This window comes from Leptidea sinapis, chromosome Z (assembly GCF_905404315.1).
Source record: "Leptidea sinapis chromosome Z, ilLepSina1.1, whole genome shotgun sequence".
Classification (NCBI taxonomy): Eukaryota; Metazoa; Arthropoda; class Insecta; order Lepidoptera; family Pieridae; genus Leptidea; species Leptidea sinapis.
In genome coordinates this window covers 20,722,262-20,837,085 of record NC_066312.1, presented here as the reverse complement: position 1 = coordinate 20,837,085, position 114,824 = coordinate 20,722,262, and the positions used below count along the sequence as shown (strand labels likewise).

Sequence of the window (114,824 nt, the reverse complement as noted above, 5' to 3'; positions counted from 1 at the left end):
AGCCCTACTCACTCTATAAATGACATCATGACTTACCATATGTATGGAATACACAAATATTTATTAAACTTTAAACACGAATTCCTTAAAATGTGATGTTTGTGGCTTGGAAGATTTTTCAGGAACTATGTCCAAATGTACAGTAGTCTTTTAAAAAAAGGAAATACTAAAGCCCATTTTATCAGCTAGCCACTTTACCGTCAGTACTACTCATTAGTATGTTTTAAATCATGCAAAACTCTTTCATCTTTAATTAATTTAGACGACAAGCAATCTCACAAAGTTCAAAGTAAATTCAATTTATTATTAAGTGTTCTGAGCAGCAAATGTGCGGACTCCTGTTTATATAATAAACATATAATGATGTAGTAAACAATGCCTTCATCCAAATATGTGATAATATCAGGGTAAATGTTTGATTCTGGTCACGTAAAAGTTATCTGTACTTCGCTCGGGGTGAACATCTGTTTGAAACGTGCAATCATTAAACTATGCGGTCATCGGATGTGTCCCGTGTAAAAAACAATTTTTTCTGTAGCCGTATTAACACTGGTTAAAAACTTCTAGAAACTTTGCGATCTTACATGCCAGTTTAATTTCATACCGAGTTTTGTGGTTAGAGATAAGCGACGGCTTTTTTTGTAACAGACAAACGTGTAGTATAAATAGGTATAATTATAAGTTAACTCTATTGGTTATACCAATATTAATGAAACGAGCAAAGCAGACGTCGCACAAATATGAACAACAAGACTATCCCTAACGGAAATATAGCAACATAGGTTAGGTAATCGAGTCTATTGTTACTGTTACTGTATTTTGATTGATAAGTCGTAAACAGTCAGCCACTCATGGAATAAGCTATTGAGTATTTTGTATATTAAAGAAGCAAACTACTAAGCTAACGCACGCATTGTCATAGTTGATCACGTATTATTGGGCTGTCAAGTCGAGTATACGCAGCTATATTCTAAGTCTACGCTCGAATCTACCATGGAGTTCCCATACCATGTAAATTCATTAGATTAATTGCCTTGCTATTACCACTAGGCTCACCTCTGAGTCATTCAATTCACTGATTCAGTGTCGTTAACACTTGGTTAAAATATACAAATCTGTCTTAATTCGGGGAATATTAATCCCAACATTATTTATTCCTGTCGCCGTCTTCCAAAATCGCGACTCCACGCCTTCATTAGCATCCTCACTTTGGCGTTAATCCACAGCGCAATCACAGTAAGGAGTGAATTTCCAACCGCCGTGTCTCCAGAAGGATATAAAATTACATAAAATAAGGAATAATTTATACCAATAACTGGATTATGTGGGCCTGCAGATTTCACTTGAATCTGTTGCATAATTTAAATATCCTATTTAAATATAAATATCTAATTGATAAAGACGACAGGAAGCAGTGTATGTGCATGCATACATGTAACCCGTATACTACCAATACTCTAATTATGAGCAGCCATATATATTTTACTCTTTTTAACCGATTTCAAAAAAGGAGGAGGTTCTCAATTCGTCGGTTTGTTTTTTTTCTAAATAGAATTTGAAGATAGCTATACCTAACCGTCGCAAAAGAGCATTGAATTCGTATAAAAAAACGTGCGCGCCTTTGAACGAAGTTAAATTGTAAAAAATATGGTACTCATATATTTTTTTGCATGTGTTTTTTAACGCACCCATCATCTGGTATGGTCATCCTTCAAATTATTCTTATAGTGTCAGTAGATAATAAAAATATTTTTTTTCTGTTGTTTTATTTACGTTTGACGTAAAATAATCAGAAAATTAGAAGTAAAGTAATAAGGTTATGTATCAGTGAAAATTTGTCTGTATTTAATCATTTACGTATAACATGATCGTGTCAGGCAAGTATATTTGGATTTATCTATAGACCTTTGTATGCCTTATTGTTTCTTACAGACTTGCCCATACCGACCAATCTACATTGACCTCCCTTATATCTACCGATATAGATTATCAAACTTTGCCTTTATCGGGATTCAAACCGTATTCCTTAGCTCAGAGATCAAGATTATAAACCAATAGGCTAAGAGTTAGTGAAAAGTCTACGATTCTACTTTAAAAATAGAAACACAACGAAATCACAAACTATCGTTGATCTAAAGCAAAATTTTAGTGAATGGTCTAAAAGGCAGGTTGCACACGATCAATTACTTTTATTGTGTCTTATACAAAATCGTTACTATGTAATAATTTTGATACCTTCCGTTACTAACTAGCAAATAATCACATATTCCTTAAGAAAATATTATATCTATCTATATTTCATATACATAATGAAATAAACACTAATATACCTTCACTAGTATTTAGATAATTATCTGGTGATATACATTCCTACCTAGATATTTTACCTGTAAATTATGTTTTACCTACATAAATGGAATACTATATTATATTATATTACTTAGTTGTTTTTCCTCTCAAAATTATTAAACTACTACTCATATTGTGCATTATTATAGTCAAACATAAACATTCTTGAATTATGGAATAACCATCCGATACACGGGGAGTACTTATATGCTAAACACAGGGAAACTTAGTTTGGAGTTAGAGCTCAGGCATGTCTAGTACATGTTGACTAGTAGATTGTTGTCCTAATGTAGACTACATACCTACACTCTAGCAAAATATCAATTTTCTGGAAAGGCACCAGCTTTTATGTCTGTTTCACATTAACCTACTGCCTGTATGTGCCTAGTTTTTTTTAAAGACCTTGCAATAAAAATATCGTACCTACTTGTCTAGATGCACTTACCAAACCAAAGTATGTAGGCTTCTTCTTAATGTTTGTATATAAAGGTTGTGATGCATAATTTTGTGCAGGAGGTATTATGAGTATGTAGTAAGTTGTACATGGTTTTTTGTATGATACGTTTTCTTTTGAGACAAAATAAAATATTTGTATTTGTAAAATCAAATCCACAAAGTAAATTGGAGTTTATTAACCTTACCATACGTTTTGAAATTTCTTAAGCCTCTAACAGTACAGACCAGTATATAAAGAACAAGTACAAACCAGATTGACCCAAATAAATAAACAACCTAAATAAATATACTTAAGGATTTAATTATCATTTAATTTTATAAATAATTCAGAATTTAATTTCTATGCTACTACTATCATTATCAAATAAATAAATAAATAAATTAACCAGAGGACTTTTATCGATTTTAAACAAACTTTATAATATTTACATAGAGTTTCTTGCGCCGCTTCTTATGCCTTAGAGCGCCATTTGTTTCCGAAGTGGTACTAGTATTAGAAGTGACATCAAAATGAATTCTATAGAAATAAATTTTGAGAAAATGAAATAACGTAAAAATAAATTTATTACTTGTGGAAATTTCGAAATAAGTCAAACGTCTAAAATGGGTGAAAATCACTTTCAAAGATTCCATTGACAGTTATAATGAAGCTAATTAAAGCATAAAAAAATTCAATAAATTTAAAAATTTAATAATAATTCATAAGCTTTCAATCGTCGCGAGCTTGATATTTATTTTGTGATCAGCCTAAAAGGGAAAAAATTCTGCTCACGATAGCATAGCGCGTTTTCAATTCTTCTCCCTTGGGAAATAAGTTTCTTCTGTAAGAATATTATCGTACAGATGTTGGAAGTGTTAGGATTATGCCCAAAGGATTTCGTCCATATTATGGAACCTATCGGTGTGTCAACTATTATTACATTGGCTACAGCTCCTGTTCTTATTGTATTTGATACGGTTGATGATGTGAGAAAGTTTTTGATTGATTGACAAAAATAACCATAATAATTGTAACTAGAATAAGGTTAATTAATAAGATTGTATTAAAATACGCAATAATTTTTTTACTTTTTAGTGCATATTGTAACTATTTTTTTGGAAAAGTTCTTGAAATCGGTTGTTTTTTGTAAATTTTTTTAAAGAAATGTATGTTTGTGTGATTTTTTTATTTAAAACCTAGTAAATGAGTAAGCAGTGTGTGTGTATAATTGTCTGATTGTGTGTGTGTATGTCTGTCTCATAATATTTTTGTTTCTGTGTAGGATTTCTCAGTTGAAGTTAAGTAGAGATAATGAAACAGTAGATTTACTTTGTGCTGTTTATTTTTTGCTGTCTGTGGTTTAACTCATTTCGACTTTACAGTACAACCCCATAAGTTAGAGTAAGTTAATGTCTAGATATCATCGTTTTTTATATTATTATACATAGGATATTTATGTACATCGTTATGTATAAAATAGGGGCTACTTTGTGTAATGCAATCACAGCGCTTTGGTTCTCTTTATCACCCCACTCCAATTTAATATCGAAAAATATAGTACAATGTATTGGTGCCAAAATGAGAAAACAGATTAAAAATTCAAATGTAACATTTAGTTTATTTTTAATTGTAACCGTATTTATGGTTAGACTAAGCATACTGCGAAAAGCAAATCACTTATACAAAATTCCCACTTAACGGCAATGCCAAAAAGAATGTATCGGTTTAGTACAGTGTAGCCGAGCACATTAGCGAGGACTACATATAGAATGATTGCGTCTTACGGCAATTATGAAACAATAACCAGGGCTAATGTTCTTGGCCTTAATAATTCTTAGCAGCACAGAGTAACGGAGCACAATGTAGCAGAGTACAGCATAGCCAAGCACTGCGTAGCCAAGCACTGTGTAGCCAAGCATGGCGTAGCCTGCTCTGCGTAGCGTAGCACTGCGTAGCTATAGGCACTGCGTAGCGTAGCACAGCGTAACCGAACACTGAATAGCCGAGCACAGCGTAGCCAAGCACTGCAGTATCGATATCTGATAAATATGCTTACGCTCATCAGATTTCCTTGCCGACAGCTATGGTCTCAAGGCATCTGAGGTAAAGTTCTTCCCATTAAACTGAAAAACCAATCAGGCAAGTACCCAAACTACATCTCAGAGTTACACTTTCTGCTGATTTCTGGTATACATCGTATGATTCTAAAGTTTCAGAAAACATGTTTCTTAACGCTTTTTCATAACCATTCAAAAGTTGTCAGGCTTTACCAATGAAAACTGTTTCATATCGACAACCTGTATAGCCGAGTGGTTAGCGATCCTACCTACTAAGCTAGAGGTCCCGGGTTCGAATCCCGATAGGTGCAAGCATTTATATGATGAATATAGATGTTTGTTTCCGAGTCATGCATGTTTAAATGTATTTATGTATGTTTATATGAATATATTATGTATGTTAATGTATGGTAAGTATATTGTATTAAATATATCATTGTCTTGTAACACAGGCTATATATGCTTAACTTGGGGCAAGATAATTTGTGTAAAAAGTGTGTCAATATTATTATTATTATTATTATTATCTAATCCAAAATAAATAAAAAACACAAACAAGGTTCTCGATTCGTAGACTAGATTATACAGAAATTGGAGGTGAGACACTTAAGATAACTCAAGAATATATTTTTATTTAATTCCCGTTCTAGTTATGGAATAAAATAAGGTACTTACTCGATATGTGAAGTATGGATACATCACCGCATTATTAGACTATTTAGTTAGTTAAGCGCAAGCGCCGACACACTTGTTCGCCTACCCTTTTCCTTCTCGCGCACCCAGAGATAGCCTGTACTCTGTGACCAGTTAAACTAGATGTCAACTAGTACTGATCTTCGTCCAGATATTACAGTGATCTAAGATTAATGCCAGTTTCCAACATCACTCATATCCTTTATCGGCCGTTTTCACTAACGTACTTCTAGTATAGTAGTTCTCGGTAGTAGTATCTAGTATTTATTAGAAATGACATCAAAAATAATTCTAAAGGAATCAATTTTGAGAAAATAAATGCCTTTTATGCCTTTATGCCTTTTAGTTACGGATACATTGCTGTCACTGTTTAATGACAAACCTATCCATAGTTATGTCCAATAAAGTTATAGTCTACTGCTTAATGTTAATAGGCTATTGAAATGTAAGTAAGCGTAAAAGGATAGATTTATCTACCTCTAGTAAGTTAAACTAAGATAGATAGGTTATTGAAAACAGCCGATAGTCCAATGCTTTATGTCGATAGGCTATTGAAATGTAAGTAAGCGTAAAACGATAGATTTGTCTACCTCTAGTAGTTAAACTATGGATAGATAGGTTATTGAAAACGGCCGTAAATCATTGTTATAACTCCTGTGTTCTTCGTATTGTTTTTGATTATTTCATTAATCCGCATTTCTCACTTTTCGGTGTGTCTCTATATGCTATTAACTGTCATAAAGCTTGGACCAGTATAACATAACTGTTGTCTAAGATTTATGTCAATGTATAGCAAACAGATATTCTTCGCCAGTTGGCAGTAGAAGCGGCATGATATAGACCGAGGCTTATGAGGACTAATTTTGCCTGATAACGCCTTCATGGTACATAAAAATTCTAAGAACGTCAAACAGACAGATTCTTGTGTGTAAATTCAAATTCAAATATTTTTATATAAAATAGGATTCAAAATCACTTATATAGATACGTCATAAACTATCACCCATTTAAAATAGACTGCCTCAGACTTGAGAAGAACGGGCGCGAGAAACTCAGTGGGCTTTCTTTTTATATAAAAATATAGATTACAATGTGATATCGTACAATAAACATTTATAATTAAAGAGCCTGACGGTGTTCACTTCGTTTCCAGTCGGTGGTGTCATTGAGGCGCGGACTAACTTGGATTGTAAACGCTACAACCAATAGTACAATATTTGAGTGGATCATGAGGCTAAGCTGCAAATGGGCATTTATTTTACTGGTTTTCTTTTGTTTACTCAAAATATACATATTAAATTGAATAATTGTTCGGTTTAAGTTTTAGAAAAATACTAATTCTATTAAATTGTTTAAAAAAAATAGTGTTGTTATCGCTGAAAATTCAGAGATTTTAAACTCCAAAGTTTATTTTTGGAAAGCAACTTCCAAATTTTTTATTGGACATTTCAAATTATTTATAAACATTCTATTCGGTTCAAATTTTTCTTTAAGTACTTCTTTTTGTAATGTATTTTTTCGTCGGAATATTTTCATTGCGTTACGTTGTAATCGACTCTCTAAGAAACCAATTTTTGTGGATATTGAGGTATGACCGCGCCTTAAGAAAATCGTTTATGCTTTACTAACCTTTCCCACACAAACGTTTTTTAACAATTATTTTTTTTTTTCGCAACACATTTTTTCTATATATTTTTTGGATCGTACTGTAGAAATGTATACATCGCCCAATAAAAGACTTACTAACTCGACTTAACCGAGTAGTAGGCATATCAAGTTTATGTTTGTTCTTCGTGCTAACATTATGAATGTCACAGTTTCTATCAAATTCCTCAATGGGCTTATGCACAAATAGAACATTATCAAGAATTTATTGAGAAGCAATAGTCAAAATGGTTCTTTCTTAAATGATTATTTAGGACCTAGGTTATAAATAGTGTGAATCTTCTGCAGCACAAAGATCGTATTAATATCGGCTGCACTGCCCCATAACAATATACCATATTACGTAATTAATACTAAGAATAACTAAAGTATACTAATCGCACCGTATCTATGTCAGTTAATTGTCTAATTTTTTTAACTGCATATGCTGCAGAACTCAGGCTATTCGCCAATCCTTCGATATGGGGGCCCCATTGCAACTTAGAATCAAGAGTAATACCAAGAAATATAGCAGATTCCACAGAGATGATGATGACATTAGATGGTTTTACCGTTTACTAACTTAAGTTACTTATAAATGTTAAGGTGAGTAATCATTTGGCTTAAAATAATTAAAAAAAATTACTAAGGGTCGGCAACACCGAAACAGGACAATAGTTATTCGGGTCAGAAGTGAGTCCTGATTTAAATATTGGTGTAATTTGACTATATTTCTGAAGCTCAGGAAAGACGCCATATTCAATACAGCTATTAAAAACTAGTGCTACATATGCTTTAGTTATTAGTTTTTTAGTTGTGAGCGAAATTAACCAAATCGCAGTTGTTAGGATCGCGTAGTGGACTAGAAACACCTAGGTAGCTCAAAATGACTTGAACTTGAAGAGTCAGATAGAAAAAAGAGCGCAAGTACCTACAGAAACCCGCTTATTTAAATTACTGCGAAATATTATAAATTTAAAATAAATATACAAGTACAAGAGCACCACGTTTCTATATTTATGTACAAATTACCATTTCATGCGTTAGTCCTGATAATTTGCAATTAAAAATACATTCATGCCATCTGTTAGTACTGAATGTCAGCATCACACATATCCTTTATATCATTTTTATAACTCCTGTGTTCTTCGCATTGTTATTGATTATTTCATTAATCCGTATTTCTCACTTTTCGGTGTGTCTCTGTATGCTATAAACTGAGATAAACCTTAGACCAGTATAATATAACTGATGTCTAAGATTTATACCAGTGCACAGCAAACAGTTCTTCGCCAGTTGGCAGTAGAAGCGTCATGACATAGGCCAAGGCTTATGAGGAATAATTTTGCCTGAAAACGCCTTAATGCTACAATTAAATTCTAAGTAAGTCAAACAGACAGATTCTTGTGTATAAAAAGTATATATGTCTGTGCTATTCGCTAGAGACCTACTTCCAAACAACCTATGTCTCTTGTACGCAACCATTTCATAACATCTTAGTTGCGTATTTATATATCGATATTCCCTGTTTAAGCAAAGATTATTCGTCTCAAACCAACACAGTATCTTTGAGAGTGCATTGTTACCCTTTTTATAAATATCTACACATCGTTTCGCTTTAAAAATAACTGAAGTATCTCTAGCAAATAATTCACTATCATAACAGCTATCATCTACCACAAAAGGTAAGTCTTTAATATATAACAGAGACAAGAAAGGACCGAGAATAGAAACCTGTGGAGCACCAATACCTACAGGTATTATACCCGAAATTTATTATTACTTCATCAATCCGTATTTCCCACTTCTCGGTGTATCTCTATAGGTTGTCAGCTCCCATAAAACTGAAGACAGATAGATATAACTGTGGCCTCAGATTTAGGGGAATTTCCAACAAACAGATATTCTTCGCCAGTCGGCAGTTGAAGCAATTTGTCATAGGTAGAGGCTCATTGTGAATAATCCTGCATCAAAATATTCATAAAAAAATTAAATTATTTTGTTTGAATAATAAATATGATAAAATTCTTTTAAATATGTAGACATAATGTTAAGTAATATATGAAAATAAATATGAGTGTGTTACTAGCTTGAAATTAAATTTCAAACAAATAATGGCTCCTGTAAACATCTTAAGCTTATTGTTATAACAACAAAATAATAATACACATAACTTTAAAATACCTTGGTGTTTATATATCGTTATATTATTTGGTCATTGGAAATGGTGGGCTTTGTAAATATTAGTATAATTATTCAAAAAAATGAAAAAACATATTTACTACCTTTAAATCATTATTTATTTAGTAGTCCAGTTAGTGCATTAGTTACTCGATTACAGACACATTCCTAGACAATCATCATTTTTTAAAACAGATCTATTTGTGAAGATTGTCCAAACAATAAGCTTGGCCAACCAAAATTCTGTAATTATACTTTGACGAACCGATACAAGGCTTCCGAGATCAATGTCTTCCCATAACACTTAAAATCCAATCAGACAGTTACCCAAACTACATCTCAAAGTAACACCTTCTGCTCATTTCTTGCATGCATCTTGTGATTCTAAAGTTTCGGAAAACATGTTTTTTTTAATCTTTTTAACTCTTTCAAATACACTAAAAGAATTATTACTATGACTTAACCCAATAAATGTTTTATAAAAAAATACATAAACAAATTCTCGATTAATTAATTTAACATTATCATTGGCGAGAAACTAACATTACAAGCTATGAAGAGTACGTCTTGATAGTTCATTCTCGTTGCAATGATGCATGTCATTGCAATGAGAACTAAATAGGACAGAAACATTTCGTGAACTAAGCTTATTGTTACTTCATAAATCCTTATTTCTTACTTCTCGATGTATTTCTATAAGTTGTCAACTGGGATGGATCTCAACCAGATATAACTGTGGCTTTAGATTCATACCAATTTCCAACAAATAGATATTCTTCGCCAGTCGACAGTTGAAGCATCTTGACATAGAGATTTATGATGAATAAATCTGCTTGAAAGATTATTTGTGAAACAAGTAAATTATTATTAAATATGTAGACATAATCTTACATTATATAAGAAATTGTGGATTACGCAAATATAAAATATTTATGTGGAATGGTCATTTTTAGTTTAAAGTTTTTTTTTTATTCTATTGTTTTATTACATCTTTGTATCTAGCAGTAAGTCGGTGCCAAGCCAAAGGTAGTACGAAGCATCTTGACATAATTCGAGGCTTATGATGAATAAGTTTGACTGAAAAAGCCTTCATCATAATACTAAATATTAATTGAGTCATGTAGACAGAATCTTGAGATCAAATTTCAAACTACCAACTGCTTTTGTAAACTTACTGCATCTATATCTATGAAATTATGTATTGTCAGCATCATGATCATCAGCCGGAAGAGGTCCACTGCTGGACAAAGGCCTCCCACAAAGATTTTCATGACGATCGTTCCTGCGTCATATTATTTCATACACCTCGATTATATTTCTGTTTTCTTTAATTATTAAGTTTACCATAATATATTCGTAAGAAGTTGAGCTCGTGAGGAGAACATATAAAAAACTCAACGGACACTCTTTTCAATCAAATAGAGTAATTTACAATGGCTGTACGTAACAAATTAGTTTGTAAGGTGCTGTATCCAATATATGAGTCCTCTTTAAATGATATAAACTATTTCATAAAAAGTTATAAAGAATTGACTGTATAAATATAAATTATCGTATATTGGATGCATCAACCTTTAGAGCTTGAATTCATTGTTTGTATAAGGATGCTTCGTGAACATGATAGTCGTGATTACTGTCACAATTCTTAATTGCATACAACAAATACAGTGATTTATTAAGTATAACAGGTCAACCTGGCACCCCAAGCAAGATCCGTTCACGAGTTGACACATGGACCAGCCATCGCTCCCCTCGCACATATTTGAGGGAAGGAGACAGCCCGGCACTCGACGCCACCGCAAGCAATGCCATTCAGTAAGCATGACGAACCATGTTATAGCATACTATTCGTTAGTTAAGCTTATTATTACTTCATCAATTTGTATTTCTTACTTCTCGGTGCATCTCTATAAGTTGTCAACTAGCGTAGATCTAAACCAGATATAACTGTGGCTTTAGATTCAGGCCAGTTTCCAACAAACAGATATTCGCCAGTCGGCAGTTGAAGTGTCTTGACATAGAGGCTTATGATGAATAATTCTGCTTGAAAGATTATTCATGAAATAAATAAATTCTTATTTAATATGTAGATATAATCTTTTAAAATATAATAAAATAATAATGACTGTGTTACAAGCTGGAAACCAAATTTCAAACAAATAATGGCTCTAGTAAACATCTTCAGATTACTGATTCTTAACAATATTATACTAACATCAAAATACCTTCACATATTACATATACAACATATTTATATATCGTCATATTATATAGTCATAAGTAGTCAATGGTGGATTATGTAAATATTTCATATTCAACTCAAAAAGAATAAAAAAATACATTTACTATAAAAAAAAATGAAAATTATTTATAGTCATTCAAAATTTCATATTCCTCGATTGTTTTTACGTAAATTGTAAACTTAGATCTAAATCCAGTATCACAGTTGTCATAGATAAACGCATTTTTTTTAAAACAGATGTACTTGTGAAGATTGGTTGAAAGATAACATTAGCCATTGTACCCTACTCCTGCATCCCTACATAATCTATAATCTGTGACCATGTAAATATTGATGACTTGTCGTGTGACGAAAATAGCCCGTTATAACCTATAGTTATCATCCAATTATATAACTGCAAAATGTTATAAATTTAAACTATATATTCAAGCCCAATCAGCAATTTTCTAAATTTATCTGCAAATATCAAAATATCATATAAGTGTACTAATCACAAGAATTAAAAAAACAATTAAATTCATATCATCCATTAGTTTTGAATAGCAATATTCATCATATCGCTTAAATTATAATTCTGGTGTTAAAGCTATGACCTAGCCCAGATCTTATTCCAGATATAGCTGTGGAATTAGATCTATGCCTGTTATATATCCAGCCTATACAAATTGACATTTTATTTCTCCCCAAAGATTTTCACGACGATATACCCCATTTCATACACCTCTAATATTTTTCTGTATGATATCAAGTGACTTAGAACTATGGCCAGTATCACAGTGGTACTAGATAAAAAAACTAGACCCTTGATGCATAGACAAAATTATACAAACTATTGGGTGAGACTAAGCATACTTGAGGAGAGTATTCGCTATTTAGTTCCTGTTATAATTATGTAATACAATTAGGATTTTAATTTGTGAATAAATTTCTCTATAGATAAGTGAAGTGATGGTGCATCTGAGCTCTTTTGAATCGTCACTACAAAAATATCTTTTAAATTTTTAAGTTTACCATAATATGTTCCTAATTAAGTTGAGCTCGTGAGAGGAACATATAAGATACTCAACGGCCACTCTTTTCAATCAAATAGAGTAATATACATAACAAATTAGTTTGTAAGGTGCTGCATCCAATATATGAGTCCTCTTTAACTTATATAAAGTATTTCATAAAAAGTTATAGAGAATTACCTGTATGAATATACGATAATATATAATGCGATTTTTCGGACTTCATTCTCAGTTGTGGAGATTTCTTTTACGATGGGATTAGGCACAGAGCTATTTTTAATTCGGTTTTTATAATCTGCAAGCCAACTGCCAATATATAATAATAATATTAACCCACAAAGAAAAATTTCACTCACAAAATCCTATTAACTTTATAGTTTCTTCACGAGACCATTCACAACTTTGCCGATGACTTTATTATTAATTATGACTTTATTTTCAATTTAAACAACGCCCTACACAACAGTTAGTTAAGCTTATTATTACTTCATCAATCCGTATTTCTTACTTCTCGGTGTATCTCTATAAGTTGTCCATTGTCATAAATGTAATACCAGATATAACTATGGCATTAGATTCATGCCAATGTTCAACAAACAGATATTCTTCGTCAGTCGACCCTTGAGCATCTTGACATAGAGGTTCATGATAATGATTCTTGGAACTGCTTGGAAGATTATTCATGAAACAAGTAAATTCTTACTAAATATGTAGGCATAATCTTATATAATATTACAAAATAATAATGACTGACAGCTGGAAACTAAATTTCAAACAAATAATGGCTCCTGTAAACATCTTCAGATTACTGATTCTTAACAACATTACACAAACATCAAAATACCTTGACACATTACATATAAAACATATTTATGTATCGTTAGAAGTAGTCAATGGTAGGTTATGCAAATATAACATATTTAACTCAAAAAAAATAAAACTATGAGCTATTATACAAAAAAAAATATTGTCGGCGTATGAGAGAAATTTTATAGCATATCGCCATGATTTTCGGTTACGTCCCATTTTGTTTTTTTAAATCCAACATGGCCGCCGCGCAGAATTATGATTTCAACAATATGGATATCGTATCCGAGATTCTCGAGGGTGCAGAGAACGAATTTGGCATCATTTTTGATATCCATGATGGCCGCCGCGCAAATTTATGATTTCAAAAATATGATTATGATTTCAATAGTAAGGAATTAAAATATAATGGAGGAATTTTAGTGTCGGGATTATGGCGAAAATACGATTTGCTTACATAAATTAGGTATGTATCCTTTTGCACAATTTTCGTTCGAAGATAAAATAAAAATTATTTCTCTTTATAGACCAATGCAAAATTATTTGTAACCCATATTATATAAACTCAACAAAAAGGTAAAATTATGAGATATTTCAATACCAAGTATTACGAAAAATACACTTGGCTAGCTGAATGCCGCCATTCCAATTTATTGTTCTGCTTCCCCTACTATTTATTTTCTACAACGAAAACTGTGTGGAATGATACTGGTTACGGTGACTTGAATAATTTGACAAATCTTTCTTAAAACACGATCAATCTGATAGAACGGCAGAAAAATGTTGGTAAGTGAACTTATATTTATTCTTATAACAAATACTAAATTTTTAAAAATTAATCGCAAATACAGCTAGTTAGACTTCGAATGCCTACCGCGCTGGAAAACCAATGCACGCCCCTGATTAAGGTAATCTCGCGCCATACTTAAGACAATCTCTTCTTTAACTATGATCGCCTGGTACCAAAACATTGTATTATGCTTCCCATCTCATTATCTCCCATGTTAAATATTATGAATTGATGTGACTGCTCTTTTTACTGTCGCTTTTTCGTTTCATCGACTTTGAAATCAAACGATGATAAAGAAGTTTTCACTTCAATAGTATGCATATTTCTGTCTCATTCTTTGCGGGCTTCATCCTACACATTTTTATATTTGTGTCTCTTACCTGTCGTTTTTTCCGTTGCATCTCGTTTGAAATCACAACGATTCTCAAGAAGTTTCACTTCAAAAAATATATTTAAATCAAATAGAATAATTTTAAAATGGCTGTGATATACACATAAAAATAGTTTGTAAGGGGCTGCATCCAATATATTAGTCCTCTTTAAATTATATAAACTATTTCATAAAAAGTTATAAATAATTAACTGTATAAATATAAATAATCGTATATTGGATGCATCAACCTTTAGAGCTTGAATTCATTGTGTGTGTAAGGATGCTTCGTGAACATAATGGTGGTGCCACACATAGTAATTGTATCCAACAAATACAATGATTTATTAACTAGAGAAACAACCTGGCACACGACGGCGACGCAAGCAATGCCGTTCAGTGAACGAGACAAACCATGTTATTGCATACCTACACAACTGTTCGTTAGTTATGCTTATTATTACGTCATCAATCCGTATTGTCACTTCTCGGTGTATCTCTATAAGTTGTCAACTGACATAGACCTAAGGCCAGATATAACTGTGGCTTTAGATTCAGGTCAATTTCCAACAAACAGATATTCTTCTTGACATAGAGGCTCCTGATGAATAATTGTACTTGAAAGATAATTCATGAAACAAGTAAATTATTATTAAATATGTATCATAATATTGTATAATATAAGAAAAAAAAGTGTGTGTATACTTATGTATGCACGCAAGAAGTTATATTTCTTTAGCGTTACAAAACAAATCTTTAAAATTATTTATTTGTAAGTATCGTGAAATAAATTATAGAATATTAACGAATACGGCTGTATGAGCTTGAACCCTTTGCCTGTCCTAATAATGGAAACTAGAAAAATTAAATAATGTCGCAAACGTCAGAAAATTTCTGAAAACTTTTATTTTTAGATGTCGTTGTGCGCGCGCAAGTAATACTTAGTCAATGAAATTTATCTTCAGTAACATCAAAAAGGTACAAACGTCATTATGTTTTGTCATATGTCATATTAATGTAATTTTGCAGTTATAAACTTATTTAAATATCATTTAGATATTCTTTTATTGTATTTTGGTTTGGTTTGGTCTTGTTACCAATGCTCTAAATAAATATAACAACAATGAATGTAATTTGTCAGAAATGTGTCAAATGTCAATAATTGTTAATTGTCAATGTTTAAAAGACATATTTTAATAACCAACTTCATCCTGTTACTTTTGTGTTACAGTGATGTGCGCAAATCTTAAAATTACACACTCATAATTTTTTCATAACGTGCCATAAGAAGTATAACTTCAAAAGTTAAAATGACTGTGTTACAAGCTGGAAACCAAATTTCAAACAAATAATGGCTTCGTAAACATCTTGAGATTACTGATTCTTAACAATATTACACTAACATTAAAATACCTTGACATATTACAAATAAAACATATTTATATATCGTCATAAGTAGTCATATTACATATCTGTCTAAAAAAAATTTAAAATAACATTTATTATAAAAAAAAATCTTTTAAATTATTTATCGTCATTCCATATTTCATATTCCTCGATTATTTTTACGTAAATTGTAAACGTACTAAGATTTAAATCCAGTATCACAGTTGTCCTAGATAAATACATTTTTTTTAAAACCAATGAACATGAGAAGATTGGCCTACAATAATTTTTGGCCAACCAAGGTGCTGTAGTCATTTGAAGAACCGAACTAAGTCAGATGGTCTCAAGGCTGCTGAGGTAAAATTCTTCTCATTAAACGTTCGGCATGTTGCAAGGCAACGCATGGCATGCAAGTCATAAAGTCAAATACTGAAAAAAAATGTATAGTTGTAGAAAATAGTAATCTAGTTTTTGAGTAAATCGCAATAAATTTCGGATTCTATAGCAATCACTTTCGACGCCGGATTTTTCGAGCTACTTAATATCTTAGCGTTTTTTACACAAAGAAAAGAATGGTCCCGTTCATTTATGTCATTGGCCTTTTTTAATAGTATCTTGTTAGCAACTGTCAGGTGATCGTATATAAATATGTTATGGGATCCAGTTAAGTCAATATCAACTGGTCGAAGTTTTCTGAACGCTCGAGCTGCAATAAAATCATCTTTCATATAGCGATTTACAAACCACACAATAATTGGTTTAGGTGCGTCACTATTCTTTGAAGGTACCCTGGCAAGAAAATTAAAGTTTTTTTTGGTGGTGCAATGCTAAACCTTCCATTTTCGTGAACACTTCAAAAAAAATCACATGGAGGCATGGGCACCCCTTTCATATCAGCATTATTAAGTCGCATCCATTGATCTCCTTTCATCAGCTCATGCTCCAAATGCGAAACCTTGTCTTTCAGCTGTTTAACATCATCTTGCGTCGACTGGTGAATCACTTGAACCTTTTTTCCAAAATTTTAGTCTCTCGTAGTAAAGTCCAACAAAGTCTTTTAAATCACTGATTTCTGCCTTGACAGTACTTAGTTGTGCAACTGTTTCAGATATCGTGCTTATTTTTAGGTTCATAACATTTAACTTTTCTATAACCTGCTCAAGAGTAACCAGTTTGGGAGATCCTCTTCTAAATCTAAATTTTGCATGACCTGCATTCGGGAATATTCCAGGTGGCTTGCCGATCTGCCCCTGGTTTCCAGTATCCCACGTGTTTTCGCCACAGCGCGCGCACATAACCATGATAGTAATAAATTTAATTTATGTACGTACTAAGCTTCAAAAGTTTGAGAAACACTGATCACAAATCAGATACGCACTTGGATAGTGTACGTCACCTTAGCTTTAGTAAGCGCACAAAATAAAAATAGCACGACGATCACTCGAACATCTATTATAACTCATCTATTAGTTTTGAATGTCCGTACTTATCAATAAAATCGTTTTGACCATTCTTAGAACTTAGTATTATTAATTCATTATGTGTATTTCTCACTTTTTAGCGTTTCTCTATAAGTTGTCAACTAGCACAGATCTTATACCAGATATTACTACGGTCAAAGATTTATGCAAGTTTCCAATAAACAGACATACTTCACCAGTCAGCAGTTGAAGTATCTTGACATAGGCAGTGGCTTATGAGTAATAATTCTGCGTGAAAATCTATTCAGGAAACAACTAAATTAACAAAGTATGGTAACAAAATCTTATATAATATAAGAAAGTAATTATGACTGTGTTACTAACTAGAATATCTCAGAGTTACACTGTCGGCTGATTTCTTAGTTTACTAATTACTCAACTTATGTTTATTTTTTAAATTTATTTTTCTTCACACCTGAGTACAAAAAACTTTATCCTCGAATATCGTTAGTGTATCATCATTCTTACTGTTTTTTGTTGAGAAATTTACTCACTAAGTAACTAATAAGCATTTGCCAAATGCAACCACTGTAACAATTAATATCCACGTGTATTCGACGCTAACATGATTACGACACTGAAGGTTAACACCGTCAGAAAACCTACACACTCATGGTAATAAATTCTGTGCTTATTTCACCAAGTCGCATTATGACAGTGAAGTCGAACAAGCTCAAAAGGGCTTGAACTAGAAGGGTCAGCCAGAAAGTAGCCCGTGAATACATATAGTAACCTACTAAATTACTAAATTAAAAATTCAAGCATAAGAGCACCACGCTTCTAAATTTATCTGCTAATAAAAAAACATGTACGAGGCCTGATTATTAACGATTACAATTATTGCAATGTCATTAGTTCTGATTTTCAGCAACAATTATATCGTTTACATCACTCTTAGAACTCTAGTGTTCTTCGTGTTAAGGACTTGTTATTATTTCTACGATACGTATTTCACGATGTGTAACAGAAACTGTAAGACTGTCAACTAGTAGGAACCTGAATCCAGTATTATACGAATGCAGTCTAATATTTATGCCAGTTTCCAACAAACAGATATTCTTCGGCAGTTGGCAGTAGAGCATCTTGACATTGGCCGAGATCTATGAGTAATTATTCTGTATGAAAAAGCCTTTTAATAAAATAATAGGTACTTATAATACAGTCATTTAGACAGAACGAAAGAAAAAGTAACAATAGCAGTGCTACTAGCTAGAGACCAACTTTCAAATAGCCAATATCTCTTGTAAACATTAAAAAATGTCAAAATTGCATATATTGAGAAATCATGCTTGAAGAGGTTGTAGATTGCAAGATACATGCAATTTGCTCTAGATTCCTAACACATCTAAAACGGTTGTTTAGATATTAACGCCCAAAAATTATTGTTTTTATCACTGACTGACCTAAAGATCCAAACACTAACCTTCAAATTTGGCATCCAATGGGTAATTTTTATCATTTTACTATATTCATTTTATTAGGTAAATTTACTTATAGTGCCTATTATGTAAGAATCAGCAATCAAAATTTATGACTATGAGTATAGACGACTTTCGTATTTATTACATTATTAACTAGGATTAAGATTTTCACAATTATTTCAATATTTAGCTCACATCAATAGTGTAAGATAACTGATAATTCATAATATAAATAATTAAAAGTAGGTACAACGGTCCACGAAATTTTCATTAAAACTCGTTGCGGAATAATTGCTTAAATTTCGGTTAGTATCATTCAGTAGTCAATTTTAATTTATTTTTTATAATTAAACATAATATTTCTTCACACATGATCGTAAATGCTGTATACAACATCCTATCAGGTGACGAATCCTAGATATACGCGTACGAACCCGAAACAAAAAACCAGTCACGAGTTTGGGTGTTCGAAAATGAGTTAAAGCCAACAAAAATTGTTCGTTCACGGAGTGTTGCAAAAAAAAAGTGGCCACGTTTGTCTCCAAAACCGGCCATGTTGCGACTATTCCTCTTGAGGGACAAAGAACGGTTAATGCAGAATGGAATGCTAGCATTTGTTTGCCACAGGTCGTTTCTGAACTGGTCGGTCGTGTCTGACTGAAGAGAACTGCAACCGCCGCATCATCCTCCATCACGACAATACGAGTTCTCACACCGCGCACAGAACAAAAGAGTTTTTTAAGCAAGAAAACATAGAATTATTAGACCATCCGCCGTACAGCCACGACCTAAGCCCTAATGATTTCTATACTTTCCCTAAAATAAATAATAAATTGCTTGGTCAGAGATTTTCATCACCTGAAGAAGCTGTGGACGCCTACAAAACGGCCATTTTGGAGACCCCAACTTCCGAATGGAATGGTTGCTTCAATGATTGGTTCCATCGTTTGGAAAAATGGGTCAAATTTCGCGGAGAATACTTCGAAAAGCAATAAATACATTTTTAAATAGTAATGTTTTGTCACTTCCTTGATTCCCGATACTTTTTGTGCAGCCCTCGTAGTACGTGCCATATCCAATAAGCAAAAAAAAATATTTGTCCGTTTATTCGACACTACGATGGAATATAACAAGAATATATATAATAATTGAATTAATTATACAATTTCCCAAATGCCCATGAACGCGCTATAGGTGCTATGGCTCAGGCAACGGTGCGATGAGGGGGGACCACGAAATGGTTATTTTTTTGTGAACGAAGACTATTGAATTTAGGTACACGTATACGACGATCTGGGGCATCAACGTCTGCCCGTATCATTCGATACATATTTTTTACATTGAATTCCATTTTGTTCGTTTCACTCCAGTTACATACAGCTGTTAGATTGTGTTGCAACTTGAGGCAATCTTAAACAGAAGTGAATTAGAAGACAAGCTTTAGGTCATCGGCATACAATAGACATTTTGCATATTTAATACATTCCATAAAATCGTTTACCATGATAAGGAAGAACAGGGGTCCTAAGATAGAGCCTTGACGTACACCGAATCGCGTATGATAAGGTTTAGACTCGTATATACTGTATTGAACGAATTTCTGACGTTCACGGAGATAGTCAGCGATTACGTGAAGAAGTTGAGGAGATAGACCAGAAGCACCGAGTTTTAATTCTTTTCTTTTACTAAGAAAGATATCGTTATTTACCCTATCAAAAGCTTTGCGATAATCAAAATAAAGGCCATCAAGGCCTATATCTAGACATGTCGATATGTAATCAGCAGCTTTTAATAAATTTTTATTGCCAGTCTTATTCGTCACGTAATAAATTACAGATTTGTCGGCTTATTGCTCTATGCACAATTCTTTCAAATACCTTGGCCGGCGTTGAGAGAATAGCTATGGGCCGAAAATCCTGAACTATCATCGCACTGTTCTTTTTAGGTATTGGCGTAACTCGGGTCAGCTTCCATTGCGTATGTGTACAACCATTAAATGTAACGTTAGGCTGAAATCCCCTTTAAGATAGCAGGCTTACATGCTGCTTAATATAATCATCATATTATGGTTTTGGGATACGAGCCTTTAAATTAGACCTAATTTCTTAGTACCTAGTGTAAGTCTCAAAACATTTAGATATAATCCATATAGTATGCAATTTTAATTTCAATTCTGTATCGCGTACATATCGCTTGTAAACCAAACCGGATAACGAGTCAAAAACATCATGTATGATATTATAGATATAAGTTATCGCTGAATGTACATTAGTTGTAGCCAAAAGATCATCCCAAGACACCGATGACATTAGAGTCACGAGTTGCTCTTGGTTACATTTTCGAAAATTCTAGTCACTGGAGGAGCATGTGTTACTAGGGTCCAATCGTTCAGAGTGTTTGGCTGTGCGAATATCTATTCTGACGTTAAGAGGAGGATGATATAGATCAGGTGGGAACATGCCCTCCGTGTCAGATACTATCGCTTCTACTCGCTCTTGGACAAGTACTACTTTTAGAATACTCCCTAGAGAGTTTACAATATTATTTACCTCGTATAGGCCGCAAAGTGATAAGCAATGAGTGATAACGAATTACGTTAGAGGACGCACATCAAGTTTAAATCTCCTAAAATTAATACTAGTCCCTTTAATTCAAGAATAAAACTTTCTATTTTACAAAATATAATAATAAAATAAATAATATTCATATAGTCTTTATTGCAGGCACTGGGTTTTATATAAGCGACACATATAAGCATAGACCATAGAGGGTGGCTGTATGGTACATGAGACCCATCAATCTTCTCCCGTGCTCGTTTCTAGCTCACGTCGTCGCTGCATGAGTATACCTGAAGCTTGTACCTGAGCTAGAATCATGACGCCACCACAAGGCGACCCTCTGTCACGGTGCAATACGCACCAGTTGACACTAGCTACTTCTGCGTTTTCAACGGTATTGTTGAGAAATGACTCCGTAACAGTTACTATGTCACAGGTTTGTAACATTATATTCATAGTCCAAATTTTTGTTTCTGTTTTAAGGCTGCGAACGTTTTGGTATATTGAGGACTGCATGGACTTTTGAACTATTAATGCAGCCGTTAGTTCGGGTTCCGAAAGATGTGACGTATTTATATGCAACCCACCACTAATACATTGCATACTCCCTCAACGTTCATTCAAAATTTTGATTTAATTTAAAAAGATACATGCAGGATTGAGAAGTGGGATCTTGTGCTATTTCCCCTTTTTGTCCCACCTACTTTACAAATCCGCGAAATTTCAGCGTTACTTATGGAACCTAACAAGTTGCGTAACGTTGAAGGTTCCCGGTGAGTCAAGGCCGAAGGGGTATTAATATCTCAATAGTATCTCAGAGAAAAACAAATGAGGGTATATAGAAGCAGCCATTTAGATTGGAATTATATGAGGTACTCCGATTGACTCATAAGTCAGCCAGTATGCAAAACAATTATGGTAATTATGGGCTATACCGCAACTCAATGTCAAAAGTGCATCTATTTTGTGTGGAACATGCAACATTCCTTTGTTATGAACTGTCATTGCAATCCGGATTCTAAAGGTAGAATACTTTATCCTACGGTTCATTATGAATATGGTAAACAATGACTTGAGCGATATGAAATAAAATAAAGTAATGGTTCTGGGCGCAGGATGTATGATTTTTCTAGTACATAGTGCAAAGTAGTTACGCACGGCGATAGCATATCGGCGTGTTATTATGCGTGACTGAGGGACGCGGTGGAGGCGGCAATATTACCATCACACATTACACACGTGAAATATTATGTGATAATTATAATTAAAAACGTGACAGGATATACGAGAAGATCTATTATTAATAATGCGGTGACTAAGACTTGATATATGCCCTGTTTTCATTTATAAATTTAAATCGCCTCGAGGAGAGATTTAATTGAAGTCTGGACATTTGAATAAACTTTGATGAATAAATTTTTATACAAATATTGTTGCAGTTGGCAGTGTTGAGAAACGTTTGATAATTCTGGGCGGTGTTATTGCTACGTCGGCTATTATAATTACTTCGCGAAATAATTGTACTCGACATAGTGCCTTGCGAATGTCCCAACAATTTTACTCGGGATTGTATAAATTCGACCAACCTATCAAAGCTAGGCCTCTTTTATTCACACTAGATGTCACACAGTGTGCATTCTATATATTAAATACATAAAGCTAAAGCTATAATATAAACTAGCGGACCCGACAGACGTTGTTCTGTTAAAAAAAACTCTCGCTGATGGAATTTCGTAAAATCCGTTCTTAGCTGACCTCTACTTGACGAAAGGAATATTCCTACCAAATTTCAAGTCTCGACTCCTTATGGTTCCAGAGATATCGTGATGAGTGACTATATACGTCGAAATCTCTTATATATATAGATTGACCATGGAAAATGGATTTTCTAGATTCAGACCACAAACTTTCAAGAATTGGCCTTGAGATTTGTTAATGGTCATGGGGAATGCAAGACGGATCGGAAATTAAAGATTTGTGAGCTAACTCGACATGCAAAATGTTCATGAAGTACTTGCTGCAGATCATGAAGAATTGCTATTATTATTGCTGCATTGATCTCTTCATGTCGTTGTTCCTTCATGGTGCCCATGAAATATAATTGTTAAAATTTATAGTGTGCATCTTCGGGAGATTGCAATGATCCAATTCGATGGTGAATCTGGCCTTGTATCTACAAAATCAAAAGCAAAGTCCGTGTTACTGATTTGTAAACACTCATTTTTAGAACTAGCATACATAATACATTGGAATAAGTATAGTAGGTATGTTATTCTTCTACTGTATTGTGTGGTAGAATATAAATAAATTAATACGCCGAATGTCGGATTAAATTGTCGTTCTTAGATAATGTCTGCCCCAAATGAGGACATTTAGAAATGTCGTGATTTGGTATTTTCCCACTGCACAACTGTTTAGCAGCACAATCCTGGCGTTTCTCCGGAAAATACTTGCAAACAAATGGTAATCAGTACTGCAATCGTATCGAAACGCTGCTCGATTCAAATCAGTACTTCAAAAATTTCTCTTTGTGCGTCGAAAATTATCTAGTTGTTGATCTCTAAGGTTTACTGGCTGCTTCGCTTTGCTCTTGTGATTCAGAAACACAACGTCAAGCCCATACTAACGCGGTGCTTTTTACCTGCAATTTCTTGTTCTTCGTCAGTCCAATTCGCAATGTTTCGAGTCCTAGCTGCATTACGTCTATGTCGGGAAAGATGGCACATTAAGCTAATAGAAACTCGAAACAAACACACCCACCTAATGACATTCCATACATCTTACGTATAGAATATTATATTACGTCATTGCACCCACCAGTCAACTTGAATAACATGACGTGCACTGTCAGTTGTATTTTATTACTCATGTAGCGTGAAACTAACAAAAAACTTCATTGAATTCTTTTTACTCTCGATATGTCATGAAAATGTCAATCCATACAAAATGTATGAGAAAGTAAATGTTTTTTTTATCATAATATTTTTTGTGATTTTTTTGATATTTTATTACTTATTATCCTATTGCAGACTAAGAGAAACCCAAAAAATCAAACAACAAAAAGAATGGTCTAGCCGTTCTTGAGTTATAAATGGTGTAACTAACACGACTATTAACAAACATTTATATATATATATATATATATATATATAGATTTGTTTTATATATATAGATAATTAAAAATTGGCGTACAGATGAACGTGAACACATTTAAAGTTTATATGGGTACGGAGGGCATAAAGCAATCTTTGTCACATTGATTTGTCAAGATACTTTATGCATACATTACGTTAATTAAAATACTACACACATTACTGCTTGAATGAAACATATACACACACACCAAGGGCGTATTTACGGGGGGGTAATAGGGGTAACTACCCTCCCCCCCCCCCCCCCCCCAGTAATCAGGAAACAAAAACGAAAATCGGGTCTCAAATAAAATTTTTAAGTTTGACAAAAACAATGGAATAGATGAATCTTAAAGAGAAAACAAAATCAAATCTTCGGTAGTAGTTAGTTCCCAGAGTCATAATTCAATTATTGTATCGAAAATCAGATTTAAATATCCTTCCAAGTCTGTTACGAGAATTCCGATTTCCCATTCCGCGCATTTAATTTTCCAAAATTCAGAGAACTTGGTATACCGGAAGCAAGTTTTTGCCTGTAAGTGTTGCGTCTTCAGAACGTAGCTTCTCAACACTTAAAATAATAAAAAATTGGCTGAGAGCAACAACGGGCCAAGAAAGAATTTCAAGTTTAGCTCTTTTATACATACACCGAAATGTTGAAATTAATATTGATTCGGTAATTAATAAGTTTGCTACTGATAAAAAAAGAAAATTAGCTTTTATCTGTTGAAATAATTATTTTATATTTGTGATATTATGTATCATTCTTACGTATTATGTAGTATTTTATTAAATTACAAAAAAAATTACGTTTATGTTACTTTATTATTAATAATTTTTAATAACCATTATGTTCCTTAAAACCCTAAAGTTTATTTTTGTAAAGTGTTTTTATTTTACATAGAGATTTAAAATTACAAATAATAAAGTGCTATTAAAAAAGTGTATGTTTTAATTTTTTTTCCTTTAACCCTCTCTTACAGTTACAAGGCGACTTCTTGAAGTTATTACCCCCCCTAAGAAAATGTCGTAAAGACGCCACTGACACACACATTATAGAGGTATATATTTGACAAATACACCCTAATTAAGTCCAAACTTAAAAATTAAATGTTTTTTTATAGAGATAGAACGTTTTCATAAATGTTTATTATTTCATTGTTGTACGAGATTATAAATATTTTTTACATAGTCATACATAAACAAAAAAAGGTACCCGAGTACCTTGTCTCTCTATTGTGAGTGATATGTAGTTGACTCAAGACATTAAAACATATATAATTTTTAAATAGTTAAGAGTTCTTAGGAAATCCCAGCTACCTATGGGATGTAAAACAAATTTTTTTTAAATTTGGAAATGCGAAAGGTACCCGGGTACGTCGTCACACACATATGGGTTTAAAACTAAGACAGCTCCATTTGTAGAAAACGAGATTTTAATTAATTAAAAGAAAAAATTAACACCTACAAAGTATGATACCCAAAATCGTTGAAACTGGCTAAGACTATACTAAAAGGAATTTACAAAAGAAAACTAATAAACTAGGTATTAATAAAACAGTTTTACCAATTTGATTTTCATTACTTTAACTAACCCACCCTGCCTGGATTTAATTTTTATTATTGAGTTTTATATATTCTTGCTTCTTAAAACGATGATAATGTCGTTGTAACGAATAATCGATTTATTATAGCATTCGTTATTCGACTGAGTTATATTTAAAAATAAAATCTCAAACTATATTAAAATATTACCGATAGTAAAAAATTAATTACCATCTAAGGCCTCTTATAATTTCAAAGATTATTTGAATGAAAAAGATTGACGCCAAGACTGAATCTTTGCACAAAGACACTACCGCGTATCGAATATAAAAATGTTTTGATTATCCTGAAGATCTTGGTAAGAAAATAGGAAAGACTATACATATTATAAATTATTAAATTGACATCAGTCCTCGACCAGTGTTTATGTGTATTTCAAATTAAACCGATGTTTGGATGGGTTATAAAATCAAGCTACTCTATTAAACAAACATAAATACCAAGCACATTAAAGTGGGACAGACTGTTTGAATTATTGTATTGTCATCAGCCCTTGATAAGTGTGCAGTTAAATTCAATCTGACATTTTAAATTGATTGAAAATCGTGTCCATAATTTCTGTTACACCTTACAAAGATCCTGTATCTAACCTGATAAAAAGCGTGTTAAATTGGGAAAGCCAGTACTCACCTTTTCTCCAAGATTCTGACAAACCACATTATATATTTACCGAACCATTTACGATGAAATCACTACAGTTGCAAATCAACAGGAATAAGAGGATTCCGGGATTTTTGCATGTCATTTGTAGTGGTCAACCTTCGCGGGCGGTTACTTGACAGTATCTGATCAATTCGCCATCCGACCATAAATGTTGCAGCTCGCAAGTTATTTTAAGCTGAGGGAATATTCCTCCAGTGTTTATTATACTAGCAGATGCCTGCGCCTTCATACGCGCATAATTTCTGATTTCCTATGAGATTACTTTCCTGCTGGAAGGGCAATCAAACTTATCGACAAAAGTCCTACCGCTACTAAAAACCGCACCTCATATTTCATACCTAAAGAGGTCGCAATTTACTTTTTTTATTGGAATAAAGACAGTTCTATTTTTTCCAAACTTCCCCGTAAACAATATTTCAATTGACATATTATTATTAGCCTCCACGTAGGTATAACTGGTCGTAAAAGAAACAATTTGTGGGATGTACACCGGCAGTTTTCGAAGTTTGTTTCTGGCTTTATTATTACAATAAAATTATCGAGTAGCATAATTTCTGAACCAGAAATTGTTGCTATGTTTAAATTGCAATTGGTAATGAATAAAATAATAATTGACAGCTCTATTTTTTTAATACTTCGCTGTAAACAACATTTTTTGTTCTTCTTTCGGGAGAATAATCTAGTGAACTGGCTCTGGAGCACGCCACATACAAACTGGCCATGCAGGAAAAAAATATTTCTCAAATCTAAACTAGCTAGTTTCAAATTTGGCCGTCGCTTTATTAAATGTCATCGCGTAGCATCGTTTAACTGGAAATTGCTGACAAATTTGTAATCTGAGGGAATCCTAGGGATAAATACTGTTTCCAATTTGTTGACGCCAGTAACAATAGTGGCTTCGATCACATATTTATGCAAGGTCACCTGAAGTCTGGTTCCACTGCAAAGTTTTGGAGGGTTTGGACTGCGCATTTAAATAATTGGAGCGCCAACTTTAGGGTATAGGATGTGAGGTGGTATTGCTGGTGGCCCAAGAGTGTGACGAAACAAGATAATGCACAGCATCACCGACCTCCAATACAGTGTATATAAGATTCATATTTTATTAGAAATAAAAAAATTATTGATACAGTCGTTCAGTGTGTTGGCTGAGTCGTTTCTTGGAGAAATAATAGCTCTTTTTTCAGCTACGCAGCGCAATTTACTCCAGATCTATCAATATCATTTATTATTATTTTTTTACATCCCTTCTCCAAAATGTTTCCATCCTCAATGTCTATCAACAAACTAGGAACTCCTCCACCTTTGAATCATGTTGAAGATAGACATGCATATTTACTTTTAAGGACAAACTAATATTAACTTTAGGCCATACAACTGATGACTTAAGGCAAGCCTTCACTTCATCTGAACGTGTCCCTCGTGAGACAATATTCAACGTCTTTCTGAAGTCACCAGCCAATTGAAAGCAGAATGAGCCGTCTTGACTCCATCAAGTAATTCCTCTTCTAACTAAGACTAAGCATAACTCTTACCTCTTCGACTAAATATAACAATTTTTTTATTTAATAATTTTATCTTAGAAAGGCGTAGGCCAAAGGAATTTAATTATATAGGTACCTATACAAAAAATACCAATACGGCCAAACTTCATAAGATTCCCATAATAATCCAACATTTCAAACCCAATTTAAGCTCCTTAGGAGGGTTTTCGTTAAATCTTTTCTTAGGTGACACCTACTCCCTAAAAAGACGTACCAAACTTCAATTTAACAATAATTAAAACTTCCCCATGCAAAATTTCATCCCCTATTCACCCCACCCTTAAAGATTACCTATTCAACAATCACTCCTCCCTTCCTTCTCTGAAACGATCGCTTGTTCCAAACGTAATACGCAGGGACTTACACAGATAGAAAAAGGAGAGGAGTCTAGTTGTAGGAGCACTACTCAATTTGTCGTACAAGTTCTGCTCATTAAAATAAATTCTCTGTCCATTTTCTAAATGGACAGCAAGGTGCACAGGAAAACGCTCATGTATTGGGAATTCAAGGATTCGCCTAAATGCTTCAGCTGAACTTATATATCGACCACTTGCGTAGGTTGTAACTTCATGCTTCCCATTCTCTAAAGTAAACGTACTACGTTACTTTACGTGAGCTACGTTCACGTGATCGTTACATGTTCTTAATAGCATTCTTAAGGTCGGAACGACCGTGATGTCTAACATAGGTCATGGCGTCTTGCGTTTTTTCATGCATGTATCTTGGTCCACCAGTAAAAGATGATGGAAGTACTGCCATTTGTCTCAGCTGATTTGCTTCAGTATCTTGCCGTCCAATTGCATCTTTTAAATGAATATAATTATCTGCGGGCAGTTTGGCTTGATTGTTTTTTGTAGTTTAGTCTTTTAGTTTCTATTTTTCCGTATTTTCCGTTTCCAAATATTGACTAAAAAGAGCGCGATATTTAACCAAAAAGTTATCTTCTCCTTCTCTGATGAATTCTGTATGAATAAAAACTTACAGCAGAGACTATTTTTTTCAAGGGCAACTTAGTTGTGGGATCACATTGTGGTATGTTGATTGAATAGCCATCATCCCCCCAGCAAAACATCAGCGGGTACTGCAGCGTGTCATAAGCTCGATGTATCTCACTGATACGCTGCAGTGCGTTACTTTGGCTTTCGAGGATAATGTCACTTCGGTCAAAATGCTGATCTAAAAATACAACAGCCACTTCATTTGCCGTTGGTGCATTAAATCTACCTCTATGTTCTCTTTGTGGTTTTTCATCTGCATGTATGCCAGGTGCCTCATCTTTCCACTTCAAGGCATTACACCACTGACACTTGTACGTCATAGAACCTAAGACTACACTGCTGTCAGTTCAATAAGCAATATCTAGGTCATACGCCAAACCCGAAAGCAACTTGTTTCTCCATACACGCTGAATTGTATTTTTTCTATACCGTAACTGAATCAATGCATGCACATCGGTATTCCTGGCCTGATATAGTACAGCAGATTGCCTATTTTTCCAGGGTTTGCAGCCTGGTAGGTGGCGACAGATTGCCTGTGTTTTTCAGGGTGTGCAGTCTGGTAGGTGGCAACAGCTTGCCTCTGTACATCAGGTTTTTGTTCTTATAATCAGACACAGCTTTACGGTGGGATTCAGGTAGAGTCGGTCCATATTTTTTGTGCCTTTTTTATTTGATTTTTTCGTGTGTCTGCTCAAACTGCCTCGCGCTCTCCTACAGCTACTCTACATGGTTGTCTGGCAAGGGGTTGGAACTATCAAAAGTGTCTGGCTAGTGACGGAACATCATCTACTTATTACCCAAGTATTATATATAAAAATCAGCTTTTAAACTATAACGTAAGTAAAATTATAATTAGATGAACATTAAGGGTCTGGCAAGGGGCTGCCACGATATTAAGTGTCTGGCAAAGAATAACGTGGTTTTTATAATATACTAGCTGACCCAGCAAACGTTGTATTGCCATATAAAGTAATAAAAAAAAATCAATAATAAAAATTTTAGCGTACTAAAAACAGATGATGACCGATTCTGAGACCTACTCAATACTCGTATATCGTAAATCAAATTTATCGTACTACAATAATCATTATATTCGACTGCCATCTTGCAAGTCTAATGCGTATCTGTGGATGGAAGAGAACAATATTAAAGTCGCGAAACAAAAATAGGTGTTGATCGTAGACCGGTGAAAATTTTAAGTTGTTTGTATTTTTTAATATTGATTCATAACAAAATAAAATTTGTCCAAAAATTTAAAAATTAAATGTTAATGGTAAAATACCCCTATCACTTAGGGGTATGAAAAATACATAGTGGCCGATTCTCAGACCTACTGAATATGCATATAAAATTTGGTAAAAATGAGTAAAGCCGTTTCGGAGGAGTAAGGAAACTATCATTGTGACACGAGAATTTTATACATATGATAATGTGTGTAATACAGAAAAATTGCACTTTATTATTTGATGTATTTAGGTCGGTATTTTACACATCTTTAGTACTGTTTACCTGCCAAAGTCACTGTAACCTCCATAATGGTCCATCTTTCTTACCTGTGCTGGGAGTATGCACTGAAAAACTTTCAGCTTTTATAAAATAACATCCATCTGGGGTCCACGGGCTTGTAGACCATCACGCGCTTCCTCTACTTTTATTACTCGTTTCAGACATGATTGCTGGTTCCGGGTGCTTCGGACCTTCCTTTTTTTCAATACGTCCCCAATAATATTTGAAAATTTTTGAAAATCAAAAATAACAATATTTTTGTTCGAATAATCGTTAATTTGCCTTGTGTAGAGGGTTCATAGGTTTGCTGCTATATATAAAAAAGGCTAATAGGAAATACGTTTTGTTTACTAACGAAGCCACGAGTCACGAGTTTGTAAATACAATTTTCAACACGTGTTTCATCCAACGTTTATCGTAATTGAGAGAAGCACAAGTGACGAAATAAAAATTAAATTAAAAATTTAGAAGTTCCTTCCTAGATTAACGTTTCCTTCAAAAGTTGAAACATTCTACCTACGGAACGAACAAATAACAACAACAGCTACAAATTGATTTTGAACACTGTTCAAAAAATTGAATTTAAAACAGAGAAAAGAGATAATGAAAGTAAAAAGAAGATACTATTGAATAAGCTATGCGTTTAAAATAAATTATTACAACATAAAATCCAGTAGGTAATGGGCTAACCGGTACCCGACTTTTGCCTGTCCCGGAAGGGACGAATCGTAGATAGAGTATAAAGGTATCCATGGTCGAAGGGACGAATTGAGTAAAAACAATATCTAATATCAATGATTAAATTGTTATTGTTTTTTAATTTTAAAGTACTCTGTGGGTTATTGGTTCCGGCGTATTACTAGTATTTATATCGTCTTTGGCCTAGGGGTAAACAAGGAGCAAAGAGTATAATAAATAGGGAAAAGAGAGCCCTCTTTTTTTTGTTTTTTTTCTTCTTTTGGCAATAGCGTTTACTTTTTGTCAATAACGTAAATTAAAAGATTGGGAAACTAAGTTAAAAAATGATACGGAACACGGGAAAGGATCAGATAAGTAGAAAGAGGATTGAAACGGATATTAAAAATTTCATCAATATACATATATACTTGCTACTTACACAACATTACAAATATTTAAACTTTGATATGATTCTGAAGAATGAAAGATGACAATATTTTATAAAATTTACATGGATACATAATTAGACAGGATATACAGGTAGGAAAAGGAACATTAAGAGATATTAGATCATTCAGGAATGAGGAGCGGTCGTATAGAGAACATGAAAAGAAAATGTGATCTAGATCACATTTATTGGATTCACATTCACACATGTCAGTAGATACAATGCCTAATCTGTTAAGATGAACAGGAGTGCAAACATGACCCAAACGCATTCTTATGATAGAAGAACATACTAACTTATTGCATTTGGCACGGAAAAACCATGGTTTAAATGAAATAAGTGGCTGAAGGTTAAAATATTTCCTGCCTTTTGATTGACCAGTTTCAGTCCAAAGTCTATTCCAACAATCCTGAAGGTGAACTATAGGAACAGCACCTAGATCCTGGCAAAAAACTTTATAACGGAAAATGTCGCCATCGACCACGGCTTCATTAGCTAGTTGGTCTGCTTTTATATTACCAGGAATGTCGCTATGGCTGGGGATCCATACAAACAACACAGAAAGACCAAAGTGATTGCATTTATTTAATAGATTTCTTAATTCTATGACAACAGAAGAAATGTTTTTTGATTTAAATGGGAACCTATTGAGAGACTGTAAGGCACTTTTTGAATCAGAGAAAATTATTGTTTTTGGAAGTTTAAATAGAATAATATATTCAATAGCCTTAAAAATACCATAACATTCCCCAGTAAACACCGATGTTTCCGGAGGTAGTTTAATTTTCTGTGATATTTTAAATTGAGCGTGATAGACACCTACACCAACGGGATCCGAGGAGGAATGTTTAGACGCGTCTGTGTAAATATGATGGTAATCAACCCAAACAGTATTTTTAAGAAGATTAAACGAAAAATTTGTACTAATATCGTGCTTATTTAAATCTGAGTTAAAATTAATTTCTGGAAGCAACATTAATGCTTCAAAGCTAGTACTGAAAAGAGGATAATTAATGGATCGATGAATAGGAGCTTTTATGTTGATAAATTTCTTAAAACTATTGATTAGACAAGGTGGTTTTTATTTGACCAATATGCAGATGAATCTATATGATGAGAAAGTTTCTGAAGTTTGTTATAAAGAGAGTGATTAAGAAAATGAAAAGATCGAAATATAAATTTGTCTGCTAAATATTGACGACGTAGATGTAGTGGAGGATCACCACATTCTACTTGAAGAGCATTGATAGGACTTGACCGCATAGCACCAGAAACTACTCGTAAAGCTTTGGCCTGTATGAGATCTAGTTTTTTAAATGTCTTAACACTACCAGGCTCCAGCAAGAATGTACCATAATCTAATATACTTCTTATAAGAGCATTATATAACAATTTCATGCAAAAAGGGTGCGCACCCCACCAAACACCTGACAGACATCTTAAAATATTAAGAGTACGCTCACATTTAGCATTTAGGTAATCACAATGTGGGATACCAGTTAGTTTCGAATCTAAGACAATTCCCAAAAACTTAACATTATCTTTAACTGGAATCTGATAACCCTCATAAAATATAGAAATAGGAGGAGGAGTTCTTGATCTCGTGAATAAAACTATTGTACTTTTTTCAGGTGATAGATCAAGGCCATTAAAGTCCAACCAAGTTTTTAAATTTATCAGTGGTTGTGTTATAGAAGAACTAGCTTTTTCAATAGAAATATCACAACAGTAAATTAATAGATCATCAGCATACTGAAGAACATTTACACTATTAAGTGATGATTTTAAATCGTGTGTATAAATATTATACAATATTGGGCTAAGTACTGATCCCTGGGGGAGGCCCTTTGAAACAAGTCGAGTAATTGACTTCCTGTCATCTAGTTTCAGGATTATGTATCTTTCGGAAAGCATGTTTATGATAAAATTTGTTAATAGCAGAGGTATATTAAGTTGTAAAAGCTTACTCTTTAAAATACTTTTTACGACATTATCATAGGCACAATTTACATCTAAGAACGCAGCTATTACTGATTTATTATTTGAAAATGATAATTGAATATCAGAAATGAATATACTTAAGCTATCAATAGTACTTTTCCCACGTCTGAAACCGAATTGGGATTCACATAATAGACCGTTATGCTCAACAAATGAATTTTTTGCTCTAAACGATTTTTTATAAGATGTTCTGTAATTTTCATCAAAACAGAAGAAAGTGCGATTGGGCGATAGGCAGAATGGTCTGAAGAACACCTATTAGGTTTCAGTACGGGAATTATTTCTTGACGTTTCCACGTGGAGGGGATGTTACCAGATGTCACTATGGAATTTATAAGAGATAAATAATAAAATAAAGCATCATCATCTAAATGAGAGATAAAGGAATACGGAATACCGTCCAGTCCAGGAGCAGAATCCTTAACATGAGACAATACACCTTTTAGTTCAGTGAGAGAAAATATACTGTTTAAACCAAAACAGTTGTCATTATTTATATTTATTACAGGGTAACCAATTATTAAGTCTTCAGGAACGAAAGGTGGAGCCAATTTATCTAAAAAGCTATTAACTACTTACTTACTGAAAAGGGATTGATTTTGGGGATGAATCTTTGTATGCAGATCTAAACCTTCTTATATTTTGCCATACAAGAGATGGTTTGACATCAGGTGATATTGAATAGCAGAAATTTTTCCAGCCATCAAATTTCTTTTTCTTTAGAAATTTTGAAGTTTCTGACATACTCTTTGTAAGAATTTCAAAATTCTCATCAGTGGAACATTGACAGTATGTAATTTCAGCATATTTTCTTCTCTTTACTGCCACAGTACATTCGTTATCCCACCAAGGAGGAGAAGGAATAAAACCCAAAGAGCTATTTTTACTTGGAAATATCTCATTGGTAACCTCAATAAAGATTCTTGCTAAAGAATCTGCACACTGAGATTCTGTACCTGGATTAATTTTTGGAAGTGTAATAATTTTGTTTTTTATTAGATCTTTATATAAATCCCAATCAACATCATTAAGCTTATATTTTAAACGAGGAGAATAAGTTTTATGTAATACTTTATTGTTATTATTGCAGGTTGGAAATGATAATAATAGTGGGAAGTGATCACTACCAAAAGTAGATCGTAATGGATCCCAGGACAAAGAAGAAGCAAGATTAGGTGTAGTGACTGTTAAATCTGGAGCACTTGGGCCCTCGTCAGGATGAGAACGTCGTGTAGGACGACCATCATTTAATATACACAAATTCACTGAATCAAATATATCTATTAATGTGTTACCATAACTATTAGAAGATAAGTAACCCCAGGATTCATGGCGACAATTAAAATCACCAAGGATCATAAAAGGCTTCGGAAGAATGGAAATAATATCTTTAATTTCATTTAAGATTGAAGAAGAAGGATGAGGTATATAAATAGATACATAACAGATATTTTCAACTAAAGCAGCAATAATAGAAAAATCATTACTGTGAGAAGGAATAGAGAAGAGAGAAAAGGAAAGAGGGTGTTTCACAAGCATGGCTACTCCGCCATGCCCATCCACACGATCTTCTCTGAGACATGAATAACCACGAATCTTAAATAAAGATCCTGGTTTCAACCATGTCTCTTGAAGAGCACAGATATAAGGTTTATATTTATTTAATAAATAAATAAGATCACTTTTTTTAGGAGTGATGCTTTGACAATTCCATTGAAGAACTTTGTCCATTATTTGGTTTATAAATTTGAGTAATTGCAGAAACTAATAAGGCAGCGTTGGACGGTGAAAATTCATTCGATTGACTAAGAGATTTTATAAGAGAAATAATTAAATCAATTACTGAGGATTCCAAAGGATTTTCATTTTCTTTGTTAATTAATGCACATCCATTAGAGGGTTGGGGAATATTAAAATCCCTTAAAATTTCTTGGTGAGCAGATTTGTCATATCCTTTGCTAAGTGTAGGTGGAGGCTTTGGTTTAACAAAAACAGTTTTTTTTATATGAAGTATTGTTTATAGCTTTAGGTGTTGAATGTTGATGCTGGGTTGGAAAAGTAGTAGGAGTGATGTTAGGTGATGAGAGTAATGTATCTGCATATGAAATTCGAGAGACAGATGGATGTATCTTTGAAGCTTCTGAATAGGAAATACAGTTTTTAGCCATTGATTCCTTTATAGCTCTTTGTCTTTCATATTCTAAACATTTTTTATCAGTTGCAATATGGGAACCTTTACATAAACAACAAGATATAAAATCATCTTGAACAGAGCAGTTATCACCACTATGTCCTTGACCACATCTAAAACATCTTGGTTTAGATCTGCATTGAGATTTCACATGACCAAACCGACAACAATTGTAGCATTGAATAGTAGGATATATATACAAGTCTACAGTAAGAGAAGTGTAGCACATATATACTCGTTTAGGTAAAAACTGTCCATCAAAAGTAAATACCACAGACTCAGTACATTTAAGATGGTTTTGTCCATCAATCATCATCTTTCGTTTTATTCTCCTAATTTTTATGATTGGACCACAGCCAATAGGAACAGAAACATTATCTTTTTATTTCCTCTTCAGACCACTCAGCTGGTACTCCTCTGACTATTCCTACTCTACTCACAGAAAATGATGGAATAAAAGCCTTATATTTTTCATTTTCAAAATTTTTGTTTTCAACAAAGTCATTTGCATCTTGGTACTTAGAAAAAGAAATAGATAACCTATTCCGGCCTATCCTTTTTAAACTTCCATTCACAATATTTTTAATAGAATTTCTTTTGAGAAAACGACCAAATGTAACTGGATGTAAAGTAACATTATCATCGGGAGATGAATACTGTTTCTGAATGTGTACAACAAAAGGAGCAGCATCTAATGAGTTATATAACAGCCTTGCAACAGGGGGCTGTGGCTGTTGTGGAGTGTCTGTGTTATTTTTTTGTATTGTCTCTACTACTATAGAAGAATTATTGCAGGAATCGACTTTGGAAAGAATTTGTTTGTCACTAATGTCTACACATTTGCAATCACTTTCCTTAATATCTTTCTTATCACCACGGTGTTTTCGTCGTCTTTTATTACAGTGTCTGCATATTCTGGGTCGAGCTGACACTCTTTTACGGCCACTAGATGTCTGAGACACAGAACCATCTGTATCCATAGTGCTACCTTCGTCATTATTAGAAATTGTCACTACATGACCTATATCAGGGGCTGTCCCCCCAGGATCATCCGGGGGGTCCATCATCTCATAGAAAAGTGAAGAAAAGAAGACTTACCAATAGGATGAAATTTACACAAATTAACACTTTAATAAAAACTAACTACTAAAATATATACAAACTACAACTTATCTGATCAAAATATCAAAATATTTACATGAAATTTAAAAATAAAATGGAAAAAATTATTAAAATTACGTGCGACCGATCTTAAGTTTCCCGCCCTTTTCCAAAGAATCTAGAGAGCCCTCTACGCATTATGATCTGTCTATTTGAAAACTAGCGCCATCTGGAGATTGGCCCCGAAAATAACTATATATAAACTTCAATTAAATAACTACCTAACTCTACTTTTTAATGTATGTATTGCAATTTTTTACTTATTTAGTTAATTATTTAATTTTGTCAAAACATAGAACATAAATGATGGATTTAGTAGTGTATATATGCAAAATGGAACACGGGAAATAAATGCATGCGCAAACGCTAGAAGTAGCCGCCATATAATGACCAGTGGGCAGTGACACAAATAAAGAAAAGTTGAAAGGTTTCAAAGCGAGTGACAGCTGACAAGGCTTTCATTTTCGGGCCAAATAAGAGATGGCACTACAGTCTTCTGAAAACGTCACTTTAAGGCATCTGTCCCACCCCTGAAAAGGGGTAAACACTAAAGCTAAACATCGGTATTCGGTTCGTTTTTTATGTTCTAATGTATATATTAGTGTCTAATGTCTAATAGGACGTATATTATCCATTACTTTTGCGTAGTTAGAAAACTTCTTGAAACCTCCTGAACATTTGTCCACAACTGCTGAGCAATTATACGGACCTTTTAACTGTTGTTAAAGAAGATATTTCCTAGTAAATGCTAGTAAAATTACTCGTCCGTGAGTAAGTGACTAGATTTTATATATTATTTTTATTCTGGGGAACAGGCTCAATAAATTTTTTGACCATCTCCTTTCTCATGAGTACTATTAATGAGCATTGAACAACTCCGGAATACCTAAACCTCTTTTGCACAGGATGCCGTCTAGATGATAGATCTAATGAGTCCATAGGGGCACATCCTCACAGAACACTATTACTTCTAGTGCCAAATAATAGTGTGCAAGCAACAACAAAATTTCAAAATGGAGACTGACCTTGCCATGTTCAATTCATATGGATTACCCAAGGCGACAAGCGTTACACAGCGCCACTCAGAATTTTAGAAAATAGCTCTGTATTGTACATTGTAAGTAGGGCATTTTTCATCTTGTCAATTCTCATCATTTACATGCAGTGAAAGACAATACAATCATAGTTTAATAGAAATATTTTTTCTTGGTTAAGGCTTTTCTCCAAATCATATTGAAAACAAACATCAACAATAAGTTTGCTAACATTATATTAAGTACTAGTTTTCTTCTTGGAGCATGATACTAAAATAAATACTTAGCACCATACTCGACTTTAGATTGCTATCCTTACTAAAATAGACTAAACAGGTAATATTCATATATTTGTTCAGCTTTTATAGATGTGCAGATGTTGGCAGCCTATGAAGAATAAGGTATGTGAATGAAAAGTAAAAAGACAAGATAATATTCATAACTCTTTATTTCAAAATAAACATTTTTCAATATCTCATTATAGAATATTACATTTTCTCTTACATCAACATTGGTTAAGGGTATAAAATAAAATAATATGTGCTGAATATAATGCACTCATGAACTCAATATACTCAAAAAATAATTCATTAATCATAATATTGAAGCAACAAATCAAAACTACATTTCTAAGAAATTATAATGTCTTGATTATTATTATTCTTATAGTTATTTTTAAAAACATGATGGAAGAAATGCCATCGGGCTAGTTTGATGTTTAACATCCTTTAGAACTGATTTCCTTGGCAAATACTTATCTATCTAACATGTTTTATGACTGCATAGCAATATATTGTTTCAACAGACAGTACAGACGGGCACCAAAATATGGCAATTTAAAAAATATTTTGACTTTGTCACACAACATTTCCATGTCATTCATATTAAAATTCAATATTCTCTCAAACTATTGAGATGTTTCCTCCCAACATTATTTGTGTGGTTATTTATTATGTTTATAATATGTAAGGATGTCCTATAACATAAGATGTATTAGGACAATTAAAAATGATTCTCCATGTCTATTTTATGGAAGTTGGATCCCAGGCTATCTTCGGTTGCAGTCCCAAATCAAACAACAACTCTATTTCGTTGCTTGACAACCTGTCTTGTAACTGTATATTCTGATGAATGTGTTCAGACTTTGTCGATTTGGGTATCACCATTATACCTTGTTGTAATGCCCACAAAAGTAACACCTGGGCAGCAGATATAGAATGGTTGTTAGCAATGCAATTGACCAGAGGATGTTCCAAGAGAGAGGAGTCCCCGTTTGAAGTTCCGCCAAAAGAACAATATGCTTGCATCACAATTGAATTTTTCCTGCAGAAGTCTAACAAATCCATTTGATAATAAAATGGATGCCATTCCACCTGAAAAAAAATTGTTTATAAAAAAGTTCAAAATAATACTTAAGAAATACTAGTTAAATATATGTTATTGTTTAATAAATATTATATGAATATGAAACTTTGATGCCTAAAATCTTCATGTAAAATTTTATTAACATATTAAAAAGGTTTATTATTTTATATGAGTATTAAATCTTTTAGGAATAGTTTATCATAATTATAATATGTACAGTATTGCTATTATTACTACATTCAATATTAATAAACAACCATATTTTTTATATATCAGATAATTAGAACAGGCACTGGTGGTATGTCTTAGGGGTGCAAAATGTTGGTGATCAACCAATAGTGTTTGATATGTAAGTTTGTGTGCTGTGAAAAAACACCAAGCAATTTCCTTTATCACATTTGATAACAAATAAAGGAAAAACCAAATTCGTCACTTCTATTTCATTTCAATTGTACATCATTTATTAGTTGGTGTTATTTCTAGACCAGGATATTTGTATTAGTATTTGTATACAGGATAGTTTCTTTTAAAGTTGAAAAAACAAATGCAAGTGTGTTGAGTACTTGTGTAAGATTAATAGCAGCAGTACCTGATTTACAACAGGAACATTTGAGTGGTTACTGATAATTTCCTCCAGATGTTTGACTGTGTAGTTGCTAACACCAATAGCATTCAATTTGCCTTCACTGTACAACTCTTCCAATGCTTTCCATGACTCGGCTCTAAGTTCGGCATTCTTTGGACTTTTACTGTCAACTTTAGAAGCTCCAGGAAAATGTATTAAATACATATCAATGTAACCCAAGTTAAGATTGTTCAATGATTTTGTAAATGCTTTTAGAGCTGCATCTTTGCCGTGATCAGAAGGGCCTGTAAATTTTAAATATTAAACACTAACAACAGGAAACAATCAGTGTGAGTCAAGACTACAATAATCTTTTAAGCTGTGTTAAAGTTGAGCTGGCATAATCTAATATTAAAATATCTGATAAAATGTTTTGCCTTATTTTATATTTTACTTTAAACAAATGTTTACTGATCATTGATGAGTTACAGAAGATGTATTGACAATTATTGAGACCAAATAATGAGGCTTTATTATGATAAGATGTGATGACGGAAACAAAACATTCACCGTAAGTGATACAACCTGCCCATAAAATTGCAGTGGCCACTGAGGATTCTAGGAAGACCAAAGTACTGAGTGGTACAGTGAATGTGCTTGTCACCTATGAGAAATTGATATTCAAAACTCAAATTCTGTTGGCACTCTACTCCTTGGTGGCATAAAAAGGTGCTGCTGTGGTACCCATCTAGCCGGCACCTTGGGCTAAGAAACCTGCCAATGGTCAAAGTAAGATTTAGTCATGTAAAGATGATGATCTATGGAAAATGTTGGAACCATTTTCATTCCACTTATCACACATTCCACAGACATAATATATGCTTTGAAAAGGCCAAGTCTCTCTATATTAATTAAACATACCTAGTTTGGTTGTTATGAAAATATCTCGACGGTCGAGTTCATATTTAGGCAGTAACGTTCGAAGGGCTGCACCTAACCAATGTTCATTGTTGTAAACACTTGCTGTATCTAAAATATAAAAAATAAATGAATACATAACTTGATCTAAACACCTGTAATAGTCATAAATAATCACTATTATAATAAAATACCTTACCAAACAGCCTGTATCCAGCAGCCAAGGCACCATCCACCAACATATACATATCTTCATAATTTCTTACTCTATATGTACCAACTGAAAAAATTACCCAGTAATTACAATTAATACAGCAAATAGATTGATGTAACACCCAAATCAGAATACTTTGGAAGGAACCACATCCAATATAATATGAATCAAGTTCATGTTAAAAAGAGTTTTAAATATAAACCCCATTATTCATAATAATCTGGTAACTTAAAGCATTGCTAATTCTCACTCTATCATCTGCTATTGACATAAGTCAGAATGAGAAAAAACACTCCTAAGTGGCCGTTTAAAGTTAGCGGACCATTATGAATAAGGGGGAAACTATATACCAAAATATAAATTTATCATGTGTTGGATGGATCAATCTTTAGAGTGTGAATTCATTTTTTGTGTAAGGATGGTTTCTGAAGATGGTGGTTGTGATTATCAAAGTAATTAGGAATAATATGCCGTAAAACAATGATTTATTAAATATGATGGTGGACTTAGTACCGCAAGCTGGACTTGTTCATAATTTGATCCATGGACAATCCAGTATTCCCATTACACATTTGAGGGAAGGAGGTCCACTCCTTCACACTACTCCATTCACAAGCAAAAACATTTTAGTGAGCATTACAAATATGATAAGCGTATGCAACTAAAAAATTATTAAAAAGTAATGTTCACAAACAACCCCACAAAATGTTTCTATATAATGCAATTACAGTGGATTTTATATAAACCAAAAGAATATATTTACGTAATATTCATAAGATTATGCAATCCCAATATAGAAGGTTATTAGGTGAGCCAGGAGCATCTATTTCCCATGCTTCTTTATATTCTTTACCTATATATATTGTAGGCTTTTTGAATGAGGTGTTTATTTATAATTTTTAAAATTTATTATAAAGAAATAGGTTAGAAATATTATTTTAACTTAAAACTTTTAAGTTAGTTAACTTTACTGCAAATGACTCCTGAAAATAGCACAGGGTATGGCATAAATGAATGACCTGTTATAAAAATGGGACCTAAACAGGTTCTGGTGTACAGTGTGGTTTGATGTGCACACTGAAATAAACGGACACAAGACATGTAGATATCAAAAACATTCAGAGTTCAGACAATACATAACAAAGGGAAAGAATAAAGAAAGGGGGCAAGCAATGATTTCATAAGGGATTTTGAAGTTTTTTTGTGGTGGTTAAAAGAAACAAAAGATTTAAGATCTATATATAGGTTTGGACACAGGGAGGTAGAATGTTACACAGAAAAACTGTTTTGTTTAGGCAGCTAAAAAGAATTTGGTCTGCAGTGCATTCTCAATGCCACAAACACAGAATGGGCATTGGATAATATACCAACTGTGCAGGTGTGAAGGAGTACTAGTGTGACCAATTTGAAGTCTGGAGGTGACCGATGTTGTCTGCTTGTCCACTGGATGATACTGATATAACCATGGTTTAGTTGGGATTTTTGGGTTGTATGTAACTGTAATACAAACCTTTAACACATTTTGAATGACTGTAATAGAGTTGCCAGTGCATGTCAAGTTCGGATTTGGCCAAGAAAGAAATTGTGAAAGAAGCAACGGAAGTGTTCCAGACAGCCTATTACTATGGCTATATATTATGCTATTTTACCAAATCTTGTTTATGGAATAGTGATTTTATATCTTATATTGAAAATATTCATATCATTATTATGAACATATTCATTATTATAAGCTATAGGTATATACTATTATATTAAATTATTTGGGCTGCTATTAATAACTCAGTTAGTTTCACTGGGTTGTTTATGCACTTAAGACTCTTGATTAGGCCATTGTGTGCATTAGTTAATCTCCTCTACTCCAACCAGCCCACTTCATCTCAGACAAATAGCATCCTTTTCATACTGCTACAGGCATCAGGTAGTGATTGGAGCATGAATTTGTGCCAGGTGTTCATCCACATTCCTGCACTTTGTGAGCACATGCTGTGGTATTTCTTCTGCCTACATGTATCCTCTGCATAATGCACTGTATGTCACAGCAATGGTAAATAGACACTTATTTATGGTACAGTGTTTATAATTCTCTCTAAGTTCTAAAGGATTCTCTAGAATTCCGATTATAGATGGCCCTAAGTTAGAAACTATTTAACCCTAAATCATTTATATATGTTTCTATGCATAGGTTAATCTTCATCTAAGTTCTGTGACTGTTTGCCAATATTATGTAGTAACAGGTGTTATCAGTCAAAATCTCACTACACATCTCAAACACAAACAATCTCACATTCTTTCAAGGCTACAAATGGCAAATTGTTAATGTAGGATAACAGACAATATTTATTTGTAATCAGAGGAAAAAATGTATTAACTGAAATAAATGACTAAGATAAGAAGAGTAAGGAAAACAGACAATATTTACTAAAATAAGTAGACAATTAATGTACTGCATGTCTGTATTACGGTTTAAATATCAAATAGCATAGAAATTAAGAAATTTTATGAATATTTAATATCTTTTTACAAGAACTGCTTAATTTTTTTTACAGTTATTACAGTTATACTATTGTATAATTACCACGAAATTGTTATAATATATATATATTTTAGTTAGACGTTTTTTAATAATATCACAAAAACCCCAGCTTGTATTTACCATTTGAAAACTAGATCTTAAATATTTTTAAATTAGTTACTCACTTCCTACAGCTGGAATTTTATATCCATTTTTCAAGATTATGTTGGTTTTCCCAAAATCCGGAGGACCGCTAGTAGCCATTGATCTGAAAGATAACTTTACTTTGTTTATTGTTATATTGCGCAGTATATTATTTCACAACACTGTATCATAACAAATATCTCTATTATTTTCACAACAGCTATATAATTTCAAGTGACATATTAGGTACTTTTAATTTCACTATCTAGGCTCTGAAAATGGTTTTTAAAACGTTAAGAATTTCAATAAATATATTTTTATATTAGTAGGTAGTTAACTACGCAGTTGCGCACTGAACTGTACCACATAAACTCGTTTGTAAACTGGTGTAAACTGACCAAAGAGTATTATAATATATAGGGAAACTCATGTTGTAACGAAGAGTAAATTCAATACGGAACACTGTAGACTCCACAGAACATTTTACTCTAACGAGAAGAACGCCAACTTTAAACTAAATAAATGTAAACACGATACTAGCACCCGTTTGTGCCACCGGAACTAATCAGTAAAAAAAGGCGGGAGATTTTCAATATTGCTAGGGCAGTTTTGTATACATATAGACAATGCACCTCATATAAAATCAAAGTCGAGATATGGCACATGCCACAAATGACACCATAATAACCTTCGACTACTATGTCTATACATTTCTGCATTTACTCCAGTTTTTTAAAATATGGTCAATAAGCAGAAATGTAATCACTGGCAATAAAATTGGTAAATTAACTACACACCCATATGAATTAAGGATGATAAGAGCTTATGGCTCATTTATGGGATATGTAATGAATGCCTTAAGATGTGCTCAGCAATTTTGTCGCAAGGAAAATGCTATTTTGTACAATTTAATGGATTGGTATTAATAATGATTAAGATAAATAGAACTAATTTCTGATGAGCATGGTAAAGATAGAATGTTTATTTAGATTCCAAATTCCAAGTATCTTCAGATGGACAAATTAATATTTTTTTTATTTCTCATCTCTCGGAGAAAAGAGTCTATAATGTTAACGTATCTGGATCATGTATTTAAACGTTTATTCCGTAGTCAGCGACGGTTTGGTACTAATAGCACAAAAAAAGCAATGTAAGCACATCGCGTCAACTTATTATAGCTTATACGAAATTTACTGACACAGCCATCTTTATTTTTCCTGTTTCCATAAATCTGACAGCTTTCCGAATATCAGTTGCATCGCCAACTCTCAAAGGAACACAAAAACCCTATGGCTCAAAAACAACAACACAATAATTATCAAACTATTATACAAAAATGTCGTTTCATAGTTTTATTAAATTAGGTTTTTACGTGATTTTGAAGGTAAGGAAGGTATGAAGTCCTTCATCCTGAGAAGGCCGTGTAAGGAAATTCATTCCAAAGATTGCTAGTATGTGCGGCAATAACTACACTGTTACTTTTGCAATATTCAGATGGCTAAGAAGGTAAAAAGTTGTAGGGTCAAATATCCTCTGAAATCACTCATAAATGCAATAAATGAGACACATCGATGTGACATTAGTAAGAAAGCTTTTGGTTTCAACTTTCCGTCTGTTGTTCATACGAGTCACTAATTTTATTGGAATTTGTTGGAACACCATACTGACTTAGTGTTGCTTAAATATTATATGTAAAAGTCTTTGACAGGTTGCAAAAGATATGCGGTATTGCATTTCATAGCTTTTCCCAAGCATGAAATATTTCTTGAACAAGAAAAGCATATTCTATGGTCACTGAAGTTAGCCCCACTTGTTTTTTTAAATTTTTTAACTTTTATTTTTTATTTTTAACTATTATCTATCTTTAATGTTCGAACATTTTAATTGTTTGTTCGTCTTTTATTTATTTTTTTTTTCTTTATGGAATAGAAGGACAAACGAGCGTACGGGTCACCTGGTGTTAAGTGGTCATCGCCGCCCACATTCTCTCACTCATTCACAGAGGAATCACAAGAGCGTTGCCGGCCTTTATATAATAAAATAAACAAATATAATTAATTAAACAAATTTTGATCCTTTAGTTGGCAACCTTCACCATATATATTTTCTACTTTAAAACTTACAATAATATTATCTTCAATTCAATTTTATAATTTTTCCATTATAAATTAGCAACAATTATTCAATATATTATATTAGAATTTCGTTACCTGTTTGAGGCGCATGCGGGCATATTATATAAGTATGCGGGTAGGTACGTAACAAAATTTTATTTAATAGTTTCGAGACGTATTTTGTTTGTTTCACAAGTAATAAAAATATTTTTTATTGTAAATGTAAAAATATAATTTCTTTAATAATTTATCGAGTAGTTAGCTTAAATGTATTCATCTTCTCTTTTTATATTGGATTGCCTTTTAAATGTTTTTTTCAGCTGCTCTATGTGGCACACGTCATGTACCTACATTACATTACACTGAACAACGCCTTTAGTACCGTTGCTGTAAGCTGTTGAGGGTGCCGTGGCGCGCCTGTTTTTTAATATTTTGCACTTTTGCTGCTAAGCTTTTAATTTTTGAAACGTTGTGAAGAGGTTTATGATTGTTTCAAAATAATCGATTGCTTCTTAAGTATCTTTTTCGAGGAGAGTTATCCATACGCGGCTCAGTAAATGATTCAAGAGACACAGGCGAAGCACATGAATCTCTTGACATTGCTAGTTAATTTACAGCATATTGAAGGTTTCTAGGGATAGCTCGAAGCTTTCTTTGCGAGTCTATTATTTTATTTCTGGCTAACTTTGAAGATTCCTGCAATGCAAAATAGATAATATTACCTACAAATAGGTACACAAAAATAATAAATATAATAACGTGTGTAAATATTTATCTACTACTAAAGATAAGTTTAAATTAAGATAAGAACCTACACAAGCAGATGTAATAATATAATCGATATAAAAATATTTATTTTCCCTGCATAATCTTCCATAAGAAGAGCATGACAATTTTTCATTAGCTTTCAGAATCTTATGAACATAAAAATTGGTAGTTATATTGGGTAATAATATAATCTTTTTGACAAAATGAAATGTAATGGCTTCAAGTTATTGTTTTGCATTACAAGACTAGACAAGAATACTTGAGATATATCTCTTTCTTTTAGTGCATTGCCTTTGACGTAGGTTAAAAAAGTGAAGTGTGCTGTACAGCTCAGCTTATTATAACTTCTCTAGGCTTGATTGATCTTAGATTTACTCTAACAAGTTTCTACTTTCTGTTAACAGGCACAGGTGTAATGACAGTAGAATTGTTATATTCCAACCTAGTCGTTATGGTAGCTATTAGTTGGTATCCGCAGGCCTGTCTCACTCCCCTTGTAGGTATCCAAATCGTAAGTAGACGCGGCGGCCCCCACGCATCCAGTAAAGACTCACGCGCGAATAGTGTGGCACGCACGAGCTTTTGTCACCTTCTTCACTGGTCAGACCAATCTTTTAAAATGGAGAAATATAAAAAAAGAAAAGCATAGAATTAGAGGTCATTGCGGTTGTAATTTAAATATTTTAAGCTTCCCCTTGAAATATTTATTAGTGATATTAGTAATTATTACTACCAAGAAATTACCATAATTACTAGCATGAATGCTAGCTACCTATTTATTTCCGATACTAAGAAGGATTGAATAAGTCGTGGTCTTCCAATTCATACATAACTATCTGCAACTAATGTAGGTTTGACAGGGAAAGAAAAAAATTGATTAACAATAACGATTACATAAAAGTAAGATGACCAAAAACTAGGTAGGTACAATTTTAGAAAAAGAAGACAAGCGATAGAAAGAGAGGCAACTTCTAGGGAATAAAAATGTAGGTAAATACTTAATAACGCTGTGCGATGTGAATTACAATCTACACCTTATTGTATGGTTGCAAGAGTCCCTCCCTATTGCTTTAATTAATTTTGCGGAGTGAGACTTCTGTACTATTACAATATTAATATATTCTTTCGTATTTAAGCAGTCTCCTGTCGCGTCCCTCAGTCCACACTTCGCACTAGCGACTTACCCCCTTATTCATAATAGTCTGCTAACTTAAAGCATTGCTAATTCTCACTCTGTCTTCTTCTATTGACCTAAGTCAGAATGTGAAAAAACACTCCTTAGCGTCTGTTTTAAGTTAGCGGATCATTATGAATAAGGAAGTTTGTAAATAAGCGCCAGGCACTAATAGTTTGCCCTGTACTTTCCCCGGGGCATAAAAAGAATAGGGGAGTCCCAGGCTTATTGGTATCGTAAGACTCGTGTGGTCTTTTGAAGTCAGCACAATCGGCCAGACTCGTCCAGGTTAATTACCACACTCGCACAGAATACCGGAGTGAAGTAGCGGCCTAGTGCAGCTATGTCTCGCATGGGTTAGTGTCGAGGACCGGTGGCCGTCCCCCCCCCCTTCTCCAACAAAGATTATGAAAGCTGTCCTTAAAGAGATAGTACGCCAGGAGGGTACCGGCTCTACCAGAGTCGGAGAATCCCTCCCCGAGCACTCCATCCCGAGCTGCCCTTCGTATTCCGGGGAAAGCTCAGAATCGCGCATGACCAACGACAAACGAGGCCGTAACACCACGGTCCACGGCACCCCGCTCCACACTCAACGTGGACTTATGCAATATCAGGGGAATTCACTCCAATTTAAACGCCGTCCACTACCACCTTGAGACGGCGAAGCCGGCCTTGTGTTTCCTTACGGAGACGCAGATATCTCGACCTAGCGATACGTCATATTTAACGTACCCCGGGTACAAAATTGAGCACCATTTTTTGCCTCATGCCGGGGTATGTGTGTACGTTTGGGAGGATATCTGCTGTCGCCGTCTCGGCAATTTTGAGGGTAGGGACCTGTACACTCTCTGGCTCCGCGTAGATTTAGAGGACCGCGTTCGCATCTATGCGTGTGTCTACAGGTCCCATTGTGGTAACGCAGAAACCGATCATCTCATGGGCTGCGTTCAAGTGGCAATTGACGACGTGCTTGCCCAGATCCCCTCCGCTGAAATCGTAGTCTTGGGTGATTTCAACGGGCACAATGCCAAATGGCTTGTATCACGAACCACAGACAACGCAGGGCGATCTGTGCAAGATTTTGCATTGGCGTATGGTCTGTCCCAATTGGTTGAGTTGCCAACGCGGCTCCCGAATGTGGATAGCCACATGCCGTCCTTATTAGATCTTCTGCTGACTACACATCCCGATGGTTACCAGGTCTTTGTCGACGCCCCTCTCGGAACGTCCAACGATTGCCTGGTCAGGAGTGTAGTGCCTATCCGACGCCAACGTCGTAGACCACCAGCGACCCGCCGCGTTTGGCACTACAAGTGAAAAGCAGATTGCATTCCTTTTTTGCATCCTACTCTTGCAGCAAGGTTTGTTTCCCTTCGGACGATCCTAGTGCCTGCGCAGTTGCAGTAGCCGATGTAATGCTGCAGGGTATTGATATTTTTATACCAAGCTATGTAGTACCGATCGGTGGCAGATCACAACCCTGGTTCGATGCGTCAGTTAAAGCAGCATATGACTACAAAAAACAGGCGTATCGAACTTGGGTTGCGGCGCTGGGCACAATGGATCCGAACTGCATAGTTCTTAAGAGGAAATATAACCGTGCATCCAGATTTTTTAAGCGGCAAATCGCCCGTTCAAAGGCAAAACACGTCGTCAAAATCGGCGAGCAGCTTTCCAGTTACCCGACCGGGACACGCAAGTTCTGGTCGTTGTCGAAAGCTGCTCTTCAGCTTCCTCACTGGGCGCAGCATACAGGTCGTTGTCGAAGGTTATTGCTCGATTCCAAAGCCCGTGAACGCTGGAGTGCCCCAAAGCTGTCTGCTATCTCCTACGCTGTTTCTTCTGCATATCAATGATATGTTGGACTCTCAGGGGAAATCGTCGACCAGTGCCGGGAGAAACTTGTGTCTTCTATCGAGTCCTCTCTTGAGAAAGTCGCAGAATGGGGTAAATTGAATCTTGTCCAATTTAACCCCCAGAAGACTCAAGTTTGCGCGTTTACCACTAAACCATTTGTCGTATCACCGCTCTTCGACAACACTTCCCTTAAAGCCTCGCCAAGTATCAGAACACTGGGTCTTGAAATCTCGAGCGATTGCCAATTTCGTGGCCATCTGGAGGGCAAAGCCAAATAGGCTTCAAAGAAACTGGGCGTCATAAATAGAGCACGGCAATACTTCAAGCCGGCCCACATTCTAGCGCTGTACAAAGCGCAGGTCCGGCCACACATGGAGTATTGCCGTCATCTCTAGTCTGGCGCACCCCAGTATCAGCTCGATCCATTTTAGCGCGTGCAACGCAGAACAGCTCGAATTGTCGGCGACCCAGTGCTCTGTGAACGGCTGTATCACTTGGCGTTGCGTAGAGACGTCGCTTCATTGTGTGTCTTCTACCGCATTTATCGCGGGGAGTGTATCGAAGAGCTGTTTAACCTGATTCCTACCGCCGAATTCCACCTTCGCATGACACGCCACAAGTAAGGATATCATCCCCACCATCTGGATGTGTGGCGGTCCTCCACAGTGCGGTTTTCAAGGAGCTTTCTTCCACGTACTACAAAGCTGTGGAATGCACTTCCTTGTGCGGTGTTTCCGGGACGATACGACATGGGTACCTTCAAAAAAAGCGCGTACACGTTCCTTAAAGGCCGACAACGCTGCTGTGATTCCTCTGGTGTTGCAAGAGATTGTGGGCGGTGGTGATGACTCAACAACAGGTGACCCATACGCTCGTTTGTCCTCCTATTCCATAAAAAAATAGCACAGTACACATAATATGTATCAGTACGGAAAGTAAGCCTTGTTGATAAAATACTTACCTACATGTGCGTACACTTCATTGAAGCAATATGGTTGTGAGGTTATTTTTCTAAGCTACTTTAAAAGAGGAAGAGGTTCTCTGGATTGTATTTTTAGAACTAAGTTCCATAATTGGGGCGTTGCGGAACGTTAAAGAGTAAAAAGCGTAAGATTTTTATGTATAGTGTATGTATGATGGCTATACAGTGTGTAATACATAATTTACATAATTTAATTACATAATTTATATAATTAACTGTTAGTCATCATGTAGACTATGTAATATCTATATATATGACTATGTATTTTATTTAATGTTGTTTTGGATTTTGTTTTTAATTTTCGTTGAAATATTGTATTTGAAATATTGACTAGAAACTTTGAAATATGTTTTTTTATATTTGTCCGTTGAAGTTTCACTTCTACCACGAACACATTGTCTAGACGGGGCAGTTATCGTTTTCGTGAGTGTCAATTATTAAGAACAATTAACTTCTGTTTCAAGATACAAGATGATGGATATGACTTTTTAATAGAATCAATATCAGTTTTGGGGCGTGTCAATAACGAATATGACATGTATTTTGAGATCCAAGATTGCGGATGTGTCTTTTACAATAAAATCAAAATGGGTATCGTTTTCGAGATTTTCGGAAGTGTCGCTGAACACACAATTTTATTTCAAAATTCCAGCATATGTCAAAGTCCGGCTTCAACACCCTCGAGAATCATGAAATCAACACCCATGATAAAAAATTTACATTTTCTTGCAGCCGCCACCTTGGATTTACATTTTGACAGCACTATCTATTGCAGGCTGCAGCACCCTCGAAAACGATACCGGTGACGAAAAAGTTGATAATTTTTGCAGCCGCCAGCTTAAATTTTCATTTTGACAGTACTAGCTGCCGTTGGTATTGGTTTCAACACCCACGAAAACCATGACAAAACATATGTAGGTATCTAGTCCGTAATAAATAAATATTTGAAAAGATCGCGTAAACAAATAACAACGTGAGTGTGACACTCGTCTCGTACTGACCGCGAAAACTGCTTAGAGGTCTCGTGACTCGTCGATGTGCATGTTTATGTGAGTATGTCATTTCGAACGTTTGTGGGTAGTTTCCGTACTGGCACATGTGTCTACTGTGCTAACTGCTAATAATTTGCACTTGGCAGGCGTTAGGCACTAGGCATTTAGGCAAGTATTTCCAAAGCAAGAGTATTTCGGTATTCAATAAAATTAAATTTGTTAAAGTACTCAAAAAATATTGTAATATGACTTGAGCAAGTGAGTAATAAGAACTTTTGACTTAAAATATATTATCGTAAGCTTAGTGCTTATATTTCGAGCTCAAACTCTCTTGTTTTATAAGCTTTTGTTTGTTGTTAAAAACTAGTACACAATGGATTTTCCAAGATCATGCGATACATTCGTGGTTTTACCGCCTCTGACAAAAGGCAATCTCGTGATATTTGGTAAGAATTCGGATCGCCCCCAAAATGAAGTACAAGAAGTTATATTGGTAAAAGATCGGATTCTTGGAACTAAATTAAAGGTATATAAACATTTTTTTTTTAAGTTTGTTCACAATACTTATTCAAACAAACATAGGAAAAACATAATATTGATTTACAAAGGTATTTTTTTTTTTGATAAATTAATTATTCGTGTATTACATATCTAGTTAAAGTTACTTAATTTAAATATGAGACACTGGTTCAATGACATTAATATCAATAAAAAATTTATGCCTACAGTGTAAGCTGTATATAGAGAAAAGCAGGTCAAATAGGTAATTCTAAATCACTGTTGTTAGTATTTATTTGAAAAAAATACAATAGCTTAAAACATTCATAATAAATCAAAATATTGTTATATTTTTGAAGTACAACTTTTGAAGTACTACTATAAATTATTGAATAATTGCAAGAAATATACTCATGTATTATTTTCAGTGTACATATATTACTATAGATGAAAGTGTTGATCCGATTAACAGTGTGATGTTAAGCAAGCCAGCTTGGATGTGGGGTGCCGAAATGGGAGCTAACAACAAGAATGTTGTTATTGGTAATGAAGCAGTCTGGACTAACAACAATGATGGTGAAGGAGATGCTAGAGTAAAACGCTTGCTGGGAATGGATTTAGTTAGGTTAGTTAGAGTATATATTATATAAATAATATTTTTGAACTATGTTTGAAGTATTTTGTGTGTAACTCACATAAGAGTTAAAGTTTGAGATAAATTTATTGTCTGCCTTATGGTAAAGTCCTCAGTAGTACTTACTTACATTATAAAATGGAGGACCAAAAATATTACATAAAATGTTGAAATCAATTTAATTAAATATATAAATTTTTGAAAATAAGGAAAATGCATTTATTTTGATTTGGTTGTTTAAATAATAATCAATTGATAACTGACACAAGACAATTAGAATTGACATTTTTAACCAACTTGAAAAAGGAGGATGTTATCAATTTGATCAGTATTTTTTCTTATGTATGTACATCAATTACTCTACGATTATTGATCCGATTTACGTAATTTCGATGAAGAATAGATGCCATTTGGTCCCATTAAATTTTTACATAGTTTGGCCCAGTAGTTTTATTTCGATGATATAATTGTGTTTTGTGTACGGCTGTTTTAGTAGTTTTCATTCAGGTTGATTATACACTATAATTATTAACTGACACTAAAAAGTAAAAAATAAAATAAAACCTTGTTTAAATGTGTGGCCAGTCAACCGTAATAATAACAGTAAGTTAGCTGTTTATAATAATATTAAGTTTTATTTTGTATAGGGCTTGGCACCGACTTCAAAGCTCAATATGTAGCACATACAAATACTAGTATTTTATTAATATTAAAGTTAAAGGTGTATCAAATTAATTTTTTAGTTATTTGATACTTTTCAGGTTTTGAAGTTGGTTTTTTTTTAAAGTTTTTTTTATGGTGGACTGGTTCTCATGGACTTTGATATTATAATTCATAATAGCATAATAAAGTAAAGAAGAATAATAATTTACTACAATGCTGTGGAATGAGCTTCCTTGTGCGGTGTTTCCGGGACGATACAACATGGGTACCTTCAAAAAAAGCGCGTACACCTTCCTTAAAGGCTGGCAACGCTCCTGTGATTCCTCTGGTGTTGCAAGAGATTGTGGGCGGCGGTGATCACTTAACAACAGGTGAACCGTACGCTTGTTTATCCTCCGATTCCATAAAAAAAAGAGAGGATAGATTTAAAATTTAAACCACCCAGATTTTTATATCTAGTCTATTTAAATATTAATTTCTTTCACAAAATAAAATTATCACAATTAATATTTATGTAGATGTTATTCTAAAGTTAAAAATACTGTTTAAATCATAGTGCACATTATACCATATTGTTTCAAATCATAAATGTGTCATTATAATTATTTTCTCATACAGACTAGGTTTAGAGAGAGGTAATAGTGCAGAGGAGGCATTGAATGTCATAACAGATTTGCTAGGGAAGTACGGACAAGGTGGACCATGTTCAGAATGTGATGACAGTCATTTCTATCACAACACATTCCTTATTGCTGATACTAAGGAAGCCTGGGTGCTAGAGACTAGTGGAAAGATCTGGGCTGCTGAGAAGATAGAAAATAGTTACCGAAACATATCTAATGGACTGACAATAACTACAAAGATTGATAAGCATTCAACTGATCTGTATAATGATGCCAAACAAATGGGAGTGTGGGATGGAAAGGTAGGTAACAGTGTATTAACAAAAATGTCGACCAGCCAACATCAATGTGTCGGTGTGTCATGCATGCATCATAACAATTAACTCTGATAATATTTCCGTAACGCGCCAAAAGAAGTACAAATAAATAAATAAATCCTTTATTTTACTAGAAAACATGTAACAATGGGTGTAAATAGTTTTAAGGTATCAATGTTATCTGCCATTTCTGGCATGCAAAATTAATCATTTTTGTTTCATGACAAAATTCTAGTTATTATTATAATTGATTTAACATTAATAAACTCTTAGGTCTTTGCACTTATGGTTTAAGAACTTAGCTCAATTTAAATTTAAATTATTATTATTTTTTTCGTCATTATTTAAAGACTACAATTAATATATTGTTTAAAGTCAATTTAATTTAATCTAATGTGTCAACATTTCATTTATAGAATAAAAACATTTACTATAAGCCATGTAAAAAGATCCTTCATAAATCGTTGGACGGGTAATACGCGTAAGCTTCAAGGGAGTTTACTCAATATTTAACAATTTGCGAGTCCGGACAAATAAATTCACTATTCAGTAACCGATTCAACATCTCCATATGTCGGCATCTCTATAACTCCGAATTTTTTGGCGTCTCCCTTCAAGATTGACTTAGGAGGATTTTACTATATATAATTTGACATCCATATTGTTGATCAGATAATTTAGCATTGTGGTGCTTGGATTACTAAAATGCTCTCAAATTCGATCTCAGCCACCTTGAGAACTTTCGAAACAATATTCGTATTATTTTATATTGAAAATTGCGCGGCTAACATCTTGGATTTAAAATATTATCCCAATTTAAAGATTAATATTTACAAGAACGAGAATTCCAAGGTTCTCGACCTTGGAAACAATATCTACATTGTTGCAATGACAATTACACACGGCCAATTAAGATCTAAAAATGATCCCAAGTTCGTTCTCTGCAACCCTGAAAAGCATATCTATATATTGTTCTTCCTATTACCGTTTTAGTGTGGTACTTTAATAAACTATTTGATTTTTGCAATTTGAATTATTGGTATTCGTAAACTAAATAGATTCTGCTGATACATTGATAACCCCGAATGCTTGAATTAATAAGAGAACGTCATTTTGTTGTGATCGACGGCAAACATAGACAAAATGATTATTCACATCAACATTGCAATGCTTCAAAAAAGTGGAAAATTTTGCGCTGTATGAATTTCAAGTTCAACCTCTTTGCTATTTATATCCACCCATACCTGTTTTCATAAAGTAGGTACCTAGGTAGTTTAAACTACAGACGTTTTGTTTTATTTTGTCATATTGCGTCTTGGTATTTCAAGATATTCGTAATCGTTTATAAATTGCATTATAGAGTCCCTTGTTAATTTTTTGTACTCATTTGATTCTGAGCTTTATGAGGAATGAATACAAATTCGAGTGAAACTTGTGCCGCAATCATCCAATTTTTCTATACATTCGACTACACTTACACTAATAATATATTTAATCTTGTTTAAGCATGACAAATAATATATCAGTACTAATTAAGCTTACAGAACTCTCTAGAATAATAAACACTAGAGTGACGTCACCATCTTCTTCGTAAACAAAAATTTTGCAGAATGGAAAGAAACAATATATCACGATTGCACGAATTTCTCGTAAATACTCGTTTGCTTACTGGAACTTATCCAATTTTAATTGATGATAATATAATGATTGTGCACATGAAATGATTGATTATATTTTTACTTTAAATCAAATATGTCTATCGTTATGTGTGATTTACGGGATGACGATCGATTCGACCTTCATTATAAAGCGCAGAGGACTACTGCGCTAAATAATTAGGTTTGTGTAATAATATTAAAGTACTCGAATGGCGGCCACGTACCGGAAGACGCAGTGTTGGTAGGCCCCTCCCACAAGATGATCGCCGTAATACGTTGGATGAGGGCAGCGCAGGAGCGATCGTCGTGGAAATCTTTGGGGGAGGCCTTTGTACAGCAGTGGACGTCTTCCGGCTGATGATGATGAATAATAATAATTGCAAACGTCCAAATTTTATACTTCCGCAACTGAATCGACGTAGGTAGGTTACTTAAGTAACGACGTCAAGTAACTACGAGGTACGTACAAATACCTAAGTCCCAAATTAGTTTTATAACGTAAAATTTTTTCAGAGCGAATTCAACTTTAGTGCGGCATTTTCTTCTGGCGGTGATGAAATGCGATGGGCACATGGGAAGCGATTGCTTGGAGAGCTTAGTAAGGATAAATCCTTTGACGTAAAACGGATGTTTCGTGTGCTGCGAGATAAGGCCAGTTGTATTTGCCGGGGCGTTGACGACATGTTCCCGACTCAAGGAAGCCAGGTAAAACACACACAAATTTTTATTTATCATTAAATACCTCTCGACAAACTAAAATATTGGACTTAAAAAAAAATTAAGTAAATGATACCTATATATGACGTTTATAGATATATATATAGATTCACAATTTCACAATACTATTTGTTTTATTTCATTAAAATACCCTGTAGATTCTCTGCACTATAATCATTATTCCGATCGCTCCAGTAATCCGAACGGGGGGAAAATTAAAAATGCAAATAAAATATTCTTTTCATTCTAATATAAATAATTTATAGATAATTAAATTAATTATGCGGTATTTAATACCTTAATTCCCTATTGTTCTATCTATAAACGTAGAATAGCATGAGGAATAGTTTTTTTAAGAATTTTTATTTTTACGCCAAAGAAGCATATAGCTTCTTACGATCGTACAAATATGTACTTAATAAAGTACACAAACACACACTTTTATTCATATAATTTACACTTTGTGATATATATTCAGGTATCATCGTTATCGCCACATGGAGTTACAGTACATTGGTTTACCGCCACTCCGGACCCCAGCGTCTCATATTTCAAACCATTTGTCTTTACTGCCGACGCTGTGGCCTCTCCCTTCACAGCTAGTCCGAATGAGGTGGGTATAATTTTTAACTGTTGTAGAAATGACAAGAGTTAATTTTCGATGACACTGAAGTTGATGAACAATAGTAGAAAATAAAGCATATATTAGACTGTGTATATAAAACCAATTTCTGTTGGTTATGAATATTTATATTATGATAATTATTTCAGGCAAAAAGAGAACATTATCTGTACAGATTGCATTCAGCGAACATGACGAGATCTAATGACATGAAAATACCAAAACTGCTTCGAGAATTGGAAGAGGCGTGTCTGTCAGAGATCGACGACTTAGTGGAACTTGATAGTCTGTTTAAAAACTGCGTGGAAACTGAGGTGAACTTATACGGTTATAAATACAACGAAGACGAAAAAGCCATGATGTTAATTTCTAAATCCATATAGTAGTACCTACTACAGAACAATTATCACTACAAATCAACACAAAAGTGATTCAATCATATAGGTCAAAAAAGTTACACTTAACAATGGTCTCAGTTCTATATTATTAGCTCGGAAAAATTGAGCTTTAATGAGAAGAAGTGGCAAGAAAGCATAACCTATTCTCTATTTTTCTAGAACATTCTCTAGTGAAATAATTATAAACATATAATTTTGTTGCCCTGAGCAATTGTTTTCTCTCATTTTAAAAAATATCTATAGATCTGTTTTATACTTAGGTAAAGAACCAACAATAGAAATTACTTAAAAAATGTTGTACATAATAAAGAATTAAGTATACCACGGTATATATAACATGTCTGCAAGAAAAATGTAACATTTGCGATGAATATCGTATTTCTGTGTTGACGTCACAATTCTTTTCAGCCGTGCACTCGGATGATCCAGAGATGACTCTTTGTCTATTCATGATATTTATGACAGCTTCCGTTGTCACGTACACCAAAATTTAAATCACATTATATTTATGTACATTCGTTATTTCTGCACTAGTAGAATTTATAGCGTGCCATTATTTATGATAATATCTCCCGATATTTGTTATTCAAAGTATTGAATACTTGTCTCAAGGATTCTGCTTCGAGAAATTTATCATTATTTTGAAATATTGTTGCTGCATACAAATGTAATTGTATTATTATTTAAATATTAATATTGTTATTCTTTATACCTACCCCGTCAAATACCTTACTTTAACTGACTTTGCTATAAGATGACATTAGATGCTTCATATGTTTGGTGAAATTGAATATTTTACATCATAAATAATTTATACTTACTTTCTAGTTTAGTATACCGTGTATAACATATTTTGTAATATTGAAGTTTCTTTTATATAAGATTTGATACCTGGAGCTCTATTACCAAAATCGAAATACGAAGTAACTGTTGACGCATCGTATATTTTCCTATTACGAAAGTGATTCGAATCCGAAGATCGATACGAAGTTCGCGATTAGACATTTTGTCTTTCTTATTTACCTTATTTCCAAACTCACTTGACATTTACTTTTTCGTTGTTATTATGATGATAATTATATTATATTCATTATTATGATCACATGAACTTCACTTTTTATGGTTATGTCTATGGTTCCGAAACGAAACCCATCCACAGTATTCGGAACCGAAGTACTTCGGTAATTGGATTTAATTCGAAGTTCGTCGTTCTTTAGTTTCAGGCCGAAACTTCGGCTTTCGTTTTTGGTAATAGACCTTCTGAATGTCCTATTACCATAATCGAAAGCCGAAGTTTCGGTCCGAAACGAAAGAACGACGAAAATCGAATTAAATCCTATTACCTTCGGAAAGTACTTCGGATCCGAATAGTGCTGACGGATTTCGTATCGGAACCAAAGACACAACCATATAAAGCGAAGATGTAGTTACGATCATAATAATGTCAAGCGAATTTGGGAATACGGTAAACGAAAGACAAAATGTCTAGTCGCGAACTTCGTATCGATATTCGGATCCGAAATCCGTTCGTAATAGGAAAATGTACGACCCGCCAACAGAAACTTCGTATTTCGATTTTGGTAATAAGGTACGTACAGACGTGCTCATTACTAGCACGAAAGCATGCTTTTTTTGAGCATGTGCTTACTAGTAGCACGTGTGTACTGTAATGAGCATACTTATTTAGAGCGTGCTTAAAAATCAATCGACGTTTGATTTTCGAGCATGCTACCTTAGGCGCGGGTAGAAAGGTACGGACAGACGTGCTCAAAAAAAGCGTGTTTTTAAGTATGCTTAAAGTTAGCGTGCTCATGCAACTGTTCACACTACACATCACGCGCCTCAGTTAGCATGCTCGAAAATCAAACGTCGGTTGATTTTTGAGCACGCTCTAAATAATGCTATAATATGCTCATTACAGTACACACGTGCTACTAATGAGCACATGCTCAATAAAAGCATGCTTTCGTGCTAGTAATGAGCACGTCTGTCCGTACCTATAGGGCTCCTGTGCTTTTTGAAGTTTTTTTTATGTGATTTGTTACATGCCCTTAATTAAGTATACGATGAATAACATATTTTGTAATATTGATTGGCTGTGGATAAAAAGGTTTTGTAATATTAAAGCTTTTTGGATGGAATTTGATACATTTGTTTTCTAGTTTGTTACACGGTGGATAACATATTTTGTAATGTCGAAGGTTTTTTTAAATGAGTTTTGTAAAGGTTTTGAGCGATAAAATTCCATTCGACCAGTTGGCCGACAATATTTTTGTTGTATTTTGTATCAGAAATGATAGTATATTTAAGTGATTATTTACTTGTTATACCAACATATAGCAGCTAGTTTTTTTTAAAGTTTTATAGATGTGTTGTTGTGGGGCAGTGTGATATAGAAAGGCAATAAATTCAATAATAAAATATTTTTATTGGTAGATATTTTAGATCTGAAGTCTGCTTTCGCAATACATAATGTTTGTTATCTAGTAAGAATTATTATGGATATGTTTTAACGACGGGGCGCAGATTTTTAGGAAAAAGGATATCATAAGACGTTCGTCAGCAATATTATTATTTTTTAATATATTGTTTAATTGAATTAGTCGTTATTGAGCCTTCTTTAGTTTTAATTCTGCTAAGATTCGTCTTCAATCAATTCGAAACGTGTTTCGCCTCTACACGAGGCGTTCTCAGGAGATGTTGACTCGCCAAATTCTGGTTTGTCAACATGCAACAAGGCTCAAAAGTTAGTAAAAATAGTTATAGTATCGCCGTGTTTCACTTTCAAACTAAGCATGAATTAGGTATCTATCAATGTTATGAAGCTGAGAAATGTTGGCGAAATATCGAGTAGCATACACAGAAATCTGTTTTCATAAATACATCAATCAAAATAAATCGTAAACACGATAAGCAGGGGCCAACGATATTGCGACCTTATGACCTATTGCATACAGACGAAGTTGCTTTGTGTGTATTGGTGTTGATTTGATTGATTTACAACAAAGTTATTCTGATACATCAACGGATGATTTTTACATACAGCCTTAAAGATATACGGATGTTACACTTAAGAAAGTGACGCCCGTCAGTAATTCTGCCAACAGGCTGACATAATCTAAGTTTCAAGTTTACACCTAATATTAATAAAAACAATATTGTGTAGGTACTAATAATATTGTTATTATTAATAAGTAGCAAAACTGCGCATTAATTAAATGCGTGGCTACACTTTGGGGCAATTTTGACAACGATATTATTAATAAAAAATAAATTCGTGCACATGCACGTACATAATATCTTTGATAATTAAATACAATAGTATTGTTAAATTCATAATAATAGTATTATATATTATATTTTTGTATATTCAATTATATTCTAAATGTACAGTTAATAATTATTGTTTATGGTTTAGTGCGTTTTGTTATAAATTTAATAAAGTTTTATGTATTATTGTGATTTATTTACTGGCTTTTAAAGTCATAATTTGTAAACGCTTGCTGTGACACATTTGTAAGTGTTATCCTATCCTACCTGTCGGTGCTGATGTCGAAGACCACTTGATATCATTTTTTTTATGGAAAAGGAGGAATAACGAGCGTACGGGTTAGCCTGGTGTTAAGTGATCACCGCCGCCCACATTCTCTTGCAACACTAGAGGAATCACAGGAGCGTTGCGGGCACTTAAGGTACGCGCTTGTTTTGAAGGTACCCATGTCGTATCGTAGGTAAGATGTCATGGGGTTGCCCTGTTTCATTATTTGATGGCATTTTTAGTTTATTTATGGAAGAATATGACAAACGACCGAACGGAAAATCTGATGTTAAGTAATTACCGCCGCCTACATTCTGCTGCAATACCAGAAGAATCACGGGAGCGTTGCCGACCTTTTAAAAATATGTACTCGCTTTTTTTGGATGTATCCATGTTGTATCGTGTCCTTGAAACGCCGCGCAGTTACGCACATTCCTTAGTTTTGTTATACATGGAAAATAAATGCTTGAAAACCGCATTGTGCAATTGAACGGCTTCTCCAAGTTATAATTATAAATGTCACCTCACTACGGTTGCGTCCCATCTCCTTGGACTAGTCTGCATTTTTTTTTCTTACTGTCAAGGTGTTTGAGAACATAGTTGTGTGTTAATTAGTGAATTACTATAAAATTGTCTTAAAATATTGAATAAGTCTCAAACACTACGTGATCTGGCCGTTCATAGAGCACTGGTTCCCGGATAATTTGAGCAGCTATGCATTGCACGCAGTCATATGGTCGAGTCGATACCAGTATCAGACACAGGCGTACCCCAGGGTGCGCCAGACTACTGATGAGACCGATAACACTCAATATGTGGAGGACCCGGACATGCGCTTTGTAGAGCGCTAGAATGTAAGCTGGCTTAAAGTATTACCGTGCTCTACTCATAAACTCCACTTTGTTCGAAGCCAATATGGGTTTGTTTCCTAGATGACCGCGGAATTGACAATCTTTTGAGATTTCGAGTCCCAGTATTCCAATACTAGTGTAGCTGTACCTACAACCAATAATATCAATTAATACAAATGTCTAATACCTAACTTGTAACGTAGCATTATAGATCGTAGAAAGAGTAATCGTGCATAATAACTGTAATAAGCGTATGCCGAAAGATTCGTTCTGACAAGAACATTTTATTTTGTATAACGTAATATTAGCTCTGATAAGAACCATTTCATAATGCTGTACATCAACCCATAGAATCATACAGATCACCAGTAGTCATCTCAGTGAAGTTTCAAGCATCGTACTTTTTCTCGACGACCGGAGATATACTCACGTGATCAGTCATATGCTCCGCGTTACACACAGCAAGGCCGAGCGTCCTCGAATGACGCGTCGGGACTCGGGCGTCGATCGCTATTCGCTATTCGTGCAATTTTAATCAATGAGCAATAGCGTAGGTGCGGAATGCTCATTGACATCGTATGATCGAGGTTCGACGCGAGTTTACACAAACTGCGATAGCATTAGTTTTAGAGCGAGATAGAACACATAATATTATTCTCAATTCTTATTGAATGAAACGTTTTACTATTCTTTAAAATGTAAGCTTTAGTGTTGGTGTGTATTTTCTGAACTTGTAAATATTTTTTAAGTAACGATTGTAATTGGGAACTAGTTTTAAGAACTTTGTATATATATCGTGTAACCTTTTAATAAAATATATCTTCCATACATCTTCCACATATTCCTCACAGTCAAGCAGTTGTTTTATTTAATCGCCAAACGCCCAGTCTCTAAACTAGGTAAGGCTAGCAACAAACATAAACTTGTTATGGCTACTAAGTCTTTTGTTAGGCGATATAACTACATGCTTTTACAACCTGAACCTAGAAAATGTACAAAACAAATGTGTTACGAAATTCAAAATAATTGTTAAAAAACGTTTGAATGAAAGGTGGTAGGTACTTTATCATAAATTACTTATTGAATGATACCACAGATTGGAAATGGAATAAGAAATAAATTATATTGTACGATAGAGTCTGGCTAATGAAAGTTGAACCCAGCCATTTATAGGAATGACAATAATAAATAAAATATAATTATGACAATGGCAATCAATCTGTTGTGTCTTGCTTTCTTATCGGACTTTGTTTACATTGAGTTTTGAACGTAGTGTTTAAATTCTCTTTGTTGAGTTTGTTGACTATTTCTAAGCAAGCATTGGTAAACTCAATGAAGTTCTATACATATGGACATATCATTCACAGTCTGATAACGGAACGGCAAAAGTGTGCCTTAAGACATGTAAGCACACTTTTCTCCTTAGTCGTGTGTCAACCGCGTGTCAATCAACAAGCCTAACTGTGCGATAAAAACTACTTAAATAATACATTAAAGACTCAAAAAAAAGGTGTGACTTAATACAGGTAAGGTTATTTTATTTATATAAGATTGATATGCAAAAAGTGGAAGTAATTTATTAAAACGAATATTTTTTCATTAATTATGGTACAGTATTATTGACAAGTCCCCACCTCAAAAAGCAGGATGTTCTTAATCCGTCGGTATGTTTTTTTTATGTTTGTTACCTCACAACTTTCGACTGGGTGAACCGATTGTTATATTTTTTTTTTACTTAAAAGCTGGTGCTTCCCGTTTGGTCCCATAGCAATTAGGTCCAGATCTCACAATGGCAACCATGAGAAAACCATAAAAGTCTTAAATTTGCTATAAGTATATGCAACGTATATTTGTATTTGCAACAAATTTACGAATAACTCAATATTGCGCCCGCCGATTTCGATAACTCTTTTTTTATTGAAAAGAATATAATTCAAACGTAGTTTGGTAATAGTTTAGTTAGGTTCTGCTAATGGGATCCATAACAAAGTAACGGAAGTCTTCAATTCTTAGGAGCAAATTAACGATTCTAGGCTGAATCTTTTTTATGCTGTCTGGATATTTGAGTCACCTACCGTAACGTCGTATTGCCAAGTAATAGTCGTAGTCAAATATGATGATTGATCAATGGAACTCCTTAACGACTTATAGTAAGGTTGCGATTTGTGGCAGAATTTCTAACAGTCTGTAATAATATTGCAATGCGCTTATGTTCATTGCTGCATTGCAAAATTGAGTAGATCTACACAAATTAAGACAAATTATTAGTTAGTGTACTTCAGATTCACTAAAAATCTAAAAATTAAAATAAAAATTTATAAAAAAACAACCGATTTCAAATACACTATTCCAAAACAATAGATATAATAGGGTAAAAGAGAGTAATGGGGGTCACTTAAGCGAGAACTCAAATAAAATTCCAATTATAAACAAACTATTTATTGCATCCGCCTTTAAACATTATTTACTTAATTAACTATTATTAGAAATGATTTTCAGACACTTTGGCAATCAACTTTGGATATTATTAAAGTTTAAAAAAAACAGATTTAACTCCCATTACACCGACATGGGGGTAATGGTAATCACCCTGGGGACAATCGGAGTCAAACAGTCTTGCAGATATCGCAGACATAACCTTCAGCTGAGTCCCACCGAGTGCATTCCGCGTGAGCCCATAGCCCACATGCGGTGCATCTGAACCACATCTCATTGTTTCTTCAAAAATCGTTGCACACCAGGCATCTGTTTCCAGCATCTTCTGCGTCGTCATCTTCATCGTTCTTAGTTATCGTTAGTGCCCTTCTTCTGTATAGAATTTTTTCCCTGACCTTTACCTTTCCACCTCTTTTCTTTTTCATTGCCCCCTGCTTTCTTCATCTTCTTAGCAAGAACAAGAAGAGAAGGAAACTATGTTGTGGCAAAAAAAAATTTTTAGACGTCTTGACTGAATTCGTAGGTTACTACGGTGTAATTTAATACTTGAATTAAGATAGTAATTCAAAATTATATGTTTCTTGTGTTTCACATAGTTCACCTACTATTTGCGCAGTATTTTTTTAATGTTTATTTGCGTTCATAAGTTTACTTCACTATAAAGTATTGAATATTATATTGTATTTCAGATAAAGTAGACGTCAGTTGCGATCAAGAAAACAAAAAATATGGTAGACGAAACATACATTTCAGCAGATCAAATGGAAACAGTCGAGATGCTATTGAAAGTATAACTAGTTTAATGTTCTAGACATTGAAAGACAATGACAGAGCATAATATTTTTCATGTTGAAATTCAGAGCAAAACGTGGGATGGAATAATAGAAGTGCTAGAATCATTGATCATATTATGAACCAGAATCTATGGAAATAGAAATTTTAGACTCAGATTTTGATTATAATGAATAAAAAGGCATAAAAGGCATTTATTTTGTCAAAATTGATACCTTTAGAATTCTTTTTGATGTCATTTATTATATACTAGATACTACTACCGCTTCGGAAATAAATGGCACTCTGAGGGAGAAGAAGCGGCGCAAGAAACTCTCAAAGCAGAGAAAAAGAATGCTCAGAAAGCACAAAAAAGAATACTGATTCTTTTTTTGTGCTCTTTTCAATAAAAATATAGTTACAATATTGTAGTCATTTCTATCGCTATAAAATAATCATAATCTAGTCCCAGGCTGTCCGATCACTTAGATATTCAGCTGTGGAGTAATAGGATTTACGACAGAGCCATTTTTTTAATAAAACATTCAAATTTATTTATGGATAATGCCTGAACAGTGGCTGGGACTTTCTTACAAAAGTTTAGGTATACATTTACCCTTAAAGCTATTATGTATCTTATGAAGCCTACTAGAATTTGTTACAAGCAATCCCTTATTTCTAGTGTTATATTATTCTTATGTTAGTGTTATATTCTTATGTTATTAAAATCACTATTAAAAGCAAAAAGGTGACGATGTTTGTGAACGTATATTAAATTTTCATAAATGTACTGACAATGAACCGTCATAATTTTTATTTCTTTAAATTTTTCTTTGAGAGACTGTCTATAGCCAAGCTGATATATAGCACGAACAGCTCTCTTTTGCAGAGCAATCACTATATCAATGTCAGCCACATGACCCCATAGTAAAATACCGTACGTCATGATGCTGTGAAAATAACTGAAGTACACTAATCTAGCGGTCGCAACATTCGTGTACTCTTTAATATTTCTAACAGCATATGCCGCAGAACTGAGTCTATCTGCTAGTTGGGCAATATGTGGACCCCACTGGAGCTTTTTATCTAACGTGATACCCAAGAAGACTGTAGTGTCCACAATTTCCAATTTCTGGTCATTTATAAGTACGTTAGTTTGTACCTCCGCTGTGTTTGGTGCAATGAACCGTACACACTTGTTTTTTTTACTGTTTAAGTGCAGATTATTCGTCTCAAATCAACGCACTATCTTTGAGAGTGCATTGTTTACCTCGTCATCAATATCTCCACTTCCTTTCACTTTAAAAATAAGTGAAGTATCATCAGCAAACAATACAATCTCATGCCTATCATCTACCACAAACGGTAGATCGTTAATATACTATATAAGAAACAAGAAAGGACCGAGAATAGAACCCTGCGGGACACCTATTCCCACAGGTTTATCCGAAGACCGTTTGCATTTACATCGACTATCTTTCATCATCGAACTCTTTCGCTTAAATAAGATTTTAACAGATATAGGTCTCTATTTTTCACTCCATAATGCTTTAGTTTTAGGAGTAAAGTTAGATGGTGGACGCAGTCAAAATATGCTTTTGACAAATCACAAAAAATGCCCAATGCATCCTGTGACTCTTCCCAGGCGTCAAAGATGTGCTCAATGAATAAAGTCTGTTTATCTTCCATTATGGCTTTTAATTTTATGCTCACCTCAGCTGTGTGTATTATTATTATATGTACTGTGTACAAGAATTATGTCATAAGTGACTGTATAATATCGATAAACCAAAACCATTACCTACATAGTAACCGGTAAGGAATTAAAAAAAAAAGGAAAAGTATCAGAATTATTTATTCCTACTAAAGTTGTAACCATATGAAGTTTTTCTGAACTTGGCGCCTTTTGCTAGGTTCAGCTTTCGTTAGCCAGACTATATTATCTAAGTAGGTCTATTTTAACGAATTTTTAATAAAATCATCTATCTTAGGCATACTGTTTCAATTGGGTAGTGGTTTTTTACGTTCAATGGGTCTTTTAAATATTTATTCGCCCAATCTTTTTCTTTGGGAAATATTAGGTTTTTGAGATCTACATAATTTGATCTTATGTATGAAGTCTTATCACAATAAATTCGCAACTGTTTAGTCTTGTCTGATTTCATTTACCTAAATACAAACGCTCTTATCAGAAATACCTTTAATTCTTGATAGTTACGTAATAATATTTATATTATTATTTATTAAAATAGTTATATACTTAGAACTCAAAGTTACTGAAATATGAAGATCGTTTTAAGAATGTCAAAAAAAAAAATAGGGAACAATTTAAAAAAACCCTAAAAATTGTGATTTACCTTTAAGAAATAGGTAGGTGTGTACACTACGCGCGCGGTGCCTTCATGTGCATGCGGCTGTTAATCATGGATGAGGAAAAAATAATAAACAAAGTACAAAAATATAATAGGTTGTATTATCTCGTCATTATTGCGATAAGCTACTGGAAACAAGTGCGTGGGAGGCGATAAGTAAAGAAATGAGTAAAATGTACATAATAATCATGTCCTAGTCCACATCCATTACGATGAAGAGCGTCTTGTCTATTCGTAATATCGCGTGAAGGTGCCCCGCCGCGGACATTTGCGCGTCAGCCCGCTCGTTTGCTCGGATTCGCCGCGCTTCTTGCAAGAACTTGCTCTAGCGATATGAATCTTTATCGAGATTCAAACTATGTGAAAAATGTAAGTTATCATATTCTTATTATTCAATAAGTCAGCTTAAATTCAAGTTTAGACTTCAGGTAATCTACGATCCCGCCCGCAGAATCAATAGTAGGTATAGTTCTACTAAATCCCAATTCACTCAGGATCCTAAGTCAATCTCAACTTAGCACCACACGAATATGGTACTAAGTTGATGTTCGTATAATAACAAGTTTCCCACAGAATAATTTCGTCGTTGACGATTATTTAAGTAAAACTAGGTGGTTCTTGAAATAAAAGTATAATCTAGAAATAAACACCTTTAATATCGCATGATTAACTTATTCTGAAGTATACATATATATATATATATATCACATAATAGAATAGTAATCAACGAAAAAAATGTTTACAATTTTTTAAACTTAAGATTACGTAGCACGTATTACGGTACGTTAACATTGTGTATACTGTGGCTTATATTTTTGAAGGTTGATGTCAACATCTATCCAAGCATATATAATATTTATACTGTTCAAAGCAACAAGCGATTCAGTTGACAAATGTTGGTAACGTACCCTTCTTGTAACACGTTCATAATAAAGTATATCTAAATAATGTGTTAGAAATAATATAAAAAAAAAATACATCTGTGTTCACAGCTTTTATATATATCATTAAAACAACTAACATGATTTCATAGCAATATCACTTTAAATGTAACAAGTACTTATTATTAACTACTTCAATTACTGACAGACATCGAGTTACTAAATTAGCAATGTAGACACTTTTTAATTGTGTAGATATTTATTTTATTTGACAGTGTGAAACCACAGCTAGAATGTACTAATAATATTATACTAAATCTATCCACATTATTATGTCAAACTACTAATGAGATCTGAAAAGAGCAGTAACTGCAACAATTTAGCTTACATACGAGCAACATTGAAATATAATCAAACTATCATTATGACGAATAAATGCACACATCTTCTATTTGTAGATTAAATCCTCTATAGTCTATACCATACAATTGTGATCATAATACGATAATTTATATATATGTATATCGTAGATATTTCGAATCGTTAGTGGCACTGGTCACAGTGGAGTGCGTCCGAGTGTAGTAAAGTTATGTCTACAATTCATAAAATTTAAGATTTTGGATCTAATAGAAACATTTCTAATCATAACACCAAAAATATACAAATATATTTAAAAAGGCTTTAAGTACTTAAAGCAATAAAATGCAAGGCTTGTTACATCACACCTAACATTATAAATAATAATAATTTAACAAACGACAGCTTTTTATTTTACAATATCGCACTAGTGCGGTTATTTGAGTTAGAAGCTATCCCGCAAGTACATACGTATAATGAAAAATAAGTACTAAAATTAATCGTGATATTTATAAAAATTTTACTTAAGAAGAGGTATACTGCGGTTATAATCAAGAAAATGAATAGTCACGCGAAATTAAAAATTTATTAGTTTTCTGTGTCACTCGGTCCTTTTATCACAAATGCATGATGCGCGCGTTTTAAACTCGCGCGCATAATACCACCTCGACCTTAATGACCAACATGTAAACTAGTGTACAATGTATAATATATTTATGTTTAACATATAATTTGCAACAAAAGTTGACTCGGAACTACTTGTCATACAATATAGATACCATTGTTTACTTTAGCAGGACTAATTCGCAGGACAAGTGTGTTAGTAATACAGACGGCTTTCTCTATGGGCCCAGCCCCACCGCTTGCTATCTCTCTTGCCCGCAATTTTTTGGAATAACGGATTCATACAGTTTATTCATGCCTACAGTTGTATAACCGTCTCGCATTCATTTAGCTTTGCGACCGCACTGTACTTTAAAGAGCGCATCCGCACTAAGATAAACAACACAATGCACTGTCCCTCGTAACCTTTCAAAATAAAAAATGGTATGAATGAAATCATCCACGAAGTTAACTTAGTTAAATAATATGACAACGCATAAGCCGCAATATTACCAAATTTTAAAAGACATGAATTCTTTCACAGTCGATGAAATCAAATAAATAAATTTGCATCATTTCTAAATAATTGTAATAAAAAACATAATAACAGCATAAGCATAAAAGTTTACTTTACATCTCATAACTATAGCGTAGAACGACTTGTTTAAAAGTGTTATGTAGGTATGTTGTAATAGTTATTTTTGCAACTGTTGTGTAATAAGGGGTATTAAAACACGAATGTGGGTTTATCACATGAGTGTTTTAATACCTAATTATCAACAGTTGCATACAAGACTTTATCCAGAATATGAATCCTCTAAAAGATTCTGAAACAGTTAGCTTACTGCTAACATTAAAACAGCCAGCCCTAGTAGTAACATAATATCATCCCTTACTGATTATATACAAATAAACTAAGTATTAATGAAAGCATTATTAATTTTAGTAGTAATTTACATTTTGTATAGTGCAATTATTAAAATTCACTTGAATATTATGTTATTTTGCCGTGTTTAAAAATATCCAGAGGTGTGCTGTCAAAACTTGAATCGCTCATTTTTTCAAGAAAAATGTCGGGGTTTCGAAAAACCTACTTTTTTTTACGGCGCGCCATGTTCTGGTAGTGTGGAACGCGCGTAAACGAAAATGTTCTTTTTTTGAAATTCATACAGATACCACGCATCGAGCAATAAGAATGTGGCTGTTTGCTGAAACTCTTTGTGCATGAAGGAATCGAAAAAAAAAATCAAGGAGTGTTGTTATGAAATTCAGTACAACAATACAACACTCGTTTGGATGATGTAATGGTTATTACGACATTGGGTGTTTTAATGTTGGTAATAAGTTAACTGTTTCAGAATCTTTAATAGAGGATTTAAAGCATGGGTGTAGATAAAGATTATGATATCACATGATACCAATAATCGTCAATTTAACTTTTTGTCAAATCTCATTCAAGTTTTATACATCTCATAGGTAAGTAAATATCTACGAATTTATAAATGTAATTTTCAAAAGTGCACATGATTTTTTAGTGATTTTGTTAAGAAGTTCATAATTCAATAGCATAATATATTATGTATAATAAATAACATATTTTATGCATGTATTATTTTGTGCTGACACTGCAGCTTTCATTGAAATAATTTTCGAAACTAAAGAACAACGAACCCATAACGCGTTTATTTCCTGGCGGTTTCTTAGATAGTCAACGGTAGTTCATGATTTCATCGAATACAATTATATTTCTCATATAGGCTCATTTATCGTTTTAATTATGGAATATAATAATGTAGTAACTAGACGCCAATAAAACATTTTTATCGACATGAAGTTTAACTTCAAAGCCCTAAGGCGTCATGTCTCTTACACTTTCCCTTATCAACTAACTATACAAATTTCTGATTATCATGAACCTTGACCCTACATAATTTAAGAACTCTAAAGATGGATTAATTTGTTTATTTACATTTACTTTAAGTGGAATAAAGCATTTGTTGAATTTTCTATTTTTTTTTTTAATTCCTTAAACGGCTTGCATATTTACATGTGAATACAAATGAATCAATAAATTAAATGTTAGTTACAATGTTTCTCAAATGATAATGACTGTTAGGAAAACTCTATCAATATACCTCTACACTTTTAGAATTTAAAATTAGATATTGACTAGACAAAAGCGTTCTTTTTTTATATATTTTTTTTACATATTTATTTTAAGTCTACTAAATTATTTCTACTGAAAGTACATTAATGACGAATATATGAAGTTATAAGCTTAACGTAACATATTAAGGAACTGAAGATCTTATTATAATTTCTTTTCTATTTATTCCACATTAAAAGTTTCATTTAGAGCATAGAGGCGAACAATTAAAAAATATTGCAGACCTTACCAATAAATATGGCAACTCACTATGAAATCAATTATAAAATATTTAAAGTAAATACTTATTACATAACTTATAGAGATACTTATACGTTATAGATTAATATACTTAATATTTTAAGAATGTTTCCATGATTAGTCTATTTAATATAATATGCATATATTTATTATGCACAGTAACTAGTTGATGGAATTGTTTTAAAATCCAATCTACGTGTTTATATTACATGAATTCATGACAAAGTAAGAATCAAAAATGGGTATTTTTATACAATAGAATTTCGTATTCCATAATGCAGATCTAATCTGATCGCTGACAGGGTTTAAATTCTTCCCACGGTAACATAATATTATCACATCAGCCACAGGATTCTGAAGAGTTCATTGCGAATACAGCGGCGCTTTAAACCATCTGTTTAAATTGGATTTTTATTTAAGCACAGGTATTATGAGTGTGTGGCAAAACCAACTAAAAAAATGCAACTTAAAACTTATAAAAATATAATAATCCTTAAGAGGAAGCATAACAATAGTATGAAAATAAAAAGCACTATTGGGTAGACGGATCGGTTAAAGAAGGTTTAACGTTAGCGTATTACAAGTACGCAAACCAAAGCTGACCTTATATGAATAAGGTAACAATGTCGATCGTCTACCCAGAAGTCCAAGTATTTGGGAGTTCCAATGATATTAACTAAGTAGTTTCAGTTAATATCATTGAAGCGTTTTCGATCGATGTCGTTTTAAATAGCTCGAAGTGCGCACCCAAGGCAGCATGAAGAGACTGTAAATAAAAAGAAAACATTTTAAAGCTTCGTCCGTTGAGAGGATAGATGACGAAGTATAATGTCACTAGAAGTGACATGGTCACGTTAAACATATCGCGACAGACATGTGAGGTATCGGAGGGATCTAGTATACTAGTCATCACATTAGCGAAAGTTGACTATCCTCAAATAAATAAACTAATTGTAAACTTATTTTTCATTTCTCATACTCGGAAATTTATGTTGTTTGGATCTGATTATTGGGTGGAAAATACTGCTTCCCTCCATAGAGAGGGAAAAACTCATACAAATTACTTCCCACCTAAGGGCCGGAATGAATTTTAAAACAGCGAACTGCTGCCAGCTGTGAAGTTTTATGTAAAAAACGACAAAAAAAAAATACCAGTGTGAACTTAGCGCAAACTTCTTTGAGCGGAATAAGCCGCAACAATTAAGCGGTGAGTTCCAAATTTAAAATTTAAAGTCTACATAAATTGTCCTAATTTGACAATTAATTTTAAATAGGTACCTACTACTAATATATATTATCAATAAATATTTTAGATAAACAACTAGTTTTATTTCCTCATATTCGAAATGAAAAGAAGAGTGTTTCACACGGGTAAAATAATCAATTCCTACTCGGACTATAGCCGCCCTTGCTGCGCTAGGGCGTCTAAATACTCGGGAATTGATTCTTTCGACCCTCGGTTAACAATCTACTATATCCGATGTAACCTATAAAATTTACAGGGAAATAAAGACAAATTTTGTTATTTTTTGTCTTCTGATCCCTGGAATATGCACTACAATATCTGAAACAAACTTAAACATTAGTGAGATACAAACAAATCTACTAAGTACATTAATTACAATAAGTTTTATCACAGAGATAATGTGCATGCACTACTTTTAACTATTCTAAATAAAACAGTATTATTAGTAAGCAAGTCAAGAGTGTTAATGCTAATCTAATGTGACATAACATATAAATAAATCAATTCGTTGATTGTTATGAAACCAGTCATAAATTACTCATAATTAATTGTAACAGAGATAATGCACTAGGCGTTGTAATATTGTAAAGTAATATTTAAACAAAATAACTTTAACTCGATTGTTATGAAGCCAATCAAAAATACTCATAATTCGTTCGACAGATAAACACATCAGGCGTTGTAATGTTTCAAAAACCTCCCTTGAGCTTCAACGAATCTATTACAAAAGATTTCATTGAGATCGGTCGAATAGTTTAGGAGTTATTAGGGAACATACAAACATACATTCTCTTTTATATATATATATATTGAAAAAAAAAAAATGTTTATTGTTTCTTTGCAACGTATATTAAATAAATTCTTATATAATAAACTATTACGAACTAAACGTGTTAAAGGAACACATAATATCGTAATAGCAATTATACACAGAGTTAGACATCAATATAGTTTATTCACTTTTATATTCAATTTCACAGTAGTTATACAATCAGGTGGTGATACGAAGAAAGTTCAAGCTGAATAAGTGCAGAAAACTATAATACTAACAATATCTAAAATAAAAGTCATAAGGAAACACAAAATCAAACACCATTCTCATTTCTAAAGCACAAGTGTTGGAACAACTGTGTTCACATACGTATATGCAAATACTAGAGGTTTAAAAAAGGTTATTTACTAAAGCATAGTCATTACGGAACAGGAAGCTGTTCTGTTAGCTCATTTTACTATTTACGTCATTTTGTTGGTAGTGGCGATGCCTAGTGGTGTAGATTCGAAGTGCTAACGGGCAATTCCAATTCTCAATTCAATCCTACTAATATTATAAATGTGAAAGTTTGTATGTCTGGATGTATGTTTGAACTTCTTTAACGCAAAATCTACTAAATAGATTTTGATTAAACTGTACAATAATGTAGCTTACACACCAGAATAACAAATAGGCTATAATTTATAAAACTATAGTGTGAATTATACAAAATAAAAAAGAAGTGTGATTGTTACTAATGAATACAACTAGCGCCATCTCTTATCGACTAGCAAGCAAAAGATCTACACAAATGAAAACTTATCTGAAGATGTATTGAATAGTTAATTATAAGGGATTACTTCGTTTTTGTTTTTATTACGTAGGTTAGTATTTGGTTTTCTTTAGATTTTTATATAATAAATTTCTTGGTGGTGAATAGTTGAATAGAGATTGCGAAAGTTTGTGAGTGTGTGTGTATGTTTGTTACGTCCAATAGAAAACTACAATTTTATGAGTATCATAGTGGTAGTCTTTGACATTCAATAAATGATATTAAATACTACTTTGCATAACAATATTTGAATTTGTATTTATATTAATATATTAATATAAATAGTAGTCGGATTTGTTAAGTAAGTCGGAGAAAAAACGGTCGACCACTTAAAATAATTTATGTGGCAAAACAACGGTTGCCGGGTCAGCTAGAAAAAAATATATCATGAATTAATAACACGGATATATGCTATTAACAGTATTAATGGTATCACTCAACTGCGAGAAAACCGATATTAATACAATACTTGTACTACAGAAGACGGCTTTTCGCCCTATTTATATTCGTAATAAATAGGGCAAAAAGCCCTACAAAGATATATCTTTGTGCTGCAGAAGAGGATATAGATAGGTATACCTATCTACGAGTTCTAAAGAATCATAAAGAGAAAAACATTTCAACGGTTGCATCTCAAGCTATTCTGTATGTTCATAAGTACATTTAAACGAATTTGCTAAAAACTGTGACAATCATAAAGTAAATCAGTTAAGTCGAGTTAGAAAGTCTGTTATTGGGTGATGTATATGCTTTTTGATCCCAGAAAAAAGAATGGTCAAAAAACGTTTGAGTGGTCAAGGTTTACTATACTATAACATAAATGATTTTCTTAATGATATCGCAGACTGGGAAATAGCCTGCTAGGTTTCTTGCGCCCGTTCTTCTCAGGTCTGACAGTCTGAGGCATACGATTTCGAATGGGTGGAAGTTTTTGACGTTTAATAAATGATTTAACTCATATTTTTTAATCAACATAAATATTCAAATGAATATGGGGGCAGTGCAGCCGATATGAGTCTTTGTGCAGCAGTAGAGGGTTATTCGCGCTAGGTTAAGTTACTACTTACCACAGATTGATAATGGAGCGACCGTCCTCAGTGTATTTAATAATGCATTTCAATGTAGGATAAAAAAAGAAGCCCGCTTGGTTTCTTATTTTATTGTAGTATTAAAAAGGAAGCCCAATGGGTTTCATGCGCCCGTTCTTCTCAGGCGTGAGGCACACTTTTACAAATAGGTAGTTTTTCACGTTCAATTAATAAATTTTAATCGTAATTTGAATAAACATATTTTAAGTGGTATAGCGGAATGTGGTTCAATTTCCAAAATTAAAACGCATATAATGCTTGCGTTTAAGTGCTTGTCGGCAAAGTAGATACCGCTAAGTTACCCAGGCGACAGTTTGTAATGACCCACTTCCACTAATTATTGTAATGATCACGTGGATGTGATGCCGCAAGGGATCTGAGCCATAAGTATTATCGATGTGTGTGTGTGTGTGTGTGTGTGTGTGTGTGTGTGTGTGAGTGTGTGTGTGGTTGTGTCTGTGTGTCACCGGCACGTCAAGACTCACCAACTTGACAGCTCTGGTACTATTTCCCCAAAAGCTGTGACGGGTAAGGTATAGGTGATGTGTAGGTCGGTGATATCCCGTTGTGGCCTAGGCCATACTGTGTACACAGAAGGAGTGGAAACTGTGGAACAGTTAGACCATGAGTCTCGGTGACGCTGTCTAAGCTTTTCCATATGCCGCTGCTCCCGTATGCGTCGCATGTGCCACCTGTCATTAATAAATACTTTAACATGTTCCTTTCTTTCCGTGGTTTCGCTTGCCATAGATGACCAACTCCTCACAGAAAAAATAATTGTAAAAGTGTAACAAACATGCATTATTGTTTACTTATTGTATCCATCTATCACTTAATGACGACCATTTCGATTCAGTAAATTTATTTTATTTGAAAGAAAAACACACTTCAAAATGTGACAGTAAATATCGACATCGAGACATCGAGCGAAATAGCTAAAATAATACAACACACATGACAGATTCGCAAAGTCAGGATCCACGGATAAGAATTGATCACACATAATAAATATATATAGTAGTTAAAATTAGTATCTATTAGTAGTAGTTAAAATCTATATTATGATATATTATGTATAAATTTCATGTCACGTTGAACTCCTAAACTACTGAACCGATTTTAACCAAATTATTCACACATTTTGAGGGACAGGATGTTTTTTATTTTGATTCGTGATCCAAAATAATTTCAAATATTATTTCTGTATGAAAAATTCTATGAGATAACTTTTTTGATGCACAGTTTGACAGTTCTGCAACATTACAAAAACAAGGAACAATTAAATAATTATTGTGATGGTTAAACATCAACTTTCGGAATTAACAAAAATATTTTAAATTTTCATATGAAACTTTATATAATACCAGCTTTTACCTGTGACTTATAAAAATCACTTTGGGCAGCATTTTTTTTCTATACTTCGCAAATAATACACATGAACAAACTGCTGCGGTTAACTTTAAATTGCTTTTTTTATAAACAACTAAGCTATGATTTTCAATCCTTTGCTACATCATAGAGATTTTGATGGTTTTAATGCTCGTGAGCACGCCACGTATAGTTTCCCATGGGAAACATAATTCTTTCTGAAAGAACTCCTGTAACATTAAGGCGTTCAGTTTTTGTACAAAATATAATCATTACCGAATTCGCAGCTTGGCGTGAAAGCATGACCTATTTGGACTTTTATACCAACTTTCGTCTCCTATTTCAATTGTGTGAAATTTCAAAAACGCTAGACCAAAAATTTATTTATTTCTTATCAAGTGTCTAAATACAAAGTTTCATTGTGGCATCTTTGATAATAACTAAATTCCAAACAAACTTCCACCCCCTATTTCACCACGTCTTAACCTCTTATTCGCGATGGTAGATTGGAAGGAAGTGGCATGAATCGTCGCTCCGCAGTTCCGCTGTGAGCACATTTCATGCAATTGGATCGAAATATCGGCATCGAATCACTAAAATAAAATATATCGTGAGTACCCGTCATAATTATTACAATGTTAAAGTTCCGCAATGATAAAAGTTTAAAATCAACGAAAATAATTGTTCGCGTATTGGATGAACTTCTACTAATAACGATTTAAAAATCTTTCGCTTCATCGGAATAAAATATATAATATATTGTGATGTCTGTCTGATGTGATGTATAAGAAGTTAATTATTAAAAATTAAGGGAGAATTTGTTAGGGTTCCGTAGCTAAATGGCAAAAAACGGAATACTTATAGATTCGTCATGTCTGTCTGCCTGTCCGTGTATATCAAAGCCACTTTTTTCCATAACTATACTACTTGATTATTTATTTGAATTTTTATCTTTACAAGTTATGAACGAATGAGCCTTATAAAGTAGTTAATTTGAAAATAAAAAAAAATCTAAAATATTCTTAACTAGTTGTAATTTACGAGTGATAGCAAGAGCAGGTGGTCCGTAAAAAATTTAACGGCATCATCTGCTCATAACAGTGATAGTAAAATTTGAGTCGAGAACGTTATTCCGCGATACGACCCTATCTTTTCCACTGCGCCCATCCTGAGATTTAGACGGAAAGTGTCATGTGTATTGTACCGGATTAGTTTGTTACATCAAATCAAAGAATAACTTGAAAATAAATAGCATTATTGGACGAAAAAAAATAAGCAGGATACAGAAGCAAATTATAACATTATTCAAGTAATTTGACAAAATTCAAAACAGATCCTAGATTCATAGCAATGTTTTGACAACATAGATCACATTTATGGTCAGCACTCACAAAGCAGGGTGATCACACGCACTATTGGTAAATGTGTGTTTCGAAGGGTACAGCAGAAATGGCAGGAGAGCCAAACTCATAATAGCAGTTATTGAAATAAATTTTAGAAACCTAAACTGGGACAATATGCGACATTAAAAATATTCCAAGGACTTACTCATTTGCGCTTTGCAGACGCCATTGCTGAGTGTCCAAGCCATCGGCTAGGGAACATAGCAGGGGGGAGTGCTTATGTAGGACTTTCAAATATCTCACATGTAATAATGGAGCATTAGGTAAAGTTCTAAGAAAGATAAATAAAGATCAAGTATAAATATGAAAATAATAATGTCTACTTTTGACATTTAACCGAAAAAGAAATGTATGGCAGGAGAAAAAGAATATCGGTGAGAGCTTTGTATTTTTTTTTATATATAACGGAAATGTGTTCAATTAGGTACCTTTTGATAGGACGGATAAGGAAGTATGCTTGATTTAAGCGTGCCAAACTTGGTCACTTACTGAAAATTAAGAAAACCAACGAATATATATCGAAATTTTATTACTTAAGGTAATTTACATCTAAAAATAAGAAGTACGATATTTAAATTAAGAAATTCGATATTTAAATTAAGAAACACTATAATATATTTAAGTTAAAATGAAGGTGGTTTGGTCATTTAAGTTATAAATGGGGAATGCAATGAGGGACAAATGGACATGATAGAATGTTAACAGAAAATTTGGAAAAGGAGGGGAAAACAAAGAAAATAATGAAAGGCAATATCTTGTGGTTAGGGGGGAGTAGGATTTAGGGGTGTGAGTATTTGAGTAACCCAAAAGGAAAGCTGTAAAAGACCAACAATATATATATAACAACAAACCGATTGCAAAATGCACAATAATAATAAGTTATTCATAATAATGTTATAATAACAAAACTCGCCTCATTAGTAGGTAAAGTAACATATTTTGTTTTAACTTATATTTACCTTAATTGCCGCCTTTCTTCCGCCTCAAGTTTTGAGTGTCTTTTCTCAAACATCTTTTCAGTAACATTTTCCGTTCCTTCCAATGTGTAGGAACTGGTGTGATTCATTTCTCGCCAACGCGGTACCTGTTTATTAAAAACTTTTAACAACACATTCAATTGCAAGTCCGGTTTTTATTAAAGTTCTGACTTATTAATCAATAATAATACATGTAATTAACAAATTGTTAGTAAGTTATTTCAAAAAAATAGCAGTGCCGTCTTGGGACACCCGAAAGAACCGAAGCTTTTACACTTTACAGTATAAAACGTAGGAGCTCTAAAGTTTCATATATCGGTCTGTCTTTACGTTTTGGAAGTTTGGGAAGCGAGCGGCAGCTGCCACTGCATACACACACACGTATATATATATCGTGAAACGGTCCTATATCTGACGCTCTCGTGTAACGCTAAAATCTCCCTCTTAGGACGGCCCCAACGTCCGTATGTAGAAGCTTCGCTTCGATAGGAAACATTAATGTGATAGCGTGAGACCAATCCAGATTAAAAAAAAGAGTCCGTCACAGCAACTGTCAAGTCGACGATTCACGTTTTGTGTAAAAAACGCCAATCTCAATGAATGTCTTACCAAAACCAAACCAAAAAGTAAATGACGTTAAAATATAGCTCAGTGGTTTGATTGGCTTCTAATTAATTATCTTGACAGGCGGATAGACAGACACATAAAAATCTGACAAATAAGACGATAATAATCAATAGAACTAAGACTAGTATGGTTGCCCTCAAATTAGTAACTTGGCAGGCGGTTAGTCAGGCAGATAAAAGATGAAAAATAAAGCATATACAAACAATAGCTCACTGTTATGGTTGGCCTCGAATTACTAATTTGTCCCGAGGCGGATACAGGTACGCAGATACTTGAGTGTTCTTTATAAGTTCCAAATTTTTCTCTCAGACGAATGAGATATGATGCGCATGAAGTTAAATATCCATATTCTAGCAACGATAATAAGTTACCTTCAACCCTGAGAACCTTGAAAACGACATCATGTTGAGACCAAAACTTTCCGCGGCAGCCATCTTCATTTTCTAAAATGATCCGAAATTCGTTTTCTACAACCCAGAGAACTCGGGAAGCGATACCCATATTGTCGCAATGACAGTTCGGGGCGGCTGCTATTTTGGATTTCAAAATGATCCCACTCCATTCTCTACAATCCCCAGAACCTTAAAAACGATATCCATATTGTTGAACTCACAATTTTGCCCTGAGGCCATCTAGGATTTCAATAATGATCCGAAATCATGTTCTTCTACCCAGAGAAACTTGGCAGTGATATTTATATCGTTGCAATGATAGTTCTGCGCTTCGGCCACTTCCAATTTCAAATGATCCCAATTCGTTCTCTACAATCTCGAGATTCTTGAGAACGATATCCATATTGTTGAAGTCATAATTTTGCCCTTAGGCCATCTTGGATTTCAATAATGATCCCAAATTGTCTTCTACTACCCAGAGAAACTTGGCAGTGATATCTATATCGTTGCAATGATAGTTCTGCACAGCTGCCATCTTGGATTTCATAGAATAATCCCAAATTCGCTCTCTAGAACCCCAAGAACATTGGAAACGACATCTATATTGTTGAAATTTATAATTTGTGTGACGGCAATCTTACAATTCAAAAGGGTTTCCAAATTAGTCAGTTATCTTCATTCGTGAGAACCTTGAAAACGATATCCATATTATTGAAATAATAATTTTGAGCAGCGGCCATCTTAGATATTACAAATGATCCCATATTCGTACTCTACTACCCGAAGAACATTAGAAACGTAATCCATGTTGTTTGTAACCATAATTTTCGATCGATTCCGATCTCGTAAACTATACCGAATTAATTTTCTGTACCCCAGAGAACCCAAGCATTACCGCAAGGATAGTTTTGCGTGGCCGTCTTAGATTAAAAAAAAACCGAGTTAATCTTGTGTACTCCCGAAAACCTTGGAAGTGATACACCCACATACTTGCAATGATAGTTTCACACGGCTGCCATCTTCGATTTAAAATTTTCACCACTTAATATTCTGTACCTCGAACTTTGGAAGCGATACCCAAACCGCTACAACGATATTTTTGCGCGGCTGGCATCTTGGATTTCAATAATGATTCCTTATCATTTAAATGAGTGCTCTAGTTTTTTATTTTCAAATATTCTTATTACAGATAAGGCTAATTTCAGACTTAGTAGCTAGTATAAGTTTGTAACCTAGTTTTTAACATACTTGTTTTTAAAGTGCCAAGACTTGTATAATATTATTATAAAAGGAAATTATTATAATAAAGCTACAACTACTACCAACAAAGTCAAGTGGATTTACAAATTGGTAACTTTAGTGATAGTATACTATAATCATAATTATTAAGATAAGTAACAAACTCCTTTGCGTAGGTAGGCGTATTGTAACAAGAAACAGCGAGACACGCAAACCGGTGCAGTAGACTCGAGTGAGCCGCGCACACAAACACCAATCGTCCTCAGTAATGCGAATACGGTCAATTATAGGCGTAAAGGAACCATACTAGCGGACAGCTTACACTTTTGTTGAAAGATTATTCATTGCACTCAAGAAAACTAATAGTGAGGCAAATTTATTTTGCTTATTGATAGATGACAAGCAGGTTTTCTGGTAGGTTGCACAAAATTTTGACTAGTTTGTTTTTGTCGGGTAGGAGTTTTTGTGTTTATAATTTTCAGACAGTTTGTACATGTATGGAGTCGATTCTTGGGAAACCAATCTGTAGATGAAGTCTTTGCAGGTTGGTTCGGAAGGGTGTATTATAGTGCTTTATTTTGACAAACTTTAGAGTTTATTTATCTATTGTAGATAGGGGAAGTATTTCTCACCACAAATGATACGCATTTTAAAAACATGTTCGAAGCAGTTTCATAGATTTTGAGTTTCGAACAGCTGCTTAGTTGAGTGTGTCTATTAGGTGCGGCAGATAAGGAATTAAGCGATTGTATACCTTTGATGGGACGATTTGTAAGGCTTACGTTTTAATTATTTTTTTGGAAGAGAAGAACAAACGAGCATACGAGTCACATGATAATACGTAATAAGCGCATTTTCTCTTGTAACACTAGAGAAATTACCAGAAAGTTGCCAACTTTAAAAAGCGTCCAATAAACGTAAATATGAATTTTAAAATGAATCTTATTATCCAGAAAGGTACCCAAGTACTTACTTTACTGAGGAGAACCTGAGACTCGTCAAATCTCAGTTTACGTCTTGTGAGACAACGTTTACGGGTGAAGATGATGGCTTAAGATTTCGATTCATTTATCTACAGCTTCGAGGTTTTAAAGTCATTTAAGAGGCTATCAACCAGGCCATCCTCCCACGCAAAATAGGCGCATATGACGTCGAGTTGGAAACCGCCCGTGTGAAGAAGAAGAAGAAGAGGCTATTAATGACAAACTGTTATCTGCTTATTATGAAATCCATATCCGCGGAGGACGTTAATCATGCAGTATCATAGGCATAACATGCTTGTCAACCTCTGAACAACAGCTATATCATTAGGGGACATGTAAAGCAGTACGGGCCTAAATAGAACCTTATAGGTCGCCTGCAGAAACAGGAAATGGTGGGGATGTTCGATCAGAGTGGTATGATTGAATCATTTTTGTTAATGAAAGTGGTAGTTCGAAAGAAACAATATGTGGAGAAGAAAGTATGCCAGACCGTGTCAAGAGAAACAACCCCGTGGATTGTTTTGATCATCGTGCAAGCTGCGCATGAATGTGAATTGCGCAGTGTGATTGACGAAACCCAAATTACTCGTCAATCAGGTGTTTGTCGGTAGATTGTAGCAGGCAAGTATTCAGGATCTGATTCATGGACCGCAATCACTAGCAGATTTTCATGGAGATAGAAAACAGCTTAGTAGCAAACAAGAATTAAACATTTTCGCTAAAAATATAATAACCCTTACGGGGAAGGTTCTTGATAAAAAATGTTGGATACCTTATTAGCTTATTATTTTCAAAGTTGTAGCGTACAAATACCTTCTAAATGAAGTCTTATTTCGTCTGATAATGAAAATTGATTCTATTTAAGTTTGCTCTTCTAGGTGAGTCAATGAGCGTTCGATAAGCTCATCATGATTGCTGGGACATTCATATCAACAAAATATTATTAAAAGAATGCCCGACCCGTATGTTAGTACCTCACATTGTTCTAAGATCGTGTTTTTTACTAGACCGTTTTCCAATTGTAGTGCAGGTATAGGGTTTATCGAGTTAGAACGCAAATCTTTGACTGATCACCAAATAATATCCGAGCTGGGATTATTGAATCTCTTTCGTTTTAATTCCATTCGTGGTTATTGCTTTGCGAATTTGAGATTTTATTTGAATTATTAGATACATTAAAACTCTTTCAACCAGAAAGTGATAGAGGTGCTTATTCAGCTCAGATCCACACAACGGTATTTGCTTCTAATCTTAAACCCTTTCGGTTCATAAGAAATTAAGATAAATAATACGCTGCTGTGTATATAAACAATATATCTGCTGTCAATACAATGCAATTGTAATGGAAAAGTGAAAAGGGGAGGAACGTGTGCACGTACTCGATGAAGATTCATTGTCCCAGATTTTCCAGCACAACACTGAAACCCCCTGGTTACCTCGCGGTACACAAAAACACGTTTTAAGCAGGCCTGCTAAATTTCACTGTTTAATATAATTTCAATGTTTGAAGTAACTATCACACATCGCGTCACACGAGGTCAGCCATTAAAGGTTCCAGAACACACAGAAATACAGGTGTGTCTCAGGTAGCGGGTAGCGGCGAACTAGTTGTCAAGGAAGGGAATGACAGGAATGTTAAGTACAAAGCATTGACAGCCTAATTAACCAATCAGAGAATCTCCGCTCTCTGGTCGTGCGGTATTGCCTATTTATTATTGACGCGATTTCAAACAAAACTCAACAGTTACCTACCAACTACCAAGAAGGTTTTTATATTTTATAACATGTGGCAGAGACAGAGAGCTCTAAGGTCTTAATTATAAAATGGGTCAGATTGTAATTGTCTGTTGTTTGTAAGAGGGACTGCTGAAAGTAAGTAATAGATCCATTTATTTCACGCGTAGTTTTGAAAGTTTGCGGCGATAAATTTGTATTAGAGTTAAGGTTAGTTCTATAATTGGTCCAATCGGCTTTTGCAAAGTTTAATTTTCTTATTTGTGTAATTACTGGAAAATTGTTTGAAAATAGTGCCACTATGTGGTCTAAAGAGTGTAAGTTTTTAGCAAGGCGGGAGCAGATGGGGTTAAGTCGGCAATGTAGTTAGCAACCAGTGTATCAACTTAGAGCCCGACGACATAGTGAGATCGAAATCACTCATAATCAATGGCAGGTTTGGGGTTTGGTCAATTGACAAATGACCACACTGCTACATAATGATATACTTACTTATATAGTAAACTTAGAGAAATACCCATGACGTCAAGATTACGGGTTAGTACCGGGGAAATCAAGTTATGGCACATATCGGCTCGCAAAAGAATATTGCTCCGCCAGTTCTCGCTGTTTCTTATGTACGCCATCGGCTTTCCTGAATACAACGTGCAGTTCCTTGCAACTAGACATAGTGTCAAGGTGCGTCCAAATTAGGATGATTGTCCATGAAGGATTGGCATATTCTAAATTAATTTTGTACTGTTTTAATAGTCGAACGTATTTCCATCACCTCCAGTTATAAGATCCTGTATATTACTATGTTGGTTAGTACTGTTATCCGGTGGACGCTTCAAATGATTTTCCTCGCTGAATGTGGAGTTTCAATTTTGGGGTTGATTGCTGTCGCATCACACTGATGTCTGTCTCGCGAATTATTAATATTATCGATATATGTTAGGATTTTGAGCGGCCGCGGCGGCCATTTTGGATTTCACAAATAGTCCCAAAATAGTTTAGCGTTAACTCCTTTTCTACTTTTGGCCGTTATACGTTTTAATACGTAGTCCATACAATCATAATGTACTCCCTGGGTTGCTCTTAAGAATAACGAGATATATTCGCTTATGACTTAAAAAAAGAAATATAATGCAACCCACCTCAACTGTTTCAGGCTGTCCACTTTGCACGATATCCAGATCATCCAGTTTTATATCCGGATCCAGACCGAGATACCACGTCAAATCAGGGTGCCCCAATGCAGTGTGGTACGGTTTGTGGGTTACTACACCGCGGGTTGGGGATTCGCTAGCATGTTGCAGAGACGCTGCAATATTACAAGAGATACGTTAATATATATTCTTTTTCATGTGGTTCCATACCCAAAGATGTTATATTATATTATTATTTTATCACCTATATATGTATCAAAAAAATATAAGTAGACAACAAAACTACTTTTTATGTGCCTCAAATTAAATATAAGATGACAATAAGACTTTAGTTAAATTGGAACAATCTTTTTTATTAGTAATAATATAATTGTCCAGCGCCATCAAAACTACGTGGGAAATTATCAATATAATATGAAAAGGGACAGTTCTCAAGTAAAGTAAGTTAGATAAGAATTTTTTAATAATCAAATAAAAACAGGTTTACAGTACAGGATATAAAAATTACTTTTAAATATTTTTGTATTTTTTTTTTATCAACCACTTATTTGTTGCCTGATTTGCTTTGTCGACTGAGTGCCCACGTCTCAATAGCACATTTTGATCGCACGTGGTTTATACAAACACATAAGTATTAAAATAGAGCCCTGCGACAAACAACTTTGGGTAGGGAAAAGATTCATTAATACATTATGTTATTAGTTATGTTGTTTAGTATCAATTACTCTTTCAAATAAAACACTTTTTAAATGATTGAAACGCGTGGAATTATAACCGATTTTGTACCTACATAATAAATTGTATTAATTTTTACCAGTTTTAGTAGACATTGTTATAATTTCACACGTTTTAATTTCACATGTTTAAAAAATATTTTATTTCAACATTTAATCAAACTACTTTTATATTTTTTTATGAGACAAAGTGACATCCATAAAAACACATACAATGCAGTGCCGCTCAGGATTCTTACTTAAAGCCAAAACTCTGAGCGGCATCGCATATGCGCTCGTCAATTTCAAATTCAAATTAGGATGTAAGCTCTCACTAGCCCAGTGATTCCACTTGCAACGGTGCCCTTCAATCGAAGGAGTTTCAAATCAGAAAGAGTCGCCGCTGTGGTAGCCATGGAGCATTTAGTATTCTGTACAAAAAAGCCTCCCAATGGTACAAAAAATTGTTATATAATAAAAAGTAGTGAGACCAGCAAGACATCCACCTGATGGCAAGTGAAACAGAATTTTAAAAAATTCTGTTCGGCACCGTGATTGCACTTGACACCATGAGACATAAGATCTTAAGTCGCAATAGCACAATGATTTAACTACTACATTTATCTGTAGTAATTACAGGAATAAATTAAACAATTGTATAAATTTACGTTTTCATTTTTATTTTTTACAGACAAACACAATCCTTCAACCCATGCGTTAAGTTTTATTAAAAGTATCTAAAACACAGTACCTTTACTAACTAATAAGACGTCACGGACATTGTTAGGTTAGGTGTAGTAGTGTCGTAGTTCATGTGGAATATAGTTACAGCTCCCAAATAATGGTTGGGCAAAGCAAATAGACAATAATAATTAACTTGAAACTATTATATTTACTGTTTGTATTCCTAGCGCCAGATATTCAATATTTAACGTTCTATTTAAATACCAATTCGAAATAGGTACTTCTGCAAGGAGCCAAGCAATAACTGACTATTATTTAAATTAATCTTATACTACTAAATGAACAATTAGATGTCTCTGATTTGGTCCCAAATATTTGGATGTAATTTATAGACGGGCGCTTTATTGGGGATGAAAATCCGACATCAATCTCGTCTCTATGAAATGTGTTATAACGCTTTCGGCTGGTATCTATCTCTCTTTCTTCGAATGCAGCTTCATCACTTTCACTTTTAATGTAGCATCAAATCCACGAACACCACCCAGCACCTTGTTTCCTCAACAGCATCTAAATATCAATTAATACTTACAAGTATAACTTATTTCAATATTTTATTCAAAACTTATTTCAAATTATTCGGATTAAGTACCTACTCTATTATTAAAGAGGTATAATACTAAGCGAAAGCTATTTGAAATGGACATTCTGATTGATCGTTGAGGAAGAAAGAAATGAAAGAGATACAAAACTAAGCGAAAGTATTTTTGAAGACAAAAGAGAAAAGATAAATATGCAAAGAAAATAAAGCAAATGACTGTAGCTAGCATTCGGATGTACTCTGTAAGGTTAAAATAAATAGTATTATAAAATAAAATAACTAGAGTAAACTATCAGTTGTCCTTTGGTGTTGACCACATTTTCTCAACACTAAAAATCACCATGGCGTTTTAGCAAACACCATTTTAAAGTTAAAATTCAGTCTTGTACACTTGTACCAACTGCAAATTATACCAAATGTTTACAAAAAAAAAGAACTCACTTTATTCATATTATCACAAATTGAAAATAACAAGACCTTTACGTAATTCACTTCTGATAACTGTAAATATTCGCACTTTTACTTCACATTTGGGAAATATAGCAATTACACATTCAATAATATCACTAGAATATGTAATAACGAAACGTACTACGAGGTGCATGATCTACGACAATATCCACGTTTTACGCGGCTGTACCCGAATATACAGCTTCACTATATTTGAATGTGTTCCCTTTCCTTAACCAAATTATTCTTATGGTCACATTACATGCACAACATATATAAATACCATTCATAATATAATATTATGTAAATAGATATAACATATAATTTACTAGAACTACTTACAGAAGCACTATCTACGTTATAGTTATAATTTAAATCGGGACAATCTGTCAAATAAAAATATTTAATTGATTAATCTCATCTGCACTTCAAGAAGTATGCTAAACTCGAAAAAAATTTGAATATCTATAGATTTGTAGAAAGGATGCTCATTTCCAAACTTAATGCGTGAACAATGCAATATGTTTACAACATAATATAAACTACTCTATTTGGTATTCTTTACGTTTTCTCCAACGTTCAACATAAAGAAGTGAATATTTGGTTACAATAATTAGCTTTTCTAACCCGTTTAAATTATAACCAGTTAGAGTAATCGTGATCTATACTACAACAAGGTAAAAATCCAATTCATGTAACCTTTATTTCTCGCATGATTGCAGAAACAATAACAGCTGCTTTTGTGGGCCTTGTATTAATGATCGATGCCTTCTTTCACAGCCAGTTCAAATCACATTGCACTGAAGTCTTAAAATAACAAGGGGTATTAACAAAATGAAATAAAAAAATAAAAAAATATTTTTTACTTACCTTACCCATTTGTAGATAATGGTTCTATCTGTGAAGACAACAATTTTTTGGTGTCACAAACACGTTTTTCTAATACGACGTCTACGGATTGCGTCGTCTTGTCGATTTCTTTTTTATATTGTTAAAAAAAAAACATCATCTTCTATTCCATTAGTAAGCGCAGAATTTCAGGATTTAACATTCTTAACTCAGACGATAGTCTTCTTCGAATCCGAACGACACATGAGAAATAGTCTCGCTGGTTGTGGCGGCTGTCCATGTCTTCGAATAGTCTTTTAGTAAAAAGCGAAGTAGAAAAATCACATCATATCGCTATACCGCGGAATCGAAAATATGCTTATGTTGAGAAGAAGAAGGTCCATGTAGAACACTGACCGATATAATATTGTATTATTTTGAAAAGACCTTTCAAAGGACACAGTAAACATACGTACTTGCTACAATAATTAAGGCTGAAGCATGTATTATTTGTACGGAGTAATCAAGTAACAAGTTGTCATTTTATTAAGATAATTGATGACACACATAATATATACAGTACAGTACAGTATAATATATATATATATATACAGTACAGGACAGTACAGGACTTAAATAACTACCACAAACGTTACTTTTGTTTCAACTTATCAAATAAAATCAAAATCACTTTATTCATATAATAATGTTTCTATATCTCCCATTTCTGACTAGGTTGAGCTTCAATGAGAATAAGTGTAAGTTTTACGAATTATTATAATTCCAGTATATGTAAAGGTCAATAAATAAATGTATTTTAATTACTAAAAACACAAGAAGACTTATTGAGAGACTAGATTCATCAATCCACACTGTATGAAAAGAAAAGTTATAAGCTAGAACTATAAACATAATATATGTTATACACGATAAATTAAGTTTTAAAAAAAGCGAAAAGCAGTTCCCGATAACATCTCTCTCTAACATATATTCGACTCTTATATTTGTTTGGGTTTGATTGTCATGTGACATGTCATTCATTCAAAATAAAAGTGACTGTTAACAATTTTTGGTACGAATTGTCGTTTTCTTTTACATTCTTCGTGTATTATGCGGGGAAAATTGCTTAGTAATTTGTAAATGCGTAAGACATACTATTTATAAATACAACTAAGATATACAATATATAATAATAAATAGCAGTGTTGGGGAGGCCTTTGTCCAGTAGTGGACGTCTTCCGGCTGATGATGAAGCTATACAATGTAATACAAATCTTGTAAAATATGTGGTTTAAAATCTGGCCGTTCAGATGGGAGTAAAAGAATTTTCATGGCTAAAGTCCCTTTGGATAAAGAAAGGCAAGCACTAAATAACAAATAATAAGCTAATAAAGAATGCTTAAAGTGATTAAAAGTGATAGAGTATTGATTTAATTCATCTAAGAATAAAAATTATAATCTATTGGTAGTGCTTTACACTTTTTTATCGATTGTCGATATATTATTTTTAATTAATATTAAATTATTTTTATTAGTTTATTTCATTGTTATGGTTATCTATATTTGTTCGATAAGTATATTGATCTTCAAATAGTTAATAAGTTTAATAACCTTTAAAATCCTTTTTATTATTTATATTGTAGGTTGTCTTAGGTACATCTTAAAATTAACTTAGGTAACCTTAAATTTAGATCACATTTATATTAATGTAACTGTCGATATAAGAATATATGTATTTGTATAGTATAGTTAATTATCGATAAAAGTTATAGATTGATTACAACCCTTACATTTGTTTACTATATTGGCAGCTCTGCTATTAAGTCACTTGGTGATTATGTTGGTATGAAGATTTAGTACGCTTTTACATAGTGTTTACCTACCTATCAAGACTGGCGGTAGACTTGTAAAATAAATATACATTAATTTTCAACACACTTGCTCGTAAAGTGAGCGTTATTAAATCGTTCTTAGGACCGTAAGTCGAACTATCACACATTACTAAGTTTGTAACAGAGCATTTTGAATTTAACTGGATAATACATTTTTTTGTAACAACAAACAGTTTTTATGTCGCTGAAAATCCATTTACTTTTTGGAATAAATAAATTTGTCCCTAAATAAGACGAAAAAACATTTACACAAAATGTAAATGAAGGTACTTAAAAAGTGGCAGTGAAATTGCCATCAAAAACAATATAATGTCGTTTTGAAAATTGTACAATCACCAATTGTTAATAAACAAACGATTTATGCAATACATATTGGATTTTTTCTCGCAAGTGTGTTGTGAATATGCGTATGAAACTTGAGAGCAACTTGCTCACTAGACACTCGGGTGATTTACGCCCTCGCCTAAGGCTTGGGGTTCAACCCACGGCCTCGTGTATAATGAGCAACTTAGCTCACTTGTATCACAATATAAGTAGTATTTATTATTTTATGGAGCCACCACCAATGATGGGGTTAATTGATGATCACCACTTCCATCCACTGAGCTAATATTTCTTACCTCTTCCTCCTCTAAGAACTGACTTGCCTACATATTTCATCGGAAAAGTTACAGAATTCCTCCTCTGCCCCTCAAGGTCCCCTGCGACGGGCGGTTCCTGAAACGTGTTGTAAATTATTATGTTATTATTATAGAAATAAATATATCCAAACGTAAATCTCTGTAGACGGACTGGTAATAAACAAAGTGAATAATATCCTCTAACTCTTCCTAACAAAAATTGATACTACGGTTGTCATTCTCAGACAATTTTCACAGATTTTTGTCTATATATTCTTTCTGTCCACGTGTATGTCACAGAAGTTCTAATTTTGTGGGTTTGTTTAAATTAATGGTTAAAACGAGGATGGTCTAAATTTAAAAAATTTATACATTGACACTTAACATATGGATCATACAGAAATAAGTTTTTCTTTTTTTCTTAGTTCACAACAATGTCTGTCAACTGTGAACAACAATATTTTTCAACGTAGTCGCCGATTAATAAATTAACATTAGCATTAGGCTTAATCTAAAGACTAAAACAGACAAGAGATTTTTTTCTTCTATAATCCTAAAATATATCTCCGCAATAGCATATTATGTCTAACATAGCATATATTTTTCATTATTATTTCTAAATGAGCTAATCACTAATTTATTCATCTAGATAGATTTTACTAAATATATAATATGAATGTTGAAACCATAATACGAATTCCTACAATATCTGTCCATTTGTTTATTTATATCGTCGTTATCTCCGTAACGGCTGGTGCTATTATATTGAACAATAAATTTTAAAAGTTGCATTCAAAGTGCAATAATTCCAAATAAATAATATACAATATACACCTATAATATCTCAAAATTATAGTTTACCTCATCCATCATGGCAAAGTGACCTTGACAGTCCAAGTTCCTTGCTAAGGTCGGCGACAGCGGCGGACAGTCTAGCTCCTGTAGTGTATCCAGATTTTCAAACTCAAACAGATTCTGGAAATCAGTATCAAGCGATGGCATTGAAGAAAAATTATCGCCAATACTGTTTGGGAAGCCGCAGAGGTCGTCGTCGGCGTTATTCTGCCAATCTATATCTGTTTCTGTTTTGATGATATCAACATCCGGGTCATCAAGAATCGCTGTCTCAACATTACGCTCGTCAAATAGAGGTAATATGAACCGCTCGCGTTCCGGTTCCTTATTCACTTTGGGGGGCTCGCGACGACTCTGCCGATACGAAGACTTACTAAGTACCAGTTTTGGTATCGGCGACTGTTCTCTCATATCAGCCTCACCCAATTGGTAAGGGTCTTCGCCAGTGGGCGTGGGCTCGATAAGCTGGAGTCTAGATGACAAGGAACCGGTATAAATGCTTGGTGGGCTGTGTGCGATTGTTGTATTTATCGACGCCGTTCGCCTTCGTTTGGATCTTCTGCTAGTGCGGCCCGCGGATCGACGTTTGATGGCTAAAAGTAGGGGAAATTTGGCATTTAGTTTTTATTTTACGTAAGTTTTCAATTGTGGTAGCATTATTCCTGTATGCTGCGTTTAATAAGGATCTGTTACAACAAAATATATAGACTTGTTAAGATCATTTACCTTTGCCAAACAGTAAATGTTTGATGTCAATTACCAAGTTAATGTAAAGTCATTTTAAATAGACGATTTGCTGGAATGACGTTTAGTAAGATACAAGTTGAAAGACTTCCCTTTTAAGTTCGTAGAAACTGTGTAAAGGAAAACCGCCTTTACCATTGAATTAAAAACGCAGACATATTATGAAAACAATGTTCAAACAAAATCAAGTTCACTATTCTAAAACTAATTAACTATTAATAAAGGCCGGCAAGGCATCTCCTAACCCCTGGTTTTGCCCATGTCCATGGGCGGCTGCCTCACAACCCCCCATCACGTGGTCCCCTTCGTTTTTTATATTTGCGTAGCACGCACTAAACTTCCCTACAATTTTCATGAATATATTTATCTTACTTGAGTCCTAACTTCTTCCTTAGAACAATTTTATGGAAAAATGGCCTTTAATGTTTCCTCTCAATGTTTTTCTGCTCAACGCCGGTCGTGGAGCAGAAAAATTTGGTTAAAACTTCTAATTATCCCTTTAGTTCGCGTACAATTATAATTGAGCGCATACGTAGGCCGATATACGATACAGTGGTGATCACATATTACAAAAATTATTCCTTCTCCGCCGTAGAATATAGGGAGAAGTAGCAATGCCGCAAATTTTCATACATATCGAATTGTAATCATACAAAAGATCAATCAACATTCAAGGTAAATTTACTAAGGCATTCTCACCGTTGTCTTTTTGTCCACTAGTTTCACTGGACGAGCGCCGTTTTGTCTTTCGTCCGCGTTGGGTGCTTGAACTTCCGCTGGTAAAATAATATTCACATTTAAATTAATATTTCATAAGCTAAATAATCAAATATTGGACAAAGTATTGACTAAAACATTCCTTCTATTTGTTACTTAACTAATAAAAAGTGTCCATAATATAATTAATAATTCACTCCAATAAGTTTTTATTTAGCGACAGTTCTGTAGAGAGCTACAAATAAAGCTCACTCAAAAATTCACGCTTCGCATTCGTAAAGCGTGATGAGTTGAATCCATATTCCATGCCAGAGAGAATTGAAGTAGCAACATCGAGACTTTCGCCATTCGAGAGAGGTTTAGTGTTAAATATGACCATTCAAAAATAAAAAAATGCTATCAACCCACGCATGAGTTACTCATAATTCGACAGCATGATGTTTGAAACAATGCATTCAATCAGCGAAAATAATATTTGGTTTTAATATTAATATTTATAAGTGTTGAAAATTAACATACAGGCGAATAATATTACTCTTAAGAGTATTAAGTTAATTTAAATAAAATACAGTCAATTAATAATAGTATTCTTTCTCCACCTGGCAGAGTACATCGAACTTGTTCCAGGAATGGCTGTATTCTCTTGGGTCTGCCGCTCTGCCGCCACTCTCTCACTCCTGCGAGACTTTTTGCACTCGATTGCCTGCGTTCTCGCTGCCGTGCCCATAGTAAAGCTTGGTTTCACCTCTGGTTCTGAATAATACAGTCGTAAAAAATGACACATGAGAAGATTTCATACAGAAATATAAAAATAAAACATACCGTTAATCCAAGTTTTATATAATAAGAGTCTGGGCGCCACACCGCTTACAAAGAATTCGTTTACGTGGAAATTTTAATCGTACTAAAATGTTATTATCAAGTTTACTACACTATCGGGATTATTCTGGCACTCCTATTCAAAAGCGTAGTCCCGGAGCCGTTGTCCATCCAATCCAAAAAAAGGAGACATTTCGGATCCTGCTAACTACAGACCTATTGCTATTACCTCCCTGCTCTTCAAAATCATGGAGAGCATAATTCTCCGCCAGCTTAGAGGGTCACCAGAAATTGATCAAAGACCGACAATACGGCTTTCGTAATCGTCTTTGGATAACACTTCCCTTAAAGCCTCGCCTAGTATCGGGATATAGCATCTGGATCTCAAAATCTCGCGATTGACAATTCCGCAGTCATATGGGAGTCAAAGCCAGTTGGTTACGAAGAAGCTGGGCGTCATAGATAGATAAATAGAGCATTGCAATATTTCAAGCCGGCCCGCATTCTAGCGCTCTACAAAGCGCAGGCCCGGCTACATATGGAGTGGCTGGCTGCAGCTGAGTGTGCTGTTGTCTTTGGTCAGGCGCACCCCAGTATGCGGTCGAACCATTTGACCGCGTGCAACGCAGAACTGTTAGAATTATCGGGGAGCCAGTGCTCTGTGAACGGCTAGATGGCGTTGCGTAGAGACGTCGTTTTGTGTGTCTTCTACCGCATTTATTACGGGGTGTTCTGAAGATCTGTTTGACTTTACTGCCTGACTTACATTGCTGCCGCCGAATTCCACCTTCGCACGACACAAATTAGGGTATCATCTCCCAACCATTTAGGTGTGTCGCGTTCCTCCACGGTGCAGTTTTCAAGGAACATTCTTCTATGTAGGTACAATCAAACTGTGGTATGAGCTTCCTTGTGCGTTGTTTCCAGACGATACGACATAGGTACTTTCAAAAAAAGCGCGTACAACTTTCTAAAGGGCCAGAAACGTTCATTTGATTTATCTGGTGGTGCAGGAGAATGTGGGCGGCAGTGATAGCATAGCATCAGGTGAACCGTACGCTCGTTTGTCATTGTATTCAATTAAAAAAATGCTCCTCCTTACTCCCACTATACGGTTTATGAACCGCCAGCTAACAAGTTAGTGGTTGGCAAAACTTTTCCACTATGTTGTTAAAGTGTTCTGAAGGGCTATTTGATCTAATTTAAGGAATGTGGTGTGAGCGCAGGCGTGGTATCTCGAGGAAGACATTATACCTTCAAAGTGCGTTGGTACACTCACCAAAAAACCGGGAATACACTTATTTCGTCGGCGGTGATCATCTATCAGATGACCGAGACTCTTATTTGACCTCCTTTTCCATGAAAACATACGAAAAGACAAAAAACCTGGTTCAGATGAGATGCGAGCAATGCCGAAAGTTTCTTGAAACTGATCGATTCCGGTGGATTGTGTCCCTCCTGAGCTACTTGGTTGCATAAGTTCCGGAAAATTCTTAAAGAGAATCTGAAAATAAATTCTTATAAATTATTACAAACTGCTTTACATCTCCAAGGAAAGACACTTAAAGAGATTAGACCGACAAAACAGAGTTAATATGAAGTCTAACGTCAACCAGTTTTTGCGGGGGATATGTTCGTGGCGTTCATTATGCGATCAAATTTAACTTTTGACAGGAAGCAAAGTGATTACATACATCTAAATATAATACGACTGAGGTCTGTGCTTTGTTAAGTTAACTATGCCTTTTGTACTCAACAGTGATAAGTAATGTTACAGTGAGCTTTAGTTTGAACTACTGGTCGTTTCTTTTTACACCACAAAATGAGACATTGTGACATTATTGTCGCTTTTCATCTCGCGTAGCACGTTCTGTGTCTGATTGCCGAAGGAACGTGCATCAAGACATTTTGTTAGTAGGGGTTATTTAACCGCTGGCCGGTTTAAGGTAAAAGCTTAGCGGCGTTTCTGTTGGTCTAATCTCTTTAAATGTTTTTGTCTCCCAATCAAGGCATAGTAACGAACATCATTTAATAATTAAATATTAATGCACAATAGCACAAATTATCAAATATGTTCATTGAAGTAAAAATCAAAAAACTAAACGAAAACGAGTTTAGTTTTTTTTCTTCAATAAAACATTTTTCATCACAATAATAATAATTGTGAACGCATGCCATTCATACAAATTTATTAAATAGTTAACTGAATATAATGATATAAAAACCCATATTATAAGTTATATTATATATTATGCATGATTCCTCTTATATAATGATAATATGTTAATCTTGTCCCTCGTAAAGCTAAATTATTGTTTTTAAACATTTACATAGGTAGGTTCATAGTATCATGTAAATTAAATGGTAAAGTGTTCTCTTTAATATAATGTCAACATAAGACCAGTACCGGTATCATTGGGTTAACTGAGAGTCAAACCATAGTTTATTCATTATTGTAATTCCAGATATCAATAGATTCCTAAACAAAACAGACAAATGAAGAGATGTGTGTAATAAATAAATTAAGGAGAAAAGCTGTAATTTTAATGATATAATAAAGTCCGGATATTATGTAGTAGGTATATATTATTCATTAAACATAATGTTAAATGCACTAATAATCCAATTCAGTTTATACCAGTGTAACTAATGGAATTATCTCTGAAGAACATGGACCTCAGATAATTCAGTTTAAATATAGAATACGAAGCGCGGACGCAGATACGTTGTCCGATCCGACTCTTCAAATTGGCAAAACGAATAATATTCTGAACGTGTGTGGCGTTGTGTGATAATGTCGCTTTCGGATATATATATTTTATCCTTCTAAGGAGGCAAAAATAGGAAGAAGTGCGTCATTTAAATGGTTTTGCATTTGCATAAAAAAACAATTTAAATTTACGGGAACGGATTAACTTCTGCTTGTATTAAGTTCTAATTGTATGTTTATGGTGCTTTTCAAGGAGTATTTCTTAGTTTAATTAATATTAATACAATGGAATCTTAAAAATTATCAACTGGTTTAGTGCGGATCATTGACCAACAATTAACAACTAGACTCACAATAATTACGCTTGTCTTGGAAACTTGTCTGAAGCAAAACGAACTTTACTGCCACGAAATAACGTAATAATTTGGGTGAATGTTTTAATACTATCTATATAAGTTAATATTTGTTGTATATACAACGCCGTTCGGACATTTTTTGACGACCTTTTAATTGGCGATTGGAAGTCTAGTTGATTATTGTACGTCAATGGTGCGAATCAATGATATTAAAACATTTTTAGATATGTTGATGGTTGACTCTGTGACTTAGGACACAGCTTTTAACTGTTAGTAAGAGGTGTTTACACTGTTTTGTCCATAAACTTAGTATACTAGCGTAATAGACAGACACTCTCCTCATTACGGCGAGACTCAATTTAAAATGTTCATGTGTGCTACTTATAATTTACAGATGTGCTAGAGTTAGTGAAGTGTGTAGCAAGTTTATGATTTTGACCGAGACAAACACTAGCAGTCTTCTTTTTTCTAATTTTAATCACACAATCCTTCGATACCTTTGTGGTTTGCGGAACACTTCATCGGTCGTTTTGCGAATACATAACATATCTATATTATAATATCATTGGTACGCATAATCATTGACATCACAAATCAAAATAAAATAAATATATTCGATTTCATTCTATTAGCTAATGTAAAGCAGGTTACGGTGCATAGGTATGCCTTAAATATAAAAAAATAAAAAAACGAAAAGCCGAAACTTGTACATATAGTACACATAGACCAATAACTTTGAAATAACTAAATTCAGAAATGCAGCAACATAAGCGGTTAAAAAATTCGTCCATTCGCAAATATAGATACATACTACCTCAACTACCTACATTACTCAAGCAAACAGGATAATGTCTAATATCTTAGAGAATATCTAATATCTAAAATCTGATTGATCTTAATATTCAAGAAGTGAAGCAACATACTCCTCGTAGTTTTCGGTTAAGTAGAGGAAACAAGAAATGGCCGAAATCATGCCAGCATTAGATTAGAGTGGATCAAAAATGCGGCTGTATGAGGCGTAAGCTGCCGAAAGCTTGCTATCAACACCATAGTGTGACTACCACAACCACTGTGTCTCGAGTGTGACAATGACATGGAAGAAGAGAGTGCTAAAGGATCCGATTTCCCTCAAAAAATCATCTGTAGCGATGCGGTAAACTATGATGTTTACATTGTTATAAGTAAGAGTTTAAAACAACACAATAAATTCAGAGATTTAATTTGTTATGAGGACTCAACTCTGTATTGTTCAAGTATATTAGAAATTACCAAATTCTATATATAAGAACTGGCTAACAATACGATAATCAACTAGGAACCTCATGCAAATGTCCATTCTCTAGTGAATACAAATTTAAACACTGCATTAGATATTTTTGAGTTAATACAAATTTCAATAATGCATAAGTCAGTCTCCAGTTAATACGAATTTCAAGACTGCATAAGTAACTATTTGATATTTACATTTATTTCATAAAACAGGAGTGGGATATAGAGCATAAGTTGATCGATGCGGAATGACATTATCCCGCCCAAGGACACATGCAAGATGCAATAATTTATAACAAATAAATGTCAAGCTACAAGCAATTTGCATTAAAACATTTTTTTAAGCATAGCAGCAGTGCAAACTAAGCCAGCCAGCAAAAGCCAGTTATCTTTAAATGAGAGACATAGGCTGTCAGGGTTCATTGTTATCATTTCAAAATACATAATTAATTCAACCCCAAAATTTTAAATAGTAATACTGTCCAAGTACATCTTAAGAGAGATAATTTTTTCCAACAACAACAGCAATAATTTATATAAACTATATATCTTTAAACAATTCAATAAATTTTCTTAAACTATGTATAATAAAAATATAAATATTATGACATATATACATAATAATCCTTATAGCCTATGTCCATCTCAAATTATGTGCCATTTAATAGTAAAGCAGAAGATGCTTTTTAAATAGGTGCAGAGATAACAACTGAAAATTATAGCTTAACTTATAATATTATTGTACATTAAACAGTTCCTATTACATATAGGGCTTACAATTTACACAGAGTATACCAAGCCTGGTTTAAGTTTACAGCACATAGCTGATAACAACAGAATGTTGGTTACCTGTGAAGTAGTGAGCTTCGGTGTAGAGGATGTGACTGTGGAAGTCGCTTGAAGATTTTTGTGGTATGCCGCATTCAATGCTTTTGTTCGAGCACTGATGGATACGCCATGCTCTTCGCGTATCAACTCTGCTTTCAACTAGAAATCCCATTCCAAACTTACATATAACTTTGTGTATAAATACGAAAATTTATTTGAAGGCAATAAATGGAACTAAATAGGTTTTAACCATGTTTTAATTTAATTACTATATATTTAATTATTAATTACACTAATTATTTGAGGTGCTGTTGAATTGTGAGGGTGAAGATATAATAAACTATATGTGAAAGAAATTTACATATAAGTATAAATATAAATTTAAATAATATATATATTTCTTGCCATATGAAGCCTGTATATGACATTATTCTATTTTATATATCATTACTGCTAATCAACTACCAACTGGTAGTAAGACAAAGAATTCAATTTAGGAAAATAGTTATACAATCAAAGTGTAGTGTAAATCTGGTCAACACTTCACTATGCCAATTTTTTTCAAAATTTTAAATATGCCCATGTTTATTATCAACCCTGAATATCTATGGATCTATCTATATATATTATGGATAAAATCTAGCAATTTGCTGATTCATAATATAAAAACATTTACCTATTAATTCTAATCAGGAACCTACCTATAGCAAATTTCTTCTTCCTTTTTGAAAAGGAAGAATTTTCATACAACACTACTTAACCTCTTAGCAAATCCCAGAAAAAACATTCTCATTGTTTGCATATACCATAAAAGGAACTTTTTTTTATAAATTTTAAATTTTTAGCACCAGTGATGCTTAAGTTTAGTTGGTGATTCAATCAGTCCTATTAAATATAATTTAAATAAAAATGCATCGACAGAAAATTGTAGGAAATATCTATAAACATATATATTATATAGATAAATACACAAATATCAACATTGTGGTCCAAAAAGCAGTATAAAAACGAGTGACAAAAACTAGTTGTGACGTAATAAGTAAATGAGTTATTATTTGTACATAGATATAATTACACATATATACAATATACTTATATAATATCCAGTGTGGAAATGCTGCCATTATTCTTGGTAAACTTCCATGTAGTGATAGTTATACTTTTTTTTGCTTCATTTATCAATATCAATAATTAACATTACTATCTAAGTTAAAATATTTATGTCGGATGTTTATTATAAATGTTTATCACTTTCCGGGATCATTCCCAATGGAAAGTGCAGGAGTAAAAAAGAATGTGTAAAGATTGGAACATAGCTGTTGCTGTTTTGAAAATTGAAATTAAGCTGGCTGGATGGAATCTTTTCACAGCTCATGCAAAAAGGCAAAGAGCTTCTTTTACCCTACATAATAAAGGCACATCTGGCCTCTAGATACATTCCTGAGCTATGTAGCATATCTATCATATTTTTATATGAAAAGCTGGACAGAAAGACACCTGTTCACTTTTTTCAACAATAGAAGGACACAACATAAGAAAAACTAGCTTTCCAATGTGTCTATACACATAGGAAATGCATGGAAACAATACTGGAGTCTGAAGAACATTATCAAAAACAGAGACATGAAGATTACAACTAAACAAAAATTATTTAATGCCTGTCCATTGCCTGTTCTTACATACCAAACCTTGGCTACTACTATGACATGCCGAAACTCAATGCAAATAACTTGTATAATTAGGAAAGGTTATCTGACAGAAATATATTGGCAACAATAAAGAAATAAACTAAAAAAAAGGATGTAACAGTAACCATCAGAAAACTAAAGTGGAAACAGAACACACATACAATCAGGGACACATTTAAAATGGTCAAAATCTATAAAATACTTTTACACAAGTAACAATAGAAGGAAGCGAGGTAGGCCCACAAGATGGGTTAACAAAATACAAGCTACAGCCATCGTCAATATTGGCCATTGTCAAGAGTGACAGAGGAATATGGTCACAGATGAAGGAAGCCTTTGTCCAAAGAGGCACATAGACAAATGTCGAGACAGAAGTTTAGATTTATTGTTTTGTTTCTGTCTGAATAATAGGTGTTATTATGAAAGCAAGAGCATTACAACCTTGATTCCTATTCACTTGGTTAAGCTAAGCACTAGCAGAAGACACAATGGATCCTTGGATTTAAGTGCTTAAATCCAAAATGTATGTATCATCAAAGAAAGAAAAATATTAAAATGTTTGCTTCATAATTTTAACAAAATGCTTATCTAATTATGGTTGTTGAATGCAAATTTTGTAGCAGCTGGATCATTAATGATGAACTAGTGTAAGTCAAAGTATTGCTGGACTTAAATAGTCATTATAAGTACTAAATACAATATGTATACATCAAGATAAAAAAAACTTTGCATAGCGTTATGCATGAGTGGTTTGATATATTCTATGCATATATAACAATAACACAATAATAAGTTTTTGGTCTATTTGGTGATAACTATCATCACACAATTTGTTTGTTTTCACATAATATGACACATTAGTCCTTATAGTTATATAGTATAGTAATATATATATCCAGATTAAAATCAAATCAAATATATAAACTGGTATGAAATATAATCAATATGATGTACAAATTCTACGAAAAAGTGATTGAAACTCATACTTATAGGATTCTCCAACGTAGATTCATTCACCAAACATTTTGAAAATTTTACCTTGATGTGATGTGAGACACAAATAGCAACAAGTAAAACATACATTACGATTTTGTTGTATGGACGAAACAGTTCTACTACAATACAGAAGATCAGAACAGCAAGGCTAAATTTAAGAGAGGAACTCGAGTAAAGCAGATATAACATAACAAAGATGAATATCTAGATGTTAACAAGAATTAGTAAAGCATTGAAAGATATAATGTAAGTGGTGTTGGTATGCCTCGTGATTTGTGTGGCACCAACTATTTATACAAAGACAATTTTGATAGCTTATCGCTCAGCTTTATATTTCACATTCTAGTATCAAATCAAAATTTGCTAATTATGTATTAAAAAGAAATTTACCTACCCACAATATTTACAATAATTGTTCTGAAAAATGGTGCAGTTTTATGACATGATCTGTAATTGAAATAGCTTAAAAATATATAATTTAGTGAAAAACATACTGTGTCATTTTCCTGCCTCAATGATTGATACAACTTATCCTTTCTTGTAATTAGTTCATTTTGTTGTTGTATCATATCCAGGTGGGAGTTCAATAAATCTTTAAGTTGTTTGTTTTGATTCTCAAAATCATGCAGTTGGCTTTGAAGATTTGTGATCTCGGTAAGATTATGCTGGTTATTGTCCTCACTGATAATGCAGTGAGTACTGATTTCTACTTCTTTTTCCACTTCTATAGTACTTGTCTGATTCGAGTTATCTGATGTCTGACACGCGTAAATGTGATCGAACGGAAAACTCAGCAAGCCGTCTTTCGAATCCAGCCGGGTAACCGTGGACATTTCTGTCGAAAATTTCACCAAATTCCTTTCGTTAGCACTACTGCGATTGTTCATTTTTTTGATGAGTCGTTTAGGACGAGCTAAACAACCGACTGTCGAATTTAACTAACCAACTTTACATTTATTATCGAATCGAATCATATTTATCTTATTTTGACGCAACTCCTAACACCACAAGCTCAATACAAATTAAAACTTAACCGATTTATTTTTGTATTTAAAGCATTAGCTTTTCAAAACAACACAATCATACACTAAGTCTGTTGTCTTTTTAAACAATTACCTCGTGTAATATAAAACTATAAGTCCATTTTAATATCTTAACAATTGAAGTAACCTGCCCTCATATATTATTTAAATAAACACTTATACTACACTTAATTAACTTCTTTCGGCATCGATCTAAATTGTAGGTATCTTGATCAAAATGTTACACCCGAGCTATGAGTCAATAATTATTCGAACAAAACAGAACTACAATGCATTATATTCATTTGCTGACTGCAGGTGCAGATTACAGACCAAACTGCGCGTCGGCCTGCGGCCATAGATTTTTTTTAGTTGTCACGGCCGGGCTAAGCAAGAGTCTTAGATCATACAGCCTCATCAATAAGGTGTATGCATGAAACAGTTTACACTTAGTTTGAATTTTAATCGTTTTTTAACCTTTACTATTTTAGGTTTTTCAGGTCAAATTTCTGCTGAATAATAAATATTAAATCGACAAGGGTGAACACGAAAATATAAAATATCGAAACGCAATGCTATTGATTGAAGAGCAGTGTGACGTCAAAGTCTAGATGAACATAAGCAATGGTATGGTTCCTAGATGTTATTTTCGGTGGTTAGCCATATATTACATTTTATGTTGGTTTTTTATTATTGAATGATTTGTTTAATTATTAATATCCGGACGACCGAGCATCGTTCGGATTTATAAAATGTACAAAACTTGAACAAAAAAAATATTGATAGTACGTCCAGATTTGAACCGGGGTCTTCTGCTTTCCGGATCACATAGTGTCCATCTGAGCCATTATAGTCTTGTATATAATTTAGAAATTTACCTTTATATTCTAATATTATTGTAGCTGTTTCTCATCAAAACACAGATAAAACTACATTTTAAAAATTGAAACCTAGCTAGATCTATTTATCGAAAATGCCCCAAATGCCCTGTATACTAAATTTTATGAAAATCGTCGGAGCCGATTCCAATATTCAGATTATATATTATATTATATTTGATCCTGCTGTCAAACTGTCCAAACAGTTTTGCGGGATTATCTTAATTTAAGGTTATTTCTGTAAGTGATTAATAGTATAAATAAATAAATAAAAAGCAATTGCTCGTTTAAAGATTTACAATGACTGAAAATGTATTTGACAAAGCGCAATTGATAATCTTCCAATAATAAACGCGTTTATGATTATGTATTTCTTGGATTAAGCATTCCGGTGAAAAATGCCACAGGACTGCAATGGAATGATTTAATGCGTCAGTTTCTACAGTGAATGGCAAGTTGTGATCGATGGCAAGAAAGCTGCTTTTGCCATGTCAGCATTGAGTTTTTCAGAATCTGTAATCAAGACTATTTTGAGTGGAAATACCTGTGAATGTGCGAGGGCATAGGATCCTTTCTGAAAATATTGGTATCCATTTGCTGTAGTGCGCAAACCTTCCTATAGCACTTTTAAGACTAAGAAATCTGTTGGCCTACCTCCAGGCTCAATAATGGACGTAAACCATCACTGTCTGGCTATATTATGTGATCTTTTACACTGTATCCCAAAACGTTTATTAAGTTATGAGAAAAATTTACTATTTTCCTTATAAAGTCAGACCGTTTTTTCGAGCTGATGCCATAAATTAATACAAATTTTCATCATGTTCTTTCTGAGCTTTTCCAAATACAGTGATATCATCTAAATACGCGTAATATATACGCATAATAGCGCATAACCCAATCTATGGTTCCTTGAAAACTAGAAACTTCATTAGTAATGTCAAATGGAATTTTTTGAAATTGATGTAGATTTCTTAAAGCTTCAAAAGTTGTAAAATGACGTTCTTTTGGAAAAATTTGCACCTGATGATAAGCGCTCTGTAAATCAATTGCACTACGAAGCAATTAGCAAATTACACTTATCTCTTTTTCACTTGCGATAATTGCATGTACTATCCTTCTTTGACATGTAATCGTAATGTAGTGTGCTATAGCAATTTTAAATTATTCATGTGTGCGTTTGTGTATCAATTACAAACACCGAATGTTGTCTAGGTAACCTATCTATACTTTTAAATATCATTAGGGTGGATCAATGTTGAATCTTTTTGGGCGTAGGAATCTTTCCATTTTAGTTCTTGATATTTTGTTTAGTTGACTAAATTGATCAATATGATGAAACCTTTAGAATAATCGTTATAATCAACAAAATACATGAAAAATATTTTTGCTAAGTCAATGATTGACTATTGACAATCTAGTTTTTTATATTATGAAATTCCAAGGAGTTTCTTTCTACCACAATGTTTTTTCTATTATTACAGATTTCAACGAGAATCATGATAATCATATCAATGTTAAGGTTCTGTTTTACGGTTCAAAAAACAATAAAATTCAGAACAACTACATAAAAAATAACATATTCATTAAACTTACTTCAAAATTGGTACTTTGTATAATATACCACAAAAATTTAATCAAGTTGTTGGAGATACTTATCGCTTCCCATTGATTTTTTTAAGGAGGAAAGGACAAACGAACGTACGGGTCGGTAAAGTAATCACCGCCGGCCAAATTTTCTTGCAATACCAGAGGAATCACAAGAGCGTTCTTTCCTTTCAAAAAAGAAGTACGCTCTTTTTTTGAAGGTACTCTTGTCGTATCCTGCATCTCGTATTGCACATCACAAGGAAGCTCATTCCACAGCTTTGTAGTACCTGAAAACCGCACTGTGGAGGAACGCCACAGGGATTTGTGGCGTTGTGGAGGAACGCCACAGGGTCTTGTGGCGTTGTGGATAAATGCTGGGGATGATAAAAACCATAAAAATCAAATCTTAGTATTTTTTAAAATCATGTACCCTATTGCAGAGAAAGGTTCTGGCCAGTGAGTTGTGACAGTCGTATTTTTAGGAATTCTGAAACTGACAACATAAAATTTTATTTAAAGTTTAAAATTCTAACAAAGCTACCGTGTGTTTTGGTTATTAATATGGCAAAGCATATTAAAAGCCATAGTCGTTGCTTGTTATTTACAATATAAAATAAGTACAATCGTGTTAAAAGCAATGCAAATCAAACACAAGAACAAAAATGTAATTTGTAATACAAATTTTTGTTGACATCATTTCAATTGCAGGTAGGTACGTAACTTAAAACAATTTCATTCTTGGAATTTATTTTTTTTATGTTTAATTATATATCACACCCCATTTTCATTTTCGTGAGTGTCAAACCATTGAAGTGTCCAAGCAACAGAGCGGCCCTGTCGACCTGTGTTTTTATTTTATTTAGAAAATGTAGTGATATCCATAGTTTTTAATAAAAGGAATGATTACATTCAAAATAAACTTATATTATATACCACAGAAAACAGAAAGATAATAAAAGTAGTATCGCATTATTAATACATGAAAACCAGCGTACCCAAAGTCACACATTTATACATTTTAACCTAATCATTTGTACATAATACACAATATTATATTAAATTCGGACTTATAAATTGGTCTAGTCATCTAGTGCCAAAATAAAATACAGAATCCAAATATTATGTCAGCATAAAATCATGTTTTTAAGCTATTGCATAGCTCCTATCGCGGGCCTTGAGCGTGGAGACCGAATCCAGAAATTCCGTAACGAAAATAACCTACCACCCCCCACTCCGACCGGCACAGCGGTGAAACTTTTTAGTTTTGCCATCTATCGATGAATAGCAGAACTTTTAATGACTTTTTTGAAATATCACGCTTGTCTCTTTAGTTCAGCAACTCGCCTCTAGGTGGCATTGATTGTATCGGCGTTACTGCGCATGCGTAATCCCGCTCTTCACCCCGCAATCGTGGTAGCCCACATGCTCCTATTTTTCTTTGGTTGGACAATGTTCCTGTATAATTTATGTACAAAGTGTTTTAAATATGAATAAACAAAGTGCATTTATTAATTAAGAAAGTCACGAAAAAATAGTGAAAGGATAACCAAAATTTTTGATATTAAAATGAGCGACATTAAAAGTAGCCCTCTTGTATATATACACACACACACGTATAGTTTTAATTCTCATGTATGTGTAAATTCATTCTTCATTAAGTATATATAACAGAAACCATTAAACCAAGCACGTGTACTATTTAGTACCTTTGTTTTTGATGTATAGGTAATACACATTAATGCCACGCAGAGAAAGTATATAATATGATATTAATGTACATCGTGCGAAATTCGATGATCAAACTCTTAATATCGTTATTTTTGTTGAAATCTAATACCTTTAAACGAGCAATTGTTGTATATTTATTTATTTGTTTGTTTATATATACCAGCTATATCGGAAACGGCTCTAAAGATTTTCATGAATATTTATATTTAGATAAAGTTTAGTGTTTCAAGTTTATCTACATAGGTGTTTTTCCCTGGAAAACGGAATTTCCCGAGAAAAAGATTAAAAACCGGGATATGAATGCCTACTTACTAGATTAAGGTAGATATTTCGGCAAGGTTTTAATAGTAGCCGTGGAACAGCGGTCATCACGTATGCTTGATCCAGGGGTACGTCTTGATTTTTTTTAATTTCTCTATTTTTATTTTACACGTTTTTTTAATTTTTATTATTGTGACAAGCAATTTTATTTAGGTTCACCTGTCCCGTTGTCTGTCTGTAATCAAATCTTGCAAATTAAATTTCACTCACTTCCCGTTTGCTTTTTTTATTTAATTTATTTTATCAAAAATAACTTCAATATTATTACTTTTTTATTTTCATTGTTGTTTTTAAAATATTAATAATATGAAAATGTGTCAGTCGACAGTCTTGGTCCATTCAATGGGAAACGGGTGCCATCTTGTGTTAAAATATAAAACTACGATAAATAAATTTATCAGTTTCTTTTCACTTTTTTGGATCTGTTAGTGTATCCAAAAAATTAAAAGTTAATAAAAAATGCTATGCAATAGCTTTACCGCGGCAGTCCCCGAGTGCCACACGTCTTTTTTTACTATAAATTTATACTTGCGTATGAAGTCCATAAGGCTTGTATTATTGCTTGCTTGTAGTATTGCTTGAAAGGTGACGATTATACCAGTTACTGGAAGCCGTCTTGAGAGGTTTCCAAGTAATTTCGTAAATACCATACCATTTTTACACTGTGGTAAAAGACGTAATTTTCACTATAACTTACTCATCAATTCCTTCTTTAAGGAATTTTGCAGGGTTTTTACTCCAATAACGGTTACAGTAAACAACAATCAGTGGTTTAATGATTGGGCAACAATGGGTACCCACGAAAGCCGTAAACAATTATATCACCTGTATTATGAGAAAAATTAAAATAATAGTGAAGAATATATAATGTAAAAAAATACTCCAAGCTCTTTATGGTACGAGTGGTTTGTCTTGAAGCGAAGACACGTTTCATTGTAGATAAAATTAAAAACAGTAATAATAAAGTAAAAGCAACTTGGAATAAAATTAATAATGAAACTAGTAGATCAAGTTGCCCTAACACTTCAATGTGTTTAAATATTAATGATCGCGTTATAATTCGAAAATAGAAATTGCAAATTAATATGATAAATTCTTCACCAAAAGCAGCACAGGATATGCTTAAATTACACGTACCAGTACATTCCATTAATTTGAAAATTGAGTCTGTTAAAGGTAGCGATATACTAAAAATCTTCAAATAAATTAACCTAAAAAATACAAAGGACCTATGGGGCTATTCTACAAATATTGTAAAAAACATACTTGACATTATAGCACCTGAATTAGCCATAATATTAAACGAATGCCTAGATGTCTTCCCTGACCTCATGAAATACAGCAAAGACGTTATACATTTGTTTAAATCAGGCAGTTCTTTTGACCCTGCTTATTTCAGGCCTATTTCAGAGCTGTCTGTTTTTAGGACATTTTTGAAAAACTTTTGCTTTAGCAGCCAAAAAAATATTTTTGTAAGTTGTTGAACTATAATCAATTTGGTTCCAATAGAGGTTTATAAACAATTAATGCGGGTATTAGACTCATTAAACACATCTTTGATGCCTGGGAAGAGTCACAGGATGCGTTGGGCATTTTTTGTGATTTCGCGAAAGCATTTGACTGCGTCCACCATGAAACTATACTCCTAAAATTAAAGCATTATGGATATACAGCCTTAAATCTGTTAAAATCATATCTAATTGAAAGAGTTCAGATAGTTGATATAAATGGCAAACGGTCTTTGGGTAAATTGAAAGGAACTGTAGGAATAGGTGTACCGCAGGTTTCTATTCTCGGCCCTTTCTTGTTTCTTATATAATATATTAACGATTTACCGTTTGTGGTAGATGATAGCCATGAGAATGTATTGTTTTCTGATGATATTTCACTTATTTTAAAAGTGAAGCGACTTACAGATATTGATGATGAGGTTAACAATTCACTCTCAAGATAGTGCGTTATTTTGAGACGAATAATCAAGTGCAGATTATTCGTAAACGGTAAAAAAATAAAGTGTTTATGTATCATTACACCAAACATAGCGGACAAAGCAACGTGCTTATAAATGACCAGAGATTGGAACTTGTGTACACTACGGTCTTCTTGGTTATAACGTTAGATAAAAAGCTTCAGTGCGCTCCTCATTTTGCCCAGCTAGCAGATAGATAAAAGAGAGCTGTTTGTGCTATACTCGTATATCAGCTTGGATATAGAAAGTCACTCAACGAATAAATATTATGACTAATCATTGTCAGTACATTTATGAAAATTTAATAAACGTTCACAAAAATCATCACTTTTTTGCTCTTACAACAATTCTCATTATTATAACACTAGAAATAAGGGATTGCTTGTAACGAATTCTAGTAGGCTTTATAGGATACATAATAGCTTTAAGGGTAAATGTAAACACTATTATAATAAAGTCCCAGCCACTGTTCCGGCATTATCTATAAATTTTAATGTTTTATAAAAAAATGTCTCTGTTCTAAATCCTTCTACCTACTCCACAGCTGAATATCTAAGTCATCGGACAGCCTGGGACTAGATTATGATTATTTTATAGCAATAGCAATGACGTACAATATTGTATATTTTCTCAGATTACTCAATTACTCTCAGTTTACCGTTTAATCAGTACCATTTGTTTCCGAAGCGGTAGTAATATCTAGTATATTAGAAATTACATCAAAAATAATTCTAAAGGAATTAATTTTGAGAAAATAAATGCCTTTTATGCCTTAGTTAATAGTGCCAAACATTACTGGCTTCCTGTGCTCCACGCCAGCTGTCATCCAGTCTAACTCCTTACAGAAAAATAAACCTTATACGTATATATCAACGTATTCGTACATAAGGTAAGTTTCATTGACATGCTTCAAAAGGCATAAGAAGTATTTCTTATATTAAATCTATAATGATTATTTTTAAAATTATTCACACGATATTTTTACCTCACTTCAGAGATCAGAGCATAACTATTACCTAATATTATTATTATTTATTTACCGCTATAATATATACACTATACTGTGTATAAATCCGTTCTGTACTTTAACAAAAGCAATATGGTTATTTTGGTGATTCGATGCGTCTTAAATATTGTTATATCAGAAATAAAAATGCAACCAATTTTTAACTTTAATTTGGAAGTTAGTGTTTTATCCCGTTTTTTGAAAATCGAGTTTTCAGCAGATCTCTACGTTTTAAGGTTCTAAGAATCTGCCTTGACTATACCCGCGATGGTGTTCGTACGTCATTATGTATGTATGTATGTATGTGTAAGAGAGTGTGTGTGTGTGTGTCATTGTTGTGTTGTGTGTATGGATGAAGGTAAACCTGTTATCACTTTGGAACGGCTCAACCGATTTAATCGCGGCTCACACCATTAGAAAGGGCTGGACCAAACTTAGATTTTGAATACAATTTGCACCGATTCGGACCGGTAGATTTTGAGATAAAACACGATAAAGGGTTTTTCATATATGGTTTTTTTCGGATAACTTTTAAATGGCTTTATCGATCGATTCAAAATGCTAATCAGCTATTAAATCACAAAGCCACGTCGATCAAGCCGATTCGTTCGTGAGTTACCGTTGACAAAATAAAACCGATAAAAGTTTTTTTACAGAATTACTTTCAAATTCCGAGTCCGATCAATTGAAACTAAAAGATTCTTTATGAGGTTCACAAAACTGCGTCGAATGCCGCCAACCGCGTTCATTCACTCAAAAGTTGTTGCCGTTTGAAAATAAAAAAAAATTGTACTTTATTAATTTTTTACCTCGACTTTTGAGCTCAAAAATATATTCATAATAGTAGAAGATCTGAACCCAAATCGACCTTCACCGAGCTGATAAAAGAATAAAATTTATTTTATAATAAATTTAGTATGCTAGAAAATATTAATGCTAATATATATAAATAAGTATGCTATTAAAAATGGGTTGCCAAAAAAAATCCTGGACAGAATATTTTTAATAATTAAAAAAAAAAAAGTTTTTTCGATCGTATCTTAATCGTATCTTGAATAAAAAAAATCCTGGATTTTCCTCTGTCCATATTAAAATGTATTTTTCATTAATATTATTTTTTGTATTTTATCCAAGAGATGATTGATCAGAAGAAAAATTGTAACTCTCGAATTCATCAGAATCATTAGGTTCTTTTTCATTTTCCTCCATGTCAATAATGTCCTTTCCTTTAATGTTTCATCACTAAAATCACTTAAGGAATCACCTGAGCCACACAAAAAACACTTTTTAGCCATTTTTTATCACAACGATGTAGAATCAATGACATGTGTTTTCGGAGCAATATAATTTTTTAATTCATTATTATGCGCACTTTGTTCTATTCAGGGTTCCATCAGACGCGACGCTAATGTTGCGTCCTTTATTACTACACGGTGTACTTATCTCGGACCTCTTTGAATTTATATTCGAAAACCTCTATTGGGACTGATTTTTTTACAGACAACCCTATATCAGCGTTTTCGCAACAAAACAGCGCTTATGTTGATATAAAAATTTTCTATTATCGAATCACTGAATGTAACTGATACACCTGTTTACACCTGGCAACCCAGTGGTTCGTCCAGGTAAATAATAGACAACCCAATGGCTGCACATTCTATATGCTTTATACTTCAAGTAAGGATAATATTATCTTACTATCTTGATGTTGCAGCATTTTATGAAATGACTTTTTTAAAAATTATTAAATTTATTCTGTCCGGGATTTTTTTGGCAACCCAGTTTTTATATATTTTCTAGCATACTTAATTTATAATATTAATTTGAAGCGTTTGGGTATGGAATTAGCGGGAAGTTGCAGGAATGGCCTTTTAGGGCAACCGTTTTCCTATTTTTTTTTTAATAATGTTGTTACGGTCTATCCTTTTTACTTATACAATAAACACCGATACAAAAAAAAACAAAAACTTATTTAAGCTTTTACAACTAACTTACATATTAAATAACTATAAGATTATTTACAACAATGTTAAATTTTGAAGTACATGCAATAGCTTGACAATAATTCTATTTAAAATGCACACCTTACACATTAATAAAGGATTTTAATATTATGTCTGGTCAGAAATCTATTAATTTACGCAATGTTGCCAGTGGTAGGTAGTCACTGCTTTCTATAGGGTATTCAGAGTCTCAGTATCGCCGTGTTGCTTAGAAACTCAAACTTAGAAGTCCTTTTAGTCCAGATCTATGCTAGATGCTGGAGTGCTAATTTCTCATAAATTACGGAATGTTGTCTTCAAGTTCCTGGCTCGTTGCTTATTATACATATTTAAAAAGTGATGACCAAAATGATCTAAATTATACGTTATTATTATTTTTTTAATGTTTAAGTTTTCACTTCTGCCGGCACGCCCAGAGAATATTTGATTTTTAAAACACTTTTAACTTTGAACACGATTCATATATTGGATGCAGCATCTGACAAACTAATTTGTTATGTATATTACAGCCATTGTAAAATACTCTATTCGATCTAAAAGGGTGAGTTTCTTGTATGTTCTTCTCACGAGCTCTACTTTTTCCCAATATAATATTGTTATAGTAGATTCAGTAATTCAAATTAAACAAAAAACGTGTGTATCTAGCTGATTTCAATGCACACGATGAGAATCGTCCTAAATTATATCAATTGTAAATATGCTACCTGCAAGCGCCACAGATCACACAACATCGATAACGTGCTTTGATACTCCAATTAAAACTCCTAAATAAGCAATCTTAGAGTGCCTTACCACAGGCTTATAAGCTCGAACCGGAAAAATAAGGCGTCTTATAATATCTCTTAGAGGCAGCGAGGACGGTTGTGTAGATGGAGCATTATTAATGTTCGAATCCAAAAAAACACTGAAAATACGCTCATTATGAAAAGTGGTTTAAGGGCAAACTGCCAAAGCTAAAAATCAAATCGGTATTTGTTTTAATGTCCCTTACCACTCCCGAAGGTTAGAATCGAACCCAAAAACTGCCCGACGGAAAGCGCAAATTATTAAATAGCTCATATCCAAAAATATAAATTATGATGACGTCAACATCAAGTTCTTCAGACCCCGAATTAGAGAGCGATTATTAATATGGAACCGATCGTCCTGGAAATCTTTGGGGTAGGCCTTTGTCCAGCAGTGGACGTCTTTCGGCTGATGATGATGATGATGATGAAATACTTTTTATGCCCTTTAGGGGATAAAGGGAAAGGGGAAGTAAACTTCGAATACTACTAAACTTAGAATTACCTTAGAATATTAACACTCAGTTAATATCTATATTATACTAGCTGACCCAGCAAACGTTGTATTGCCGATATTAAAATCGCAATACAAATGTAACTGTTGATCGTAGATGGGTGAAAATTTGAA

The 114,824-nt window shown here is 33.6% G+C and overlaps 3 protein-coding genes and 1 long non-coding RNA gene across 11 annotated transcripts; 2 read left to right on the top strand and 2 right to left on the bottom strand.

The window, feature by feature from the left end:
* The first annotated feature begins 34,586 nt into the window (after window positions 1-34,586).
* Window positions 34,587-35,855, top strand: LOC126978697 (uncharacterized). Of its 2 annotated transcripts, XR_007732670.1 has the most exons (3): window positions 34,587-34,670; window positions 34,803-34,975; window positions 35,090-35,855. It is a non-coding gene; the product is annotated as an uncharacterized LOC126978697 (long non-coding RNA). The 2 variants fall into 2 exon arrangements; XR_007732669.1 differs by lacking the exon at window positions 34,587-34,670 and having other exon boundaries at window positions 34,677-34,975.
* Window positions 35,856-38,815: 2,960 nt separating this feature from the next.
* Window positions 38,816-86,987, bottom strand: LOC126978694 (glyoxal reductase-like). 4 transcript variants are annotated; one of them, XM_050827704.1, is made up of 7 exons: window positions 44,440-44,461; window positions 44,357-44,401; window positions 44,148-44,230; window positions 41,433-41,513; window positions 41,237-41,344; window positions 40,340-40,620; window positions 38,816-39,758 (listed from the first exon to the last, which is right to left on the bottom strand). In XM_050827704.1, the coding sequence occupies exons 3-7, from the start codon at window positions 44,224-44,226 to the stop codon at window positions 39,408-39,410; spliced, it is 900 nt and encodes a 299-aa protein (XP_050683661.1). In that variant the 5' UTR covers window positions 44,227-44,230; window positions 44,357-44,401; window positions 44,440-44,461; the 3' UTR covers window positions 38,816-39,407. The 4 variants fall into 4 exon arrangements, with proteins under 4 accessions (XP_050683661.1, XP_050683662.1, XP_050683658.1 ...); XM_050827705.1 differs by lacking the exons at window positions 44,357-44,401; window positions 44,440-44,461 and adding an exon at window positions 86,975-86,987; XM_050827701.1 differs by having other exon boundaries at window positions 44,357-44,490.
* LOC126978691 (secernin-3) lies at window positions 52,071-61,579 on the top strand. 2 transcript variants are annotated; one of them, XM_050827699.1, is made up of 7 exons: window positions 52,071-52,251; window positions 52,361-52,519; window positions 52,920-53,116; window positions 54,407-54,713; window positions 56,900-57,091; window positions 57,582-57,716; window positions 57,875-61,579. In XM_050827699.1, exons 2-7 carry the CDS (start codon window positions 52,367-52,369, stop codon window positions 58,106-58,108), a joined length of 1,218 nt encoding a protein of 405 aa, XP_050683656.1. In that variant the 5' UTR covers window positions 52,071-52,251; window positions 52,361-52,366; the 3' UTR covers window positions 58,109-61,579. The 2 variants fall into 2 exon arrangements, with proteins under 2 accessions (XP_050683656.1, XP_050683655.1); XM_050827698.1 differs by having other exon boundaries at window positions 52,071-52,519.
* Window positions 68,729-104,001, bottom strand: LOC126978684 (uncharacterized). Of its 3 annotated transcripts, none has more exons than XM_050827685.1 (11): window positions 103,389-104,001; window positions 100,232-100,369; window positions 96,434-96,551; window positions 94,828-94,981; window positions 94,211-94,287; window positions 92,774-93,360; window positions 91,913-92,009; window positions 86,116-86,282; window positions 79,987-80,111; window positions 76,742-76,948; window positions 68,729-73,105 (listed from the first exon to the last, which is right to left on the bottom strand). In XM_050827685.1, the coding sequence occupies exons 1-11, from the start codon at window positions 103,779-103,781 to the stop codon at window positions 73,036-73,038; spliced, it is 2,133 nt and encodes a 710-aa protein (XP_050683642.1). In that variant the 5' UTR covers window positions 103,782-104,001; the 3' UTR covers window positions 68,729-73,035. The 3 variants fall into 3 exon arrangements, 2 of the variants coding, with proteins under 2 accessions (XP_050683642.1, XP_050683643.1); XR_007732668.1 differs by lacking the exon at window positions 68,729-73,105 and adding an exon at window positions 79,456-79,515 and having other exon boundaries at window positions 76,860-76,948; XM_050827686.1 differs by lacking the exons at window positions 68,729-73,105; window positions 76,742-76,948 and adding an exon at window positions 79,534-79,842.
* Between the last annotated feature and the right edge of the window lie 10,823 nt (window positions 104,002-114,824).

Bases quoted from the DNA above. Each gene is read 5' to 3' on its own strand.
- LOC126978694 (XM_050827705.1), bottom strand. From the start codon at position 44,226: ATGGCTACTAGCGGTCCTCCGGATTTTGGGAAAACCAACATAATCTTG. The intron at 41,345-41,432 runs GTAAGGTATTTT...TTTATATTTTAG, and splicing joins TGCTGGATACAGGCTGTTTG to ATACAGCAAGTGTTTACAAC. The intron at 40,621-41,236 runs GTATGTTTAATT...TAAAATTTACAG, and splicing joins TTTCATAACAACCAAACTAG to GCCCTTCTGATCACGGCAAA.
- LOC126978691 (XM_050827699.1), top strand. From the start codon at position 52,367: ATGGATTTTCCAAGATCATGCGATACATTCGTGGTTTTACCGCCTCTG. The intron at 52,520-52,919 runs GTATATAAACAT...TATTATTTTCAG, and splicing joins TTCTTGGAACTAAATTAAAG to TGTACATATATTACTATAGA. The intron at 53,117-54,406 runs GTTAGTTAGAGT...TTTCTCATACAG, and splicing joins CTGGGAATGGATTTAGTTAG to ACTAGGTTTAGAGAGAGGTA.
- LOC126978684 (XM_050827685.1), bottom strand. From the start codon at position 103,781: ATGAACAATCGCAGTAGTGCTAACGAAAGGAATTTGGTGAAATTTTCG. The intron at 80,112-86,115 runs GTGGGTTGCATT...TTTAATAAACAG, and splicing joins GACAGCCTGAAACAGTTGAG to GTACCGCGTTGGCGAGAAAT. The intron at 76,949-79,986 runs GTAAATATAAGT...TATTAATGACAG, and splicing joins GAAGAAAGGCGGCAATTAAG to GTGGCACATGCGACGCATAC.